Source organism: Cannabis sativa, chromosome 2 (assembly GCF_029168945.1).
Source record: "Cannabis sativa cultivar Pink pepper isolate KNU-18-1 chromosome 2, ASM2916894v1, whole genome shotgun sequence".
In the NCBI taxonomy this organism is placed as follows: Eukaryota; Viridiplantae; Streptophyta; class Magnoliopsida; order Rosales; family Cannabaceae; genus Cannabis; species Cannabis sativa.
In genome coordinates, this window is record NC_083602.1 from 481,411 (window position 1) to 624,504 (window position 143,094).

The 143,094-nt window shown below is 32.3% G+C and overlaps 14 protein-coding genes, 1 long non-coding RNA gene, 2 other non-coding genes and 1 pseudogene across 25 annotated transcripts; 10 read left to right on the top strand and 8 right to left on the bottom strand.

Moving 5' to 3' along the window:
• Nucleotides 1–20,567: 20,567 nt before the first annotated feature.
• LOC115719035 (protein HIRA) lies at nt 20,568–26,619 on the bottom strand. 2 transcript variants are annotated; one of them, XM_030647917.2, is made up of 11 exons: nt 26,466–26,619; nt 25,841–25,958; nt 24,999–25,274; nt 24,504–24,755; nt 24,021–24,421; nt 22,914–23,931; nt 22,323–22,533; nt 21,970–22,210; nt 21,696–21,818; nt 21,447–21,564; nt 20,568–21,367 (listed from the first exon to the last, which is right to left on the bottom strand). In XM_030647917.2, the coding sequence occupies exons 2-11, from the start codon at nt 25,946–25,948 to the stop codon at nt 20,993–20,995; spliced, it is 3,123 nt and encodes a 1,040-aa protein (XP_030503777.2). In that variant the 5' UTR covers nt 25,949–25,958; nt 26,466–26,619; the 3' UTR covers nt 20,568–20,992. The 2 variants fall into 2 exon arrangements, with proteins under 2 accessions (XP_030503777.2, XP_030503778.2); XM_030647918.2 differs by lacking the exons at nt 25,841–25,958; nt 26,466–26,619 and having other exon boundaries at nt 24,504–24,758; nt 24,999–25,140.
• Nucleotides 26,620–27,928: 1,309 nt separating this feature from the next.
• On the top strand, nt 27,929–35,233 carry LOC133034610 (pentatricopeptide repeat-containing protein At2g27610). The gene is made up of 5 exons (XM_061109731.1): nt 27,929–30,655; nt 32,189–32,394; nt 32,499–33,731; nt 34,449–34,589; nt 34,719–35,233. The coding sequence occupies exon 1, from the start codon at nt 28,006–28,008 to the stop codon at nt 30,601–30,603; it is 2,598 nt and encodes an 865-aa protein (XP_060965714.1). The 5' UTR covers nt 27,929–28,005; the 3' UTR covers nt 30,604–30,655; nt 32,189–32,394; nt 32,499–33,731; nt 34,449–34,589; nt 34,719–35,233.
• On the bottom strand, nt 31,539–35,103 carry LOC115719085 (subtilisin-like serine-protease S). Its single transcript, XM_061108980.1, has 11 exons — nt 35,017–35,103; nt 34,673–34,764; nt 34,470–34,567; nt 34,169–34,321; nt 33,969–34,080; nt 33,188–33,731; nt 33,005–33,099; nt 32,671–32,910; nt 32,461–32,575; nt 32,171–32,375; nt 31,539–32,080 (listed from the first exon to the last, which is right to left on the bottom strand). Exons 1-11 carry the CDS (start codon nt 35,101–35,103, stop codon nt 31,539–31,541), a joined length of 2,283 nt encoding a protein of 760 aa, XP_060964963.1.
• On the top strand, nt 34,834–34,975 carry LOC115721518 (U2 spliceosomal RNA; annotated as a pseudogene).
• Nucleotides 35,234–40,841: 5,608 nt separating the features above from the next.
• Nucleotides 40,842–46,434, bottom strand: LOC115718988 (protein SUPPRESSOR OF K(+) TRANSPORT GROWTH DEFECT 1). Of its 2 annotated transcripts, XM_030647821.2 has the most exons (8): nt 45,605–46,434; nt 43,727–43,832; nt 42,962–43,160; nt 41,958–42,026; nt 41,793–41,867; nt 41,603–41,701; nt 41,357–41,512; nt 40,842–41,275 (listed from the first exon to the last, which is right to left on the bottom strand). In XM_030647821.2, exons 1-8 carry the CDS (start codon nt 46,080–46,082, stop codon nt 41,150–41,152), a joined length of 1,308 nt encoding a protein of 435 aa, XP_030503681.1. In that variant the 5' UTR covers nt 46,083–46,434; the 3' UTR covers nt 40,842–41,149. The 2 variants fall into 2 exon arrangements, with proteins under 2 accessions (XP_030503681.1, XP_060965715.1); XM_061109732.1 differs by having other exon boundaries at nt 40,842–41,512; nt 45,605–46,432.
• A 2,529-nt stretch (nt 46,435–48,963) lies between these two features.
• LOC115721241 (uncharacterized) lies at nt 48,964–51,947 on the top strand. Of its 2 annotated transcripts, none has more exons than XM_030650500.2 (5): nt 48,964–49,338; nt 49,423–49,529; nt 50,377–50,869; nt 51,236–51,354; nt 51,461–51,947. In XM_030650500.2, the coding sequence occupies exons 1-5, from the start codon at nt 49,027–49,029 to the stop codon at nt 51,657–51,659; spliced, it is 1,230 nt and encodes a 409-aa protein (XP_030506360.2). In that variant the 5' UTR covers nt 48,964–49,026; the 3' UTR covers nt 51,660–51,947. The 2 variants fall into 2 exon arrangements, with proteins under 2 accessions (XP_030506360.2, XP_030506361.2); XM_030650501.2 differs by having other exon boundaries at nt 49,003–49,338; nt 50,382–50,869.
• A 2,351-nt stretch (nt 51,948–54,298) lies between these two features.
• Nucleotides 54,299–54,405, bottom strand: LOC133035239 (small nucleolar RNA R71). The gene has a single exon (XR_009686517.1). It is a non-coding gene; the product is annotated as a small nucleolar RNA R71 (small nucleolar RNA).
• A 12,402-nt stretch (nt 54,406–66,807) lies between these two features.
• Nucleotides 66,808–68,767, top strand: LOC133033916 (protein neprosin-like). The gene is made up of 6 exons (XM_061108981.1): nt 66,808–66,969; nt 67,068–67,160; nt 67,247–67,312; nt 67,563–67,721; nt 68,088–68,225; nt 68,396–68,767. The coding sequence occupies exons 1-6, from the start codon at nt 66,808–66,810 to the stop codon at nt 68,765–68,767; spliced, it is 990 nt and encodes a 329-aa protein (XP_060964964.1).
• Nucleotides 68,768–71,636: 2,869 nt separating this feature from the next.
• On the top strand, nt 71,637–73,340 carry LOC115719008 (BURP domain protein RD22). The gene is made up of 3 exons (XM_030647860.2): nt 71,637–71,771; nt 71,897–72,008; nt 72,274–73,340. The coding sequence occupies exons 1-3, from the start codon at nt 71,730–71,732 to the stop codon at nt 73,125–73,127; spliced, it is 1,008 nt and encodes a 335-aa protein (XP_030503720.2). The 5' UTR covers nt 71,637–71,729; the 3' UTR covers nt 73,128–73,340.
• Nucleotides 73,341–75,587: 2,247 nt separating this feature from the next.
• Nucleotides 75,588–80,121, bottom strand: LOC115719005 (pentatricopeptide repeat-containing protein At4g02750). The gene is made up of 5 exons (XM_061109734.1): nt 78,499–80,121; nt 77,122–78,106; nt 76,706–76,789; nt 76,391–76,516; nt 75,588–76,046 (listed from the first exon to the last, which is right to left on the bottom strand). The coding sequence occupies exons 1-2, from the start codon at nt 79,981–79,983 to the stop codon at nt 77,300–77,302; spliced, it is 2,292 nt and encodes a 763-aa protein (XP_060965717.1). The 5' UTR covers nt 79,984–80,121; the 3' UTR covers nt 75,588–76,046; nt 76,391–76,516; nt 76,706–76,789; nt 77,122–77,299.
• Nucleotides 80,122–81,150: 1,029 nt separating this feature from the next.
• LOC115719007 (OVARIAN TUMOR DOMAIN-containing deubiquitinating enzyme 6) lies at nt 81,151–85,300 on the bottom strand. 4 transcript variants are annotated; one of them, XM_030647858.2, is made up of 9 exons: nt 85,084–85,295; nt 84,794–84,853; nt 83,837–84,712; nt 83,480–83,641; nt 83,006–83,083; nt 82,333–82,411; nt 82,085–82,230; nt 81,925–81,990; nt 81,151–81,828 (listed from the first exon to the last, which is right to left on the bottom strand). In XM_030647858.2, the coding sequence occupies exons 3-9, from the start codon at nt 84,512–84,514 to the stop codon at nt 81,433–81,435; spliced, it is 1,605 nt and encodes a 534-aa protein (XP_030503718.1). In that variant the 5' UTR covers nt 84,515–84,712; nt 84,794–84,853; nt 85,084–85,295; the 3' UTR covers nt 81,151–81,432. The 4 variants fall into 4 exon arrangements, with proteins under 4 accessions (XP_030503718.1, XP_060965720.1, XP_030503719.1 ...); XM_061109737.1 differs by having other exon boundaries at nt 84,794–84,890; nt 85,084–85,284; XM_030647859.2 differs by lacking the exon at nt 84,794–84,853 and having other exon boundaries at nt 85,084–85,300.
• A 297-nt stretch (nt 85,301–85,597) lies between these two features.
• Nucleotides 85,598–92,383, top strand: LOC115719006 (TATA box-binding protein-associated factor RNA polymerase I subunit B). Of its 3 annotated transcripts, none has more exons than XM_030647855.2 (6): nt 85,598–85,898; nt 87,413–87,629; nt 89,422–90,107; nt 90,456–91,283; nt 91,363–91,496; nt 91,569–92,383. In XM_030647855.2, exons 3-6 carry the CDS (start codon nt 89,459–89,461, stop codon nt 92,181–92,183), a joined length of 2,226 nt encoding a protein of 741 aa, XP_030503715.2. In that variant the 5' UTR covers nt 85,598–85,898; nt 87,413–87,629; nt 89,422–89,458; the 3' UTR covers nt 92,184–92,383. The 3 variants fall into 3 exon arrangements, with proteins under 3 accessions (XP_030503715.2, XP_030503716.2, XP_060965718.1); XM_030647856.2 differs by having other exon boundaries at nt 87,506–87,629; XM_061109735.1 differs by having other exon boundaries at nt 87,515–87,629.
• Nucleotides 92,384–100,259: 7,876 nt separating this feature from the next.
• Nucleotides 100,260–101,445, top strand: LOC115719087 (uncharacterized). Its single transcript, XM_030647997.1, has 2 exons — nt 100,260–100,271; nt 101,080–101,445. Exons 1-2 carry the CDS (start codon nt 100,260–100,262, stop codon nt 101,443–101,445), a joined length of 378 nt encoding a protein of 125 aa, XP_030503857.1.
• A 6-nt stretch (nt 101,446–101,451) lies between these two features.
• Nucleotides 101,452–102,030, top strand: LOC115719088 (uncharacterized). Its single transcript, XM_061108982.1, has one exon. It carries the CDS (start codon nt 101,452–101,454, stop codon nt 102,028–102,030), a length of 579 nt encoding a protein of 192 aa, XP_060964965.1.
• A 913-nt stretch (nt 102,031–102,943) lies between these two features.
• LOC115719089 (protein neprosin-like) lies at nt 102,944–105,145 on the top strand. Its single transcript, XM_030647999.2, has 8 exons — nt 102,944–102,978; nt 103,113–103,296; nt 103,396–103,488; nt 103,620–103,829; nt 103,927–104,082; nt 104,229–104,282; nt 104,370–104,507; nt 104,661–105,145. The coding sequence occupies exons 2-8, from the start codon at nt 103,138–103,140 to the stop codon at nt 105,024–105,026; spliced, it is 1,176 nt and encodes a 391-aa protein (XP_030503859.1). The 5' UTR covers nt 102,944–102,978; nt 103,113–103,137; the 3' UTR covers nt 105,027–105,145.
• Nucleotides 105,146–128,398: 23,253 nt separating this feature from the next.
• On the bottom strand, nt 128,399–129,082 carry LOC133033889 (protein neprosin-like). The gene is made up of 2 exons (XM_061108952.1): nt 128,939–129,082; nt 128,399–128,796 (listed from the first exon to the last, which is right to left on the bottom strand). The coding sequence occupies exons 1-2, from the start codon at nt 129,011–129,013 to the stop codon at nt 128,431–128,433; spliced, it is 441 nt and encodes a 146-aa protein (XP_060964935.1). The 5' UTR covers nt 129,014–129,082; the 3' UTR covers nt 128,399–128,430.
• Nucleotides 129,083–138,257: 9,175 nt separating this feature from the next.
• On the top strand, nt 138,258–138,364 carry LOC115715348 (small nucleolar RNA R71). Its single transcript, XR_004011224.1, has one exon. It is a non-coding gene; the product is annotated as a small nucleolar RNA R71 (small nucleolar RNA).
• Nucleotides 138,365–139,525: 1,161 nt separating this feature from the next.
• Nucleotides 139,526–141,632, bottom strand: LOC133034612 (uncharacterized). Its single transcript, XR_009686021.1, has 6 exons — nt 141,523–141,632; nt 141,237–141,415; nt 141,069–141,161; nt 140,761–140,970; nt 140,511–140,666; nt 139,526–140,388 (listed from the first exon to the last, which is right to left on the bottom strand). It is a non-coding gene; the product is annotated as an uncharacterized LOC133034612 (long non-coding RNA).
• Between the last annotated feature and the right edge of the window lie 1,462 nt (nt 141,633–143,094).

Below are 143,094 nucleotides of genomic sequence, written 5' to 3' on the forward strand. Positions count from 1 at the left end.
AATATTCTCCCAAGATAGGTTTGTTAGAGAGATATGTGTGGCTATGATGATTTTTTTTAATTTAAAAATAGATTATTAATATTTAAAAGATTGTTTAATTTTGGGGGTTTAATTATTGGGTTTATTTGTTAACCGGAGATCAAACCTAATCGTTAAATTTAACAGAATTAAACCAAGAAATGCTGTTAGATAGGCACTTTTAATATATAAAGATATTATACAGATAAATAATTACTATTTTGAATCTTACGTTTTGCAAAAGATATTAATTAAACTTTTTGTTTTGTTAAATAATAAATTAAACCTTGTATTTTTTAAAATATACAAAATAGTATCCTAAATTAATTTTTGATCAAAATAAATATTAATAATAACTTAATCTAGCTAGTTATGAAAAAATTAGATATATTTTTGTATTTGTTCGTACTAGAAATTATTTTAAAATTAATTGTATTAAAAAAATATCGAAATTGAGCTAAGAGTACTATTTTAGAAAATACAAGGTCAAATTTTTTATTTTACAAAATATATATATATAGTCCAATCAATAATTTTTAGAAAACACAGAATCTAAAATAGTATAATAACCCTAAATATATTTTTATATATGTGATGAGTAGTATTGTTCGATAATTTTGGAGAAATGATAAAAAAAATACTAAGTGGTGTTGATTCGGTATCATAACGAGGTGTTATATGGTTATTAGTATAATTAAATTTTCGATTTCTTTTTACATATTTTAATTTAATAATTCTTGTAAAAAAATCACTAATTATAACGACATGATCACAATAAGTTATCTTGTAATAACAGTGTTAAGATATTGTTATATATGTTACAATCATTGCTATTATGCACTACTTGTACTGTCTAGCATTATCATAGTACCTAAAGAATAATTAGCAAGTATAAAAATTATCACATTAAATTATGTGAGACTTGTAAGACGTCACTTCGTAGTAGTACTAAATAATTAAACACCAGTAATTATTTTTTTTTCTTTTGAAATAAATTATTAGGTCCTAATACCACGTATAATAAACTTGTATCAAGTTTTAAATTCTACACTATTTATTTTTACAACTGTCTTGTTACTGTATTTTTGCAATCTACAGTCACATATTACCAATTTATTACTACAAGTCTTTACATTTACTATTTCATTACAGTTATTAAAAAGATAAATTATTATATGGAAAACACAATATTTCATAAATGAATAACAATAATCATTAATTGGATGTAATATGTTGGTGGAGGGTGATATTTTGTCAATTGATGACACAAATCACAACTGTCATGAAAAGTGGAGTAATAATAAGTTATTAATTATTTTGTAGAGAAGGGTTGGTTTGAATGTACAAATACTAATAATACTACTTTTATAATAATAAATTAGTCATTATATTTATAATAATTAGTAATCTTTAATTAATTAATTAATCACCAAATTTTGGATACTAATAGGGTTTATATATGTAGCTCACCTTATCATTCTACGTACCCTAATCAACCTATTGCTATTATTAATTAGATAATATAAGAGAAATACTAAAAGTACTACCTAAATTACAATATTGGTGATATTCTGTTAAAAAAATTAATCATTAAATTGTGTATGATCTAATAATACTTCATTTATATATGTTGTGACTAAAAGGTTTGTGGCTAAAGGTATTAGTCACAAAAATTACAATTTGTTGTGACTAAATGTAGTTTTAGTCACAATATTAGTTGTGACTAAAAATAAATTAGTAACAACTTGTGACTAAATACTATGTTTTAGTCACAAGTAGTTTTTTGTTGTGACTAAAAGTCACATTTAGTCACAAAAAATTTATGTTGTGACTAAAAAATTATCACTCAAAGTAGTTATTTTTTATAGTGATATATATATATTATATACTGTTGTATAGTGTGTCACACTGTCAAGACTTTTACTCTTATGACATACTCTTATTGTGATAATGAATAGTCCCGTGATTCGAAAAATATCGGGTATGCTATGTAATTTTACATTGTTTGGAGAAGGTCAAGTGTGATAATTCTGAGATTGTGTAGATATGAGACTAAAAATTTAAAGAAGGTTTAAATGGATTGATTGATATTACTTATATCAACAAGGTACATCTTATTTTTTGGTAGCCTATATCACAAAAGAATTCCACAGTTAAGCATGCATGCGAGTGAGACAAAACATAATAGAAACACTCGTGTTGGTCTATAAGGCCAATTGTCAGTTCAGGAAGCAACCAAAGTGACATACTCGTGTATAAGAGACATTAGTCCGTAGGAGAAGACCGGCCCAATAAAGACTTGAAGCAGGACGCTACACTTATAAATATCTAACATAAATGAAATGAAATAAAATCAATAATTTATGATATTTTTTATTGTAGTTATGGCAAGTTCTCACTAATATTTTTAAGAAATTTTAAATAGTCATAGAGTGTCGAAATCGTATTTAAATAATTTATTTTTTAGATGTATAATTTTATTTGAACACGGTATATAATTTAAAATTTCTCAAAAATTTACCAAATTTAAGTTATAATATTGACCCCATTCTTAAAGAAAAATGGGATAAAAAAATTGTAAAAATGTCCCAATTAAGAGTGTGTTTATACCTGTTGTGATATTTTACACACGCAAGTGCACGTATCGTTACAAGTAGTAAACTCACCAGGAGTGAGGTCAATCCCATAGGGATTGTAGTTAAGTACGTTAAAATTAAATTTCTACTTCTATTTGATTAAATAAAAATTAAGAAAAGATTAAAATTAGAAAATAAAAATAGTGCAAGAATAAGCAATTAGATTAAATAGGAAATTAACGGTTAATAAGAACTAGGGCTTCGATTTCAATTGTTTCTATTGATTATGACCTAATATGATTGTCTCCCTATTATCAATTATTTTATGCAATAACATGTTTACTAAGGTAATTTATAGTCTTCTCAGATATATAAATCTCAATTACATGCAAACTTTCTAATCTCGTGATAAATTTAACATGCAACATGCATTAAACACAGAAACCATATAAGCTATCTAAACCATACAGGTACTCTCGTCCTATATCAAAATTTAGTTCTATTTCACTATAGTATAATCGACACTCACTTCTCAGATCTCGCATCGAAATCATAAAACAGTTAGTTGATGGTCAGACAATTAAAAGTAATTAAGTACGAATGAAATAGAATACATAGAAATTAGGGGGAAAATAAATCATATTAAAACCATAAAACAATGTTAAACAATCTCCATCTAACCCCTAATTAAATGTTTAGCTACTCATGTTTATGAAAGCACAATCACACATATTAAATTTTGATAAAAAAGAAGAAAATAGAGAAGAAAAGAATGTTGAAAACCCTCTGAAGAATGCCTTCAATATTGCAATTGATCTCTCCAATTCGTACTCTATATTCTCTGTTTATTTCCCTCTGAAATTGCTTCCCTGAAATCAACTCCAGTTCACCCTTTATATAGGCTTTCAGGGACTAAAAAGCTAGAAAAACGCACATGTTAAATGCCTATTCGAATTAGGAAACCACCGAAACCCACGTGAGACAAAAAATATAATTTTTATGCTGTTTAGGGGGGCGGGCCGCGGCCCAGCTTTATCATGCCGCTGCTCGTGTTGGAATTTCACGTTTCGATGGTGATTTTTCTACTGCGTCGACTGATAGTATTTTGGTCATAACTCTCTCGATATTTCTCAGAATTGGACGATTCAAGATGTTACGGAAAGATAAAAGAGAGATCTAGAACTTTTATGTTTTGACTTTTTCCAAAATATAATCAGAAGATAGTTTAATTTAGGCTTGAAGTTTCAGCTTTATTTTCTTGCACAATTTTCTCTATTTTAAATATTATCTTTTTGTGAGATATTTTTATCTTTTTTCCCATCTTTTTCCTCTGATATATTTCTAATATTTTATTTTAAATCTGCAAAAATAAAAGATAACAAGCGTAAAAATACTCCAAACACGATTAAAACTCAATTAAATACTAAACTTAATCTAAAATTAATACTAAAAATAACATAACAATACGAGTCATATAGATATAAATATTACTTGGATATGGGTAGAAAGAGGTTCATAATATATGAATCCAAACTTTTGGTACAACTATTAATTATAACTACAATTTACTTATACACACATTAAAAATTATTTAAATTTATTTTGAGCATTATAAATTTTTTATAATTATATAAAAATTTATAAGATGTCTTGTAATATACACAATTATATATGAAAAAAAAAATTAGAGTAAAAAATGAATAATTTATAATTTTTCTTTTTAAACTTTCGATAATACTGATTCTGTTCCCTAAAATCTACGGCTTGTTAAAAGTTTCTCCTGAATATTTTCACATTTATAGAAATTTAGTAATTTTGTTAGGGTTTATCTCATTATTCTATTTAAATGATGATATGTCTTTGTAAATTAGTAAATTTTTCCCCTAAACTTTGATAACTATCAAATCGTACTCCTTAAAATAAAAATGAGAAAAATTTAATATTACTGTGCTAATTTCCAAGATATTACAAATAGCATGTTGTAATGTTGTTTACAAAATTGCTACAAAATTTATCTGCTCTAGATTGAGAACTGTTTTGTTGGATCTGATCTCACAAAACCATAATAGTTTTGTTCAAGGTCGATACATTGCTTACAATATTTTGGTTTTTCAAAATCTTGTGAGACATTATGGCCGGAGGGTTAATTCTAGACCCAACTACATGATTAAATTAGATATAAAGAAGGCATATAATACCGTAGAGTGAGATTTTATCGAAGAAGTCACTACAACATTTTTACTCAGTACCGGCGGAAGTAATACCGGCGGAGCCAAACCGCCGGTATTGATGGGGTTATTACCGGCGGAAAAGGCATTCCGCCGGTATTACTTTTGAATAATTAAAAATTAATTAAATATTTATTTAAATTTAGTATTCCCGGCGGAACTTTAGTATTACCGGCAGAAAATCCGCCTCTAATAGTTTGGGCGGGATTTTTACCGCCCAAATTTTTGAAAAGACTAATATCGGCGGATTATTGCCGGCGGGTTCCGCCGGTATTAGTCAGGGGATTCTGACCGTTTTATTAATACCGGCGGAACCCCTATTAATACCGGCGGGTCCCGCCGGTAATAAATGTCTATATAATCCCCCCCCATAACTCAGAAAATATTTTCCATTTTCCCACTCCATTTCACACCACCCCACTCCGACCCTTCTCCTCCTCCTCCTCCTCCTCCTCCTCCTCCTCCTCCTCCCTAAGCTCGACCCTCCTCTGCCATAGTCCCCTTCTCCGAGTCGTCCTCCTCCGCCATAGTCCGCCCGTTTGCCACCGTGAAGCGCCATTGCACCATCATTTTTTTTCACAGGTAATGTGTTTTTCATTATGGTTTTTTCATTTTTTTCATTTTATTTTTATTTTTCTTTGATAGTTATTAGTTTTTTCTCCATGTTTGAAGTTTTGGGGGAGATATTTTGCTCGAAACAGTAACGGAAAGTGAAAACGAGGGAGGAGTAAAAGCTTGGCAGAAAAATTTACAGGTTTGTTTTTATTTTTTTTTTTATTTTTTCAATCTTTGAATGTTTAGTAATTAGTATATTACATTTATATATCTGTGTATGTGTAAATTTTTATGCAAATGTATGTGTAAATATATAATTTTGTGTTTAGTAATTTTTATGCAACTGTTTAGTAATTTTTTTGTGTATGAGTAAATATATAATTTTGTGTATGTCTGATATATGTGTTATATGAATGCATAATTTTTAAACAATATATTATATTATATATATGATATGCATATATGTATATACATATATAATTTTTAAACAGTGTATATATTATATTATATGTATATATAATATATTGTTAAAAATTATGAATATGTAAATTTATAAAAGTTTAGATTTTAGTGTGTATATATAGTAATATATATAATGTATTGTTTAAAAATTTTACATATGTAAATTTTTATATAATAATAAATATAATATATATTATATATATATGCTTAAAAGTTTTAAATGTGTAAATTTGTAAAATTTTAGATTTTAAGTTTATATAGTAATAAATGTATTTTATAATAGTAAATGTGTATTTTTGTTTAATATTTAGAATTTTGAATAGTTAAAAAATTATAAGCTTGTTAAATAATTAATTTTGTAATGTTTTTTATTTTTTTTTAAAAAAATTAGATAAGAATATATTAATTACTTAAAAAGTTTATTATAATAAAATAATATTTTAAAATAATTATGTAATATTGTAGTATATAAATAATAAAGATTTAACATGAAGAAAATTATAAATTAAAAGTACTCTGACAAATAAATATACAAAAATATAACTAAGTAGAGTAATATAAAAAATCATAAATAATAAATATAAAAAATTTGAAATAATAAATTTTTAAAAATAAAATAAAAATAAATTAAATTAGTTATAAATTTTTTAAATAAAAAAATGTAATATATATATATAAAATAATACTTACTTAGAAGTATAAATATGAAAAATTAATTTAATTAATTAATAGTAAAATAATTTTTAAATTATTAAATAAGTATTATTAAATATAATAATTTATTTTTTTTTAAAAAAATCCTGAAAATTTAATATGTCATAAATTTGAAAATTTATGTCATAAATTTGAAAATTTAATGGGAGGATCTCCACAATAGCTTATGTATGGTCAGATTTTCAGTGCGCAGAGCCACCAACAACAGCAACAACCTATTTTGGTTCGCCCGCATCCTCGACAGTTTATGGAGATCTTACCTACACCGCAGACTGGACAACCTTATTATCACCGCTTGACTCAATCCCGTGATAATCTTGATGGTTCAAGACTTAGCTCGAATGCAGATGAATTTTTAGAATATACTGATTTGAACAATGATAGTTAGGTGTTTTTAATTATGTCAATTTTTATGTTTTAAACTTCATCTAATTTTATTTAAGATAATAAAGTTTATTTTATAATGGACAAATTAATATTAATGCTTAATTTCTTAATATTAATGTTTTATATTTAATTAATAATATATTTATGAAATAATTATTATATATAATTATAATTAATTTAATTATAAAATATATTAATTATTATATATATTAATTTAATTATAATTAATTTTATTATATATATTATATTTAAGATAATATATATATATTTTTTTTAATTTATAAATATTAATACCGGCGGAAATTGATTGTGGTCCGCCGGTATTAATGCATCTGCGTGGAAAGTGCAGATATTAATACCGGCGGACCCCACCGCTATTAATCCGCCGGTATTAATATTATTACCGGCGGAATACCATTTCGTCGCTAATAGTAGCTTATAGCGACCAATTAATACCGGCGGATAATTATCGGCGGAATCCGCCGGTATTAATTAATGCCGGCGGCCTCCTCTATTATTGCCGGCGGGTGGCTCCGCCGGTAATACCAATATTTGTTGTGATTTGTATCAAGACTCCTCGATTTACTCTCATGATAAATGGTGAACTTTATGGTTTCTTTGAAGCAAAAAGGGGAGCTTCGCCAAGGAGATTCAATGTCCCCTCTTATCTTTATTCTTGGTATATGGAATATTTATCAAGGATCATGGATACAGTGGGTAGGAAAAAAAAGTCTTTAAGTTTCATAAAAGATGTAGAAATCTCAAGCTTAATCATTTGTATTTTGCAGACGATGTGTTACTTTTTTATCATGGAGATTACAAGTCTATTTATTTGCTTTTACAATGGCTCAAACTATTCTCAGAAAATTGTGGTTTGAAGCCAAGTAATGAGAAATTTGCTATATACTACTCAGGTATGAAACATAATGATGTACAATATGCTCTAGAAGTCAAGTGCCCTTTCGTTATCTTGGTGTTCCAAATAGATAATCATTCTTATTGGGGGAAAATTATGCTAATCAGCATTTTGAAGAGGATCATTGCTATATGCAGAGCTTTCCTTTGGAAGGGTATAGTTTGGTCATATTTATGTGAAGCTCGAAAAGAAGGGGGATTGGGATTTTGAAATTTGCTCTTTTGGGTACAAGACTGCTCTTGGTAAATACGTATGGGCAATGACGCCCATAAAGCAAGATAATTTGTGGGTCAAATAAGTTCATAGTGTATATATAAAAAGAAGTAACTGGTATTGGCAACAAATTCTGCATGTATATATGATCATATACGATCTATTATATATATTTCAGTAGCAGCTTTTGCTACACCCCTGCTGCTATATATGATCTATTATATATATTTCGAGAAGAAGTAGGAATGAAGTACTTTGGTGTCAAAAACTGAATGTAAAGATGAGAAATTACAATGATTTTGTCAAAAAGATGTATAGAATGGTTTGACTAATTGTATATAGATTACATTTTCGAGCTTTTTTAAAAGTGATGTTTTGGTTACAAAAAGTTTTAAAAGCTTGAAGCAATACAATCTTCTTAAAAAAAACTATGTACTTAGATTGTATAATATATATAAATTTTCATTATGTATATTTTTTTTATAGTCAATTATTAACATTAATTATATATCCAATCATATATTCTATTTATTTATAAACATCTTACTAAATAATTTCTTTAATAAACTCCCAACAAAAAGCCTACTTGAGTCATTTGATTTCATGTGTGAATAAATAGGAAAATGATGTTCCTTAAAAATATAAAAATTAATATATTATTAGATATTGTATTTGTTTTATATTTTATTTTCTTTCTTTTATATATATTTTTTTAAAATGAAAATAATCTTTATTAGACAGAAATATCCGCTAATACAGAGGACTGAAGAGCAAAGGATATATCACTCTCAGAAAAGAGACGACCTGACCAATAACAAGCACCACGTGTCATACAGTGTGCGGCTTTGTTAACAGACCGTTTAACATAACCAATAAAAACATTACTTAAAGAAGATAAAATAACTTGACAATCTTTAACAAATAAACCAAAAATAGAAGGCATAGAAACCGAGCTAAGAATAGCTTGAACAACCAAAATACAGTTCGTCTCTAAAATGACATTTGACTTGTTATTCCTCTTTATCCAAATAAGTGCTTCTTTGACACTTAAAATTTCTACAATTTCGGGTCGGCAACTGACAGAAGAAATAGTTGAAAATACCTCCACTACTCGACCATCACAGTCGCGTGCTACAAAACCCGTACCTATCTCATTACTATCTTCAAAAACCGCCCCATCCACATTAATTTTTAACTGACCAGCAGCTGGTTTGGACCAGTAATCCCTTGTGTCAGTGCGATTGGAAGCCAGGGACACCGAGCCCAGCCGCTTAGACTGAGCACTCGTCCATTGTCGAAGAGTGATACGAGCCAGCCAAATAACATCAACAACACTACAGCTTCTACCATTCCAAAGCATATCATTCTGAGCCTTCCAAATTGCCCAACCAACCATGACGGCTTCTTCCACCAACCCCATATTGCCCACTGCCAACACTTCCATAAACCAGTCAAAAAAATTATTTGTTGTGGAATGGCCAACACCTAATGCAGATCGGAGCCAATATGAATGCGCAAAGGGGCATTGAACCAAAACATGGAAAATTGACTCGTCCCCATAGCTGCACAACACACAATGTAACTCCACCGGAACATGTTTACTATAAAGTTGAGTACGTGTAGGCAAACAACCCGAAAGAGCTTTCCAAACAAAATGTAAAACCTTAGGAGGAGCTTTAATCTTCCACAACATCTTCCAAACATCATCCTCCATAAAAGAGCTCCAACACTACCATTAACCGACTGTAGATGATTATAGGAACTTTTGATAATGAAAAAACCAGTTGGATCCTTGTTCCCAAACCAACTATCACTCGCAAGATTAACACTCAAAGGCACCTGTTTGATGAGCTCAACATCACGGGAATCAAACAAGTCCTCAATAAGCTCCAAGTCCCATTGTCTACTACCTGGCTTCATGAGTTGAGACACTTTACAATTGGTCAGTGCCAGATGATTAGAGACCACACACGGGTTATCCTCAGACAAAAGCCAAGGCGTGTTAAGCACCTCAGTAGTTTAACCAGGTCCTATTCTCCTACGAGCACCATCTTTGAGCAGCATTCGTGACTCAAAGATACTACGCCATATAAAGCTCGGATTGCCACCCAACTCGGCCTCTAAGAATGTACAGTTAGGAAAATATCGAGCCTTATATATCCGGACCACAAGGGACACTATTTTAGAGTTTTGTTGGGACTTAGTTGAACATGCTAAGACACACTTCACTACACTCAAGTTATCACTCAACTCACCATACACCACCAAAAGACGAACTCCTCTATTAATACTACTAAAAAATGGTGCATTATTATGCTAGAATGTTCTAACAATTTGTTATTTTATTATAGCTTAAAAATTTCTCAAAAATTCTTAATGACTATTAACCCTCTATGATTCTAGATAATTCTATAATACTACTAGAATGATAAAAAATTCTAGATACTTGTAGAGGAGGTTTTGATCTTTTAACACTCCCTCTCGATACCGACTCATCATACTGAGTTGTTTTTAGAGTTTTCGAAATCTTGTAGTGTTGAGTCCTTTAGTGAATATGTCTGCTACTTGGTCTTCGCTCTTTATTTAGTCCATTACTAGCTCTTCTCGAAATATTTTTTGAAATCTTATAGTGTTGAGTCCTTTAGTATAAACATGGGTTATATTTATTTTGTTAATTTTTTATTAACTATTAATAACAATTAAAATACTAAAAGAAGGAGCTGCTCATTTTAGTGAGCTACACATCATTAAAGTTATTTAAGTATTTTTAGATATTAGTTTAAATATTAATGATTTTTTTATTAAAACTTAATATTCCATGTTTTAATACATTTGTATAAGAAAACATAGTTACACATACAACTAAATAAATGAATATTTTATATAAAATAAATAAATATTTGAGGAATTACCCCATATATTATTTTTTTTAACTTTTATTTTAAATTTACAGTTTGGGTTTCTAAAGTGGTTGCAATAAGGGTTTCTATACGATTTTTTGTTGTAATTTAAATTGCAGCACTAGTTGCAATAAAAGTTTCTATGTAGAATTCCGTAAAAATACAAAAAAAAAAAAAAACTGTTTTAAAGTATAAAAAAGAAAAAACCCCTAAATATTTTTAGTATTATAAATTATTTTATTAATATATATATTACAAGTATGTATTAACTTCTATATATCAATCATATTATGTATTTAAATATCACTAAATTACAAACTAATAATGTACAATAATTGTTAATTTCTTCTCTTTCTATAATTATGTGTAATTTAATATTAATAATTTATTTATATTTATAATGACGGAGCTAATTAGGGGATTAGAGGTGCCGTGGCCCCCCAATTTTTTATATTATTTTTTAACAAAATTACATTTAAAATATAATTAAAAAATAAATAAATAAATAATTTATTTAAAGTAATTGAGGTAGCTAGCCATCACAGTATTATTTATGGGTAGGTATTAGTTTTGCAAATGCAATCAATGACACCATGTGCATACAACATATAAATATAAAATATAGCATATATATATATATATTATTTTTCTTAATGATATATATAAGAGAAATGTTAAAGGGGAGCAGTGGTGCCTAGTACTTTTCTATGTGTCAATATCACTATTGGTCTAATTAAATATTGGGTCTCATATAGTTTAATATAATAATTTTCTTTCTCCAGAACTTTAACATGTACCAAATCATGCCCCTTGAACTTTTTTGGTCGTTAAAAATTCTCACTGAACTATTAAGATTGCTAGATTTAAGGACTTTTGTCTTTTTTTTTTTTTTTTTGAAAGAACCTCAGTTCAATTAGATTAAATGCCAAATAGAGTTGGGATTCACAGGGGGAAATCCCTCCCCAACAAAGGCCTGCGCAGAATATGAATTCAAACGAGCAGCCTTGGCCAAGCCATCAACATAAGTAAGAGAGTTTCTACTACAGAAAATAACCAAACAACAAGAAAAAGAAGACAACAGATTCATAAGAGAGGAAAATAGAGCAGAGAGCTTCCAGTGAGGTGACTTCTTTGAGTTGATTGCCTCCACCAGAATTTTTGCATCAGAGAGTATAGAGAAGTTATCCCAACCGATCGAAACCGCCCACTGCAACCCGAAAAGGACAGCTTTCATCTCAGCTTCCAAGCTCAATTCGCAGGTGCCTGACGAGTGACCAAACCACCAATTCGTAGACTGTAGTTCGAGAGCCAACATTGCACAACCAAACTTGCCTCCAATAAACGAACCATCCACCTTAAGGACTTTTGTCTAATTTTAGTAAAAAAATTCTAACATGGATGAAAGTTCAAAGGGCATGATTTAGTACATATCAAAGTTTGAGGAGCATGATTTGGTAGATATCAAAGTCTGAGGAGCATGATTTAGTACATAAACAATTACTGAAACAGTAAAATTGAATGAAATTAGACAAAAGTCCTTAAATTTAACAATCTCAATAGTTCGGGGGGAATTTTTAACGGCCAAAAAAGTTCAGGGGCCACGATTTGGTACATGTCAAAGTTCAGGGGAAACCAATAACTTTTAGGGAGTATCGCTAGCCAATCGCAACGCGACATATCGAGAAGGTGTTAGGCACCACTAGTGCCTAATAACAATGCTCTATATAAATATAGTCACCTTAAGTAGTACTTGGTCGTAATTGGATGAACTATAAATATAGCATATTGGAAGGGTTTAATGCTTAATTTAAACACCACAAGTGATTGCTTAATTTAAACACCACAAGTGATCATAATAGGGTTTCCAAAATTATTAATATTTATTTATAGTAACATTTACATTTAATTGTCTATATTATAGTTATAGTGGATAGTTAATATATTTAAAAAAATTTGAATAATTTACAATGTTAAAAAATGAATTCAAAAATTCAGTTTCACGCATGTTTATTTTGTTTTGTACAAGTGCAGTTGAATATTTAAATATTTTTTTGACATTATAAATTATTTTAAATTTTTATAACTATAATGTATAAATTTTCACATATATATAAATATTTAATCTACATATATTTTGAAGAATTCGATGAAACTACTTAATTTGTTTTTAATGATAATATCAATATAATTATAAATCAAAGCAATAAATATAGATTAATTAAGATTTTTGTCCCCTGAACTTTGACATGTACAAAATCATGCTCTCTGAATCATTAAGACCGTTAAAAATTCTCTCTGAATTATTGAGATTGTTAGATTTAAATTTTTTTATCTAATTTTAGTAAAAAAAAGTTTAACATGAATGAGGACATAATTTAATACATGTCAAAGTTTATGATTTAGTAGATATCAAAGTTTGAGGAGCATAATTTAGTACATGGATAATCACCAAATTAGTAAAATTGAATTAAATTGAACAAAAGTCCATAAATCCAACAATCTCAAAAGTTCGGGAAGAATTATTAACGACTAAAAAAATTCAGGGAGCATGATTTAGTATATGTCAAAATTCAGTGAACACAAAAATACTAATTAGTCATAATTATATAATAACTAACATTATTAGGTTAATTAGCATTAAATTAATCTCTTTTATTAATCATATAATTAATATTGTAAAATCAACTAAATACAAAGTTAACATTAATTAGTTAATTAATTTATTTGGAAGAATACTTTTAAGTTTGAATTAATACTAATTTTATGGTGAAAATGATAGAACATAATTCTTGATTATAAATTCTATAATTAACTAGTTTGAGCAAATGAATTCAAGAATATTGTTGTTGAATCTTCACATGAAGAAGTAGCTAGAAGAGTCATACGTGTTGGAGTCTTATTGATTAATTAATTAATAATAAAAACCCAAATTAATATGTTAGAACAAACCCTAGCTATTTTATCTATATCTAAACATAATATATATAATATAATTATTTAATAATTAATTAAAATGACATTCGGTTTTGATTTGGTATCTAATCCATTAATTAGTGTAATAATAAGTTACTTTATTTATTTAAATATATTTTCTTTCATTCTAGATTTGTTGGTAAGAAAATGACTTTAATAAAGAATTTCTAACCAATCTTCTCTAACACAATTAATAATTAGGAAAAATACTCTAATTTTGTAGCATTAGTTATAAGTAGTATTGTATACTTAACATATATATTAATTAACTATCACTTTTAGCCAAATCTTCTATTCATTTGTATATATATATAAGTGAAGTTGTATATATTTATATGTATATATATGGAGGAAGTTTTAATAGTTACATGAAATATATAATAATTATATTTATTTTTAGTCATTGGATCATTATATTAAATAATTGTAATAATTTATAAATTAATTAAAAATAATTATTGAATTCCTTGTAATATGGTAGTAACCTGTTTTTTTTATTTTTTTATAAATAAAAAATAAAAATATTTCATTAATTTATTTTAAATATATAATTAATTATAATTAATTTGAGTTTAATAATAAAATTTAATTTTAGCAGTTAGTAACTCACCCATAAATATATGTATCTATATATTGTATGACCTTTTATCTTTATAAATATATTACTATTTGGTGATGATATAAGTTGACAAGAAAGACAAAATCTATAAACATGTGATAACATATTTCATAGTTTTAAGGATTCAAAATTATAAATTGTCAAAAAAGAAAAGAAAAAAACATCCATGTTTGTATGTCTAATTAATTCAATTCTTTCTTGAGACATTGGTCAACAATTTAGGAGGAAATAATGGAAGAAAATAATAATTATTATTTATTTTTTTAAAAAAAAAAATCAAAATTATATTATTTGTTTTCAACATTATGGCAATATTTTTGTGTAGAGTGGTCCAATATCTCTTTTACTTGCATATTTAAATAAACAGTTGCAAAATTAATGGCACTAATCTAGGTGGCCAAAGGCTGTACATGAGAGATTAATAATTAAACATAAATTTATTATAATTAAATTTAAATATAAATTATCATACAAAATCGACCTAATAAAGAAAAATTTATTATAATTTATATAATTTATACACAAATTTGACATATATTTATAAAGTAACTAATAATTTCAATTAATAATCTTTATTTAACATTATAAAAAACGGTTACTTTAAGTGATAACTTTTCAGTTACAACATAATTTTTTTGTAATTAAATGTGATTTCACAACAAAATATTACTTGTGACTAAAACATAGTATTAAATTATAAGTTATCAATAATTTAATTTTAGTCACAACAAATTATAATTTTTGTGACTAATACTTTTAGCCACGGACTTTTTAGTCACAACATAGTAATCATGATTTATAATTAGTCACAATTTTTTTTTATTTTTAGTCACAAATTTTGTTATGACTAAAAGTAAAAATTTTTGTAAGATGGATCTCACCTTTCAAAAGTAACTTTTCACGTAAACAGTAGTAGTATAGTGTCTAACATTAAGAGCAGACGTAGAAATTTTGTTCAGCAGAGGCAAAAAAGACATAGAAAATTAATGTGAAAAAAATATAAATTAAAAAAATACAAATAAAATGTAAATATAAAAATATATACGAAATATGTCACTCTAGCTCTATATATTAGGTTCGTCACTGTCTAATATCATTATGAGATGTGATTTGGTGAATAATTATACGATCTTTTATAATTAAGACTCATGTTTGGTTTTTATAAAATTTAATACTTAATTATACTAATAATAATACGACAGCTAAAAATTTAACTTAACAACATATTAATTAAATAATTAAAATGAAGAAGAAAACAAAATACTATTAACTTATTAAATGCTCTCATGTAATTAATAAGATGAGATATTTATGACATTTGTGATTACTATGAAGAAAAGTCATAATTTGATCAAATTGATAATATTGGTGATTCCATCTCTATTGGTTAGGATATTATTTTCCACATTTGTGAAACATATATTATCATCCCATGTGAGATGATACATATAATTCTATAATTAAAATTAAAATATATATAAATATTAGTGCATGACAACAAATTTAACTTTATTCAGTCAAATATAAGTTTTTAATAATTGTAGCATAATTAGATGGGAATGGATATGGGAAAGCCTTGAAAAAGAAATATATTAATTGTGTAAAATTAGGTAAAAGTAGGATTATGTAATTTCGTTATCAAAATTGGCCAACAATATATATTTATATATAGGTTTTTCCTTAATATGAATTAATTTACTCCCATTTAAAAGTTATTAATTAATTTGGAGAAATATGTTATATAAATATATATATAATATATATTACAACTTTGTATACATCCAACTTGTGTTCTCATAATTTACTTTACTATATTTATTCTTTTATGTTTAATCTAATCACATATATTAAATATTCAATCTTATTTTTATAAAAATTGCCGATTAGTTTAATTTTCGATAATTTTTTCTTTTAATGTAACTAACTTGAAGATAATTCATAATATTAACAAATGCAAGACAGTTTTATCATAATACTTTTAGATTGGTTATTATTAAGTTTTATTTTTACAAAAATCAGTTTATGGTACTATTTAATACTATTTTAAAAAATATAAGGTCTAATTTATCATTTAACAAAATAAAAAATCTAATCATAATTTTAATAAAACACAATTCAAAATAGTATTTACCCAAAAATAAAACACACACGAAACAAAACATTAAGATATCCCATGTTCAACTTTTGTATCCATGTGTTTTCTTACATTGAATTATCAATTCATGTTACAAGCATCTTCATGTATACAAAGTATTAAGTCATTAAATGTTGGATTTGGAAGTCTTTGTTGATTTTTTTTTACTAAAGATGCACATGCATTCTTACTTACCATGGAATTAGTTGGTATGGTTGGCCCAAAGAGAGTGTGTGGTAGGCCCAATGCCCAATAATTTTTGGGCCCAAAATAAAAAAGTAAAATATTAAATTACACTAACTACCTAAAATCGTACTTTTTTCTTATATGGATTTTGAATTTTTACAAGTTTTTTACTTTGCACTTTTTTTGAGAAAAAATTATAATTTTCACGTTGATTTCATTAGTAATAACATAAAAACAACAAAAAATAATAGGGCTATTTACAAAAATATAGGAAAATAAAGATAAGTTTTGATATATATGGCATAAAAACTTAATTACACTAAATATGACATTTTTTAAAAAAACTTACAAATATGGGAAAAAGTCTTGAGTAATGCCATAAAAAACTTAAAATTTGTGTTTCTTTTTATTTATTTTTTCTTTTTTAAAAAAATAAAATACTAAAATAAATAAAAAATGATCTCAACTATAGATATTATTTTTTTTTTACAGAAATTAAACTTGTTTTTTTTTATTTAAACTACTATTTTTTTTCTTTGTTTTTTTGTTAAGAACTAATTATTTCATTAAAAGCAACAGAGAAAAAAAAAAAAAAACCAGTTTCATCAACATCATCCTGAAGAAAAAACAATATAAAAAATTATAATCTAAAGATAATATAAACTTTAAAAATCAATTTCATCAACATTGAAAGAAACTATTAATTTCATTAAAAGAAAAAAAAATAATTTCATTATGTTATTAGAATTTTTTTTCAAGTTACTTTTTTATTATTTTGTTTCTAGGTTGGAAACTTACACTTGTATTTTGTTATTAAATTATTGGTAGGCATTATGTGTTGTTTTGATTATATTTGTGATTAGTATTTTTTTTTGTATATTTGTGTGTGTATGTTTTTATTTGATTGTCTGATGAAACTGGTTTCAATTAACTTTATTATTAACATTTGTATTTTGTTATGATTTTTTATAACGTCAAAACTGGTTTCACATGTCGAAACTGGTTTCACATGTTTTAACTATTCTGTAATGGGGTTGCTCAATTTTTATGATATTATTATATATTTTTTTGTTTGTATAAAACCAGTTTTATTATTGTATGATATTTGAACAACAATTTTTATTTTATTTTAATTAATCAGTTTCTGACATACATATTATTTTATTATTTTCATAACTGGTTTTTTTAAGTAATTAATTTTTTTTATTGTTGTTCATAATTGAGTTTTATTCAATTTTTTATTAATTTATCTCAAGAAACTGGTTTTTATTTGTTTGTTTTTATTTTGGTTGTTTTACTAACTGGTTTCTCACATTCCACTGTTTTTTTTTGTTATTCTTTTATGGTTTTTATTGCACTTTTGTCTCTTTAATTTTCTTTGTTTCTTTTTTTTTTTTCTCTTTGATTTTAATTTATGATTCTCTTTGTTATATTTGCTGCATATTGTATGTTTAAATTAACTCTAATTTTTTAGCAAGCAAATAAAAAATTAAATGCCAAAATAAAGAATGAAGTTAGAAGTTTGATTATTAGGTATTGATATAAAATTTATATGTTCGAAACTGGTTTTTAAATTTAGTATCGTTAATTTGTAAAAGTTTAGTTATTAGGCATTGTGTATTTTTTATTATGTTATTGTTGAAACTATTTTTTTTTTTTGCCTCTTTTAATGAAATAATTCGTTTATTTTAATATTGATGAAACTGGTTTTTAAAGTTAGTATCGTCTTTAGATTGTAATTTTTTTCATTATCTTGTTTGATGAAACTATTTTTTGTATTCTTTAAATGAAATTATTAGTTTCTTTCAATGTTGATGAAACTAGTTTTTAAAGTTTGGATTCTTTTTAGATTATGATTTTTTATATTTTTTTTTTCAGGATGATACTGATGAAACTGATTTTTTTTTTCTGCTGTTTTTAATGAAATAATTAGTTTTTAACAAAAAAAAAAAAACGAATAGAAGTTTAAATAAAAAAACAAGTTTAATTTTTGTAAAAAAAAATGAAATATAAAAATGTACACTTATTATATATATTAAGAGAAAAAAATTGAAAAAAAAAAGAGACACAAAGAGAAATTAGAAAAAAAAAATAGAGAGAGATAAGCGAAAGAAAGAAAAAAAAAAGTAGCAACTGACTTAAAAGTTGAAAAGAAAAAAGAGAGTCAAAATTGACTAAAAAATATATAAAAAAGACAAAAAAAAAAACTTTTTGAAGTTTCAATAAGTAAAAAAGAAAAAAAAAATTAATAAAAGTATAAAAGTAAAATGTTCTTGTCAAATTAAAAATGTAATGTTTGAAAAAAAAATGTAGTATTTCGTGTAAATTTTTCAAATAAAAAGAAACCCTAAAATGTAAGTGTAAAATAAATTAAAAAAATAAATAAAACTAATTAAGCTAAAAACAAAAACATAAAATATGGGATTGGATAATAAGTTTATAAAAATATGGCATATCAAATACCATAAAAAACTTAAATGTGAAAAAATGCCATAGAAAAGTAGCAAACCTAAAAATGCCATATTTTTCTAACTTTGTTATGAAATCCCATATTTCATGTAATTTTCACAAAATAATAATCATCTAGTTAAAATATGCAAAAGTACTAAAAAAATATTATAGATCCATATTTGTATAAACATTTTGTCATTTTTGGATACTTATAAAAATATTACAATAATATATATCCCAATAAAAATAAGAGTTTTTACAAAAATACTGAATTTTGGACAAAAGTTTACAATTTTACTGTCACACATAATTTTTTACAAAAATACTGTTTTTTTATAAAATAACCGTAAAACAACAAAACAGAATAATTACAACAATAGTGGAACAACTAAAAAATAACCGTGGAACAACAGTGGAAACTTAACACAGTACATAGTATTTTTGAAAAAGAAAATACAGTATTTTTGAGAAAAAATCTGCCCCATAATAAAAAAATAAAAAACTTAGAAATTTCAAAAACCCCATAAAAATATCCCTATCTGTTTCGGTAGATCCCCTATCTGTTTTCTGCAGCCAAAAATAAAAATATATATTTATATAAATTAGGTGAGTGGAGAAATTTGTTAAGTGTAGGATATTTAGGGTTCAACCCTAGTCTATAGAATTTAGTGCATTTTTTTATTTAAAAAAATAAAACATAAAAAGCTATGTTTTCAAACCTCAAAGTATGGGACACCCTAATTATTAGTTAGGGCAAGGCATCGCACTCTCCTCGTCTCACCTATAAACACATGATCACCCGCTTTTTCTTCTTTCCCTATTAGTGTGTCTCCTTACTCCTAACAGCCTCCCTTGACCCCCACCCCGACCCCCCGACTCCACACCCCCACCCCGACCCCCTGACTCCACACCCCCACCCCAACCTCCCGACTCCCCACCCGCACCCACCCAGCAAATTGACACAAGAAACGGTCCATGGCACTCGATCCTAAAAATGAGTTGCGCTTCACCAACTCATCATTATTGTTGTGTACAATAACTTAGATAAGAAAATATCATCAATTTCAACTCTAAAAACCAATTTAATCAAATGTACTAATATAATTGATCATCAAGTTTTATCACATTATGAATCATCTTCAAACACTAGAAAGAAAGAACATGTTCCCACACTCACTTTATGCCCATTCATTCATTTCAACTACCAATTGTTATCACAACAAATCTCCAAAATGGTATGACCAAATCAAAAGTAATATTAGTGAAAAAAAATTAAGAGCACATTAGTAGTAAATATTTAGAACATAAAGCATAAGATTTTAACAAAACTTATAAACACAATTATACATTAACTCCTAATCTATCAATTTATGATGGGATTTCCCATAAAAGAAGAGAAACAAATCTAAATCAGCTTTGGATCTTAATAGTAATGATTACGCTATTACACGAATCGTGTGAGAAGTAAGATCCGCCGAGCCGAAAGAGAGATTATGTTGCAACTTTGGTGGAGCCTTGTAAAAAATCTTAAGCTTTTTCACCACTTCGAGAAAACTGAACTCGATACCGGTTGTTGTTATCGTTGCATTGTAAAATGTTATGCCCCACCACCAATATGTTTGTATGTTCTGTTTTCGAACATGAAATCCCATTGCAGAGTTCATGAACACGCATCCATTTCGTCTATCAATGGGGAGTTTAGATCAACTCGATCTGTTTTTCGAGCATAATTTTCTTGCTCTGTTGTATTGTCTTTTTCTTTTGTTATGGTAGTAGGAAGAGTCTGAATCTCGACTCCAACTGTTGTTGCAGGAGTAGAATCTATTCGATTCGTTGCTGATGATGGTACATAGTCCATTGGATCGGCTGTTGTACATGGTGGAGCAGCAATCTGAGTTTTTCGTTGTGTGTCAGCTTCAACACTTTCATATTCCGAGAGAATGTCCATAAATTCATTGAGCAAACGCTGAACTTTTCTATTTGTTGCCATCGCGGGTAGAATATCTTCCCTTAAGAGTTTATGTTTCCTTATTCCCTGCAGAGTTCAAAAGAAAACCGATCAAATCCAATGTTTCAGGAGCCAGATGTAAAGGAAGTATGTCATGTCAACTCACAAGCACAAAAGGATCCCAAGCCAAGTTCTTCGGATCTAAAGACGTGGATTCAGCCATCCCAGTTGGAGGTCCGAGAAAACTCTCACAAACTTCTCGTAGGCGAGACTCATCTGCTTCTCTGCAAATGACAATAATTCATCAACATAAAATTGTTGTCTTGTTCGCACGTGGCCAATTGAACATACTTTCCCAACGAGCTAAACGGCGAGTAATAACGAACTATCATCAATAATTAAATTAGAAGATCACCTTGCCAAAAAGCGTACATACGACAGTAGACATTGACGATATTCCTTAGGAGACTTCAAAGCCAATGAAGAAGCCAACTGAGATTCTAAATGAGCTCGTGTCTGCACTCCATCGTCAGTCACCCTGCACCAACATTTAACCCGATAAATTCTCATGAAAAGATAACAAGTGACAGTGAAGACCTCATTAGCTAACAGATTCGAGTGAGAATATTCTATGCCTTGAAATTGAGCCGAAACAGATAACGTAGAACTGAAATAAATTGGTGACATACCTGCTCCAACCAGGCTTCCGGGCCAAATATTTTCTAACATCAACCTGCAAGGCAGCCAACTCGCCACTCTGAACTGAACTTAGATTCCACGAGCTTGCGAAATTTGAAGCAGGGAAACAATCATCTGCAACCCTCAACCAACACATGAGGCTCATGTCGAAAAGGAAGGCATGGCGAGTGGCAAGAACAACAAGTGGTGATCCAGATCTCGACAACTTTGCTGATATAACTTTGATTGACCCTGAAAAGGGTGCAAAAAAAAGAAAACAAGATAATTAGCAAGAAGCAGAATACAAAACTTCATCCCCGTAAAAATCAGATCTTTAAATTCCATAACAAAAGTTGTTTGTTACCTGCGTCTTTCGCAGATGCACTTGTGTTAGCAACAAACAAAGATGCCAACGAATCTTGAAGAAGACATTTCCGGTTGAATAAGTCCCATACATACATGGAACCTTTCTTTGTGACCAATAGCAGCTTCCAGCACTCATCGCAATCTATAAATGTTGCCGCGGATCCCATCATCATGGTTGGCATAGCACGTCTCCCACACTTCGTGTAAATCTTCTCAAACAGAAACATAAAAAGGAAAAAAATATAAACTTCAATTCATTCCTATCTTCGATATGATCATACATGAAATAAACACTGACGAAATGAGTATGACAGATACTACAGTCTCTCAAAGCACAATGTGCTAATCGGGAATTACTTAAAATCTTCTGTTGCACTCACTTCAGAGATTTTTTGCTAATTTTAACATGATACTAAAGATAGAATTTGAAACAACATGATGTACAGTGAAAAATTCTTAATCATGCTTGGAACTTATGGAGTTAAATGCTTTATAAAAAGAAGTCAAAAATGAGAATGCAGCAAAGGAATATAAGCAAATCGAAAGAAGTTAACAGAAGCAGAGGGTGTAGTAGATTATATGCCATTACCTGAAGGCATCCATCTTCAGACCCGACGGCCCAAAAGTTTGCATTTCCTGCTAAAACAGTGACATTGCCCGAGATCCTATCGGACCAAAGTAATTCAGACCCCCTTGTGCAATTAATTTCAGTTTCCTTCATGATAAATGTGCTTCCCAATCCAACAATGTCATTCAAAGCATGTTCCCGTTGTCGTGCTTCCAAGCAAACTGGAACGGCATCCTCCCCTTCCTTTTTGTCAAACACCCTAATCGAAATAGCATTACAAGTACCAGTTGAAGTACAGGCCCTAACAGTCCCCGACTGTTCCACATTTACGGTTCCATCTCTACCAGGAGCAGCAGAAACTTTCTCGATAACAAGACTCTCGGTAATTGTAGCCTTTGCAGTGACTCCAGACCGCTCTTTCAAATCCGGTGTTTTGCTAGTTGAAGCTCTTAGTGAGCTTTCTCTGACAGTAGAGTCAGCAGGAACCGGTCCGTTATCTTCCTTTCTGGGATCAGATGATGGAGGAGGGAACTCCAGTGCTTGGCATTGAGCCCCAGAAGAAATGTTATCCTGCTGAGGAGTCATTCCGACAGCTTCAGGAATAATCCTCTTTCTACCATCGGGTCGTCTATACTCCCTCTGTTTGACAGGACTTGCCATACGACGAGTAGATGTTGAAACTTTATTCAACCCGTCACCAGTACCTGCTCCAACTTTCTTCCTTTCATCAACCTGAGGCACAGGAGCCTTTGTTGCAAGCACAATCTCAACAGCAGGTTTTGTAAGTATCGGGTTTTGCTGAACATCTGAAACTGGTTTTTTGCTCGGGGCTTGCTTGGCAGAAGCAGCTTCAAGCAATAACTGTGCTGGACTTTCAGCCAAATTTGCCTGCCGACCTCTTACATCACCATACCGACTTCTTTTCAGTTCATCTAACTCGGAATCACTAAGCCTGGTGCCAAGTTCTTTTGACTCGAAATGGAAACTAGCCACTGAACCATCCAAGGAACATGCAAAAAGCGAGTACCCATCAGGACTCCTGTTTTCATGAACATGAACATGACGAAAACAATTAACCACATATACGAACAACGAAGAATAAATTCAAAGTGAAAGTAATAAACTTACCACGATAAATCCACAACACTTTGAGTAAAAAAATGCTTAGCAACAAAGAGAGGACGAGGACTTGCAGTTGTCCAAACAGTTATCGTTCTATCTTGACTCCCGATTGCAATTACATTATATGGTTGAGGTTCTTTAGCTCCAGCCTTTGAAGTCCCGTTTGCCCATCCAGCACTAGCAGTAGTTTTTGTTTCCTGAGAACTGGTGGCATTCCTACGGAACATAGAATGATTAAACTTCACCACAATTACGGGAGCATTATGTCCCAAAAAATCGAAGGTTGCAGTCCATTCCCCTCTCTCTAGAACAGGTGCTGAGTGCCTTGGTTTCTGGAACCCGTGTGTGGTGGTAATAAAATGACCACAAGGGGACCATCCAAGTCGCCTGAAAAAGGTAGATCCGAGCTGAAAGAACATAATCCCATTAGAGAAAGAAGAAAAGATGAATGATATAACTTCAGAACACGAACATCAAAATAGAACATACCGATTTTGTCCAGTGACCATCTGTTCTATGAGCAAGACTCCAGTCACTTGTTCGCCATATAATAACAGTCTTATCATCTGATTGACTTGCTACAAAAGAGCCAATGGGATCCCAGGTCACACCTTTGACCAGGCTAGAGTGACCCCTAAGAACAGCAGTGCAGATGCCATTGCTCATATTCCATATATGTACAGTGTTATCTAAACTCCCACTAGCCAATGTCGAGTCATCAGGAGACCAATTGAGATCCACCTACTTTACACATTGGATGCATCCCTAGTTAGACGATACTTGCAGGATCATATAGATATCAAGGACTTAAATAAACGGCACATAAGAAAATTAGTAAAGAGCGAATTCTGCCGTAAATTGGTTCAAGTAGAACAAAAATGACACGATCTTTTCAAAGAAAAACACAGTTTTTTTCTCATACATTGAGAATTAGATGCAATTTGTGTTCAAGTAATTCTTGAGTGTAAAAAACAATGACATTACCACATCAGCAGTATGTCCCCTCAAAGTCAATGTAACTTTCCAATTCTCAACATCTGGAGGCTCCCCGCTACCAAACTCGGTTGTCCCTGAACCAGGCTTCCTCTCATGAACTAAAATCACTTGATCGTCAGACCCAGACGCAAGATATCTACCATGCTTGGCCCATCTAACACAGTTGACAGATCCAAAGTGATCGCGAAGTGTTGCAAGAAGCCTTTGTGTTGATTCTTCCTTTTCCACATCTCTGCCCAGAGATTTCATGTTCCATATCCTGACCTGCAAATAAACATAGTATGGTGATTCCTCTGTTCAGTTTTGGAACAGATTACTCTTGAGTTTATATTGTCTTTTATTTCAACAGAAAAGAAGAAACAAAAGTTGCGGAATGTAGCAGAACAGAAGGCTTTTCAAAGGTGTTGACAATTCTCTAGATAAAGTGAGATACTGGGCAGCTGTTTGCTTATTCAACGACCAATGTGAAAGACATTACAGTTTTTATTTGCTGATTTAGCTAAAGATTGATGCTTTTTGTAGTAACTTAATTTCCGAGTCTAATCCTTATCGAACTTCCTTGTGTTTTTTTATTCTTTTCAAATACGAATACAAGTTCAGTTTTTTCTCGAAAGATATCGAAGAAATCAAACACAAAGCATGGAAAACTGAACACCAAATACAAGTTATGTTTCCAAAATCATAACTTTAATAAAAATCTTAATAGCAATTCCATAACTTTAAATGTTCTACATTTCAACTATTAACATCAACCAAGCAAAACCGAAGATATGAATCATGATAAACATTATTTGCTTGATTTGAATGAATCAAATATGAAAAACACATACCTTATGATCACCCCCACCAGTAGCAACCCTAAGCCCACCAGGTTGAACATCAATGGAGAATATTTGCATTCCCTCATGTCTTATCCAACTAGGTTTCTCAGCAATCATCGTATTCCACCTGTAAAAAAAGCACCCTTTTTGATCAATGCAATAAATACTTTTTTTTAAGAACCCAAAACTCGAACAAACACAAATTCAAATTCAAAGTCTTCAAAAAGGGAATGAAAAATTGAGATATCGAACGTGAAATAAATCCCAATAAATACACTTTTGAGTAAAACCCTTAATCACAAACCACAAAAGGGATTGAAAGTTGAAAGCTTTAACAGTCAAACACAAACCTAACCTAACCTAAACCCTAAAACCAAAAACCCTAATTGAAAGTTGAGAGCTTTATCTCAAGAATTAGAGGAATGTGATTAATGGGTCTTTAGCAAAGACTTCACCTTTGCTCCTCAAACTGAAAAATCAAATTAAATTTCTCAAATTAACTAAAAAAATTAGAGATTCAGACATAAAAACTAATCAAAAAAGCTCGACCCGGGAGAATTGAATTGGCTCAATCGATAAGAAATTGAACAAAAGCTCAGATCAACAAGACATAAGAACTAATGAAAACACTCACAGCGACGGCCACCGTCGACGGCGGTGGCGGTTTGGGGTTGAAGTTGGGTAAGTGAAAGAGACTGATATTTCAGTTGAGTAGTGAGGCTGAAGAAAGAGACATCTTCATCAGACATGGATGAACACTTAGTTTCTTTCTTGCTCAAAACTCCCTCATTTTTCTTTTATTTACTTTTTGACCCCTTAACTTTATATTATTTTAACTTTTTTTTTGTAAACATTTATGTACTTTTATTTGCACCCCATCAAATTATAAATACACCCAATTATTAAAAAAAATATAAATTTAAATAATTTTTAAAAATTACTCTTAATATTTTTTTAAAAAAAATTCTCACATTATTTTATGTTAATTTTAATACTTATTTTAATTTTATTTTCATAATTTTTTCTAACTCATGTATATATATTTTTTTTATTCATGTATATATATATTTTTTATTTTTTACTAAGAAAATTTCATAAAAAAATTTATTTTAATTTTTATGTCATAATATTTAAAATGTAATTTAATTTTATTTGATAGTTATATTTTTTAAGTTTATAAATTGGAAGAAAAAAGTTGAAAAAATTTAGTATAACTAAAGATATAGATTTTATATTAAATTCAAATTATTAAAATAGGGTGTCTTTAGAAAATTTTGGGGTGTAAATAAAATTTCCTTTACAATTTTATATTTATTTTAGAAAATTGTTATTAGACACTAATACTGATGAAATTTATCAAACTGTAAAATAATAAAAATAAAATCTAGTAAATTTTTACATGTATTAAATTGTATTTTTCAAATATTTTAAGCGTTAAAAATTCTTTCAAAAATTATTTAAATTTGTTAAAACATAATTACTTTCATTATCTTAAATGTTATTTATTGTTCTCAAGAAAATTTAAATAAATATGTTTTAAAATGCTATATTAATATATAAAATTTTATATTTATTGATATTTGTAGTTATATTAATTTAGAATATAAAAGCTGGTTTGATACGTTATATTAGATTGTATTGTATTGTATTATATTGAATTATTTTTATATAATATTTTGTTAAATTTTAATTTATACTAAAATATTATATATTTAGGTACCTATAAAAATTAATACTACACATAATTTTATATAAAAATATTACATAAAATATAATTTAATATAATACTATAAAATACAACACCATGTAAAACGAACCCTAACATATTAATTCTCTAAATAAAAACTTTGAACAATTATCTTTAATTTTATTAAATGTAAAATACTAAAATTGATAATATATTTTGTCCAAAAAAAATTAATAAAATATATAATATCCATCTAAATTATATTATATATAATATTATAACTATCATTTAATAAACTAATTATTTGTTCAATCAAAAGATAAACTAATTATTTATTTTTTAAAAAAAATATCATAATAAATACATATTTTCCCACCAATTCTTTTTTTTTTTTTTGATAAGGTTCCCACCAATTCATTGATATAAATATCATATATGACACTTGGTCCAAAGGCCTTGAGTTGGAGAAGAGGATACCAAAAACACCATGAATTTCTCTCGAACAATTCTGTTAAACCAAACTCTGCTCCATAAGTCCTTATTGGGTTCTCATTCCCAATCCTTAAATATCAGACATTTCTCTTCTCTTAAAGAAATTTGCCACCATTCTCAAAGTGTCCACCACCTGTTTGATAAAAGTCCAAGAAGAGACCTTTCAGATTACAATCACTTGCTTTTCGATTATTCCCGCGGTAATCGGAACAAGGAAGCACTTAATCTCTTTGTTGGTCTTCATAGTTGTGATTTTCCAATAGATGAGTCCACTCTTTCTTGTGTATTAAAAGTTTGTCATTGCTTGTTTGATCAAGTTGGTGGTAAACAGGTTCATTGTGAGTCTATAAAATCTGGTTTTGAGGCAAATTTAAGTGTTGGGAATTCACTTATTGATATGTATATGAAAACTGAGTGTGTTGGTGATGGAAGGAGAGTTTTTGATGAAATGGGGTTTAGAAATTTTGAGTCTTGGATTGCTTTGTTCACTGGTTATGTCAAAAATGGATTGAATGATCTTATACCTGATTCGTTTTGTCAAATGTTTGCTAGTGGGGTAAAGCCTAATCCTTTGACATTAGCTACTGTTATTGGGGCTGTGGCGAATCGAGGTTTGGTTGAGGAGGGAAGTCAATTTCATACATTGGTAGTAAAGAATGGCTATGAGTCAAGTACATTTGTATGTAACTCTTTGATTAATATGTATTCGAAATCGGGTTTGATAAATGATGCTAGAGTTGTTTTCGATAGTGTGGAGAATAAGGAGGCGGTTACTTGGAATAGTATGATTGCAGGGTATGTTACAAATGGGCTTGATCTTGACGCTTTTAAAATGTTTCATTGGATGAGTGTTGTAGGTGAGAAGTTCACACAACCGGCATTTGCTTCTGTAATTAAGTCTTGTGCTAAACTTAAGGAATTGGGTTTTGCTAAGCAACTTCATTGTTGGGTTTCGAAAAGTGGATTGGGATTTGATCATAATATTAAAACAGCCCTTATGGTGGCTTATAGTAAATGCAGTGAAATGGATGATGCCTTTAAGATTTTCTCGACGATGAAAGGTGTTCAGAATGTGGTAACTTGGACTGCTTTGATAAGTGGTTACTTGCAGAACGGTGTAACAGAGCGAGCAGTGGATTTATTTTGTCGAATGAGTAGGGACGGTGTGAGGCCGAACCATTTCACTTATTCTACAATCCTTATGGCTCATTATCCGATGTTTATACTACAAGTTCATGGACAAGTTGTGAAAACAAACTATGAGATATCATCAACTGTTGGAACTTCTTTGTTAGATGCTTATGTTAAAATGGGGAATGTTAAAGAAGCTGCCAAAGTTTTTGAGCTAATTGATGAAAAGGACATTGTGACATGGTCAGCAATGCTAGCTGGGTATGCTCAAATGGGTGAAATGGATGGAGCTGTACAAATTTTTCTTCAGTTGGTGAAGGAAGGGATTAGACCGAACGAGTTCACTTTTTCTAGTGTGATTCATGCTTGTGCCGGAACTTTAGCATCTGCAGAACAAGGTAAACAATTTCATGGATTGACAATCAAATCAAGATTGAATAATGCTTTATGTGTAAGTAGTGCTCTCGTTACCATGTATGCAAAGAGAGGAAATATCGAGAGCGCTAATGAAGTTTTCACAAGGCAACGTGATAGAGACTTGATTTCTTGGAACTCGATGATATCTGGATTTGCACAACATGGTCAAGGGAACAAAGCTCTTCAGATATTCGAGGATATGCAAAAACAGAAACTCGAAATGGATGGTATAACATTCATTGGCGTGATATCGGCTTGTACTCATGCAGGCTTAGTGGATGAAGGTCAAAGATACTTTGACATGATGATTAGAGATCATCACATTAATCCAACAATGGAGCACTTCTCTTGTATGGTTGATCTATACAGCCGAGCAGGAATGCTTGAAAAGGCGATGGATATCATAAACGAAATGCCATTCCCTGCAGGTGCAACTGTGTGGCGAACGCTCTTGTCTGCTTGCCATGTTCGACGCAATTTAGAGCTAGGAAAAATTGCTGCAGAAAAGCTCATTTCGCTTCAACCTGAAGACTCAGCTGCTTATGTACTGATGTCCAACATTTATGCAGCATCAGGAAACTGGCAAGAGAGAGCTGTAGTAAGGAAATTGATGGATGAAAGAAAAGTAAAGAAAGAAGCCGGGTATAGTTGGATTGAAGTGAGAAACAAAACCTACTCGTTCGTGGCTGGTGATCTCTCACATCCTATGGCAGAGCAAATCTATTCAAAGCTTGAAGAACTAAGTATTCGGTTAAAGGATATGGGTTACCAGCCTGACACGAATTATGTACTTCATGATGTTGAAGAGGAACACAAAGCAGCCATTCTTTCTCAACACAGTGAAAGGCTAGCGATCGCTTTTGGCTTAATTGCTACACCTCCGGGAACTCCCATCCAGATTGTTAAAAACCTTAGAGTATGTGGAGATTGTCACAATGTTATCAAGTTAATATCTTTGATTGAAGAAAGATATATTGTTGTAAGGGATTCAAACCGCTTTCACCACTTTAAGAACGGTGTTTGCTCTTGCGGGGACTATTGGTGATGCTCCAATCTTACACCATTCTCTTGTAGAAGGATGGTAAGTAGGATGGAAGGTTAGTATAACAATTCCTCTATGACTAGTTTGAATGTGTTTCATGCTTAATGATTAGCTTAAGGAATACTAAGGCATTTAGGGAATCAGTCTGATTCTATCTCTGTTTATTCCGTTTGAAGAAAGGAAGGATCCATGTATCTTTAAAAAAGAGAAAAAACTTAAGACCATAACTTTACATTTCAAATTTTGGCTCGGGAAAGTCTAATAGAATTCTTTTATTCCGGGTTATACTAATGAGACTAATATTAAGGCGTAACGAAACTTTGCACTTGAAAATGTTTTTGCCTTTATTCTTTTGTTTTTCTCTGATAGACCCCAGTATTAGTATGGTGAGGTTGAGTATAGCAAATAAAAGAGATGTGGCTAAGTGCATTGAGGAGAATTGAGTGGTATGTAGAATAGTATATATAGGTGAGTTAGTGAATAGATAAGGTACGCAATGTATTAAGTGAATCTTTATTTGCATCAGAAGGGCCTAAGAGCTCCTTGTAATTGGATTTCTCATACATTTGATATATTATTCCTATTATTTTGCTACTGTTTTATTGTGTGCTTGAGTTTGGAGTTTTCGATTCTTATCATTCTCATCGAACGAGTCAAATTGCCATAAATTCATGAATATATGATTTTAAGTATCTTTATGGATTTATTGTCAATTGCATTTGGATGTTATGAAGTATTTGTACTATGAATTCAGATATGAAAACTTGCAAAGTATTTAACTGCAATTAAATTTCAGGACAGTTGCATAATGATTTAAATTGATAGATAGATAGATATTTGTAATTGTTTTAATCTCTAACCAATTACAAAACCAAATTTTCTAGCTCATGTTCTATAAATTGATAACCGAAATCGCTATGAACCACTTGTTCTCATGATTAAACTACATTGAGGGCGATTGGACTCCTAACATTATGGATACCATTACTCCATGTCAAAGCTCCAAACACAAAGCTTCCATTGCTGCTCGCCATGGGGGTGAGTTTGACTTTAAAGGTCTTCTTTTCCCCGGCATTTGTAAACTTCAGTTTAGTTGGGTAAACTACCACATTAACACCCGTCGGGGAATCCACACATGGAACATAGACAGTTGAACCATTTCCATGATAAGTTACAGTCCTGTAAAGAGATAAACTTCCATTGAGACTGGACACACCGATTGAAGGATAGTTAAAGTTGTAGGAAGGTATTGGAGGATTCTGGCAATAGATTATATGTCCCGTGAGGTTTTTCAGCTGTGAAGGGCTTGCACCGGTGCTACATAGAAAATCTATAATGTCACGAGAATTAAAATCGTATATAAGTCCAGGATCTATAGCTGCAACTGGGTTTATGTGTCCTGATCCATGATCGAAAGGTGTGGCTTGTATGCCATTTGGATCTCTTCCAATGAGGCGTTTAGTGTTATCGAGGACAGTTGCTGCAACAACAACAGAAAAAGAATACAAATTTATAGCTCATTCAATCACAAAAATGATAAAGTTGCTATCTTTATAATCACTGCTTTAACCTGTTGTCATTATTGCAGATTTTATGGCTGCAGGACTCCATGAAGGTCGGTAGGATTTTATAATGGCTGCAATTGCAGATGCATGTGGGCAAGACATGGATGTCCCGGAGATTATGTTGAAATCAACAGACCTTCCACCAGTTGATTCAACTGCAACGGGAGACCATGCTGCTAAAATGTTCACTCCTGGTCCTGTAATATCGGGCTAAAGAGGAATACATATAGTTGAGTACATCATGTTGAATTGCTTAAAACTAAAATGAAATTTATTTCTAACTTATATGACATACTTTGATAATGTCTGGACTTATAATATTTGGTCCTGCAGAAGAGAAGGCTGCCACTTCGGGTGCTGGTTTAGTGTGTAGAATTGTTTTGGTTCTACCGATTTTAGCTGTTGGATTCCTGTGGAGTAGAAATAACATCATCATCATCATCATCGTCGTTGTCGTCATCTTAGAATCATCATCTAGTATAGTATGTTAAGATTGAAAACTCACTTTGATGTCTTAATGTAATCTTGAAGCTCTATTGCTGCTTCTTGACCAATCAGAGTAGCGGGGATGACAAACTGAAAACCGACATCTTTGAGCACAGGATCTATGAGGATCATTCCAACTCCACCGCCTTGTTGTACAAACAAGCCCTTTTCTCTTCTGCTATCGGTGACAGCCTCGAGAGTGCACACCACAATTTTCCCCTTAATTAAGTTGCTATCTAGAGTATTGTTATTGCAAAAGCTGAAAGACAAGGCAAAACAAATCGAGCTTAGAGAAGAAGGGAGCTTTTCGAGCCACTGAAACTATTAAGGGAGCTTTGGAGACGAAAAAATACCTGGCGTTCTCACTTGGGATACCTTTGGCAGCTGCAGCACTCCCATCGATCAAGCTGAAAAAGCCGTCCATCTTCAGTGGATTTATAGATGAACCCTGAAACCACAACATTCAGTTTTTTCGGTTAACAACATGTTACTTAGTTCAACAGCTCTGTTTCGACTTTTGAGAATGCTAAATTTACCTTTAGAACTCTTGAATTTCCTAGATAGACATTAGTAGGGAACTCTCTATCGACAGTGCTTGCAGCAACAGTGAAGATCCAAGGAGCAACATTGCTAGCAGTGCTAGGAAGACCGGAATTTCCAGCAGAAGCAGAAACGAAAATCCCTTTCTGGAATGCATGGAAAGTTCCAACAGAGATGGAATCTTCAAAATAAATCGGCTGAGGAGGATCAGGACCGAGCGAAAGAGAGACTACATCAACTCCATCATGAATTACATCATCTAGAGCAGCGAGAATATCTGCATCGCTACATAAATCAAACCAACAAGCCTTGTAGATAGCAAGCCTGGCACTTGGAGCACCACCTCTTGCTGTGCCTTTTGCTATTCCGAAATAGCTGACATTGTCAACCACTGATCCTCCTATTGTTGAGGCTGTGTGTGATCCATGACCATCACTGTCCCGAGCTGATCGAAAGAAGGGCTTGCCAAAGGATTCAAGAGCACCGAATTCTGCTTCGAATCCCTTGTAATAGAACCTAGCTCCTATGATTTTCCTACAGGTATGTATAGATCACTTTTATTAACTTTCTTATTCCAATGAATTATTCACTAAGGCTATGTTTGGATGTTGGATTTTTGTTCGGAAAGAAAGAGCTATTTTTCATGTTTGGTATGGAAAAAAAGTTGACTCAACAAAATCTTTCATATCAAACATCAAATATTGATTATTTTTTTCTTTCACTCGCCAAAATCCCAAAACATAGCCTAATTGTTCATCATAGGAAAAGGTTTAATACCTGTTGCAGTCGGCTAGTGTAAAATTCTCGCCGGTAACACATTCTCCCTTGAATCTTTTCGGGACAGGGCCTAATCCCTTATCACTAAAGCTCTTTGACTCTGGCCAAACTCCTACATAACATGTCAACAGTTTCAAGATTAGGGAAAATGGAAAGAGTTTATGTATATGCAAGTTAAGCATGAAAGTTTCTAGACATACCGCCATCAATAACACCAACGATGATGTTTGATTTCGAGTCCATTGATAGGTGGTTATATTGGTTTACAGAATCTATAGCAAGAAAATCCCATGAATGTGTTGTATCCAACTTCTTCATCTTGCTCACAAAAACCGAAACCACTGCCTCATTCTCTGCAGCAACATACACAATCAAAACCGAAAACCATACCAAATGAACAACTACATTCTTAATATCAATGCATTTTCCTGCCATGCTATTGCTGAATTTTTCATTTCTGTTTTCTTCTCTTAATTGCAGTTTCGATTATGTATATTATACCTGCAAGTAGTTGAGCCTGCTCGGGTGTAAGCTTGGCCGAGAAACCTTGGAAACTCTTACTGTAATGGTGAAGTGATAAAGCTTGTGCTTTCTCAACACTGAAAAAAATGATTCAAAAAGGCAAGTTTTAGTATGCATTTGAGTTTGTATCTATACATATATATGTATAAATATATTTATATGATAGTAAAGGGTTTATTTGCCTTCCAACAACTGAAGCAAGAATCTCATGGTTTGCTCTAATGACAGCTTCTGAGTTGGGATGGGAATGATGACCCACATAAACAATGTAATGCTGCAAATGAAACAACAAAATATTCAACAACTTTATGATCGGTTAAAGACTTAAATAAAAGCTCAAATTATACATTTCTCGGTCTTTTAGCTAAGACCAAGTGCAGTATCTGTTCTTATCAGTTCAATATCTGACATGTATGTAGCTTGCTATTAGGAATTTCGAGTGTTGCCTATGCATTGCACTATTGCATTGGCCTGGCGCAACCCAACCGAAAAAGAAAAAACAAATAAAAGCTCGAGTTTTTATTACCTTAGTGTTTGAAGTAGCTCCAATCAACAATGAAAATCTTATGAAAAACAGAACAAGGGTAAGAATTGTTTTGTGAAACTCCATCATGTTTGATATAATATGATTTGATATGAATGTGTTATGATTGATGCATTATTATGTTTATATAGTACATAACATTTGTATGTAATTAAGTTAAATGAGTTATTATAACATAAAAAAAAATCATAGCCGGCATTATATTCATGAGATGAAAAGTGTTTACATATTCATATATAGCCGGCTTTTGTTGTTGTTTTTATGTTGTGAAAAGTTCAAACATGGTAATGAGGTGGACAATTTTCTAGTTTAGTTAAGCCATTTGGAATAAGGCATTTATTAATGTATTAAATATATTTATATATATATACATATATGTATATATGTGTGTGTTTATTTAGAGATACTTACTTAAAAATAATAGGATATAATAATGGCATTTCATAATAATATGATTTGAATTGTTATGTTGTAGTTCTTGTCTCACTCTTGCCTTTGATAAAAAAAATGATAATTATTATTAGTTATAATTTTCTTTAGCATGATTTTTGTTTTTCTTATCCACTCCTTATTAATGGATTATTAACACTCAAAGCATCTCGAATCGCATATTAATACTTATTTTCATAAGAGTAATTTACGGTCTAAAATTAAGTTTGCAGATAAATATCTACATTTAATTTTTTACAGTAATAATATTTAAGTTATATTTCTAGAATTTCTGTAGTTACTTGACTGTTAAGTTTCAAGTTATTATCCGTGTTATTTTTTAATTAGTATATTTAAATAAATAAAAAATAAAAATTGAATGATCTGGACCAATCAGGAACCGTCATGTGGTCATCGACTCGACACTTAACGATCAGGTACTTACAAAAATTTCAAAAATATAATCTAGGTATTATTATTGTCAAAAATTAAATTTAAGTATTTATCAGCAATCAGGAGTTAAATTTAAATATTTATGCTGTAAATTACTCTTTTATTTATATTTTTTGTTAAAAATGTTTAAAAAAAAAACTATTTTTTGTAGAGTGAGTAGGGAAAATTCGAACTTGATAATTTTATTTTGTGAAGATTGGTGTATTATCATTAAGTTATGCATGTTTGAAGAAAATAGTTAATAAAAGTGTTAAAATAACATTTTGGTTTATAAATTTTGAATTTAATGTTAAAGTGTATATTACTATCATTTAAAAATCTATACCAAACCAATTTCATTGTAACAAAATGAAATCCTCAAATAAATTAAATTTATTACATATTAATCAAAATAGTCACTATTCAAATTAAATGTCAACCACAACTAGAGGAATTTTTTTGAAGAAGGCCTTTAATATTTTTTTTTTTTTTGAACAAATAAGAACACTAAATCTAATTTGAATCTTGAGCCTCAAATCTTACTCTTTCTCTTTCTACCATGCACATAAGTTGAGCTACCAGAAGAAGAGCGACAAGCGTACAAAGACCCACGGTGTTAGTGGTGGTGGTTTTGACTTTCAAGAATTCAAAATAGTCGATTTTTTGGCATTTTTAGTTATAGATACACTTTGCAAAATTTTTACATAACTTAAAAAAAATCGAAAATTAATTTGAAAATTTGTAAATATGGAATTGTGATGGGCTCAAACAGATTTTAGAAAAAATATATTATTATACATAATTATTTTTTCTAAAATATTAATTCTTCCACCACTAAGTAATGAATAATTTGCTAGATATCTTATAGTATTTTCAATATTTTTATATCAAGAGAGAATAGTAATAGGTGAGAAAATATCTATGTGGGAGACTCCCTTTGTAATATGTATATACAAATATATATTATTTATTTATGGGCATGAAAATTTGTATTTGACATTTTCCTATTTGAAAGATGTTGGATGTTAAGTTTGAGTGAAAAAAATTGATTTGGAACTCTAATCAATCGTAACCATTCACTTGATTTTGTCAACTTTTCTCATTAAGACATTCAATGACAATTAATAAACTTAATTAAAAATTAAAAAATAATTTGTGACATAAATATTTAAATTTAATTCGCAATTGTAAATAAATATTTACGTTTAATTTTTAAGAATAATAATACTTAAGTTATAATTCTGAAGCTTCTGCAAGTACTTGATCGTTAAGTGTCAAATAAATTACCACGTGACAATCTTTGTTTGGTCCAAGTAATTAAATTTTTATTTTTATTTAAAATTTAATTTAAATATACCAATAAGAAAATGGCATGTGGCTAATGACTTGATACTTAACGGTCAGGTACTTACGGAAGTTCCAAAAATATAACTTATGTATTATTACCGTAAAAAATTAAAGGATTTATCTGCAATCGAGAGTTAAACTTATATATTTACGCCACAAATTACTCAAAATAAAAATTCAAGTGCAAACTAAATTTAATGTATTTTGTAACTTAATCCAAAGTATTCGGAGAAAGCAAAATGTTTTTTTAAAAATATAGAATTGTGCTTAGTGAGATTTTTCATATTTAAAATTATGTACAACCATATTTTTATAATTTTTTTTTTGTTATTTTTTTGTTTTTTTAAAATTATCCCTAAAAAAAATTATATCAAAAAACTCAATTAATTTTTTTAGTCAGCCCCCAAATGGCCTGAGACGTGCCTAGTTGTCTAGAACAATGATGATTATTGTACGTTGTTTGATTCTCTTGCCTTGCCATCAAGAGGGACCTAGATACTTATCATCGTGCTTCTGGCCAAGTGCTAAATTTGGACAAATCAGTGTTATCTTTCTCACCAAACACAATTTGAGTCGCTCAAATTTTCTTTCATCGGCATCTCTTCATGCCTATTTGTGAATGCCATCAAAAATATTTTAGGTCGCAATCTTATTCTAGAAGAAATAAAAAGGAATTGTTTAGCAACATTAAAGAGAAAATTTAGTTGTTGAGGGTAAAAATGTGACGAGACCGCCAACAGCCGTGAGTAGGATTTGGGGATTGAGCTTGAGTTTAGGGTGTATTCTCTGTAGAGAGTTCATGATCCCCTCTCAAGTTGCCTACGTACCCTTATATAAGGGATCAAATGCCATCGTAGTTCAGTAGGAGGGTAGAATAGTCATTCCATTCCATTATTCAAATGTATTCACCTATCGTTATGGGTTGTACACTCACTTTCCCGTGGATACTGATCTATGACCTAGGATAGTGGAAATAGTTGTAACCGCCTGAGAGTAGTGTAGTCCATGAATCGTGGGCATAACCGTTATGAGGCTAGACTTGCTTTTAATGGGTTGTGTAGCCTACTTTCGTGGACTGACCACGTAATTTAAATAAGCCCTCATGTATTTGGACTTACCACTCCTTTCTCAGTAGGTCTAAAGAATTGTTATGTGTTGTGCAACCCATAATCAAGTGGGCTTATATGGTTGGTTGTACATACCATATACATTGCAATTTAACTAAGGCCCACTCTATAATTTGGGCCCTTGGGTTTTCTTGTGCAGCCCATGAAGGGAGTGGCTTGTACAAACAACCTAGTGGTCATTAGCTATGGCTTATTCAATTGAGCCAAGATCTAATTATAAATTTTACCCTTACACTTATGCACACTTGGAATGAGAAATTTTTTTCAACAGGGGGTCGTGAAGTCCTTCTCAAAGCAGTGGTCCAATCAATTCCTACATATGCCATGAGTTATTTTCGTCTACTAGATTATTTTTGTAAACAACTTAAGTCAATGATGACTAACTTTTAGTGGGGTATGACTGAAAACGGTTTGAAAATCTATTGGCATTCTTGAAATCTTCTTTGTAAAACTAAAGCAGATGGAGGCACGGATTTTTGTTCTTTTGTCCACTTTAATCAAGCGTTGTTGGCAAAACAAGCTTGGCGAATCCTTGAGAAACCTGACTCTCTTCTCAGTCGTGTACTAAAGTGTCAATATTTTCCAAATAGCTCTTTTCTTGAAGCATCTTTGGGTTGTTCCCCCTCTTTAACTTGGCAGGGTATTCATTGGGATAGGGATCTTCTATCAATAGGCTTGCGTTGGAAAATTGGTGAAGGGAGAAAGATTAGGTCTGACATTGACCCTTGGATCTCGAGACACATCACTTTCATTTGTCTTCATTACACTGGACCGATTGATTGGGTTGTTGCCAATTTGATAACAGATGAAAGACAATGGAATGTTCCCATACCACAACAACTTTTTCTCCCTTGGTTGTGAACAGAATTTTAACCATTTCGTTATGTTTTTTGAACAGCATAGACTCCCTAATTTGGCATCATCACAACTCTGGTTTCTACACAGTTTAAACTGACTATCACTTAACATCAGTTCATGATGAAATTGATCAAAGTTAAAGTTCACACTTAGCTTCATCTTGTTGAAAGTTCTTCTAGTCTTTGCATTTTCCCTCGAAAGTTAAAAATTTTGCATGGAGGGCTATCCACAATGCTCTTCTGATTGCGACCTCTTTAGTTTGAAGAAAGGTAATCACAAACTCAACTTGCTTTGTTTGTAATCAAGTATGGGAATATGTTGGACATGCACTTTTTAGTTGTAAATATGCCCGAGCAGTATGGCGTAACTCGAGTATGCTCTTTGATTAGCATTTATCTTCCTCGAGGTGTAAATGTGACTATTTGTTTCATTTATCTTCAATGTACTCCAAGTTTTAAATGGAAAAAACTTTTTGCACAATTTAGTCAATCTGGACTTAACGGAATCAAGTTGTACAGAGTTAAAATGCAAAATCAACAAAAGACCTTGCCTCTTTTGCCACAACGTATTTAGGCAATTCCAGATCAGCTAGGGACAAATACCATACAACAACACCTGCCACTACAGCCACCTCCTGCTGCTGCTGCCCCTACCCCATGGAAACCTCCTGAAATGGGTGATTTAAAGATGAATGTAGACACTGCTATGGACGTTTCGCAAAATGTAATTGGTGTTGGTGTTGGTGTTGTTATTCGGGACTCTAATAGCCAGGTTGTCGCAGCCCTATCTAAGCTTCGGATTGGCAATTTCAGTCCCCATGAAATGGAGGCCAAAACTCTTTTTTATAGTTTAAATTAGGCTCTTCAACTACAATCGCTAATTGCACAAATGGAGACAGATGCACTTATGGTTTCTTTTACTTTGCGAGTTCCCTTCAATTCAATCTCTTCTTTTAATGATTTGATTGTAAACATCTTTAGTCTTATATCATTTTTCTCTAATGAACTGCTACTCATGTTAAACGTACAACAAATATAATTGTCCAACGATTGACTAAGCTTACGTTAAGGGGAAGATGAGGTTCATTTCTAGTTGGAGAATATCCCTCCGCTTATCTACACTATTATTGTAAATGACTTGTCATTTTAATTTATAATAACAAATATTTCACTTAAAACAAATTAATTATTATATTTTTTTTTTTTGAGTCAATTAATTATTATATTTAGTTTAAACAAAAAATACAAATCCATCATCAGTGCATAATATGAAAGTTTATATTCTAATTTCCAGTATAAAGGTTGTATTGTATAAAATAATAAATAACACTATATTTGAATTAAGCAATGTATTGTATTAATTATTACAACCAAATTTTTTAATAAAATATATATTGTATCATTTAATACATAATAAATAGTTCGTATTAGCTTATATTATAATATTTACCAAGGATTTGAAGTCAGCACCAATCTCCAACCCAGACCCGATACCCGAGACCTATAGTTGGTGTTGGGATCAAGTGTATTAAAAATATATTATAACTTTACACAATAATAAATGTATTAGCACTAAAAACAAACCAAATTGAAATGATCATCAAAGCAAATGATATACACAAATTCAACCATGTTCATAATACCTTTCAATGGTTAAAAAAAAGTAATCTGGAAGCATATTTTTCTTCAACTGTAATTTACAGAAATTTTTAAATCAAGGCAAATCAAACAAAGTATGATGTTTTTGGTCTCAATACAGAATTGAAGAAAAGGTTATATTATATTTGCCTTCCTTTTTCCAGATTCAAAGAAACTAATAAGTGAAAAACAATAATACATCAGATCCACCACCAATGATGATGACGACGACAACGATTAGCGTGGATTGATTTTTTTTTTTATCATAATTACAGAAAAATTTGATCACCCTTCTTCCCCGAACTCCTTTGTGAATCTCTCGTGTACCTCGAGGTCAGATTTGCTCACGGTAGGTCTCTGTCTAGCAAGCACCTTATCGAAATCTGTTCTCGAAATGGGAGGTGGAAGGATCTGCACAACAACCAAAATCAGAATGTAAGATACAACAAGAAAAAAAACTGAATTTGGAATGAGGGCCGGGATTTTCTTTACCTTTGAAGCTTCGCCTCGTGCTGCCAGATCCTGCATAGATACTTGGATCGCACCCGGTTGCTTCGGTCCACATGGTACCCACATACCATCAGAATTCTTAACAAAGAACATTGCATCTTGTGTTTTACGAACAGGTTCGAAAAGAACATCTTTAACCTGTGGGAAACAGTTCGAGTAAACAGTTAATTACATTTCTTCTAAGAAGAACAAAACAGATAGCATATCATGAGGCTCGGTGGTGCTTACACAAACAGCAACATCTGATCCCGAAAAACCTTCTGTTTTACGACCTAAGCTTTCAAAATCACTTTCTGTCAAGTTGTGAGGAGTATCTCCCAGATGCACCTAGCAATAGTTATCAAAAGCCAAAACATCAAACTTTAAGCCATTGTTTAGATTAGATAATAAAAGATCGACTGTAATCATTTTAAATTACCTTGAACATATGTTGTCGTGCCTTTGCATCGGGTAGAGGAATATAAATTCTCTTGTCAAAACGTCGCCGAATAGCCTGCATTTCTACTAATTAGCCATAGCTACAAAACCGATCGCAAGTGGTTTCAAAAGAAGACACGAAAAGCTTCATGTTTTTTTCTTTTACCTGGTCTAGAGCATAGGGAGTATTTGTCGCCGCAAGTACAAGTACTTTCTGATCAGTAGTTCCTACGCCCTAAACATTTGAAAGATAATTCAAGTTAAGCAACAAGCTGCAAATGAGTTCATCAACTCTTCCATAAGAGAAATAAACAAATAAAGTCCCCACAATAACAGGCAATACAATTTTTAAAATAAACCAAATAGCTAACGATAACCATGGAAATTAGGATACACCCATTTTCTCTTAAATATACTATTATTTGATACATTAGGAGCATAATTATACGGAAAAAGAACAAAATCTTATGATACATCTCAACAAACAAGTAATATCGAGGATCTATTGATGAAGAACAAACTTAAAAAGACAATTTTTATTACACTTATCATATTAATTTTCTCACAGAAGGAATAAACATTCATTAAAAGTCGAGGAAGAAAAATAGGTAAGTAGATGAAAATAAAGCAACCTTCCAGAGAAGGACTAAGCCCGAACACAATCAGAAAAAGAAACCAAATACACACAACCTATGTTAGACCCCATATTAATAGGGTGTGCTGGAGTATAGGAAATAAAGGGGTATGACTCGATGTATGGAGAGTAGTCTCCAGTGAGATTTTAATAGTATATATAGAGGTGAGTAAGGGATTAGAGTGGGTATGCAAAGAATTGAGTATTTTCTCTATTTGCATCATGGAGACATCCTATCCTAGGCCTCTCGAAATGCCTAGGCATTGTATTTTCTCTTTTATTGCCATAGCCTAATTTCCTACTGTTTTGCTTGGCTATTGCTAATACTACTGCTAGGGGGTTGGTTCACATCAACCTACTTCATCGGTCTCTGTGTAAAACTAATAGCCCGAAATAATTTGATGATCATATATATAGTTAAAATAAGTCACTGCGAGAATAGGATGCATAATATAGAGCATGTGAGTGAGCCAAATGAAATAAAAATTGACCAAGCAACTCAATAATCCACATTCACAACTTCCCGCTGCATTTACCTGCATCTGTACTAGAAGCTCGGTCTTAATACGCCTCGAAGCTTCACTCTCATTGCCTTCTCCACGCTGGCCACACAAGGAATCTATTTCATCAACGAAGATGATAGATGGAGCACTGTCTCGTGCCATTTGAAAGAGATTAGAAACTAACTTTTCACTTTCACCCATCCACTTTGAAACAAGGTCTGATGATGAAACGCTGCCATATGTAATCAAAATAATTGAAAATTAGGCCCCAGCAGAAAGTAAGTTAAATTAAATATGCAAAGGGTTGCCATTAGTCACACCCTTATGCAAAACCTAGCTAATATATAAACATGAGATTCATTTACACAAGTTTATGTAGGAACAAGCTATGCACCACAGAAACCGAATGAAAGTACTTATAGAGTAGTATACTTTATGCACCAATGACAAGATTACACCTTCCGAAGAGGTACTACACTAAAATGTAATATGCTCTCATCAAAACTTACAAAAGTCATAAGACAAAGATGCAAGTACAATAGTTCAATTCATTATGGGTTCTATCTACTATGCAATGAGTTAGAAAGCTATGGAACAAAAAGCAGCTCGAACTGAGACTGACATGTAAATTTCTTTACACAGGTCCACACAAGTCATAACAAGAAAACATGTTCAATATAGTACCAAAATCACAGGGGTTGCTTCCTCATCAAGCAGCTTATGGACATTTTGTAAACGGCTATGTTCAATAAAAATTTCAAAATGTCAAGATATAAAAAAGGTAACAAAATGTATTACCTGTAAAATGTAGAATCAGCTTCAGTTGCAACGGCCTTGGCCAAGTAAGACTTACCAGTTCCAGGTGGTCCATACAATAGAAAAGCCCTCCATGGACGTCTCTTCCCTAAACAGTTATAATACCATATTAAACTATGAGTTATGACCCTAGAAGCAAAGGGTAACAGAGTACAAACCTAGCATTTGATATAATGTACAACAAGTACCCTTTTTTAAACAATCTAACGACTGATGTTCATATTCAAACAATGTGCATTCATGCGGTGTGTTCAACAGGTTATGTTATAACTAGAACTCCTTAATAAATTATTATACATAATTATCATTTGCAAAGAAGATTACTATGAATCATTCTGCAAACTATAACACTAATTTACAATTAGAAGGTGTAAGGTACTAAGTAAAAGCAAAAATAAAATCGCCAATGCATGGTAGGGTAATACAAGTTCAGAAAGGATAATGGTTAAGATTTAGAAATGAATAAACCATTAGCAATGGTGAACTTTCAATCTTTTAGATACCATGTTGCTAAAATCACTTCATCTACCCATTGACCAAAACAAATGCTTTTCCAACAAGTCAAGACTCGGCACAAGGCACATTTATAGTGGTATGTGACTATATATATATAGTATAAACACACACATATATACACACACAACTATATCCCAGTCTAAAATGCTAAAAATTTAAGCTTTTTTGTCAAATTTGACAAAAAGTACTAAGGGTGTGTTTGGAAAGCCCTAGTGGAATTTGGAATTGGGTGTAATTGAAGGTAATATACATTTCTCTAACAATGTAATTACTATAATTGAAAATAATTGAGAGATCCTGATTCTCATGAACCCCATGAGTATAATTTCTTTGTGTAATTGCTATAAACTTTCCAATTTAAATAGCAACTACTAAAAAATATTATTTTCATCAGTACACGACTTAGAATTACAAAGTGAATTCCGAACACAACACTAAACAATATTATACTCAAAAGAATCAAAGCATAACGATTTGGATTGGAGATAATTACACAATTTGGTATATTGGACATTCTCCAATTATCATGGCCCTAATGAGAATCATGAGTATAATTACATTGTGTAATTACTATAAAATTTCCACTTCAAACATACACTACTAAAAAATATTATTTTCCTAACTATTTTGACAAAAAAAAATATCAACAATTCATATATAACTACCCCTCATATCTAAACACACATTCTATCTTAATATACAGTGTAATATAATTACACTACTAAGTAATTAAGTCACTCCCCAAACGCACCCTAAACTATATTATACTCCAATAATCAAAGCATAATGATTTAGACCAAGAAAAATAAGGAGAAAAAAGCACAAATTAGTAAAGCCTAAATCCTATATATATTTATAGAGTAAATTGCAGCATAAAGTGGCATAAGCCCAATAAATTTTTTTAGCGGCACGGCATAATTACTTAATATTTGTAAAACTATAATTTTTCTCCAGTTTCGTCAATACACTGTTTTGAATTTATTAAAAGAAGATTTAGAATTAACTGACATTATATGTTTCTGTCCAGACTCTATAATATACAGTCTAGGTTCAACAATATTAAAGTATATCATGGCAAAACTGGAGAAAAATTATAATTTTACAAAAAAATTAGATAAACTTACTTATGACACTATTTACCCATATATATATATACACACACAACTTTATCCCAGTCTCTCTATATATAGACACATATACACAACTATATCCCAGTCTAATTGGAATGACGCTAAACATCTAAGCTTTTTTTAATCAAATTCGACATAAATACTAAACAATACGAATTACCCAAAGAATCAAATCATAAGAATTTAGACCAAATAAAAGAAAAGAAGCACAAACCAGTAAAGAACTGAGGAAACTTGACAGGCAATATAACAGCCTCCTGCAATGCTTGCTTAGCACTCTCCAAACCCGCCACATCGTTCCACTTCACATTAGGTTTCTCCCTTATGATCGCCGAATTAAGCCCAGCCCTAAGCTTAGCCTGCTCTGGATCCTCACCATCACCACCTTCCCCACTACCATCTTTAGGCTTAGTCTTCGGCCTCGTCGCCACAGCAGCATCTCCGTTCGAAGCCGGACCAGGACCACCATCGTCCAAAACCGCTCGGATCTCCTCAGCACGCCGCAAATACTCGGTAAACTTCTGCGTAATCGCTTCCTTAATCTTAGGATTCTTCTCGTACTTCAAATGCGTTCTGAAGTACTCTAACGCATTCATATACAAAGGAAAAGCCTTCGCGTAATTCCCAGCATTGTCTTCCTGTACGGCTTGTTTCACGTACTCAATCGCTTGTTCCTTAAAATTGCTATACATGTTCGTGTACTCGAGAAATCAGAAACAGAATCAAAAAAATCGCTAAATCCAAATACCTAATATGAAGAATCCAAAAGATGAACCAAACCCTAGGATTTGAACGAACTCATTTCTGAGATGTTAGCTTGGCAGATGGAATTAGAAAGTGATGAGATCGGAGCTTGGTTTATTGGAAAGCCTGGAAATTGAGCTTGAAATCGAATTTGTTTGTGGTTGAATTTTGGATTTTCCCGAGAAAATAAAGAATTTTCTAGGGAAAATTTTAGAGTGTTGTTTTGGTCTCGAAAAAAAGCTAAGAAAGAAAAGTAAAGAGAAATTTATGTACGCGTTTGCAATTTAAATAAAATTTCTTAATATTATTTTTTCAAAACAATTAATTTCTTAATGTCTTTTTTTAAAAAAAAAATAATTTCTTTTATTTTTTTGAAAAGAAAAAAATTAATTTCTTAATATCATTAATGATGACAAATAATTCAAAATTCAAAAAGAAAAAGAGAAATTATTCCTAAATAATGTAATTGCCTCTTTTCTTTCTTGTTCTATTTGCACTATAAGTACATCTCATAAACTTAAATAATTTTTTTTTCTCTCAAAAAAAAAAAACTTAAATAATTTTTATAGATTATTTTTAATATATTTTAAAAAAAATTCCTCACAAATTTTAATACTTATTTTACTTTTGTATTTATATTTTTTTTAAATTATGTATATTTATTTTTTATTCTTTAAAAAAATCATATAATTTTTTTGTCTTAATATTTAAAATATAATTTATTTTTATTTAATAAGTATATTTTTTAAAAATAAAAATGGGAAGAAAAACTTAGTACACTTAAAAGATATAAATTTTATTAAAATGAAATGTGTTTAAAAGTTTTTAGATAAAATTTCTCAAATAATGCATATATTATATTTTTAGAACTTAAGTAACTTTTAATGTGAAGTTAATGGATTGTTTTAAGGGGTCTTTTCAATATTATACCTAAAATTAATTTTATTTATAAAAATACCTTTAAGAAAATTATTTGCACAAATACCGATTGCCACGTCAGCATAAATACCGAAATATAAAATAATTACCGAAAATTGAAAAAAATAAAAAAATCTCGCTTCCAGAAATTTTAGTGTTTTGCAAATTTTTAAAAAAGCAACCTTTTGGTTGCTTTTGATGTAAATAATATATCAATTAGTTACTTTTTATTAGAAAAAAATTAATTCAAGATAATTTTTTTCTCATACACATTTGGTTGCTTATTTTGATCAGACAACTTTAAAATTAATATATATAATAATTTTCATATTGTAACTAATTCTATTATGTTTTAGATACTATTTGGTAACTTTATAAGTTTTTTTATTAACATATTAAATTCTTTTTATTAAATAAATTTATTATTAGTATACTATATTTTAACTTTTAAATACAAAATAATAAAAGACTTTAAGTTAAGTTATGATGTTACTTGATATGTTAAAGTTTATTAAATTTTAAATTTTATTACTTTTTGTTACAAAATATAAAAAAGGAACAAAAAAGTTTCTTTTAACACATACTAAAATGTAAGAGAGATATCTAAATGTTAGAGGAAAAATAAAAAAAACTAAGAGAAATAATAAATTTAGAGAAAAAGAATAATAAAAAAATAATAATAAATGAAGAAGATTTTTTCAAAAAAACAAATTAATAAATAAATGAAGAAGATAATAATGTCAGAAAAAGAAGAAGTAAACAAAAAGGAAAAAAAAAGTAAAAAGATAAATATTGGAGGAGACTTAAAATTTCTTGTTTAGATTTTAAATTATAGTGTGTTATTTTGTTGTTTAAGAAACCTTAGTCTAACTTTTAATTTTAGTCATTTTTTTTGTAGCAAAAAAATATATGCTTCTAACATGTCAAAATGATCACTTTAAAAAATAGATTATAATAGTGTAATTTTTGTGTCCAAATAATAAATTGCGTGGCTGAAAAAACTTTTGAAATAAAAAAAAATAAAGAAAGTGAGAATAATAACAATTTGTGTCGTTTATTCACATATTTTTTTTTTAAAAAAAAAATCTGATTGTATATCAACTAGGAGAGTCAATAAAATGTAAAAGAAAAACATATGGTTAATTTTTAATTTTAGTAGGCGTGTAGCGGTATTGAAAACAATAAAATTGTCTAAGAAAATTTCATAAATACAATTCACGTTGATACATATAATTATTTTTTTCTAAAACTACTAATTAGATTAAAAAACAAAAAAGAATGTAAAATAAAAAAAAAGAATAGAATGTAAAAAAAAAATATTTGATCAACCTAGTTTACTGTTATTTTGAAAAAATAAGATTTTTATTAAAAAAAAAAGCTACTGTCTAGAAAAAGAAAACAAAAAAAAGCTAGCATGTAGGCAGAGTTTAAGAGAGAGAAGCAATAAATATACATTGGTATACCTATAAAAAAGAAATGCCTAAATTGTGAGTATTAAAATAGGTAAGGGTAAATTCTTAAATAATTTAATAATAATAGTTATTGGTGCAAATATTTCTTGTTTTAAGTCATTAAATTTTTATTTTTTATTTAAAAATTAATTTAAGGCTAATTTCCAAACTTTGTAAATTTTAAAGGTTGTTAAAAAAAAATTTGAACTATATTATTAAATTTTAAAAAAAAATTAATATGGATAAAAATTTAAAAATATAATTTAATATTAACATCTGAGAACATAATTTTATACATAAATAATTACTGAATTAGTAAAATTTAATGAAACTTGACAAAAATATTTAAATTTAATAATATTAATAGTTTAAAGAGAATATTTTAACTTTCGGTAATAATACAGAAAAAAATTAAATTTAGTTATTTATTTATAACTAAAAATTAAACTTCATTTAATTCCCAAATTATTATAATTTTAATTTTATTTTTGCCTTGACTTTGTCTCTTTCCTTTGTTTCGCATATGCTAAGAAGAAGGTCTGAACTGTGTTTCTTTGAGGAGCCAGCCATTGTTGGTTCAAAGAAAGAGTCAAAAATGGGGAAAAAAGATAAGAAATTGAGACACCAACCGAAGCATTCTCGAAGACCAGCCTTTAACGATGATGAAGAAGACTATAGCAATAACACTAGTCTCCCTTCTAAGCTCAATCTCTCAGACCAAGAAGAAGAAGAAGACATTGATAGTGAAGTTGAAGAAGAAGAAGACGATGAAAATGATGAATACCCATCAACGGAAACTCCATCAAAATTCCTTCTTTACCAACAATCTGTTCAGGTTTCACCATTTCTCACTCATTTTCTTTGTTTTTTTTACATGGGTGTGTAAAATGTTTGATTATTGATTTTGAATGAATAACAGTCACCCAAAGGAGATATCAGTTATTTGCAGAAGTTTTTTCTTATGTATGTGGGTGGGAGGTTACCTCTTCACTTCCAGGAAGATTTTTGTGGTACTGCTCTTCTCAGGTACATAGCATTTCATATTAAGAGAAAAAGATTCTTGCTTTGAATTGATTTATTAAGTTTATGTAGAAAAGAACTACTTTAGCATATTAAAGGTTGTTGGATTCAAAGACTTTCTGGGCACGACGATTCAGTACATGGACAATTGCTACTTTAGGAGTTCCAGGGGCATGTACGGAAAAATAATCTTAATTAGCATTTGAAGATTGTGGTTAGAGTAACCAAAGCTAAATCCACTTGTGTTCTTATAGTACTCAGTTGAGTTTTGGGTTCATGGTTTGTTAGTGCTTTTGAACTTGTGTGTGTTTATCAATTCAAGCTGGTTAAGTTAACAAATCATATGTTGTTCTAGTATTTTGATATAGTCTTGTATCAAAGCTTTGGAGGTTATTTTATTGATAATGAATGTGCTTCAACTTCAATCACTACATAATGATGGGGTTAATTTTGAGTTTGATACTTTCTTGAGGTTGCTAGTTCTTCAATTTCAGTCTTTCATAGCATAAGAGTGTTTTGATGATTTCTGAGTTTGAAAAAAGAAACATCACCTTGACAACATGTTTTGCATTCTTGGTATTGGTTTGGTGTTGATTTAAATTTGTTTTCGGGGTGACCAATAGGAGTAGCTCAAGGTTTGAGGTTCGAGCACCTCCTGGTACCTAGATAGCAATCGCTATAGTTTCCTGATTCCCACCGAATGTTGTAGGGTTAGGCAAGGATTCTAGTTTCAAAAAAAGAAAAATGTTTTCGGTGTGGGACTTAATCGATAAAGTTTAGGGTCATTGTGCTATTTCTCAGTTGGTATGCCATCTCAACCTTATCATCTAATTACTAATTTTGTGTTTGGCAGTACAGAGTGGCTCCGAAGTGACTCGAGAAGGACTGCTGTAGGATTGGATTTCGACTTGGAAGCACTAACATGGTGCATGGAAAACAACATAAACAAAATCGGGGCTGATGGGTACTCTAGAGTGTCCCTTTTCCATGGAAATGTATTGAATCCGAGTGAGGCCAAATTAGTCGAGTTTGAGCCACAGGAGCAGATGAGGAACGTTTCGTTGGAAGAGAAAAATGATGAAGTCGAATCTACTGTTCCAGAGGGCTCTACTTCCTTGGCTGGTGGTGATAAGTACATGAGGAATTTGACACTTCCCGATAGGGACATTGTTTGTGCGTTTAACTATAGCTGTTGTTGTCTTCATTCACGAGCTGATTTGGTGCGGTATTTCAAGCACGCTCTTGCTGTGTTGTCTAAGAAAGGCGGGATTTTCGTGATGGACTTGTACGGTGGTACTTCATCGGAACAAAAGTTAAGACTTCAGAGGAGATTTGCCAATTTTACGGTATGTTGAAACTTGACATGTAATGCTGTTATTCGGGGATAATTTTTGTCTGTGAAAGGATTGAAAACACATCCTAAAAAGACTTTCTTTATTAAATTTGAAATAACATAACAGAAAGATCAAAAGAGTAAATATTAAACATGAAACTGTATGAGTAAAAATTGTTGATGTAATTATGGTGCTAACACCAAAGGTGGCGTCTTACGAGTGGAATTCGATATTGAATTGCACTAATAACGATGTAGAAATTACTTCGGATGTTAGGCCTTTAGCATTTCTCTATAATTATAGTTTAAATTCCATCTTTTTATGTTTCATTTCAGTTGATCTGATCAATCTTTTCAAATCATTTGCTGTCAAGTGCAGTATGTATGGGAGCAAGCAGAATTCGATATCCTCGAACGAAAAACAAGGATTAGTCTCCATTTTCATTTCAAGAATCAGCAGAAGAAACTACGCCACGCGTTCTCCTACAGTTGGAGGCTGTAAGTTAGACTCTAGTGTTTGCATATGTATTAAGCTGAATCATTTCGGGTTTGAAAGTTCTAAAAACATAACGAAAAACTTCCCATTTGTGTGTTATGTTATTAGGTGGTCATTGCCCGAGATCAAAGACTGCTTAGACGAGGCTGGATTTCGATCGGTCCATTTTTGGCTTAGGCAAATGCCAAACACGGGAGAGAACAAAAGCATGGTTGGATTTGGCGCAGGCCGAGACATAAAATACGAGGAGATGAAGCACTTCGAACAACAAGATGCTTGGAATGCATACATTGTAGGCGTTGCATAGCCCTCGTTTATCTTAAATGGTCAGACATGTGATTTGCTTACACAAAACTCGAAGGTTTCGAGTCCCTTTTGGGGCACTTAGATAAGTGTTTTATCTTAAATGGTCAAACATGTGATTTGCTCTCGCAAAACTTGAGGTTTTGAGTCCCTTTCGGGGCACTTGTATAAGCGTTTTAGTTTTCTGATCCTCAAATATTAAAGGGTTAGACAAAGAATTTAGCTTAAACTTTTTCTATAGTTTCCACTTACAAAACTTGTTCATTTACAATTTTATTGTCCTTTTGAATTATGGCTCTCTTTTTTTTTCACATTCTTCACTACCATTTATGTAAAGATCAAAACTATTGCTAATTTATTAAAAGAAAAAAAAATTTACAAAAATATCATTTTATCTATGAAGTTATTGTTAAAAAAAGTGGAAATTACTTGTACTATAGATTTTTATTAAATGATTAGATATATGGATAAATTTTAATTTTAAGTAAGTTATGGTATTTTTCTATTTTAAATTATTATGTGGGTGTTTTTCTCCATTTTTTTTAACTTTTTTTTATATTTTCCCAGAAAACCATTTTCTCTCTTACCTCTTTGTCTTCTCCTCCACCATTGTTCCTCTTCACCTCTCTGTCTTCTCCTCCATCTTCACCCCTTTCATTCTCAGGCGAAGCTTCTGTTAGGCTATTTTTAGCCTATGTTTTGGATCCAATTTATGTGCGTTTTTAGCTGTGTTGGGACGGAATTACGCTTGTTTTCTATGTTTTCAGGTTCTTTGGAATAAAAGAGGTCTCGGGTGCAGAAATTCGTTAAAAGACGTGCTGAGCCGAAGAAAACTCAATTTTTGAGCAATTGTGCATATCTGGCCGCGGCTAAACACAACTTGGTCGCGGCTAGATCTCGAGAATTCAGAAGGCTTCAGTCGCCGCGGCGATGAAGAGGCTCGCCGCGGCGAGTTACGAGATACAGAGAGCACCCAATTTTGCAATATTCTCGCCGCGGCGAGAGGAAGCTTGGCCGCGGCGCGATCCCGTACGGACCAGGGGCATTTTCGTCCATCGAACCCTAAATTTCAATTATAAATAGAAAACTGCGATTGGAAGTCAGGGAGAGCGATTTGGAACCCTAAAACACAGCTGAGAGCGGCAGGAAGAGCATAGAGATTCAAGTGAAGATCCAGAATTCATCCACCAACAGTTCTTTTCTTTATTCCTCTTTAATTTATTTATGTTGAATATTGCTATAGGAATGGTTATGGATTTATTTCTGAACTAAATTTCCCATTTAGGGAGGATGATGATTGTTATTTAATGTTTTGCCTAGTTAATGTTTAATTACCATTCCTCAATTCTTGTGTGTGAAATTATCTTAGTTTGTTCTTAATTTCATGTTTAAGATTGATCTCCTTGTGCATGCTCTATGATCTCAATTCAAAATCTGAAAAGTGAGAATTGAGAATGCTAAAATTAAGATAATCAATGTTCTATGTGAAACGAAAGTATTTGCATGACTTATGTGACGAGTAGATTATTGCTTAATGCTGATTTTATGTTAGTTTAATTAAGGAATTAATTAGATAACATGTGATTTAGAATCTAGAAGATCTGAAAGGAGCTAGGTTATTTCATAATCTGTCATTCACTCCAAGAATAGGATAGTAATTAAGCATTAACGATTTGGGTAAACAACAACAGGATTCTCCTCCCTATTGTCTCATCTTGCTCAACTTTAAATTGTGTTATTAAGTTTTCTGAATTTCTTTCATATTTTACTGTTTTTAAATCATACTTGCTTTCGATTTACCGAATAGAATCATAAGTATAATTTAGTGGTACTTAATCCAATTCCCTGTGGGATCGACCTCACCTGTGTGAGATTTACTACTTGATTGCGTATACTTGCGTAGTGTTTAAAAATACAGCAACAAGTTTTTGGCGCCGTTGCCGGGGATCTGTTAAAGATTAATATTACATAAAATTATACTAACTTCTACTTTGGTATATTTTCTCTTGCTGATTTTTTCTAACCTTTTTCTTGCAATATTTTCTTGATTTATTTCAGGAATCCTAAGTGCATGCGCCGTCAAGGACAAACAGTCATATTACCAGTTGATCACGAAATTGAGAAAACTTGCAGGAGGAATCGAAAGAACAAGAGGCAAGAAAGAGTTTCGAATCAGCTGAAACATCGAAGATCATGGTGCGAATGTGAACAATAATGCGGAAACAATGGGGGTAATAACGGTAATAATGGAGGTGCCGTGGAAGATCAAGCTAATGGCCGTAGCTTGAGAGATTACATTCTCCCTACTCGACGGGAGTGCGGTCATGTATCGGGCCACCCAAGATGGATGCAAACAATTTCGAGATTAAGCCTGCCATCCTTCAAATGGTGCAGTCTTCAGTTCAGTTTGGTGGTCTCCCTTCTGAAGATCCTAATTTGCATCTCTCTAACTTCATGGAACTTTGTGAAACTTTTAAAGTTAATGGAGTTAGCGATGATGCCATTCGACTGAGGTTGTTCCCATTCTCGCTCAGAGAACGAGCCAAGAGTTGGTTGAATTCTTTGCCACCTAATTCTATTGCTACATGGAATGATCTGGCAACAAAATTCTTGTCAAAGTTCTTTCCTCCAGCTAAGTCTGCAAAGCTAAGAGGAGAAATCAATAATTTCTGCCAACAAGATAATGAATCTCTCCATGAGGCTTGGGAGAGGTTTAAAGATCTGATCAGGAGGTGTCCTCATCATGGTATAGAAAAGTGGATGCTGGTTCACAACTTTTATAACGGGCTGGTTGGTAATACTAGAACTTTAATAGATGCAGCAGCGGGCGGAGCTTTTATGAGAAAAAGTGCTAATGAAGCGTATGATCTATTGGAGGAGATGGCTCTAAACAATCAGCAGTGGCCAACTGAAAGGAGTCAATCTAAGAAGGTAGCTGGTGTGTTAGAAGTTGATGCCATCACAAAGTTAACAGCTCAGGTTGAGGCATTGACTAAAATCATTGCAGGGCAAGCTAAGCAAGCCCAAATTGTTTGTGAGTTATGTGGAGGAAGTCATCACTTTTCGGAGTGTCAAGCAGATGTGGATGATTTGCCAATGGATGAAGCTAAAGCCATTGGGAATTTTTCACAGAACAACAACAACAACAATTATGGGTTCAACCAGAATAACAACCGAAGAAATAGTGGGTTCTATCAACAAAGAAATCAGAACCAACGGTTTAATCAAAGAACAAGCCTGCGGTGGAAGTTCTAGTTTGCGGACAGATTCTTGCTCCAATTCATGACCGAAACTAGATCTTCAATTAAAGACTGCGGACTCGGATGGGCCGGCTAGCAACTCGGGTAGCAACCCGCCCTCAAGGGAATTTGCCTAGCACAACTGAAGTTAATCCCAAAGAAAATTGCAAGGCAATTACCCTGAGGAGCGGTAAGAAGTATGATGGGCCCGAGTTACCACAACCAATTGAGGAAGACGAAGAAATAAATGCTCAACCAGTGCAAACACAAACACCAACAGCAGAGAAGGCTACTGACAGCCCAGCACCACCACCACTGTCCCCACCAATTAGTATTGATCATCATGTAAAAATACCCTATCCTCAGAGGCTTAGAAAGTCAAGCTTAGACAAGCAGTTCACCAAGTTTCTAGAAATCTTCAAAAGACTTCACATTAACATTCCTTTTGCTGAAGCTCTAGAGCAGATGCCAAGTTATGTGAAGTTTATGAAGGAAATTTTGTCAAAGAAGAGGAAGATGGAAGACTATGAGACAGTGGCTCTAACTGAAGAGTGTAGCGCTATTCTACAGAAGAAACTCCCTCCAAAACTCAGAGATCCAGGGAGCTTCACTATTCCTTGTACTATTGGTAAAATTGAAGGAATAAATGCACTATGTGATTTAAGAGCCAGTATTAACTTAATGCCCTTGTCAGTGTTCAAAAGATTGCAGCTAGGTGAAGCAAAGCCAACTACTGTAACTCTTCAATTGGCAGATCGATCGCTAGCTCACCCTAGAGGAGTCATTGAGGATGTGTTAGTAAAGGTGGACATCTTTCCAGCTGATTTCATTGTTCTGGATATGGAAGAAGATAGTAATGTTCCTATCATCCTGGGGAGACCTTTCTTGGCAACAGGGAAAGCACTAATTGATGTTCAGAAAGGAGAGTTAAAGCTAAGGGTACAAGGAGATGAAGTTGTATTTAATGTGCTCAAAGCAATGACCTATCCTACGGCTAGTGACAACTGTTTTGCAATTGATGTGGTGGACCAGTTGGTGGAGACAAAGACACATGCTGAAGATCCTCTTAATCTGACTTTGGTACAAGAAGAGGTGGTGGAACAAGACGGTAAGGAAGCTTATGAGTATGCTTTGTGGCTCGATTCTTATGGACCGCTGAATAGAAAATATTATGAAGAGTTAGGAGTCATACCAACAAAGCCTACCCCATCTACTGAAAAGCCTCCTCAACTAGAGTTAAAAGTCCTACCAAAGCATCTCAGGTATGAATATTTGGGAGAAAATAAGACACTTCCTGTTATTGTGGCTTCTTCCCTATCTTCTGTAGAGACAGATAAGCTATTACGGGTTCTAAGGAAGCATACAAAAGCCATTGGATGGACTTTAGCAGATATTAAAGGGATCAGCCCTTCAACTGTAATGCATAGAATCTTAATGGAGGAAGGAGTGAAACCAACCATTGATGCACAACGTAGATTAAATCCACCAATGAAGGAGGTTGTCAGAAAAGAAGTCTTGAAGTGGTTAGATGCCGGGGTAGCGTACCCTATTTCAGACAGTAAATGGGTGAGCCCAGTCCAAGTTGTTCCAAAGAAAGGAGGGATGACGGTGGTAAAGAATGAGAAGAATGAACTCATCCCAACCAGAACTGTCACGGGATGGAGAATTTGCATTGACTACCGAAAACTCAACAAGGCCACAAGAAAAGATCACTTTCCACTCCCATTCATTGATCAGATGTTAGACAAGTTGGCAGGACAAGAGTACTATTGTTTCCTTGATGGATACTCAGGGTATCACCAAATAGCTATAGCACCGGAGGATCAAGAGAAAACAACATTCACATGTCCATATGGTACTTTTGCTTTTCGACGAATGCCATTTGGGCTGTGCAATGCTCCAGCAACATTTCAGAGGTGTATGATGGCTATATTTTCAGATTTAATAGAAAAGTGCATCGAGGTGTTCATGGATGATTTTTCAGTGTTTGGCTCATCGTTTGACCAATGTCTGAGCAACTTGGAATTGGTTTTAGCAAGATGTGAAGACTCTAATTTGGTGTTTGAATCGGGGAAAAGTGCCATTTCATGGTTACGAAGGAATAGTCTTTAAGGACATAAAATCTCAAAAGAAGGTATTGAGGTTGACAGAGCCAAAGTATCTACAATTGAGAACTTGCCTCCTCCAATTTCAGTTAAGGGAGTTCGAAGCTTTTTGGGTCATGCCGGGTTTTATAGAAGATTTATCAAAGATTTTTCCAAAGTGGCCAAACCGCTATCCAATCTTCTTGCTAGTGGAGTACCTTTTGAATTTGGGAAAGATTGTCTTGAAGCATTCCAAATTCTCAAGGAGAAGTTAATCTCAGCACCGATTGTGACTACACCAAACTGGGAATTACCTTTTGAAATCATGTGCGATGCAAGTGATTATGCTATTGGAGCAGTTTTGGGACAACGGGTTGACAAGGTATTCAGAACCATTTACTATGCAAGCAAAACCTTGAATGATGCCCAACTAAACTACGCTACTACAGAAAAAGAGATGCTGGCCATAGTGTTTGCATGTGACAAATTTCGACCCTACTTGATTGGCAATAAAGTGATAGTGTATACAGATCATTCAGCAATCAAATACTTGATGACTAAGAAGGATGCCAAACCACGACTGATTCGATGGGTTCTTCTTTTGCAAAAATTTGATCTAGACATAAAAGACAAGAAGGGTACTGAGAACTTGGTGGCAGATCACTTGTCAAGACTAGAACTGGAAGAAAGTCAGAATACGAAAGAGGTACAAATAAATGAACAATTTCCCGATGAACAACTCTTTAGTGTGAGGGAAAGTCTTATGGTACCATGGTATGCTGATTATGTTAACTACTTAGCTGCTAATGTCACTCCTCCTGAGCTATCTCGTCAACAATTAAAGAAATTCTTTTCCGAGGTAAAACATTACTATTGGGAAGAGCCAATCCTCTACAAGCACTGTGCAGATCAGATAATAAGAAGGTGTGTGCCTGAAGAGGAGATGTACTCTATTCTTAATCACTGTCATGCTCTACCATGTGGGGGACACTTCAGTGGAACTAGAACAGCTGCAAAAGTGTTGCAAAGCGGGTTCTTTTGGCCAACGCTTTTCAAAGATGCTAGTACTTTTGTGAAGGCATGTGATCGTTGTCAGCGTACAGGAAACATCTCAAGGAGAAACGAAATGCCTTTGACAGGAATCTTGGAAGTAGAGTTGTTTGATGTATGGGGGATAGACTTTATGGGTCCTTTTCCTTCATCGTTTAGCAATCTATACATTTTACTAGTTGTGGATTACGTATCAAAATGGGTAGAAGCTGCAGCAACACCAACTAATGATGGAAAAACAGTTCTTCGGTTCCTTCAGAAGAATATATTCACACGGTTTGGTACTCCCCGAGCGATCATAAGCGATGAAGGGAGTCATTTCTGCAACAAACAGTTCGAAGCACTCCTTTCAAAGTATGGTGTTCGTCATCGAACTGCCCTCCCCTATCATCCGCAAAGTAATGGTCAAGCTGAGATTTCTAACCGGGAAATAAAGATGATTCTGGAGAAAACGGTGCAGAGATCAAGGAAAGATTGGTCAAGAAAGTTGGATGACGCATTGTGGGCTTACAGAACAGCGTTCAAAACGCCAATAGGGATGTCACCATATCGGTTGGTGTTTGGAAAGGCGTGTCATTTACCGGTGGAGTTAGAACACAAAGCTTATTGGGCAATGACAACTCTAAACATGGACTTAAAAGGCTGCCGGCGAGAAAAGACTACTACAGTTGGATGAGTTGGAAGAATTTCGAAATGAAGCTTATGAAAACGCCAAGATTTACAAGGAAAGAACTAAGAGATGGCATGACAGAAATCTAGTCAGAAAGGAGTTTCAACCTGGTCAACAAGTTCTACTCTTTAACTCAAGACTAAAGTTGTTTCCTCGTAAATTAAAATCAAGGTGGTCAGGGCCATTTACGGTGATCAAAGTGTTTCCCTACGGAGCAGTGGAACTAAAAGGTGAAAGTCCTAATACTTTCAAAGTGAATGGACAGCGATTAAAGCTCTACTTGGGAGGTCAATTTGATCAAACCAAGTCCGCCATGATTCTGGCGCCACTTTGAAGATCTCGATCAACGTCTAGCTGAGCGACGATAAAGTTAGCGCTAATTGGGAGGCAACCCAAGTGTTCTTTTGATTTAGTTGAACTCTTTTTAAGTTTACTGTTATTTTTCTTGTTGAGCATTCTTTTTCGTTACTGAAAAAAAAAAAAAAAAAAATTTGTCAGTGGCCGCGGCCATGGGATGTATGGCCGTGGCCAGATTGGTCTTACAGAGAGAGGCTGTTTTTGGCGATTTCTAGCCGCGGCGAGGGGACATACCGCCGCGGCCAGATTGGCCTTACAGAAAGTACCTTATTTTCACGAATTCTCGCCGCGGCGAGGCTACAGGTCGCCGCGGCGAGAGTGGCCAGTTTCCCTTTTTAAATCCCAAATCCCTAACATTTCAAATCAAACACCACATTCAAACCCTCTCTTCTCCACGCCGAAAACACTCCTTCTCACCATTTTTTCTTCATCTAATCCCATTCAAAACTCCTTTTCACCAAATCTAACCATAAACTTTCATCAACAATCATCCTAAACCCTTATTTCTCTCATTAAACACTAATTCCCACTCAAAATCAACCCCAAATCCCTCAAACCTCACCCAAAATATTAAAAAAACCTTATTCATCCTTTTCTTTCTCAAAAGCTTCAAGATGTCAACAATGGAGGATGATTAAAGGAAGAATTGTCATTGAGGTATTGATTCTAAGACTTCCACTCCAATTTTTATTGAAGAATTTGTGAATTTGTTGGATAGTTTTGGATTATTTGGTGGATATTTGGGATTTTTGCTATATACATTGTTGAAATTGATTGTGTGAATAGAATTGGGTTAGATTGAAGGGGATTTAAATCCCGGGAAGTCAATTTTTAAGGGGAAGTGCTGTCGAAATTTTGAAAAAATCTTGAGAGTTAGAAAAAAATTTGGGTGCTATGGGTCCAAAGAGGTCAAGGGTTAATGAGGAGGGAGCTTCATCATCCAACCCATCTAGGGGACGCTCTAATCTTGATAGAGTTAGGTTTACCAACATGGAGGCTCAAGAGCGGTTTTTGAAATTGAAAGATAGGGCATTCATTGAAGATAGAGGGATAGACATTGTCAACCTAAACCAAACTGCCAACATTCCCCCTGCTTTTGCATCTATTAGGGATCAAATCCTACATAGGCAGTGGACTAAGTTCGTAGATGTCACTGAGCGTGGTAATCAAACTCTAGCTTTGGAATTTTTAGCCAACTGGCCTGAAAGAGAAGAGGGCAAAGTTAGAGTTAGGGGGGTTAGAGTGCCTGCTACCACAGCCGATATTCATGCCCTTTATGACCTCCAAACTTTCACTGTGGAAGAACAACCCTTGAAACGACAATTTTATGAGAGAAGTTTGAATTATGTGGATATTGCTGAGACTCTAGGGTATCCTGGCCTTAGGTTCCATGAGCTTAATGGAGAACCATACCAATTGTACCGATGTGAACTCAACCCAGTGGCCAAGGCTTGGCTTTACTTTGTTAGTGCAAGGATGCTCCCCAACAAGCATTTTTCTGATGCTCAAATGGACAGAATTAAATGGGTTTACGGCATTTGAAAGGGTATAATTTGAGTGTGGGGGATATCGTTCGAGTGACCTTTGACATTATGGTTGAGGGATCTTCTGGTGGAGGACTTGGGTTGGCTGGACTAATCACTGATCTATGTGAGAAACATGGGGTACCACAGTACTCATATGATACAAAGGCACCGCCACAGCGCCCTATTAACTTGGCGACTGTTCTTCGCTTCAAACCTCCTCATCCTCATGGTCAACCGCCAGTTCAAAGAGGTCCTCCGGCAAGAGAAGAAGAGGAACGTGAGGACATCGAACCACCACGTCTTGTCGGGCCTCTTGACCCTGCCATGCAGTACACTCACGATCAGCTGAATTATCTGATTCAGCAAAACATGCATATGCAAAATTACATGGCCCAGAGGAGTACCTTCGATGAGCAGCAAGTGGCTCAATTGAATACACTTGTCACGAGGATGAATATCGGTGTGGACGAACCGAACTATTTTGCCATGCCACCCCGTTTCAACCCTTATGACCAGCCACCGCCGCCAAACCCCTTCTAAGGGGCTCAGGTAAGTTTCTCTCACCCTGGTTAATTTTCACACATTGGGGACAATGTGCATTTTAGTTTGGGGGGGGGGGGAACTTAATTTATTTTATTTTTTCGCGTTTATTTGTTCTAGTTTAGTTTGTTTTAGTTTTTTTTTAGTCTTGCGTGATAGCTAAATTGAAAGATGGATTGAATTGTTGTTATTCACTTGTGCAATGGATTAAAACATAACTGTGTGCTTGACTTGCAACTGTTTGAATTAAATTGGATGTGTGCTAGGAAGTGATTCATGTAGATTTAAAACATTTGCTATTCTCACATATCACTTGTGTTCTATTTGGATTGTGGAATGACTGATTGAACATGGAATAGAATTTGTTTGACATACTCTCTTGAAGCGAAATCCTTGATGATTTTTGTTTGGAAAGTGATTTAGGCAAGTTTTCTTTGGAACGATTGAGCCTTTCAAGCCTGCCTATGAATTTTTTTTACCATAGTATACCCAAAGTTGAGCCTTAGCCTGTTTAAAAAAATTTTCACCACTTAACTGAGCGTTATCTTGAATTTTTTTTTTTTTTTACCCTGAACATACCTTATTATGCCATGAGCCTTGAAGCAAGTTTGGGGGGAATAAGTGCTGTAAGTGAAAAAAAAAAAATATAAAGTGTAGGAATGAGAGATTGAAAAAAAAATAAGAATATTGTGTGTTGTGCCTATGGAAAAAAAAAAGAAGAAAAAATGTGTCTTCTTGAAGAAAAAAAAAGTTAAGAAAATTATGAGGTACACACATAAGAAAAATTGCAATCTCTTATTTCTGTTTTTGGGATATATGGAAAGAAAGCAAAATAAATGTCTACGCTTGCTTGGTTAATAGTGCTTATGGTATAGTATAGCCTAAATGACTTCTCACCTACCCATGTACCTAAGCCATGTGATGTTAACCGAAAAAGACCTATTGATTCCAAATAGAAATTTGTCAACATTAGTGGAGAGAGGTATGTCATTCAAACTTATTGATCATGTGTTAGTGGGATGTTGGAAAGTTAGAACAGTTGTGATATTGATGGAAATTGCGATGCTTTATGTTTGTATGAATTACTTACTTGTAAAGTGCACATTCAACTTAGTTCTTAGAGTTGGCAAGTTGAAATTCTGGTTATTGATGGATTGAAGTTGTGCAGGTGGTGGTAACAATTAAATTGTTGGAAAGTTCAGCTATCATTGTCAGTTTTTTTTTAGTTTAGTCTTAGTTTACTCGGGGACGAGTAAAGAGTCAGTTTGGGGGAGTTTGTTAGGCTATTTTTAGCCTATGTTTTGGATCCAATTTATGTGCGTTTTTAGCTGTGTTGGGACGGAATTACGCTTGTTTTCTATGTTTTCAGGTTCTTTGGAATAAAAGAGGTCTCGGGTGCAGAAATTCGTTAAAAGACGTGCTGAGCCGAAGAAAACTCAATTTTTGAGCAATTGTGCATATCTGGCCGCGGCTAAACACAACTTGGCCGCGGCTAGATCTCGAGAATTCAGAAGGCTTCAGTCGCCGCGGCGATGAAGAGGCTCGCCGCGGCGAGTTACGAGATACAGAGAGCACCCAATTTTGCAATATTCTCGCCGCGGCGAGAGGAAGCTTGGCCGCGGCGAGATCCCGTACGGACCAGGGGCATTTTCGTCCATCGAACCCTAAATTTCAATTATAAATAGAAAACTGCGATTGGAAGTCTGGGAGAGCGATTTGGAACCCTAAAACACAGCTGAGAGCGGCAGGAAGAGCATAGAGATTCAAGTGAAGATCCAGAATTCATCCACCAACAGTTCTTTTCTTTATTCCTCTTTAATTTATTTATGTTGAATATTGCTATAGGAATGGTTATGGATTTATTTCTGAACTAAATTTCCCATTTAGGGAGGATGATGATTGTTGTTTAATGTTTTGCCTAGTTAATGTTTAATTACCATTCCTCAATTCTTGTGTGTGAAATTATCTTAGTTTGTTCTTAATTTCATGTTTAAGATTGATCACCTTGTGCATGCTCTATGATCTCAATTCAAAATCTGAAAAGTGAGAATTGAGAATGCTAAAATTAAGATAATCAATGTTCTATGTGAAACGAAAGTATTTGCATGACTTATGTGACGAGTATATTATTGCTTAATGCTGATTTTATGTTAGTTTAATTAAGGAATTAATTAGATAACATGTGATTTAGAATCTAGAAGATCTGAAAGGAGCTAGGTTATTTCATAATCTGTCATTCACTCCAAGAATAGGATAGTAATTAAGCATTAACGATTTGGGTAAACAACAACAGGATTCTCCTCCCTATTGTCTCATCTTGCTCAACTTTAAATTGTGTTATTAAGTTTTCTGAATTTCTTTCATATTTTACTGTTTTTAAATCATACTTGCTTTCGATTTACCGAATAGAATCATAAGTATAATTTAGTGGTACTTAATCCAATTCCCTGTGGGATCGACCTCACCTGTGTGAGATTTACTACTTGATTGCGTATACTTGCGTAGTGTTTAAAAATACAGCAACAGCTTCTTCTAAAACTCATCTCCATTGTCTTCATCTTCCCCCATCTTCACTCATTTCCTTCTCGGGTTGGTGACAACCATGTGTGAGTTTCTTCTTGTTGTGATTGGCCACTAATAGAGAAATAGACATCTTTGGCTAACACATTCCAACTGCCCCTAACGGTTTTACCTAACTGTCAGTTATGACAGTTAGGATCGGACATTCATAAAAGGCTATAAATAGTCAATTGCTATAGCATTCGGGTAGCAAGAGGGAGTTTTTGAGTACTAGTTCAGTGTGTAACAGAGAGGGATTCTTGGTGAGATGAGTTGTTTTGTAATTGAAGCTTTGCTTCATGAGTGAATGTGTCAAGAACACTTTGTAAACAACTGTGTAATCCTCTCTTCTAGCATCAATAAAGATTGAAGCCATTGGGGCTGTTCTGGCCGAGGAGTAGGCAAGTGATTCATCATCACTTGTTCGAACCTCGTAAACTTAACTGTGTTTGATCTTTCTCTCCTATTTCTATTGCTCTTAATTGCTTATTTATCCTTGTTCAAATTCTGGTTCTTGCTACTGGTTTTATTACTGGTTTAGTGGCAATTGTTCATAGCTGCATTACTCAACTTTCATTTGCTTTACACTATTCTTGATTAATCTCTTTAGTTTGTGTTGTTTGTGAGGTGAGTAATCATGTACTGATCACATCACTTCTCAAGCAGAGTTAGGGTTCTATTCCCTTTTCCTGCGAAGCTAGCTTGTGGTTCAATTTCGGCGAAGAAATTATTTTATATTTGTAAAAAAAAAATATTGTATTTATGTAAATACAACTAAAGAATTATTAAAAATAATTATTGTTGATGTAATTTTATAGAGGGTTTTGAATACCCAAAAAAAAAATGTTAAGAAAATTGCATTGAAACAATAAAGTATAAGAATAACAATGAACATGACTAATGTTATTTAAATATATGAGACATGTATTTATTGTTCATCATTCACTGCAGAGAATGATGCGAATTAAATTCAATTACTTTTAAAAATTGTTCGTATATTAGTCATGTTATTATACATTGTTATTACTTGCAATATTTATATTGGACATTATTGCATGTGACATATATTAAAGATCAAATTTTGCATACATCTTGAAGATTATGCAAAAACTATATACATATATTCTTTGAAATATTGTAAACGAAATTGCTGAATAATTTCTTATATTTTTATGGATAACCAAGTAATAAATTTTTAAGAAATTTATAATGATGTTCTACTTGTTCAATGTCATTCCTTGAAGTGAATGCAATAATTTTAAATAATCGATGACATTATTTACTACTCAAATATTTCCAGAAGAAAGTGGAAACAACCGAAAGATGAAATACCACACACAATCAAAGTGCATGAAATCTATATACCATGTGTGGATTGAATAATAGTAGTCGCGTACCTGTAGTACGGACACACTAATAATCAAGATAAAAGTATATTTGATTATTGAATAGAATGTGAATTGTATATATCTTTTAGTATATCACAAATTTATTGTACATTTAGAATATCTAAATATCATTCCTTGAAGAGAATGAATGGACATAAAATTTTATTTCAAAGAATATAAATTTTACATATATTGGTAATGCTAGAAGCAAATTAATATATACATATTTTATTATTTTTTGAAATCAATAGTTTCAAACTATTGTTGGTACAAGATATGTATATATATTTACTATTTAATTCAGTTTGCATATTCCCAGAAGTAAATATATAATTTACTAATATTTGTTAGTGATCCAATATAATCAAAGTGATAAAGAATCACAAAATGATTATTTGAAAAGCTTCTTGAAGAAGTCTTACATACAATTGCTACTTGGAGTAGTAAAATATCTTTGTATGTACCTAGATGTATAATTTTTTTTCTAGTTATGAAAGTGACAAGAAATGACTTATTATATGTACTAGTTGTACATTTAAATATATAATATATCAAGTCATGATAATTAGACTGATATAGCATATTCGGGAAACATATAGATTGCACTCTATAAAGAAGTATCAACACAAACAGTTCTCTATGAAGATAATACTGCTTGCATCGCTCAACTAAAAGGAGGGTACATTGAAGGAGATAGAATTAGAACACATTTCACCAAATTCTTCTTTATACATTTTAAGAAAATACATATTGGTGTTCAACAAATTCAATTAAATGTCAATCTTGCAAACTTACTCACAAAGTTATCACCAACATCTATATTTGAGAACACGACAGACAAGATCGAAATTCGTCGATTAGAAGATCTCCATGAATGCCTAAATGAGGAGGAGTTAGTTTACACTGCACTCTTTTTCTTTTGACCAAGTTTTTCAGCAAGATTTTTATTGAGCCAATTATTATGGACATCCAAGGGAGAGTATTATGAAATATTATTTATGGATGTCCAAATCACCATATTAATTATCACCATTAATGCTTGATTGTATTTTCTTTTATTACATATTAATTTAGTTTCTCATTCTTTTAGTCAATACTTTTGTATAAATAGAGGTTCATCCCATTAGAATAAACAACTGAGAATTTCTCATTCACTTTCTATTTCTCTCTTCATTATCTTCTTCTTTCTTCTCATTTATTTTATAACAAATTTTATATTTTGTAAATATAAATATGTTTTTTTTTTCTTTTGTAGTTATCTATGTTCTTGCATTACAATTTATTTAGAAAGAAATAATGTTTTCCCTACAAAGTAAAAGAAGAAGAAATAGAATATGTTTAGTCATAGATGTATAATTTTGTATAATTTTTGTAGCTATCTATATTACAATTAATTTGGAAAGAAATAATAAGTTTGCCTAAATTAGGAAAAAAAAAAGAATATTTTTTTAGCATATTCTATAATGAAATTTCCAAGGACTTTGGAATGTTAAATCTTATTTTTCTTTTCAATTAGTTTTTTTTTTTACCTTATAGAATTTCATTATCTATAAATAAAGTTTTTTTCTTCATTTTCTAACACTATCAAAACTCTCTCATTCACCATGTATGATTTATCTTTCACTTTTCTTTTTAGATTTCCATTATGATTTTGTTTTACATTTTTTAATTAAATATTCTCTTTGACTAATATTTTGAATAATTTTTTTTTCTCCATAGATCAAATCTATTACTTAGATATGGATATGAGGGGGGTTTTGATAGTTGCTATTGTATTGTGTACACTTTCATTATATCCTTATGAAGTTAAAGCACAATCAATGGAATTATCAAGAGAAGAAGAGTTGGAAATAGAAAACCAACTTGAGAGATTGAATAAATCATCAATCAAAATTATAAAAGTACTTTTTTTTTTCTTTCATCTTCATAACATCTCTTCTTTGATATTATTTATACAAATGTATATAAATGTAAATAATTTATTTCGTGTGATGTACAGACACAGAGTGGAGATATTTATGATTGTGTTAATTTTTATGAACAACCAGCGTTTGACCATCCTTTACTAAAGAATCACAAATACGATTTTCAGGTTTCTTTCCTATACTCAATATGTATAATTTTTATACATATATACATATATTTATGCAATGCGTGTAAATATTATTTTTGTTGTAGATGAGACCTTCTTCTCGTCCTAAGGGGGCGATGAATGAAAACAAGCCTACAAATAAAGAGAGGCATGTATCAATAAAAAGTAAATTTAAGAGTAAAAGATGTCCAACTGAACCGTCCCAATAAAGAGACTGACCAAAGAAGATCTTATTAAAGCTAAATTGCTTACAAAGGCCCATTCTTCAAGAATTAGTTCCCTCACATCGAAAAATGCAGGTGTTCATGTAAGTATTTTGCTTTAGATTCGATTTATTTTTGGACGTATTAATTAGTATTTTTCATGATTTGAGTATAATTGTAATTTGAAATTGAATAATAGCAATCGATTGTTCATACAAAGCCTGATCCTAAAAAGAAGTACAATGGAAGTGGAACAACTGCAAGTTTTTTCACACTCGATAATGTCAGTGGCTCACAATATAGTAAAGGTCAAATGAAAATACAAAATGGAAATGATTTTATTCAAGTTGGTTGGACAGTAAGTTTCTTTCTCAATGTATTTTTGTTTCATAGATCGCTCAAAAGTATATAAACTCTAAGTTTTTGAGATACATTATAGTTACTAAGTAATATCTTATAAGATTTTGTTTAGTTATTATTATTATTTCAGGTTAATCCTACTTTATATGGCGATCACAATACTCGGTTATTCACATTTTTTAAGGTTAACTCTCCTATATCTATATATTTATTCCAAGAGTTTTCTTGATGATAAATAAGTTTTTTTTAGTTATGTGTAATTAGTCGAGATTTCTATTTTTTAATATTATTTTGCAAAATGACAAAGTAGAAAATTTCAAAGGCTATTTTTTGTGTAATTTATGTGTAAATTTTATTCTTATAGGCAGGTGAAGTATCTTGTTTTAATACGTTGTGTCCGGGATTCGTGATAGTTAGTACTGAAATTCCTTTGGATCAAGTTCTACCGGAATCCCATCCTGGTGGAAATTCTTCACAAGTAGTGAATTTCTTTGTTTATAAGGTAAATAATTTTTTTTTTTGAAAATCTTAATTTATTATTATTCTTTTGCTCTTGTTATAACATCTCCTAATGTTATTTAACATTAAACTTCTCTATTATAATTGAAATAATTTCTCCTTTGGAATATTGTGCTAAAATATATTGTTACACATTTTGACATGATATAATAGGATCAAGTTACCGGAAATTGGTGGCTTGAGCTCGGAAATAAGTATAATGAAATTGGATATTGGCCATCAAAAATATTTAGTGATGGTGGCTTAAAAGATTTGGCTACATATGTCGAATGGGGAGGAGAGACTTACAGTCCACCCGGTCTACTTGGTCCTCCGATGGGTTCTGGTTGGCTTTTGAAAGGGAATACTGCAGATGATGCATATTGTAAATTCTTAACAACTATCAATGAGGCACATAAGACAGAAGAAGATGCTACAAACACATTAAAATATTCGGTGGATGTTGACTTTTATGAAGTTGAAGATTGGGGATTTAGAAGTGAACTTCGACATATTATGACATATGGAGGACCTGGCCCTAAATGATATATTTATGTAATTTCTCAATGTAAAAAATAAATAAACATATTATCAACATTGTTGTTTTTACATTCATTTTTAATAGACTTGATTTACAAAAAGGCACAATTACGATATTATTTTATTTCTCTCGCAAAAAGAAAAAAAAAACTTATTATCTTCCTCTCAAATAATTGAGTGATTAGTTTATATTTGAAAATATTTGCAACTTTATATTTAAAATTATTTCTCCAAAAAAGGATGAAATTGACCAATTTTTGCGTCTAATTGGGGCGATATTGTCATCCCTAATAAAATATTTTTTGGGGTGTTAAAACATGTCGCTTTAAAAAAAGCACATTAACATTATTATTATTATTATTATTGAAGAGTGCATTAATTAGTATTGAAGTAATTGCATGTAGCAATATTTTTGGTAATACAAAAAAGGTTAACTTTAGTGACAACAATTTTTTTGGTGAGTAAGTATGAAAATTAGATTAAAAAGAAATAATTATTAAGAATAATGAGGTTCTATCTCAAAACTAATTGGTGATGAGTGGAGTATCTCATTTTCTTATATATGACTCAATATTTTACAATATTTGATCCATGTGAGACAATATTGTCCAATAATAATATTGATGATATCACATCAGGACCGACCCTGAGCTGTATCTTATTACAAAAATAGATGGTATTTTAAATACTATTAAAAAATATTTATTTTTTAAAAATAATTTTTTTTATTTGGCCCTTGGAGTGGGTGGGCCTGCCCTGTATCACATAAAAGTGTTGTTAAAAGTTAAAAAACCCATTATAAGTGTTGTTCTGACTAAACCGTCGTCTTTGTGGCAGCTAAGTTTTTGCAGCAAGAAAGGTTATTGGCTGATTAATGGGCGTTCAAGAAGGGTTATTGGCTAGTATTCAACATGGTACTAAAAGGTTTAGTGTGGAGATTGACTGTTTGAGGGCGATTTAACTGATTAAGGAAAGTGAAGCTAGTTGTCGGGACATTGACGTATTACCCCATCAAATTCATTTATTGTTGCAACATCCTAGTGTGTTGGGTTTGTTTAGAGAAACCAATATTGTGGCTCACATTTTAGCCAATCAAGCTTTGTTAATCAAAGCTAGTGCTATGTGGATTGGAGTTGTACTTCCTTGTATTCATCAAGCTTTTCGGTTTGATGAGCCATTTTCTTTGTAATTGTCTTAGTTGAATGAATTCCTTTTTGGAAAAAAAATTGCTCTGAAATAATTTTTTGATTGCATAATTTTTTATGTTTAGTGAGAAATTTTATTGTGATTAAAAGAAAAAAAAATTCTAGTGTGGGGTTAGATGTCACCACTCCTAAAGTTTTTAAGAGCGACAACTAATTATTAATAAAATTATTAGTTGCTGATTACGTGAAAGACAATTAATATTTTTGTCCCCTGAACTTTTTACACTACTAAGTCATGCCCACTAAGATATACAGCTTGTAAATAATATCCCTCAAAATATAACTAACATGGTCCTTCCATCACACTCAGGCTCGGCCCTGGGCATAGGCGGGCTAGGCCTGTGCCTAGGGCCCACAGGGGCCTAAATTTTTTCCCCCTTTTAAAAATACACAATTTTGGATTGATTTTGTAAAATATCATATTTTGTCTAAATAAGGGCCCAAAAATATTTTTTTTCCAATGGTCGGCCCTAATCACACTCTATTCAATATTTTCGTAAAATCAGTGACGTGTTAGATTGTAGTTGATAAATGAATACAAATTATGTACTTTTCACATTTTTACCTTAATGATTAAAAAACTAAAAATAAAAACATTAATTGTTATATAAAAAAAGGTCTTTTATTGTATTATTTATATAATTTGCATCTATTTACCGGCTACCATTTAGTGAGTCACTCTCATTTCATGAAAAAATTTAATATAGTGTGACGAAATGACCATGTTAATGTAAAAAGTATATTTTGAGGAGTATTACTATTAGTAACAAGCCGTATATCTAGGGAGCACAACTTAGTAATATAAAAAAAATTAGAGGACAAAAATGCTAATTATTTTTTGTGAAAATATCAAGGGGAGTACTTGATATTTTTTTTTTTGGAGAGTTTTATTTGCACCCTATAAGAATATAAACGCATCCCATTTTAATAATTTTTATTTAATATAATATATATATTTAATTTATATTAGTTTTTTAAATTTTTTTTTCCTTCTCATATTCTTCAAAAATATACTTATAAAATAAAAAAAAAAAAATTTTTAAATATTAACAAAAAAATATAAAATAAAATATACATAATTTTTTTAAAAAAAATGTGAAAATAAAATTAAAATAGCATTGATATTAATAGAAAATAATGTGATTTTTTTTTTGAAAAAATATTAAAAGTAATTTTTTGAAAATTAATTAATTTGATTTTTGATATTAGGGTATACTTATGGAGTGTAAATAATTTTTTTTTCCTTGAGTGAACAAAGGTAATAATTGATTCACGGGAATTAAAAAGAATGTCTTTTTATTATTTTAAGTGAACACATCACTCTAATTAATTAATTATATAAATCACTATCTTAGTTTTTTTTTCTTTCTCTAATTTGTCTATACATAGAATTATCTTTAGGTTGAACAAGTATATTCAATAAAGCAATAATGACAAAGTTTATAATTAGAGTGAGCCAATGTAATAATTATGAAATAAGTTATCTTAGAGAAGAAGAAAAAAAAGTACATTATGTATAGTTTTGTCTAGAATATCTATATCAATGATATTATTTACCAAAAAAGAAATAAATTATTTAACCATTGTTGATAAGATTTTGTTTCTTTTCTTTTTAAGGGAATTAATGTTGCTCATAAGAATTACTATGCAATAATACATTTTTTTACTGCAGTAATTTATTACACTATATATAAGAAAGCTTGCCTTGATTTCTATTGGTATATTTATAAAAGAGAGACTATAATTTGTGGCTAATTAAAATAATGGGGTTTCAATATTTCTCATACATGCTAGCTTATTTCATTGTAAGTTGTTATTTTAGAAATTAACCAATAATGTTTAACAATTTCTTGCTTTGTTAGTAATTAACTACTTAATTATTATTATGTTCTTCTTCATGGATTTTATATATGTATATGTTTTTATATAGGTGTTGTTTGGAGCAAGTTATGGTGTGCAATACTTTGATCCAGAGCTTTATTGGAAGTCTGTCCTCCCGAACACACCAATACCGAAAGTTGTCACTGATTTTCTACCATCGAGTAATAAACGATAAAAACCCTACTAAGATTGAACTCAGTATTAAAAACGTGTTTAATATAATTTTGTATTGTATTATATTATATTATTGTGAAAATACATGAATAGATCTACGATAATATTAATTTAAACATCATGTTAATTATTATTTATTTTTTTATTATTATTTTTATATTAATAATAATAAAAAGTATGTAACACATTATACATATGTATTTATATAATACAAGAAATTAATAATTAATTATTTATTGTCCGTCTGGGTAGGAAAAGATCATGACCTAGCCCGCCTTACTCCAGAACCGACAGTAGAAGTTGCACCTTACAAGCCTGCACAACTACCGATTGCATTACCAATCACCTTACCAATCACTTTACCAGCAATCACTTTGACCTCTTATGCAACTGCCACAAGTGATGATCAAAACAATATCAATTCAAATATTTATGAAGGTATCTTCTTCTTGGAGAATGACATTAATAAGTCGGGAAATCGAATCAAAACAAACTTAAATTTCATCATCAACAACACTACTAGACCAACTTTGTTCTTGCCTCGCCAAATAGCTCAATCAATCCCTTTCTCATCTAAAAAATTACTCGAAATTTTTACCAAATTTTCACTAAAACCGCACTCAGTTGAGGCTGAAATGGTGAAGAAAACCATCAAAGAGTGTGAAGAAGATAATGATCACGATCATGATGAACACTATTGTGCCACGTCACTAGAGTCAATGGTTGACTTTACAACTTCAAAGATTGGGAAAAACATACAAGCAATTTCTACACAAGTAGCAATGAAAAATAATGATCATCAATATTATCATTTCACAACAATAACACAAGTAGAAAAGAAGAGAAAGTCATCATCAATTGTTGTGTGTCACAAGCAAAATTATCCATTTGCAGTGTTTTATTGTCACTCTTTGCAAGACGTTGAAGCTTATGTGGTGAATTTAGAAGAAGAAGGTAATGATAATAAGGTTATAGCTATTTGTCATGAAGATACTTCTCAATGGAACCCTAAGCATCTGGCCTTTCAAATTCTTAAAGTTAAACCCGGAACCGTTCCAATTTGTCATTTCCTTCCTCAGCTTCATATACTGTGGATTCAAAATTAGACATCAATTTGTAACCCTAGCTATTCGGAAACTTTAATGACCGATAATGTCTGACGTCTAAATTGTAGTAGTGATAGTAACCTTAGCTATAAGAAACTTTAATAACTGATGATATCTGATATCCAGATTGTAGTAATGAATAATGTTATGTATGCGAATTATATAATATGAATGTATTAGTAATGTATTATGCATGTTTATTTAATATAAGAAGATTAAATCTATCACTTGTTGTTCTATTGAGATGCATACTTGTATATACTACAAGATCAAATAGATTATAAAGTATAATTATTAAGTAATGTGAAAATTAAATTTGAGCAAACAAAAATTCGATAGGGTTCTTTTTCAGTTTTTATCCTTCTCTCGTAGTACTACTTCACTATCAGTTACCCAGAGGTGACACTGACACTCAAATATCCCAAAAACTTATCTGAAATATATATAATATTATATATTTGACTTATATGAAGTGCCATTTTATGGTTCTAATTAGTTATATTATATTCAATTTTAAGTAACAATTAAGTTATAAGTACTAGTTAATAAGTATCTTTGGAGATAATCTAAGAACACATGCACTAGAGATAATTTGGCTCTGTTTTCAGTTTTCAGAATTGTATTTTTAAAAGTGAAAATAAAAAATAATTATTTGTCATTTTATAAATTTAATGGTGTTTGACTCAAGTTTTTAAAAATTATTTTTAGATTTTTTAATAATAAAAAAGAAATCAATATTCTACACCATACTACGATATGAACCCATCCCACCTTAGATTGAACTCGGACCTCGACTCGGATCTAGACCCTGGACCACGACCTGGACCCAAACCTGATCCCAAGACTTGGACTCGGACCCAAAACCCAAACCTAGACCTGGACTTGGACCTTGAACTTGGACCCAAATCCGGACCTCGACCTGAAACCTAGACCCGAAGCTCGTACCCAGACCCGGAGCTTGTATCCCGACCTGAACTCGGACCCTAACCCTAGACCTGGACCTTGACCCTAGACCTGAACCTTGTACCTAGGCCGAGTTCGGTTCGGGTCTGGGTCGAGTCCGAGTTTGGGGTTTGGGTCCAGGTCCAAGGTTCAGGGTCGGGGTCGAGTTTGGGGTTCGGGTTCAAGTTTGGATATGGGTCCAAGTCCAGGATTGGGTTCAGGTCCGACCGAGGTTTGGGTTCGGGTCCGACTGGGGTCCGAGTCCGGAGTCTGGGTTTGGGATTCAGATCTCGGTCCGAATTAAAGTTAGGGTTCGGGATCGGGTCCTGGTTCGAGATTCAAGTTCTGGTATGTGAGCAAAGAAGAAAAAAAGAATATTTAGATAAAAAAAATTATTTTTGAAAATAGAAAACAAACATTTTGATATTTTCTTTTTTCTAATTTTTTAAAATATAATTTTCAAAAAACTGTTTTAAAAAATTTAGCCAAACGCCGCTATTAGTTTTTAAAAGTTCTTTCCTATTTTAAAAAGTAAAAACAATTTTTAAATTATGAAGTCAAACAACCACGTGTTGTATGGTGTAGTGGTAGGAATTGTTTTTACTGTCATCCGTCCTTGCTTGAGTCAAGGGTTCGAAAATCACCATAGCCCCTCTCGAAAGGGATTAAGGCTTGGCTATTCTAAAGGTAATGTTAGCTATAGGTGGTGTCATTTGTGTGATGGGAACTCTTATGACCGAGAGAATAGAAAAAAGATCTGATCTGCTTTATTTATAAAAAAAATATAAAAACAAAAGAGAAAGGTACATATAATATTCCTTTTAAATATCACTTTCCTTTATACATAATCATTATTGGTTTTTTTTTTCTTTTTACAAAGGGTAATAATTGATCGAATGATATTTGTTAGGTTAGGGTTCACGGGTAGAAAAAAATGTTGTCTTTTAATTATTTCTAGAGTGACAACACAATGTTTGAGTTCATTTTACACAATTATACATATAGAAACTATTATTTTACACAAGTATAAATTGCAACTATATAAATTCAAAAGAGTGAAAGTTTATAATTAGGTGCATAAGTGAGCCAATGTCTAGAAATCAAATAAAAATACTTAGTTATTTTAGAGAAAGGTAAGTAAAAAAAAAGTACATTAGGTAAATTTATCTAAAATCTAATCAATGATATTATTTCCCAAAAATACATCAAACCAATGTTGATAAGATTTTGCTTTCATTTCTTTTTAGGGAAAATATTGATAAGATTTACTATGCAATGATATATATTATTTTTATTAAGTGTAATAGCAAAATAAGTACTCAAAGTTTTAAGTTTATAAGTAGCATAAAATCTTTAAAGCTATAAGTACCCAATATTTATAAAATTATAATTTTTTAATAATTTCATCAATACAGACTCTATTATTATCTTAAACAGAATACATATAAAGTCCAAATTCTAAATCATTGAATCTAGACAGAAACATGTAATATTAGTTACTTCTAAATATTCTTTTAACAAATTCAAAACGGAATCTAACTAACGAAACTGGAAGAAAATTACAGTTTTACAAATACTGTGTATTTATGCCGCTAAAAATAAATAGTAAATTTATGCCGCTTACAAACTTAAAACTTTAGGTGTAAGTTACACTGCTATTTACTCTTTTTATTAATTAGAACTCTTTTTATTAATTAGAGAGACGTACAGTCCACTTGATCAACTTGGTCCACTGAAAAGTTCTTGTTTATTACTGAAAGGAAATACCCAGTATGATGCATATTGTAGAAAATTAACGACTCATATCCTAGAAGATGCTAAAGAACACTGTAAGGCCGAAGAACAACACGATGAGTCCGTAGAGGGAGAGACAAAGAGAGTTTGACAAGGCCGACCGCTACCCTTTTCTGCAGCCGCGATTACATCTCACATGATGCCTTCGTTAGTTCGTTTCTCTTTTTCTCTCTATCAAAAACACTTCATGAAACAAAACACAAATGAAAAGTTCTTTAGACCATTTGGTATTTATTACACACTATAAAATACAAGTCATTTGATAATAATTTCGAAACTATGTTAAGCTCAGCGACACTTTACTAACTCTGGTTGAATTGAATTATCTTATCTTACACCTTCAACCGATAATGCTAAACTAGCTAGCTATTTCGGTTTTGGATTTTCGATGCACTACAGACTTAACAGTGTTGAATCATTGTAGTTTCATTCAGCCATGGCAAGGACACATCCAATTGAATCTAACAACAAAAGGGCAATGAGAAAAACATACATATGATAAATCGGTTAAAGCAGATTACACGTACCAACTTGGAGATAAAGAACGGACTTTCCAATCCCGAAATTAGCAGCCAACTCGAAAACTTTTATCTCTGATGGAACAACCACCTTCTGTTCTAACTTGAAATTGGTCGTGTCTTGACCGTCAAAACCTTGAAAAGAAAGGACCAAACTGAAAAATTAACATAACTCATGTGGAATCATTATATGGAGTTTCAATGAGAGTACACAATAATAAAATATACAATCTTGAATTGGTTAATTCCAAGGGCTCAGTAGAGAAAAAAAGAACAGAAAAGTAACTTCCTTTTGGCCTCCGAAACAAAAGAGAAATGTCTAACCTGCTGCTGCCTTGATATCTTTAGGTAGGATGCAATCTGGCCTCTATCGAGACGGTTGAGACAGTTCAATTTACCGTTACTCATCTGCAATCAGTAGAACTCTATCATCTTGATACTTCCACAATGTGATGATGTTGAAACAATTCAACACAAGACTCAACAGTTCAAGAATCAGATTAGTGTACAAAACAGTGAACTTATTAACATAATTTGGGGAAGAAGAAAAAGGAAAACAGAACAGTGAAAGAAAAATGTAACAACAGAATTTATACTGGTTCGATCAGAATTTGAGATCTACATCCAGTCTTCCTCCAAAAGAGGTTGTTTCACTATGTATGAATGAAATTACAATCACCAATCTTTGGATAGTTTACACCAGCAACAATATGACAAGAAAACAAGGCTCTTAGTTCTACCTGAAACCACTTTCATGAAGGTTGACCTCAACACTTGCTCTCAAGAACTCTTTTTCTCTCACCCTTTTTTCTGTTTCTATTTTCTGCTAATAAGTCAACTGACTTAGTACAGAAAAGAGTCTCAATTGGCTACAAAATCAATCTGAGTCTTAGTTTCTCCGCTGTAAATCTCGTTAGTCTACCAATAATCTCCGCAAGAACATGAGCCTCCAGTAAAGTGGTGGAAGCGATATGAATCCCTTAAGATTATTGTTCTTCCCACGATTTTCGATATGAGTTTGAAGGCACTGTGACAATCTTCACACACTCTCAAATTCTTCATCACACGGATTGTTCTCCCAGATGGTGTTGACAAAATTGCGAATGCCACAGCCAATTTTTCGCTATGATATTTGAGCATATGCTCTTTCTCTTCTTCTTCCACGTCATGTAAAACTAACTTTGTCGAAGAAATGTATCCTTCCTGCTTCATTTTAAAATCCAACTCTTCTAAGAAGGCATAGATCTTATCCTTCTCCGGGTGTACAGAGTCCCCAACTGAAAATGTATGAACTTTGTTCTGAACTTCCACCCAACTATATCCCGGTACTTTTTTCACTCCTTTATCTCTCATTTTCAACCTCATATTCCGAACATCACCCCATCTACCTGAAGCCGCATATAAATTTGAAATGAGAACATACATGCCAGCATTTTCGGGTTCCAACTCAAAAATCATCTTAGCAGCTTTTTCACCTAATTCGGTATTTCCATGAATCCTACTAGCACCAAGGAGAGCACCCCATGTTGCACCATCAGGTTCGAAAGGCATAGTTTTCATTAGATTCTGGGCCTCATCTAAGCGCCCGGCTCGACCTAAAAGATCAATCATGCAAGTGTAGTGTTTTGAATTTGGTGTTATTCCATAATACTCATTCATTTTGTAAAAATATTCGGTGCCTCTCTCTACTAAGCCAGTATGACTACAAGCTGACAATACCCCAACCTGAAATACAATTAGGAACAAGTATTAATAGAAACAACGGGCAACCAAAAAGTATAATTAATTAGGATTTTAGAGGCTAAGTTGTCGAATTCTTAGTGGCTTTAAGTGAGATATCTTATCGTCCTAAGGCGTTAAACCAGTTAAGGAGACTTAGTATAAATAAAGGGATGATCAATTGTAAGTGGGCAAGGAATTGTTTTGTAACAAAGCGAGTAAAAGATTACTCAGAGAGATACCAAACTGTCTTGAAAAGTTTGGAACTTTATAATTTTCTCTTTGATATCAATGAAATGCCTATGTTCTAATTCTTTCAAGAGCACTAGAACATTAGTGTATCGATACCATTCTAAATTGATTAAAATAGTGGATGCAACAATAACAACAACAATTACCATTGTAACATCGTCCGGAATGATTCCTGCTGCCTTCATAGACTCAAAAATCACAAGAGCCTCTTTGCCAAATCCATGTCTTGCATACCCTGCAATCATTGTGTTCCATGAGACAATATCTTTTTGTTGTATATCTTTAAACACATCATATGCTTCTTCTATGCTTCCACATTTAGAATACATCACAAGGAGTGCATTCCCTACATAGCAACCAGTTTCGAATCCTGATTTTACAAGTCCTCCATGCATTTGCTTCCCCAACTCAAGAGCAGCAATCTCAGCACATGTGCTCAAACCACACGTATAAGAAGACCTCGATAACCTTTCCCCTTCTCTTTTCATCTCCACAAATAGCTGCAAAGCTTCCTCACCATGGCCATTTTGAGCATAGCCAGCAATCATAGCCGCCCAAGAAATGGTATCGCGTTGAGGCATTCCATCGAAAATAAACTTTGCTTGTTCTACATCACCACTCTGTGCATATCCAGTAAGCATTGTATTCCAAGAACTAACATTTCTACATGGCATTGCCTCAAACAATTCACTAGCTACATCCATTCTCTTACGTTGAACATATCCCGCAATAATTGCATTCCACGACACAGGATTCTTTACCGGCATTTTATCAAATACTATTCTAGCTTCATCCAACGTTCCATGCTGCACATAACCCGACACAATCGCTGTCCAAGCAAACACATCTCTAACAGGGGACTCTTCAAACAAACGACTCGCTTCAAACAAATCCCCATTTTGGGCATAACCCGAAATCATTATATTCCAAGAAACAGCATCCCTATTAGTCATTTGATCAAAAAGCTTTCTAGCATCAACCAACCTCTTTTTCCTCACATAACCACCCATCAAACAATTCCAAGAAACAACTTCCCAATCAGTTTTCGAACTAAACAACCGAAAAGCCTCCTCTATCCTCCCATTTTGAACATAAGCCGAAAGCAAACCGTTCCACGAAATACCATTCCTATAAGGCATATTCTCAAAAACCTTTCTAGCTTCATCAACATAACCATACTGAGCATAACCAGATAACATAGCATTCCAAGAAACAACATCCCTCTGAGGCATTCTATCAAACAACTCACGTGCAGCACCAATATTCTTATTCCTAACAAACCCACTAAGCATAACATTCCAAGACACCAAATCTCTACGAGGCATTTTCTCAAACAATTGTTGTGCAAGATCAAACCTTTCATTATTAAGGTACCCAGAAATCATGGCATTGAAGGAAACAACAGTACGTCGAGGCATAGCATTGAAGACACCAAGAGCAGCCTCTAGTCGGCCGTTGCGCATGTGAGAACTGATTTCCACATTCCATCGTACAATGTCGGAGTCTGAGATGATGTTTTTAAGGTTGTTCTTGGGATTGTGCTTTTGGGTTAATGATTTCTTTGAAGGAATTGGATTTGGAGTGAGTTGGTAATGAGTGTGGAACTGTCTGAATCGCCGAGTTATGAACATGATTAGTACCACCTTTCATTCATATCTTAACATAGCAAAGAGTTTATACTCAAAAAAATGTCATTATGTTAGCCAAAGAGTAATTGAATCAATGATTAAGATCATGAAAAATAATCTAAAATTAATACATGTGACACGAAATAATTAAAAAGATATAAATTAAAAATAAAATTACTTACAAGAATATAAGATAAATAATTTATACTTATATTAAAAATTTTATTCGTTATATTGATAATTTGTAATTTTTTATTTTTTATAAAAATTAAATATGTAATGCCAATCATATTGATCACCATATATTGTAATATAAATATAGTTGATAAGCAGACATCACAAGGCGAGTTAGGGTTGAGATTTCTTGACACGAAAAATATGTGGATCGAGTTAAGATTGACCAATTAAACATGTCAACCCGTAAAATACGAACACGAATATAACACGTCAACACGTATTACCACCCCTAATTATAATTGTTCTAGTCTAATTGAATTAAATTATTGGTTTTGATGTCACAAACCTTTTTTATAAATTCAAGGATAATTAGGATTTTGGCCTAAAATTGTTCCTCCAAACTTTTTTCAGACCGTATTGAAATTATTAGATTTAAAGAATTCTTTTCAATTCTATTCAATTTTACTAACGTGATCGTAGTGAATGTACTAATTATGTCCCTAAACTTAGATATGTACAAAATTATACCCCTTAAATTTTCATCCATATCAAACATTCATTCGTAAAATTGGACAAAAATCTTTAAATTTAATAATCTCAATACTTCATGAGAAATTTTTAACCATTTGGTACATATCAAAGTTTAGAAGTAAATATTCTAATTAGCTTAAATTTAAACACAACAAATATAACTATTTTTATTTGAAAGAGAATTATCATTATTTTATTAATTATATATTTATTCTTTTTAACTTTTTTTTGAATAAATTATATAGCTATAATTAAGTAAATATTATTGTGTATATATAAAATGTGTAATTAAAAAAAATATATATATTAAAAAATTAATTGTGTAAAATGTAAAAAAATTCTCAGCTCTTGTTTATCTTTATATCAACTCAAAGGGAAAGAGTTCTACTTAATTTGGGTTCTAATCACAAACTAATTTTACTTTTCAAAAGCAATCACTTCATGCATAACACAAATATCAAGTAAGAAAATACCAATATAGCTCATTAAACTAAAAAAACAATGTGCAATTTGGGTTTTTTTTTTCTTCATAAAAAAAGAAAAAAAAAAGAAAGAGTAATTGAAAGTAAACTACTAGCTTTTTATTTATAGAAACTTTATATGAAGCTCAATAGGCTTTCAAATAACTATGAGCATGAGTCATTTTTTCACCCCTTCTTTGTTTCTTCTCTCCACTTCCATCAATACAGCTACTTCTACCACTACTAGAAACTAACCACAGACAACTCAACCGAATCGAATCGCTCATTCAGTTGCCTTCCCTTTGCGCCTGCTACTGCTGCTTGTTTCCAGCAAGTAACAAACCATAGAATCAACATCGTCCCCGAAAATACTGTAAGCCTCAATCGCCTGCAGGTAGCTGAATCCCATTGCTAACAGCATTCGCATGCCGCTGCTAAGGACATTGTCTTGTCCGGTCTCCACTTTTATTGTCTCGCTGCCTGATGACCCTGTTTTTTCACTGGCTCCCGAAGATGATGGCTCGGCTGTGGAAGTAGAAGAAGACTCCCTATGGCCAATTTGTTGCTTGTAAGTATCCACTGCAAGATACTCGGCTCTTGATGCTTCCATCACCATGCGTTCAATCTCCTTCTCGGTAAGCTCAAGATCTGAATAAAATCGTCCCTCTGCTAGAAGTGCCTGAAAGAAAGTAAAAGAAATGTCTTCGAATATGATAAATCAATTCACATTCAAGTAAACAATAGTACAACACAGTCAAAGGCATCAAGCACTTGCATTATCGATCTGTTGATCTTGTTGAGCTTTAATGGCAGCCTTAACTTGATCTTTGTCAGCATTTGTCTGCATGGTAAAGGTGAATCTCAATCAGATAATAATTATTGCAAATGAAACCGGTTCAAAATCTCACATCCACATCTTTTTAATCAGAACATACCCCGCGAAGGCAGCTGAACCCGAGCCCTGCACCGATCGCTAATCGACGTGGATCAACAAGAGAGTTGTAATGATTTCCATGATGATAGCTTAGCCGTATGGGTGGTGAATCAGTATTATAGCTTCCATGGAAGATGTTGATGGGTTCTAAATGACAGAATGGAGTTAGCCAGAGTGGTAGAACGTTATAAAACAGCAATTATATAAAAGTAGGATGGAACCGATATAGACCAATATTAAAGGCATCACCTGTGCTATATGAATAAATATGGATTGGCCGATTATACATTTCGGATAAGGCTTGGATCTCTACATTATTTCCATAAACCTGCCACAGAAGAGAACAGAAAGATCAGCACATGCATACTGAATAAGAAATGAACATTAACCTGAAACTTTCACAAAACGGAACGAATCAAGATAATAGAATATCATCTTTTGGATATAGAAATAGTTGCAAGGAAATTTCGCATCTAGACTGTTTGTAGCTTATTAAGGAATGACCAACTGACTTTTAAAATGTGTTCATACATATCAATAGTGTTAAGAAAATGAAAACGAACTGGTTTTGAGCCCCTCAATACAGTTTCCCTTACAGTTTGATAGTTTTATTAATAACATACTCAACGCACATATTCATTATTTTTTGAGAGTATCACGAATTTACGAATCCCAATTCTAATTATTTTTTGCTAAAGTATTAAACCAAAAATGTCCTATTATTGAAAGTGTGAGTTTTTCTCTATTGCCATGACGAATCTATGAATTATCAATATAGGATGTTCGCAGGCACTTTGCCAATAAAAGTAACATTTTCTCTCTTAGTGGTTCGACTCACTTAAATGTTACTTTCAGTAAGAAAAAAAAACATGAACCAAACATAAACGAGTAGTGCAAGAGATAAGATAAAAATCATACATACCTTATCTCTTCTTTTCCTCTTACAATAGGATGTGAAGCCCTCTGTTATAAACTGAGAAAAATGATCTCTCTCCCGCTCCTAAATAAATATTAGAATCACAATCACTAAATCATCAGTAAAAGGCTCAAATACTCATAAGTGCTGAAAATTAGTCAAGGAGCCAAAGAAAGATTACAACAAGAAGTCATCTTCAGGTTTTAGTAGCAACAAGAACACCACATTACAAACAGGACCTTCAAAGATCCCCCAAGTGAATTGCATTAAATAGTTCAATAAAAGTCCCCAAAGTGAAAATAACTCAATTTTTTTCCTAAAGTGCATTGAATGCCATGACTCATACCGTAATATTAAAGGCTTTCGACCACATCCATATCATGACTTGGTAGTAAATAACACACTGAATAATTTTATGTAGCAAATAGGATAACATAAAACAGTTATATGTGGATTCACACATGACATAGCATGACTTACCATGTAATCAATGCACATTTGTCTTGCCAAATCATATGCTTCAGAATCTCCATAAACTTGATCTGCAATAGCACGAAATAGACAATTTCCATCCTCAAGCATTCGTTTGACTTCTAAACCTTTTGCACGTCTGACATCAATTTCAAATTGTCGTTCTCGTTCCTGAAAAGATGGACATATGACAACTTTACATTACTGTTCAAACCAATCATAAGCTATGATATAACAGCATCAAATTCAAGAGATAAGTCTTTGCGAGATTAAAAATTTTACTTACAAAGAGGCACATTACGAACCATAATGCCTAAAGGAAATAAACATCCATAAACCTAATCAATTATAAAAGCAAGAACTTACAATATCATCATAAGAAGATAAGTTGCAAGGATTTTGTTCATCAGCGCTATTGTACCCCTCGCCTTCAACATGAGACCTAGGAGAAGAAGGCCGTGATCCAGTCGGTGAAGTTCTAGTTGAAACAACAGGCCAGGCAACTCTTCTAGAGGGTCCAATCCTTGTTGCATTAGAACATCCTGAGATGAACCTCCTTGCATTTGAGTTTGACGCAGACGGTTTCGGGGGTGGGACAGGAGGTGGGGGTGGCTGCGAAGTCATCCCAATGACATTCTGCAGAGAATCCCCACTCACATCTTCAATCTCAGTTTCCCCTCTCTCCGAAATTCTCAATCCACTCAAATTTGTCATTAGTTCCCCTTGATCCCCAACATCATCACCACCACCACTTCTGACTTTCTCACCATCAACAATTTCATCAGTTAAATTCTCATTCTGCTCGATATTAGAGCTCAGATCATCACTTTTCCCAACCTTACCATTGCTAATCTCAACAAACTCATCCACAACCACATGTTCCTGCAGTTCCTCTCCAATTTCTTCATCCTTCACAACAGAAACACCCTCAGAATGATTAACTGGAGGCTCAGCACGAGCCGAAGCTGCAGTAGCACGACTCGGGTTCGAAGAAGAAGACGAGGCAGCACTAGAGGAACCTCGCTGAATCAAAATCCGAGTCATACCGAAATAGATTAACCTAATGACCAATCTCTCTTTCTCCTAATTCTCTCTCCCTACCGAAACCCTCACAACTTAGAGACCCAGAACCTTACTCATCACAGGTTTATCCCTTGCTCTAGCCTTAGGCACTGTCACACCAATCCCTCGGCTCAAAGATTTCTTCCTTCCTGATACCTTCTTCTTCTCGCAAAACGATCTCTGCATTCCCCTAACAATTCTCATGAGACCCAGACCTCCAAATTTTAAGCAATAAAAGCTTCTAAGGTACTAAAATTTTACCCGATAATCGCAAACAAGAAAGAAAAAGAGAGAAAATTTATATTCCTTTGAATTCCCAATCTGCAAGAAACACCTTACATTTCTAAGAAAATCAAACCTAAAAAAGAAACCAAAAATGAATTCGAAACAACACAAAATTCAACCAAAAAAAGTCGCATTAAATCGAACGAAAAACACACTATCATAGGATCAATTACCAAATATTTCCATAAATAAAGAACAAAATTAACTAGGAAAATGCAATCAATTTCAAAATCAAGAAAGTAATTCAAGAAGAAATGAAAACTTACGGAATGAAGAAAAATCCGTTGGCTATATTCGGGAGGTATGAAATCGGAAGGGTTTTGGTTTGAGTGAGAGGATTTTGTAGGGTTTACAGAGAAAGGAATCGAAGATTGAAGATTTGGGGAAGAAGAGAAGAGAAGAGACGATGCTTTGCTTTGTGCTTTGCTTCTTTTATTTTTTATTTTTATTTATTTATAATGATTATTATTTAATGGATATTTTGTTCTACCATTTTCATTCCATTACTACCATCTATTATCACCAAGTCACGTGAGAAACACGTGTATCTTTCCCAATGATGACTATGAAAAGAGAAATGCTAATGCTCATTCGTAGGAATGTCAATCTGGGCTATTTTCGCGGGCTGGGCCGGGCCCCCGGCCCGACGGGCCGACTGTGGCCCGAATGATTCGGGCTCTTCTCGGACTTCTGGCCCGGCCCGGCCCGGCCCGGTTATATTATTTCGGGTCGGGCCCGGCCCGGCCCGGTTTCAAATATTAAAAAAAAACTTAAATCCCTAAAAAAAAATCTCAAATTCTAAACCTAAATCTCACCACTTCTTTCTCAGACTCTGCACTCCGTGGCTCCTTCATCTCCAGCCCCGCCGCCGACGACTCTGTCTCCCTCACCTCTGCCACCCAAGACCCAATCTCAAATATTAAGTAGTTATTATTTATTAAAATAAACAAATAAATTAGAGAGAGAGAGAGAGAAAGAGAAAGTGGGTGTGACTGAAACTCCAAGGAAACAAATTCACTTTCCTCAATTCGAAGAAGAAAGATAGACGGCTTAGGCAGTCCTCTAAGTCTCACAGTCACAGGTATTTGTTTTTGAGTTTTAACTATATATATTATTTATTAATTCATATAAACAATAATTGGGTAGCTAAGCAATTTGCCGATGATCATGTGTTTATGGGTTTTGAGTTGTGGTGGGTTGATTCGATCTCCTTTTACTATGCTTGCTGAGAAACCCATTAAAGGAATTGAGACCATAATTAAAAAAAAAAAAAAAAATTATTTCGGGCGTGTATTAGTGCCTGGATGTTGTGATAAATTGTATTAGTGATCCCTCCCTTGCCCTTGAAATCACAAGAGGCCCTTTTGCTTGCAATATTATGTCAATGAACGTCTGATGTATATTTTCCACAAGTGCTGTTTGTCTTTACTCTTTAGCTTAATATCTACCTTTTGCATTTATACCCCTTCTAAGAAAATATTGATCTTAGTTCAGGTGTTTTGAAGGCTCTTTTTTTATTTTTATATATATTTTTTTTGTAGAAAGATGCATTATAAATACTGTTAGCTATAGTTTTTCTCATAGTTATATGATGTTCTTTGGAGAGGAATTATGACAAATTCAAAAATTCTATACTAATATTATGCAAACTTGTTCAAGAAAAGTGATGAGAAGCTAATAAAGTACAAGCAGTATTATTACTTAACTATTTAATAAAACCATTACTAATTAAATACCCAAATGAAACAAAACAAAATAATAAGTATTTTTTAAAAAAAAAAAAAAAAAAAAAAAAAAAAAGCGGGTCGGGCCTAACCGGCCCGATTATCTTGACCCGCTATGACCCGCAAAAGAAGGAGTCGGGCCGGGCCGGGCCAAAGTGATGTCGGGCCGGGCCAAAGTGATGTCGGGCCGGGCCGGATTTGTGGCGGGCCGGGCCGGGCCCGGCCCGACTGACATTCCTACTCATTCGCCACTAATTAGTGATATTTTTTAAAAATTATTTTATTAAATTATATAAGCTCCGATACTTAATTATACCAATATTAGTATGACATTGAGGAGGATAGTAAAGTCTTTTAACAATTCTTTAAGAAAATAATTTTTAAAAAATATCATTAATCAATCGAAAGGCGCTACTTATAAAAAATATTGGGCATCCCCAATAGCAATGCTTCTAGGAAAATTATATGGGGCAACGCTTTATGACATCACAACTTATATGGGGTAACGCTTTATGACACCAATAATAATATTATACTTTATAAGATGTTAGACAACATAAGACCCCTTAGCATTTCTCTTTTCTATTTTTTTTTCTTATAAATAATTACAAACACATTTCGTATTTCGGGCACATTTGCAGCATGTGTTTTCGACCACAAAAATTGACTAAAATATTATAATATAAAATTTACAGCATCATACATGAAAGAAATTACACTACATACATCTTTTAAATCTTTTAAATTGATACTTTTAAATCAAAATTAATTATATTTATTTTTTTTTTCAATTATTCTATTACTTATACTTCTATTATTTTACGATAATTTATATTCTTCTCTAATTAAAATTTTCCCTTAATTTTTCTAGAAATTTATACATTTATCTCCAAAAACACAATATGAAATTGTGTCTTAATTATATGAGAAGCCCAAGCGCACATAATGACTATTTGATCATCAGCGGTATCAGAAGCCTTAAAGCTCGTTCAACGGAGAGGAGGAATTCATAGGCTGTTGGCTTCATTGCCACCTGCGCAAGCTTCACTCATTGCTCGGATAAACAATCACAATTACTTCACTCAAAGGTACGCTCTTTCATCTATTTTTACAGTTTTTTTTTTTTTGATTTCTCTCTGCATTTGTGTGATCAATGTTAAAGTAATTGAATCAACCTGTGTTTTGTTCTGAAAAATTGTTTAGAAGAAGAGGATAATTAGTTGATGGTTTTGAAATATGATAATCCAAATTGAGTTCTAAATGTAGAGAAATGATTGAAACTTTATCTGGTTTTTTGATATTAGGATCATTTTCAATTAAAGAAAATAAAAGAAGTGATATTAGGAATGAATGAATGATTTGAGTAATGTAATTACTCTTTGATTACTTAATAGCGATTTTAAATATATTTGTTGTATTTTAGTATAGTGGCCACCAGGTGTTTGTAATAATGTTCAAACGAAAACATAATGATGTATTGGCTTCACAAACCAATACATTCATATATCCATACCACATCTTACATACAAGCGCACATAATGACTATTTGAGAAAAATGATGAATTTAGGAAGCTAGCTAGGTAAGCCTTGCTTCCATATTGTAGTGTGTATTATGAATTCTTTTATGAAAAGATTTCGATGGTTATCCAAAAGATATGCTATATATTAGCACAATGTTGCTGTTGTGGAATTATACATTATGCATATCTGCTATTGCTAAAGATATTACACTTGAAAAATGCATATAATGTTGAAATATTTGATCTTCGTGTACTCAGTAGTAATATTTTATGGTCTATGATAGAAGGCTCAGGGAGAAGGGTGAAAGAAGAAAATAACAGAAGAATGTGAACATTCTATAATGTAAAATTTGTCAAATCAGTACTTGTCTATGCTTATGGACATAGGGCTTCATTATTTAGTCCCAAAATAGTAAAACTACTACTTTTCTGATTTTACTTTGCTAGTTGATCCTATGTACTTATTTAGCTATGATTTATATGTAGAGGAGACATGCAAAGATATATTACCACTGTAATTTTCTCTGTATTTTTACTTATAGTGTGACTGTGCATTGAAGCAAAATCAATGCTGATTAATCTTTTACTATGATGATTGATCTTTAAGATTGTTTCTGCTATTACCCGTTGCTTTGCTCTCTTTTATTTTTCTTCTAAGTTGTGTATCGATGTCTGCAGTGTTGTTCCTCTCTCCTCTCACTGTCATATTATGTTCTTCTCTTTTCTTCTTACTATAACCTTGTTTGGTATTGCATGAAATAAACATTCTGTTGTCCCAGAATTCTTACTTGAAATCTCTTTTTATATGTAGTTAGTGTCTACATTTTAAATCATATTTATGTGAGATTTGTTAGTTTTATGTAAATTCAGGTACTTGAAATCTCTTTTTATATGTAATTAGTGTTTATATTTTAGATCATATTAATGTGCGATTTTTGAGATTGGTAGGTTTTATGTAAATTTGGGGCATAAAATTGTGTACTCTTGATTAATTTAGGTTGGTTTGTTAGGGTTGAAATACATTTGTATCTTTGTTTACATGCAACATGATTGTGAGTGGAATATATGTATTTCTTTTAAAAAAAATTACTGTTTTCTGAGATCAGTTTTTATCATCCAAACATGTTTTTTGTTCTCATTGTTGAGAACACATTTTTTTAAAAAAAAAGGAAAAAAAGAAAACAATGCCAAACAGTACACCACCCAAGTGTTCAACTTTTTTTTCTTTATATGAATTAATAATTTAGTTATTATTCTTTCTTAGAACATAAATATATTTGTATAAAATCTGCAATTTACTTGGATTCTGGCTCAATATATGATAATATCTTAATGAAGGTTTGGTGCATTTTCTTTTCAGATAAGGACGAGTCATCTGAATTCGAAACCCCTAAAAAATGGCAAACCCCATGGCCTTGACATGTCAAACTTGCGGCAATGTTGGGATGGCTGATGATGCAGATGGCTTCTTCTACTGTCTTCGGTGTGGTTCTCAGGCAGAGGACATCATTGACACCGGTGTTGGTGATGAGGACTATGTCGATAAGGGCCCTGGTGGTGGTGGTGGTGGTGGTGCTGTCTATGTTGCTAGTCACCGCCGCCAACGCCAACACGTCTCCACTATATCTCAATCACAGTCCCAATTCAACGCCTCAATGCACTCTCAATTTTGGACTTCTTTAACTTTAGAAGACAAAGAAGAGACTCCCATTCAAGTCAAGATCAATAGTCAGGAAGTGGATCACAATTATAGTTGGGATCTTTTTAGTGACAACATTGGACCCACTGGCCCAGAGGATTTTGGGTCTGTCGGGGAGCTCATTCCGAGCTTCGAGGACTACTATAATGAGATAAGGATTCGATACATTATGGGTTTGCAGTTGATGATTGAGTTTCAGTGTGAGGCTTTGGTTAGGGAGTTTAAAGTGAGCCCTTTGATTTGTGGGTTGGCTGGGACCATTTGGTTGCGGTTCGTGGCTGCCACTCGAGTGTTTGATGATGGTTGGGTTGATGAAGCCATTAACGAGTCTGAGAATCAGAATCAAGGTTTGCTCAAACTAAACTCAAACCTTAATGTATCATTTTATTTTTAACTGTCTTAAATTTACGATTCATGTGACAGTATTGATACTTCAGAAAGTTGTTCTATTTGCTCGTAGCTCGCATTTGATACAGATAACGCAAGTCTTGGTTGGAATCATTAAGGCTATTAAGCATATTTTAGCATAAAAGTTGAATTAGATTAGAGTATATATATACATATAAACATATATATACATATTAACTTTTAGCTTATTTTGCCTCTTAGATGCCTTGCCTTACAAGTTACAACAACTAAGCATATTTTAGTTGTCTTAATGAATATTTTAGCATTTGAATGAGTGTTTCTTTCAGGAGAGCTGCCTAATGATGAGCCGCGGTCTAAATATAATTCAGAACCCCAAAATATGTATGGTCAGCGTGCTGTAACGATATGGATCAGATCATTGAAAAGGAAGATACCGTTGTCTTGTACTTTAGCCATTTCTTTTCTAGTTTGTCATCTCGCCAGGGAAGCAGTCTTGACAACCGATATAGTAAAGTGGTCATTAGAAGGGAAACTTCCCTACTTTGCCGCTTTTGTTGAAATCGAAAAACTCATTGGACCACCAACAAAAGCTTGCCCAATAAGTTCAAGTTCCATGTTCAGGCCTCTTGAATCTGTAACAGCACAGAAGATGGAACCACTTTCAGCTTCCATTGCTAAATCCATAGGCTTATGTTTACCTCCTGTGAATTTCTACGCCATCGCTTCACGCTATCTTCAAAAGCTATCACTTCCTTCGGATAAGATTCTTCCTCACGCTTGTCGTATATACGAGTGGTCAATGCCTCCAAATTTATGGTTATCAGCTAGTGAACTAAGGCTTCCTACTCGTGTTTGTGTGATGTCGATACTGATTGTTGCAATAAGAATTCTTTATAATATTAACGGCTTCGGAATATGGGAGAGAAGTTTGTCTAAACACAATGTTTCTTCCACATCTAATGGGGTAGAAGAAGATTCTGATTCTCCTAGTTTGAAAGATTTCAAAGACAAGGATTCTGGTTTTCCTCGTTTCGTTGATGATCCTTATAAGATCCCTGTTATAAACACATTACATCTTCAGGAATCTGAGATGGATGCTGCCGAGCTTCTGAGCAATCTTGAAGCATTGTATCATGGAATACATGAAAACTATGGTAAAAGTTATTTCTTGAGATCTTTCTTTTTTTTCCTCGAAAAGGATAATGATAGTAATGATTTAACTTACATTGACAGAGTATTCTAAAGACTTGCCAACATATCTCCAGCACTGTAAAGATGTAGTTTTTGCGGGGTTAGAACCGTCATTTGAGAATCACGAGGAGCAAAAACTGATAGAAGAGTTATGGGGTTTTTATCAGAACAAAACGGTAAGATTTCGAGTCTTTTGGTGTTTTTTCTCTTAACTTCTGGAACTTATTTATTTTTGTCTTGCAATCTAGGATTCGAAAACAACTGAAGTAGACTGTGATAATTATAGTAGAGCCGATAAGCAAAAAAGATTACGAAAAGATGAAGAGCGTAGTAGAACATTCCCACATAGAGAGAAGAAGTTCAAGGAAAACGAGGGTGTTAGTAATTCATCCGACAGTGAAACTCGAAGTGAAAACCATGACCGGTCCAAGAGTACAACACAAAATGACCAAAACCCGAAAGATGAAACAACTTCAACTACTTCTACTCTTAAAGAAGAATCCATTAAAGAAATGAAACAGAACATGGAGGAAAACAGGTTCTATTACATGCCGCCGAGGAAACAATTGAAAAAATTTGGGTATCTACATTACGCGAGAAAGAGGGACGAAGGCTCGTTGACTTATTCTGTTCATGCAGATTACTACATCTTGCTTCGTGCTTGTGCTAAAGTTGTCCAAATTGAAACTCGGTATATGCATTTCGGGGTGTTGAGTTTCGAGAAACGACTGGTTTGGACTGAGCACAAAATCAACCACTGTTTGCATATGACTCCTCCAAATCTCTCTTGTGAATTTTGTACTAATTCCATAAGTGGAGATGGCTTAGAAGAGTCTCTTGGACTTTCAAATTTGAATATTTAGTTTATTTGTTCTTTTTAGGGTGTTTTGTAAATATAATGTTGGACCAAAAGTTACGTTTTAAGTATTATACTTCCAAGTGTAGGAGTGACACTTTTGAAAATACAATGTTCATCTAAGTATGAGGTCAAACCCGAAAGAGAGATTAGTAACATAAAAAAGAAACTATTTTAATAAATTAAAGTATTAAAATTTTAACCTAACTCCAAGGATTTGATGATATTTGTTTTTAGAAATATAAAAGAAAACACATTAAAGATATTTGCTTCAAAAAGTGGATAAACTAAAAATAATTTGCTTAAAAAATGTGTAAGGAAAGATTATTAGAACATTATAATCAATAAAATGTAAGTTCAAGAATATTTATGAGTATATTTATTGATGATTGATACCATTAATATGGTGCACCAGAGTTGGAGAAGATAGTAGTAATTTGACACTTTGGAATTGTGTTTTTGGATTGTTTTGGATCGTGTTGAGGTATTGGACACCGCGGAGAGCTTTCCCAATCTAAAAGATGCACTGAAAGCAATCGAAAAAGAGTTTTTCATTTTGTCGGTGTAATGTGTCAAAACTCTTACGAGGCACACCACCATTTGGTTTCTATTTTCTTTGCGTGTTTGATCTATTTTAGATGTCATTAGGCCTGTGATGAAGTTTGAAATTTTTCTAGCAATTATTTGAATTATTTGTATTATTTTTTTAAATTAATTTTGAAGGATACCTAGGTTGGTCAGAAAATTTGAAACTAATTTTATGTGGCTTATTATAAACTGTTCTAATAAACTGATTAGATTTTATTTTTGATTGTTTTTGTATTTTTCATGAGTACTTAATGTTTAAATTAATTATATATGAAGTACTTATATGATGTTAATACGTAGCTTATTAAGGTATGAGAGAGTTTTCAATGGATGAATTGGATAATTGAGTTTATATAGAGAATGAATTATTATGTAGGTCCATTGAAAATTAATTAAAATGAATAAATATTTAATAATTAATACTAGTTTACGTTATTTAGTCTTTGGTAAAACAAATATTTCCTTTTTTTTTTTCAGTTTAATATATAATGTAGATAACTACAAATTTATTTGCATTAATAATGGAGAAATCAAAAAGGTAAAACTATACTTAAAATGGTATGATTGTGATTTTGATATTTACAATCAACAATAAATTATTACAAAAAAAATAATAATATTAATAGTATTTTTTTTATGTAAGTTCAATTAAGTTAGGCAATTAATTTATTTTAAGTTGTTTATTATATTGTATGTCTTTTACTACATTCTGCCAGTGACAATTTGTCGTTTTAAAGTATATAATATGATATGCTGTCATGTTAGAAGTGAGGTTCAATTCATTCAAGATTAATTAGTATATATTTTTAATATATACATCTTACATGTAATTAATGATATAGAATTGCAACTGTGTGAATTTTTTCCTTTTTTTTTTTTTGATATAAATGAGAAATTATATTGCTTCAAAATCATATCTACACACTTATCAGCACCATACATGGCTTGAAATCTTTGGGTAACTAAGTGCATGTTTGACATCATAATTAAAAAACTGTTTTTTGTTTTTAAAAACAGAAAATTGTTTTTAAAAACAATTTGGCTTGTTTGGCCTTGTTTTTTAAAAATAGTTTTCAAAAAACAAGAATTTTGAAAACAACAAAATGTTGTTTTCTGTTTTAAAAACCAATTCACTTTAGGTCAATATATATTGTTTTTAAAAATCACTAACCAAACGTGACTTGTGTTTTAAAAACTTCAAAAACTATTTTTTGTTCTCATTTCTAAAAACAATTTTTTAAAATAAAAAACAGAAAACAATACCAAACATACTCTAAGTTTTATTACAAGCTACAAATATACATGCTATAGTTTTCGTATCCATTCTAAATCAACTTTTTTCATATTTTTGGGTAAGATAAAAGGCAGTCTACTTTTAATACCATGCTTAATACATCCAATGATTGTTGACAATGATAAAACTTCTTTTATGCCACAAAGCTTCATTCTTATTTCTCTATAGATGATAAATCATTACAACAACCACCATACTATTTGCTTCTTGAAGCCATTCCATCGAGCTCTTGAAATCGATCTTAGCATTACTTGAAGATGTTGCTTTGTTGTTCTCCATCCCAGCCACTGTTTTATGGCATCAAGACATCTTTGCTATATAGGCATTCAAAATAGAGATGTCGAATGTCTTCCTTTTGATCACCAAAAACTAAGCACTTGTTACCCGAACAAACATTAAATTTGAACTCCAGTCTATCTCTTACTGCAAGCCACATTATGAATCGATGTTTGAGAGGGTTAAATCGTCCCCAAATATGAGTACTCCAGTTTACGGGCACAAGACTCGGGTTGAGCCAAGAGTATCCTTTTGAATAAGTAGAAGAAATAAATTGTTGCTCTATATACTTGTTTAATCTTCTCTTTCACTTTGATTACTTGTCGCCAATACGAGCTACTATTTGCAGAAAGACACAAGGTTCCACTATGGCTGGTTTTTTATGTACACAGTATTGACCTATATATTTTACCCAAAGGGTATCTTGTTTGGTTGATACCAATACTTAGTTGATAAGTGTCACTCTACCAGCAAAAGATAAGTGTCTAGAACTCCAAACCCAAATACGAGCAACCATCTTCTCAATAATGCCTGAAAAATCTGCTTTTGTGTGCCTCTTAGAACAAATCTGTATGCCTAAGTACCGAAATGACAACTTACTTTGGATGAAACCCGATGCATCTAGCACCCTCTGAACTTCACTTTGCTCCATACCGCAATAATAAATTCTAGATTTTGCTTCACTTTGCACTAGGCTTGAGGTTTGAGAAAACAAAATCAGACCACGAAGCAACAAAATATAGACCTGAAATCCACATTGAATAATAAAAGAACTGTTGGAGATTATTTTACCAGGATCTTAGATCTACTCACAAGTATGTTGATTAGCACCCTAAATATGAACTTTCTAAAACGATGAAATAAACACATATAATGTTTGGGAAACCTTACATTGGGTGCAGCGGAATAATATGACTCCTTCCGTGTAAAGCCCGCTTAGTTAATTTGGAAATTATCAGTTAATTATGATTAATTATGAAATTATTTATAGCTATTTAAATAATTTATTATACTGTTATTTATGGAATTCAGAAATGCATGGTTATGTTATTCAGTAGTTTTCATATTTTGCATTTCCGGTGCCCGGTATTTTGGAACTCGACGTTTGGCTCAGTAGAAATCACAACTTAGTATGTTAGTAGTTTGGGGACGGGTTTTAGACATTGGGAATGTCGGGAATGGCCGGGAATTTAGAATTTCCCAAAAATACCCCTTTAGTATGATTTATGTGGTTTTATGGTGGAGGGGCGAAATGGTCTTTTTGCCCCATTAGTGTTTTGTCTTTAGTGACTTTATTAATTGAAGATTAAATATTTATTTTAATGTTATTTGGCTGAAAGTGTTATATGCTAGGTGTCATTTGTTATTTTTCATTTTACAACAAAAAAAAAAAATACTAAGTAAAGAAAATAAAGAAATTTTCAAAAACACTCCAATTCTCTCTCAATTTCGGCCAAGCCTTGGAGCAGCAAGGAACTGGTTTTCTTCATTGATTTTTGCTTGTTGATTCATCTCATTTTAAGGTCCACTTCAAGCTAGGTTAGCTCTTGTAACTTCTCTTTGTGTTTTGTTGAATTTTGATGAAAAGATGGTGATGCATGCATGGATTCTTAGTTGTTGTTACTGCTGGGTTTTATTGTTAATTTCTGGGATGTATGTATGTTATTTTGAGGTTATCTAAGCTGTTGGAAATGCATGTATAGTACCTTGTTTAAAGCTTTGAACTTTCTATGTAAAATATGTGGTTTTTGAAGAAATGTAGTGAATCTGTTTCTGTGATGTTGTTATTGCTTTTAATTGTTTTCAGAGGCTTAGTTAGGCTTAATTAAGTAGAATTAGGCAGGTTTGAATGCATGTTTGTGGGATTTGCTCAAGTTTGAGTTTAGAACTCAAAGCTTGAGCTTTAATGGCAAATTTTGTATCTGAGGTTTCTGGGTTGTTTTTATGCCTTGGAAATGTTCTTTGGGGTATTTAGAGCAGGTCTGGAAGGTTTGGTATGAATTGGGTTTGATTTGGTTGAGTTAGGAATTTTTGAAAAATTCCTGCGAGGAACCGGAATTCCGGTTGTGCAACCGGAATTCCGGATGAGGGTCCAGTAATTCCCAGAACCGGAATTCCGATTGGGTAACCGGTCTGCCGGTTGGGGAATTTTCAGAGCCCGTGTTTTTCCTCGTTTTTATGTTTTAAGGGGTATTGACATGCTTTTTATCGATAGGGAAACTTTTAGTTCCTAGTTTTAGTCCCCGGGAAGTGATTTAGCGTGTCACTTATAGTGTTGTGATTTTTATGGTTTAGGAGCCTGTAATCCGCCGCTCAGCTAAAGTTCCAGTCAGGTTGACCGGCACACCTGAATTCGGAATCCAGGTAAGATTAGTATAACAGTATGCATATGTAGATTACATTAGTTATGTATGTTGGCTTCGAACCATCCAACCCTATCACGTCGGTACAGGCTGGAGTATGACCAGCAGCCGGAGTATGACCGGTTCGACCGATCAGGCTGACATTTGGTTGGTGGTTCCGTGCTGTTGACTTATCCCGTCGGTACGGAAATTTGGAGTATGACCGACGGCCGGAGTATGACCGGTTCGACCGATCAGGAGGATACTTGTCAATAGTACCGTCCCTGTGAACGTTCAAAACTCAGTACCATGTTGGACATGGCAGTAGTGGCTCAGTACCGTGTTGGACACGGCAGTAGCGGGACTCAGTATCGTGTTGGACACGGCAGTTAGAATTATGGTTGAGTATTATTATGCTTTTCTTACTGAGTCTGTCGACTCACAGTTTACGTTTATGTGTAGGTAAAGGCAAAGCTAAAGCTGATGGGCCGTGAGCGAGCTTGTGAAGATTGTACATGTCGGGGTGGTTAGGCCTGGAGCGTACGATCCTCGGGACAGCAAGGCTGATTTTTGTAACTGGTCGTTAGACGACCTTTATTTTGTGTATCAGTTAAACAGTTAAAACTTTTTTGTAAATAATTTTATAATCGGGATCCCGAGTCTTTTGTAATATTATTTTATAAGTTTAATTAAAAAGCAAAATTTTAATTAATCACGTTTTTCCATAAACCTCGTTGATTAGCAACGAGCTGCACAGTATGTTTAAAAATCACGTAATACGCCTATGTTAGTTAGGGTGTTACATTCCGTTCAGATATCTAGCGCTTGATTCCTTTATGTAGCAGAGCATTATCAATATCTGAACCTGGATCTCTTTCTCTGATTCTTTAGTGCTGAAACTCCTTCTTGTTGAAAGTCTTTCTTCACGATCTTCCTCACTATGATTGAGGTATCACTTGCTGTGTGTGGGCACTACTTTAACACTAAGAATTTCGAAATTGAAGAGGGAAGAAATAGAAGAAGGTGGTCGGCCAAAGATAGGGAGAGAGAGAGGCTCAGTTTTTTCTGAATGAAAAGTCAGAAGAAAAGTGTGAAATTTAAGTGTGTTAATTTCCTGAAGCCTTCACTATCTATTTATAGCATTCCACTAGGGTTAGGTTTGAATAATTTGGCATTTAAAATAATGAAAATATCAGAGGGAAAACCCTACAAAAGTGGCCGGTCATGCATAGTGGATTTGGGCCTCACTTTGTAATTTTACAGTTTTATCTTTTCTGCATCTGATTTTCTCAAAAACGCCAATTTTCTAATTCAACCATTTAAATGCCAATTCTAACTATTTAATAACTATAAATAATTATTAAATAATATTATCATTTATCATATTTATTAATTGAACCATACAAAGTATCATAATTAACAAATATGCCCCTAAAACTCTTTCTTTACAATTTCGCCCTTACTTAGTGAAAAATTCACAAATAGACATAGTCTTATAATTGATTAACCAAAACCAATTATATGAGTCTTACAAGCAATATTATCTCAACTAGTGCGGGGACCATGGGTCTATATAGCCGAGCTTCCAATAAGTAGATCAAGAATTTATTACTAAAATTCACTAACTTATTAATTCTTCGTTGAATCCACGCATAGAACTTAGAATTGCACTCTCAGTATATAGAATGCTCTATATGTTCCACCATATAGACACATCATTAGTTATCCATTGTTATAATCCTAATTTGATCAATGATCCTCTATATGAATGATCTACACTGTAAAGAGATTAGATTACCGTTACACCCTACAATGTATTTAATCCTTAAAACACTTAACCCCCTATAAATGATATTTCAGCTTATGTGAAATGAGATCTCCACCATTTATTTTCGTTTGGTCAAGCTCGAAGGAGATCATCCTTTACTTACTATTCGCCAGATAGAAGCTATAGATTCCATGTTTATGTTAGCGCTCCCACTCAATTGCACTACCGTGTTCCCAAAATGTACGTATCACCCTGACCCAAAAGTAGGCTTAACTAACAAATCAAAGAACAGGAATAGCCTCTCGAGATCGAGCCTAATCATAACAGGATTAAGATCATTTGATCTAGGATCAACTAGGCGATATTGACTTGAATAGATATTACGGTAAGTTTAATAAATCTAAGTCAAAGTTCAATATCGGTCCCTTCCGATGCATACTCCATGCATCCAACCTGAGCTTTACTTTAACCAATGCTCTGGAAAGAACATGGCATTTCTCCACATGCAAGTAAACTCTTGTTGTAGATTATCATATCAGTAAAACCCTGTGTCTGATAAATCTAGGAAACTTTATTCACATAGTCATGTTTACTTTCCAATGTGTTGATAGCACAATAAACAGGATCAAGTATGTGAAAAGGGTTTCAGATGAATTCATACATTATGTACATATAATCATGAAATAAATCATGTGAACCATGCAACATTAAATGTTATTTCTGATCTATATTAATAAGTAAATCTGATTATATTGAAATAAGTTTTATTTAGGGCATAAAACCCAACAAGAACATCATCCGCAAAGTAAAAGTAGTTCAGCTGAAGACTTCTGCACCTCTCATGGAATTTAAACTCCTCATTTTGTCCCACTTTCTTCATTATTGTCGATAAGTACTCCATACCAAGAACAAATAATAAAGGAGACGTTGGGTCACCTTGTTGGAGACTCCTTTTAGCATTAAAAAACCAGGGAGCTGTCCATTCATCATAAAACTGTATCTAGGAGTGCTTATACAATTCATAATTAATTGAATGAACGGTCTTCGAAAGTTGAAAGCATTAAGTATTTCTTCTATGAAGCCCCACTCAATTGTATCACAGGCTTTCTGTAAAACCAATTTGATCATGCAATTGGATCTTGAATTACTGCTTCCATAATGCCTTACTAAATTCTGGCACACCATCACACTGTAAGCAATGAATCTTCCATGCACAAATCTACTCTTGTTCTGAGCAACTAATTCTAGTAGTAATTCTCTTAATCTTGAGCAAACCATTTTGGTGGCAGTTTTATATATAACATTATAGTAAGCTATCGGTCTATACTCACTTACATTTGCAGGGCATTTCGTCTTCAGAACAAAAACATGTGAAACAAAAGCAATTGCCTAGATTTAAAAAAACACAAGGCCTAAAACCCTGACACTGACATCTGAAAACTACCAATCCATTCGACGATGACCTTTAAAAACCACCGACTCAAATCCCCATCAGACCCACCATGACCTAGATCACCATGAAACCCACCCAATTTTCAGCATTATGTTGAATCCAAGTGCATTGAACCATCTCATCTCTGATTTATCCTTAGCATAATGAGGAATTACTCACACTCTTGATACCTTTGATGGATATGCTCCCACAAGTGATCATCCACCTAATATCATCTCCATTGATAAAAATCATATAAGACATAAAAACAGAAATGTGAAGCCATTTAAAAAAAGGCAAAGACATAAAAAGCAAGCACTGGTTGTGGAAGTCTCTGAATTTTTTTTTGAAGAATCATGAATATTTAGGGATTATGTTTAAATATGACGGTAAAGGTACTTGCCTTTTGAACGATTTGAATATCCAGCTTGTGACACTACAAAAACCACTATTCCATCAGTCTTGAAAACACTATTTTTGGGGGACCGTTACTAATAAAATTAAGCGAGTGTGTAAAACATTTGGCTATAGTTTGGAATTGCCGACGGTTTATAAACTTTATTATGTATCACCGACGGTTGTACATCGTCACATAGCTTAGAATTGTCGACGGTTAAGAGTCGTAGACTAAAGGGGGCATATTTTATAACCCCAATATCACTCAAATATCATTTCAAATGTTTCTCTCATTTCAAATGTCCCTCTCTCTCATTCTAGCATGCCTCATCCTCATCCATGACCGAGTCACCACTCCTCGCTCTCCCTGTCCACTCTCTCCCCCTCTCTCGTTTGGCGACGACTCCATTTCCTTCGTTCAGATGAAACCACACTTCTTACTTCGAATCACCCAAGCTCTCTCTTGCTTTTGAACTCTCGTGTTAAAGGTATTTACTATTTTTTACTAAAAGTAACATTTTGTTGTAACTAAAAGTCACATTTAGTCACAAAAAAATTATATTGAGACTAAAAAGTTATCACTGAAAGCAGCAGTTTTTTATAGTGAGTATCAAGTCATTATTCACATGTCATTTTCTTATAAGTACATTAAATTAATTTTTTAAAAAATTTAATGGCATAGACTAATCAGGGATTGCCACACATTTATTTGACACTTAATGGTCAAGTACAGAAGTATCAAAAATATAACATAGTAATAATTACTATTAAAAACTAAATTTAAGTATTTAAGTATTTGCTGCTAAGGACACAGTTAAGCTTGGTTTAAGGAAAGGCATAGGGTCTGGTTTGACTGTGCAAATAACCACAGATCCTTGGCTGCCTATACTTGACAGAGCTTCTCCTGTTCCCACTGTCCCGGGACTTGAGAACTTTACGGTTAGCAGCTTGTTTCAAATTCATAGCCGCTCCTGGGATGCTGAAATAGTTAACGACATCTTTACTCCTGATGATGCTGCAACTATCCTTGGAATTCAAATAAAACAGTCGGTTGATGGTGATTACTGGTACTGGTTTGCGGAGAAAAATGGTCTATATTCTGTCCGTAGTGCCTATCAACTAATGCAAGATCAAAAGCTTCCTCCAGCTTCTTCAGAAGGCCATCTGTTTTAGAAAAAGATGTGGTTACTTAAGGTGCCTCATAAGACTAAAGATCTGGTGTGGAGAGCGGCTTCGAACTGTTTAGCAACCAAGGTAAATCTCTGTATTAAGAAGGTGTTGACTGATAATAAATGTCCTATGTGTGGTGTTTTTGCCGAAACTGAGTTGCATCTGCTAGTATCTTGTCAATTTGCTTGGGTCTGCTGGGAGTTTTCAGGTTTTAATGCAGCTGACAGAAACTCCAATTCCCTGCTGTCATGGCTTAGTTTCAATGCTACTCAGATGGATAATGAGAAGCTTTGCCGAGTTGTTATGTTGTGTTGGGTAATATGGTCGGCCAGAAACGATCTGCTCTGGAAGGGACAGGTTCGAAGTGTGAAAGATGTGGTCGACTTTGCTCAATCTAGCCTTGATCAGTTTATGAAAGCCCAAGGTAAAGGTAACCTACCTTCTCTGTCGCCTCTTAAACCCGGTGATGGTTCAGAGGTTTGGATTAAACCGGCTGAAGGTATCAAGTTGAATGTCGATGCAGCGATTTTCGAACATGATCTCAAGCATGGCTTCGGGTGTGTGATCAGGAATACAAAGGCGAGATGATTTCTGTTTTTTCTGGTGCTAAGCAAAGCAAAGTTGCACCAGAAATTGCTGAAATTATGGGCATAAGAGAAGCCTTAAGTTGGTTGAAAAATCACAATTTCTCTCATGCTGCTGTCGAGTCCGATAGTTTGGTTTGTGTGGATGCTATTCGAAGCAATGAGAGGCTCCATTCTGGTTTCGGATTTATTGTGGAAGAGTGCAAGTTTATTCTTCAAAATTTGTTAAATGTTACTTTATGTTTTGTCAAACGTTCTGCGAATCGTGCCGCGCATTTTATTGCCCGACACTCTTTGTCCCTAGCTGAACGTATGTTCCCTATTAATAGTGTTCCTTTGGAGTTGTTGTCTATCCTTTTGGGCGATAGCTCTTCTTAATAAAAACACTTCTTTTCAAAAAAAAAAAGAGAGTAAAAATTAAATATTTTTAACGCAAATTACTCTTCAATTTTTAAAGAAACTTGAAAAAGGAAAATTTGTGTACAACAAATAATTGACCAAAAGCAAAAAAACAAAAATATGGAAATATTTGTACAGCTAAGAATATTTCTTACAAAATAGTGTAATAAATATTTATTTGTAGTTTCTATATACATTAATTTCATTTTCTATTGAAAATATCAAAATCAGAGTCAACATTACAAATATACAGCTAAGACTATTTCCTACACAATAGTGTTATTAATATTTATTTGTAATTTCTATATAAATTAATTTCATTCTTTAGTGAAAATATCAAAATAACTGTCAACATTACAAACTCACAACATACCATTTTATGTATTTTCAAACTTTGTAACGTATATTAGTATTCAATATTTTTTGAGAAAAAAAATTAAATATTTATTAATTTTTATTTCAATTACATATATAATTAATTAGCTTGTATATAAACCCAATTCTCTAATTCAAATATTGAAACTCTCATATATATCATATTAATCTATTGCTGGTATATTATATACATCTATATTTGCATGATTCTTCTGAACTGAATCAAATTTCTGAAATTCATATATCATTTGTTTTTTGTTGGTGGATTTAGTTTTATTCTTTGGCTAATTTGAATGTATATTTATATTGCAGATAAAATCTTTCGACATAGATAGATATGGGTATGAGGGGATTTTTTATGGTTTTTATTATGTTGTGTACACTTTTATGTTATTGCAAGTCTGATGAACAACAAGTAGAATTATTAAGAGATGAACTTCTGGAAATAGAGAATCAACTTGTGCGACTAAACAAGTCATCAATCAAGGCTATTAAAGTAATTTTATTTATTTATTATTATTATCATCTTCATCTCTCGCTTATTTTATATTGGACTTATATCTAAATTGTAACTTGTGTATTGTGTCATGTACAGACACAACATGGAGATATTTATGATTGTGTTGATTTTTACGAACAACCAGCATTTGATCATCCATTACTAAAGAACCACAAGTATGATTTTGGGGTAGGTTTTTTACAAATATTTTTTTTTCTCTTATAACTTATAATTTTTTATTTTCCCTAACCATAGTGAATTTGTATTATAATATATTATCTATATAAGTAGGATAAGTATTTGTGGTATTTATGATGTAGATGAGACCTTCTTCTCATCCTTACAAAATGGTTAGGAGATACAAGCCTCCAAAGAATGTGGAACAAGTATCGATAAATAATGGGTTAAAGGGTGAAAAATGTCCAATTGGATTTGTTCCAATAAGAAGAACTACTAAAGAAGATCTTATCAGAGCCAAACTATTTACGAAGTCTTATACTTCAAGTATTAATTCTCCTCCTACTTTTCATGTAAGCATATCATTTACATTTTCAAGTTTTTTTTAACAAATTAAATAATATATTCCATCATTGAAAAATAACTTCAATTTGAATTTGAATACAATAGCATGCGCTTGTTTACACATCTGATCCAACTAAGAAATACAATGGAGCTGGAACAACTGCAAGCTATTACACACTATATAATGTTACTGGCTCACAATATACTTTTGGTCGAATGAAGTTACAAAATGAACATGATATCATTCAAGCTGGTTGGGGAGTAAGTTTTTTTTTTATTTTCACTTAAATTTTATTTTCTACTAGATTCTTTTTTGTAAAAAATAATTCCACTAAAGCTTTTTAGATAAATTATAATTTTTAAGAATATTTCTTCACTTATTAATTGGTTATACGATCATTTATTAGGTAAATCCTAGTCTATATGGAGATGATCAAACTCGAATCTTGATATATTTTCAGGTTATCTAAACTTTATGTTTATTATCTAATATTTTTTTCATATTTATTGTGTAGTTATGTGTAACTTGTGTATCAATATTTTTGTAGGCTGGTCAAATATCTTGTTTCAATACATTGTGTCCAGGATTTGTTTTAGTTTATCCTCAACCTATGATCGAAATGACTTTCAACGAAACCCTTCCTGGCAAATTACCTACATGGGAATTTGATTTAAATATTTATCGGGTAAATAAATTAAATATTTAATATAATCATTTTCTATTTTTTTTTCTTTTAAGTTTATCTTGAATACTTTGTTTAAATAAAAAAATGTGTTTAGATTTAAAATTTTGGGTTTGTATTGTTTTGTACTTGTTTGATGATATGATATAATAATAGGATAACATTACCGGAAATTGGTGGCTTCAATTTGGGACGGATCTTGCTCATGTTGGATATTGGCCATCAAGCATATTTAGTGGTGGATTGAAAGACTTGGCTACATATGTTGATTGGGGAGGAGAAACTTACAGTCCACTTGGTCAAATCGGTCCTCCAATGGGTTCTGGTTTACTTCTAAAACAAGATACTCGTTATGATGCATATTGCAGAGCATTAACAACTATAAATGAGGCACACATACAAGAAGATGCTAAACACACACATATTTCATCCATCGATATTGACTTTTATTTAGTTAAAGATTGGGGATTTAAAAGTGACTTTGGACATCTCATGACATATGGGGGCCCTGGTCCTAGATGATTTATTTACATTGTAATACTAGTAAAATAAATTTTTCATGAAAAAAATAAATAAATGTATTATTATTTGTGTTTTTGATAGACTTTATTACATATAAATATAATGTTGGATTGAAAGTCGATACGTTTTAAGTATTAATTATACTTTCAAGTGCACGAATGATACTTTTGAAAATACAATGTTCATCTAAGTATGAAGTCAAACTCAAAAGAGAGGTTACTAACATAAAAAGGAAACTCATTTAATAAACCAAAGTAATAAAATTCTAACCTAACTCCAAGGATTTGATGAGATTTATTTTTAGAAATATAAAAGAAAATACATTAAAGATAATATACAAGTAAATGTACAATATTACAAAAAATGTGTAAAAAATATAATTACATAATTTAATATAATAATAAAAAATATTTACAAATAAACATATATGTTTACGATTTTAACTTGTTGATTACTTTCAATTAATTTTTTTAAAAAATAAATAAATGCATAAAGCTAAATATGTAAATGTAAAAGTTAATATTTATATTTTTATATATTACTAAAATAATATATTTACTAAAATTTAAAACGAAATTAAAAAAAGAATATTTTATTTATATTTTTATAAACAATATATATGTTTATTATATATTTGATTAGTATCATTAATGTTTATAAAGTTATTATTAATCTAGTATGTTTATTATGATAATAAATATAATTTGTTTATTAAAAAGTCGTAACAATTTTAAAAATGAAACACTTAAGTTTATTTATTTATTTGAATAAATACTTTTTCTTTTGTTTATTAAAAAGTCATAAATAATTTAAAATGTAACATTTATACTTATTAGTTATTAAAAAATATGTTTAAGAAAATAAACGAAATTATAATTTAATGTGACCTTATGTATAAATACTATGTTTATATTATTATGGGATAATTGCGGCATAAGTCTCCAAAAAGTCCAGTTTGATGCAGATAAGTCCTCAACCTCAAAAATTGACGGTAATAGTCCATAAGGTCACCATTTTTGTTTGTCCGTTACTACCTAAGTTAACTGTTCCGTTTGTATATTTTAATATGCCACGTGTTGAAGTATTAGTTGTCCACATCATAATTTTAAATAAAAATAATTTAAAAAATAAAAAATTATTAAAAATAAAAACATCAATTATTTTTTTCATTTTTTTTTTCAGTTTTCTTCTACTATCTTCTTCTTATCTCTAGCCAACCCCGATCCCAACCCCTACCCAACCCACACGACGGACTGTAATGCTCCGGCTACCCTCGACCCAAATGGACTACTGAGAATCCAGAAACCCCCAAAGCTCTCTCATTCTCCATCTCCTCAATCGTGCCGAGGTTGGATTGTCCTTCCGCCATTGACGAAGCTTTGCCTTTCGTCGTCAAAAATGGAGGCCACCACCACAGATTTAGCCTTCACAGTCGAAGACCACCAAGAGTTCATCTCCTCCTCGCGCATACACCACGGATCTGGCCTTTATGGTTGAAGGTGAACCTAGATCTATGTGAACCCAAATCCCCTCATTCTCCTTGTCGTCCCAACTTCGTCGTCGACCCAAGAGACTCCCAACAGGTTTCAAATATTCTAGTGATTGAACATATTTCTTTTAAGTATGCATTTAGAATTGTTTGAGTGATTGAACATTGACTTTTTGGGGACTTATGTCGCAATTATCCCTATTATTATTGATAATATTTATTAATTATTAATCTAATATATTTATTCCGATAATGTTTGTGATGATAGGTTGAAATAGTGTGTTTATTAAAATTTAAATACAAATTTATAAATAAAATATCTATGTTTATTATTTATTGTATATATATTATATTTATTATTTATTTTTACCATATATAATTTGTAGATTAAATTAAGTATATGTTTCTCATAGTTAATAAAATGTATAATAAATTGTAAATAATTTTTTATGCACATATAATGTAATTAAGTACTATAAAGTATATCAAATTGTAAATTTTCCTTAATGATATTTGCTTCAAAAAGTGGGTAAACTAAAATTTATTTGCTTAAAAAATGTGCAAGGAAACATTATTAAGATATTATAATCAATAAAATGTAAGTTCAAGAATATTTATGAGTATTTCTTGATGAGTGCACATTTAACACCATTAATGACGGTACACCAGGGTTGGAGAAAAAAGTTGTAATTCGACACTTTGGGGCTATGTTTTTGGGTTGTTTTGGATTGTGTTGAGGTGTTGGACACCATGGAGAGCTTCCCCAATCTAAAAGATGCATCGAAAGCAACCGAAAAAGACTTTTTCATTTTATTGGTGTAACTCTGTTGAAACTTCCAATGAGGCACCACCATTTGGTTTCTATTTTCATTTTATTAGTGTAACTCAGTTAGTCGTAAATCAAGTCCTTGGTGAATACACAACTCGAAGAGAAAGAATGATAGACTATTTGAGTAAGATCCAAGACTTGATAAGTTAGCTCAAAGGTTATACAATAAGGTAGATCCCTAGAGAAAATAATGCAACAGTTGATGCACTTGCCGTTTAGCAAGCAACACCATTTTTGACTAGGCAAACTTGGTGCCAATACAGTTCTTGAAAGAACAAAGTATTACCATCCCAGAAGAGGTTGACATGCTGGATAACAGTCCAACCTGGATGACACCTATGGTAGTTTACCTCCAAATTAGAGCCTTGTCTGAGAACAAAAATGAGGCAAAAAAGATGAGAAGAAAATCTGCTAGGTATCTATTCCTAGATGGAGTAATGTACAAATGAGGCTTCTCAATGCCGCTCTTAAGGTGTGTTACTAAGATAGAAGCCGAGCAGTTATTGATAGAGGTGCATGAAGGCTTCTACGGCAAACATGCCAGGGGCAAAGCCTATCCAAAAAGATACTCCGACAAGGGTACTTTTGGCCAACCATGATTGAGGATTCGATGGACTATGTCAGAAAATGTGACAAGTACCAAAGATTCTCAAAGATCCCGATAGCTCCATCCAACAAGCTCACATTGATGCAGCCTATGTTGGGTTTTGTGCCCTAAATAAAACCTATTTCAATATAATCAGATTTACTAATTAATATTAGATCAAAAATTACATTTTATGTTACATGATTCACATGATTTATTTCATGATTATATGTACATAATGTATGAATTCTATTTAAGTCCAGAACATATCGATTTGTTAATGATTATAGTGTTGTCAACACAGTGGAATATAATCTTAATTATATGTTCGAAAGTTTATTCCCTGATTTGTCAGAACACTGGATTTAAACTGACATGGTATAATCAGCGATAAGTATGGAGTATACATCGGAAGGGACCGATATTGAACTTTGATTAGATATATTAGAATTTACCGTAATATCTAATCAATTCAATATCACCTGTTGATCCTAGATCAAATGATCTTAATCCTGATATGATTAGGTTCAATCTCAAGAGTGTTATTCGTGTTCTTTGATTTGTTAGTTAAGCCTACTTTTGGGTCAGGGTGATACGTACATTTTGGGAATACGGTAGTGCAATTGAGTGGGAGCACTAACATAAATATGGAATCTATAGCTTCTATCTGGCGAATAGAAAGTAAAGGATGATTTCCTTTGAGCTTAACCAAACGAAAATAAATGGTGGAGATCTCATTCCACTTAGTTGAAATATCATTTATACAAGGTTAAGTGTTTTAAGGATAAAATACATTGTAGGGTGTTACGGTAATTTAATCCCTTTACAGTGTAAATCATCTATATAGAGGATCATTGATCATATTAGGGTTATAACAATGGATAACTAATGACGTGTCTATATCATGGAACATATAGAGCGTTCTATATGCTGAGAGTGCAATTCTAAGTTCTATGCGTGGATTCAACGAAGAATTAATAAGTCAGTGAATTTAAGATATAAATTCTTGATCTACTTATTGGAAGCTCGGATATATAGACCCATGGTCCCCATACTAGTTGAGACCATGCATACTGCTTGTAAGACTCAGTTAATTGATTTTGGTTAATCAATTATAATTCTAAAGTTAGACTATATCTAGTTTATGAATTTTCACTAAGCAAGGGCGAAATTGTAAAGAAAAGAGATTCTAGGTTTATTTATTAATTAAGAGACTTTATATGTCTAATTAATAAATATATTAAATGACAATATTATTTAATAATTAATTTTTAGTTATTAAATAATTAGAATTGGCATTTAAATGGTTGAATTTGAAAATTGGCGTTTTTGAGAAAATTAGATGCAGGAATGATAAAACAGCAAAATTGCATAAGTGAGGCCCATTATCCAAGCCCATGGCCGGCCACACTTTATGGGTTTTATCATTTATTTTTTCATTATTTTAATGCCAAATAATTCTAACCTAAACGTAGGTGGTTACCTATAAATAGATAGTGATGGATCTCATTCACACTTGAACTCTGTCAGATGAAATTGAGCCTCCTATTCTCTATAGCTGAAACCACTTCCCTCTTCTTCTCTTCAATAATTTCGAATCCTTGAATGAATGAGTGAGTGCCCACACACATCAAGTGGTATCTCAATCATAGTGTGTAAGACTGTGGAAAAACAACCAACAAGAAGGAGATTCAGCATCAAAGGAAGGAGAGAAAGAGATCCAGGTTCAGATATTGATAATGCTCTGCTACAGAAAGGAATCAAGAGCTAGATATCTGAACGGAAGGAGTCATTATATTCAGCTGCACCCAATGTAAGGTTTCCTAAACTTTATATGTGTTTATTTCATTGTTTTAGAATTCATATTAGGATGTTAATGAAACATACATGGTAGTAAATCTAGATCTTGGTAAAATATATCCAACAATACGTACATTTTGGGAACACGATAGTGCAATTGAGTGGGAGCGCTAACATAAATATGGAATCTATAGCTTCTATCTGGCGAATAGAAAGTAAAGGATGATTTCCTTCGAGCTTAACCAAACGAAAATAAATGGTGGAGTACTCATTTCACTTAGCTGAAATATCATTTATACAAGGTTAAGTGTTTTAAAGATAAAATACATTGTAGGGTGTTACGAAAATTTAATCCCTTTACAGTGTAAATCATCTATATAGAGGATCATTGATCAAATTAGGATTATAACAATGGATAACTAATGACGTATCTATATCGTGGAACATATAGAGCGTTCTATATGACTGAGAGTGCAATTCCAAGTTCTAAGAGTGGATTCAATAAGGAATTAATAAGTTAGGGAATTTACTTGGTAAATTCGGTTCGACTTATTGGAAGCTCGGTTATATAGACCCATGGTCCCCATACTAGTTGATGCCATACTGCTTGTAAGACTCAGTTAATTGATTTTAATTAATCAATTATAATTCTAAAAGTTAGACTATGTCTACTTTATGAATTTTCACTAAGCAAGGGCGAAATTGTAAAGAAAAGAGATTCTAGGTTTATTTGTTAATTAAGATACTTTACATGTCTAAATTAATAAATATATTATATGGCAATATTATTTAATAATTATTTTCAAGTTATTAAATAATTAGAATTGACATTTGAATGGTTAAATTGGAAAATTGGCATTTTTTTTGAAAAAATGAGAATGGAAAATAACAAAATAGGAAAGTTGCAAAGTGAGGCCCAATTTCCTTGGGCCTCCCACTATGCATAGGCTTTTACCATTTTATTTTTCCATTATTTTAATGCCACACAATTCTAACCTAAACCTAGAGGGCCTTCTATAAATAGAAAGTAATGGCTTCAGGAAACAACACAGAATTAGATCTCATTCTTTTCAGAGTGAATTCCTGAACCATCACTTTCCTCTCTCTTTTCTTCTCTAAATTTCGAAACCCTTGAGTGATAGAGTAGTGCCCACACACATCAAGTGGTACCTCAATCATAGTATGTAAGACTCAGGAAAATCACCAACAAGAAGGAGAGAAAGAGATCCAGATTCAGATCTTGATTATGCTCTGCTACAGAAAAGAATCAAGGGCTAGAGATCTGAATGGAAGGAGTCATAATATTCCGCTGCACCCAATGTAAGGTTTTCTTAAACTCTTATGTGTTTATTTTCATTGTTTTAGAATTCATATTAGGATGTTAATCAAACATACTTGGTAGTAAATCTAGATCCTGGTAAAATATTTCCAACAATATTCACAGAACCTACTTCACTACGGATGAATATTTAAGATATTTGAACTCTACTAAGCATTCATAATTAATTTATAATAAAAGTTAGTAAATGTATACCTCGAGCTACCTAGAAATCGATCAACACCAAATAAGTCAGATCCTTGCAAATTGACCTCACAACCTACAGCATAAAGAAATACTACAAAATTACCAATTTCTTTATTTAGGTACTTACTACTTATATAATTTATGAGTAACTATAATTACTAACTAGTTACTAATGAGTAACTGGTTAGTAATAAAAATACATGAATATGAATGAAAATTAGTAACTTGCTAAGTAGTTGTAACTAACTATTTACTAGCTACTAAAAAAATAAAAACACATGAATACAATTGAAAATAGAAAAAACAATTGATACAAAATATAGTTAATTTCTAATTTCTTTTTTCTAAACTAATTTTATAGAAATTAATTTCTAAACTTTTATTTTAATACTCTCCTATCTCATTCTCATCACAATATTTAACAAATTATTAGTTTAAAATACTCAATATATACATATACAATATATAAAATACTCTCCTATATCACATTTTTCATTCACCATAAATATACACACATATTCAATACAATAGAAAATACATACATATATACTCTCCTATATCACATTTCTCATCACAATATATACACACAATACATATTTAATAATATAGAAAAATCCTAAAAAAATTTATAAAATACAAAATAAAGCAATGTACATTACTAAAATTAGATTTATACCTTAATAGACGTTGAGATACAATGTTTTCTCCATTAAAAATGGTGGCCGGAGGTATAGCCACCACAACCACTACCTCTACCTTCAGTTTACCCTAAAAAATGATGAAAAATATGATCTTTTTAGGTATATAATTTTAGGTATGAAAAATAGAAGGTTTAGAAACAAAAATGAGATAAAATGATGAAAAAAATGGTGAAATGGGGGTGATTTTCCGTGGTGGTTGGCGGAGAGGTTTTGGAGTTTCTCTGGTTTGGGGGTTTCTGGGTTGGCTGATCAAATGAGGAAGATAAAGGGCTGGGCTAGGGTTATAAACCCTTTTGGCGTCAGTTATTTGGAAATAACCGACGCCATAAGCGGCGTAAAATTTCCGTCTAAAAAATTTCAACCCTATGCCGTCGGTTATTTATTATTATGCTGAAAAAAGTGCCTCTAAAAGCTTATTTTGTAGTAGTGTTAACTAAAAGAAAACTACTCAGAACTAGACATAAGTGCCTCTAAAGGCTTGTTTTGTAGTAGTGTTAACTAAAAGAAAACTACTCAGAACTAGACATTATAATGAAAATCATAATATTTAGTAAGAGTAGAAGGAGAAGAAAAGAACTAGAATGAAGAACACCTCGAAGCCGATCTCCGTCTCTTTCTTGCTCTCTTTGAGTTTCTCTCTCTAATTTTATAGTTTTTTGACTTATTCCATTGGTAGCCTAAGAGGTCATATTTATAGTGCTTGAAAATAGATGAATCATCTTAGAATTGGGATTCTATTTATAGTGCTTCAAGATAGATGAATCCTATTAGAATTAGGATTCTATTTATAGTATTAAGAAATATATCACTAAAAGAAAAGATAATAAAAAAATCGTAACTAAAAGCTATCTTTATTTTCGTTATATTTTTCTTTTTAGAAATTTTCTACTGCGACGACTGATAGTATTTTGACCATAACTTTCTCGATATTACTCGGAACTAGATGATTCAAGATGTTCTGGAAAGCTAAGAACGAGATCTAAAACTTTCATTTTGAGCTCCAAGTCCAGTTCTACCTTTAAGGTTGTCTGAATTTACAATTAAGTTCTGCCTTATAAACAGTAGCTGCTAATTAGATGGCTAGTAATATGATTTTCCTTGACTTACTCAGTTTGGCTTTAGAGACTCTGCCTAGGAATTTGACTTTCCAATTTAACCAAACTTTGATTCCTTCCAAACATTTTTTGCTGTAAGAACAAAGCAAAAAATAAGTATTTGATGTCTTCACTATATATCTTCCCCACACACCATACAATGAAGATCCAAGCTCAGTTCAAATCTCACTATTCTATCCTTTGTTATAAGTCTTTGCCACATAATGAGTCACATTATAAATTTGTGTTTAGGAATAATAATAATAATAATAATAATAATAATAATAATAATAATAATAATAATAATAAAGGTTATGCTGCTGTGTTTTGTTTGCACCATATAGTGAGTGCGTATTGGCTGAGTTAAAAATTTTGCTCAAAATAAATAACTAAAAAAATGGAACTCTCAATAAGAGATAAATTATATGCTCTAATTATATTTGAAAAATAAATGCACTATTATGTTATTAATTTGAACCTAATTACATTTATTAAAAACTTATATAAGGTAAGTACTAAGCAAACATAAACCTACAATTAGGACACTTTTTAAGTCTACTATTTAATATATTTTGCATACACTCAGGGTGAAATACATGACCGCAAGGAAATTTTCTTACGGTCACTCCCTGTTCGTATTCTTCTAAGCATATTGGGCATTCTTCTCCTTCAGATACTGTATTATCTCCACACGGATACTTGTCTTCAGGAAATGCGTCTATAGTAAGCACAGGTACAATTTCTTCGAGTGCATTTCGTGCAGGTAAATTCACATTCGGTACATTATTTTCAGGTGCATTTACAGTTAATTGGATAGATGGATTTTCTTCGTCGCCGTGAACGTTAGCAAAATATGCAGTGTGGATGCATTTAATTATCAAAATTAAGAAAAATACCCCGATTAAAAGCATCATGAGCGAAATTTCACTATTTTGACCATAGTTATCTTTGGATTTAGGTACTTTTTGATTGATTTGGCCTAAGACGGTAGGGAGTATCATAAAAATAATGATGTAACGAATAAGAGCCATTGCTGCAAAAATAATTTAAAGAATTAATAATAATTAGTATAAAAAAAGTATTGATCATTAATAAAATTAACCAATAATAAAAGTAACAATGGGTGCTTATTTGAGAAAGTAGAAAATGAAACCATAATTAATAGAGCTCATCCTCTTTTATCTGTCTAAAAATATATATGATAAATTGAAAATTATTTATGTATATTATAACCTGAGGCAACAAACAAATAGAAAAAATCTTTATTAGCAATTAATTATATATATTTAGTAAATAACAAAAGTATATATCACTATAGGTTTGATCATATATATATATATATTAATATAAAAAAGGATTAAAAAGACGTACATATATAGCTATAGGGATCGATCGTGTATAATATATAAAAAAGATTAAACAAAAAATTTAAAGAAAAAACTATACTCATTGAACAATTAAATTTTTCCATAAATGATAATAATATATTTGGCCTATATTAAATTTAATTATGATATATATATTTATATATATATATATATATAGCTCCCAAAAGAATAAATTATTAATTAAGTGACAGAATAGATTAATTAAATAGATATAATAGGCAGATGAAAATGATATTAATTTATATCTCAAGTAATAATAATATATAAGCCATGCATGATGTATATGCATGCATGCAGTAGTTTTAGTATATATATATATGATAATTATATACATAAATATAATACGTACCAGCTGGTTTGGTGAAGAGCTAGAGAAAATGGTGTTGGAGGAGAATTATTTGGAGTTGAGAGTGATTTATTTGTTGAATTTTACTTTGAGGATATATATATATATATATTAAGATTTTATTAAAACCTAATTCAACAAATGGATTTAGAATTGGTTACAAAATGTATAGACATACGTAATTACTGCGTATATTAATTAACTTAAGTGATAGTCCAATATTAAACATGATTAATTAATTAATATTTATCCAAAAATGTGTTCATTCTTATATTTGACGCCATCAATTCCTTTGTTTTTATTATCACATTAATTAATTAATTACCATTTTTGGATTAATGGAGAACTCAACACAACCCATTAAAACCTTCACACATTTAGAATTGATTACAAAATTATACATTAGTTTATCTAAAAATACATAATTTCATAGCTATATATATAGCTTAATTTATAAATATTTTATAGATATAAAAAGAAAGAATATCATTCCCACAAGCTTAGACCTAGCAATATTCATTAATTATAAATAGTCACGACTAACAAATTTTATTTAGTGGGTGATAAATATATGGGATTTTTTCATAAATATACGTAAAGTACAAAATAATTATAAAAATAACTTAACAAATCTCAATTACAATAATATCTTGCCACGTCATTAAAAAATACCTTAATTTTAAAATAATATGCCTGAAACTAAACTAATCCCAAAATTCTTTTTTTATTATTATTTTCCTGCGTTTCGCAAGTAACATTTTGGTTGCTTATGATGTTGATAATAAACCAACAAGTAAATTTTATACAAAAAAAATATCATTTTTATATTATATAATTTGAGATACATTTTGGTTACCTTTAAAACTTTCATGTATACATTTTAATAATCAACTAATTATTTAGGTTATATTAATACATTTGAGTAACTTTCAAGATTATTTTCAAAAATAATGATTTATCATTCAATAATCTACCATTTTAATAAATTATATTTTAAAAAATATATATCATAAATATTTAAGTCACTTATATTTTTTAAATGTAAATTATTATATGCATTTTGATTAATTAAATAAACAATGAAGTTACAAATAACTTTTAAATCATTACAAATACAACATTTTTTTAGACCAATTAGTTATGATTTCGATAAGATAGCAGTTGGATACCTTAATAAAATAATCAATTTTAAAATAAAAAGATGATAATCATGTCAAATAAACTTATTAGTTTATTTTAGCATATTAAAATAATTTTTCATTCTTTGTTTACATTTTTTGTATAGCCTAACATCGTATATGCTAATAAATTTATTAGTTTATTTTGACATATTGAAACAAATTTTCATTTTTCTTTTCGTATACTGGAACAATAATTCATTTCATTTTATATAACCTATCATTATATTTGTCAATAAACCTATTAATTTATGTTTGTTGGAACACTTTATTTTTTCAATACAAAGTAAACTATAATCAAACATAATGATATACACTAATAAACCTATTAGTCTATTTTTCGTATATTAACACAATAATTTATTTTTTGTTTCAAATAAAATGCGTGCCTATAAAATAACAAACTAATTAGTCTATTTTTTCAAGTTGAGACATCAAATTTGGTTGTATATGCAAAGTACATGACTATAACATGTCTTACAGACTTACATAGTAAATTTGGATAACAATATATGCACTCGTCAAAGTTTTGAGTATACTATGCCTATACTAACATATTTTGGCATATTGAAAGAAATTTTCATTCTTTGTTTACATGTTAGCATTTTTATATAACATATCCTATTGTATATGTTACTAAATCTATTAGTTTATTTTGACAATTTTTTATACTTCTAATTTTTTAAAATTATTATTCTAAAAAATAAACTATTTCTAATACATTCTAACAGAATTAAATTTGAAAAAATAAAAAAATAGTAACAGAAAAAATATGAGTGTGTGAATTAAGCAAGCTTTAGAAGTGATGGATGTGATATACATGAAGAATGATTAAGTATTTAAAATTTATTATTTAAATTTAAAAATAAATATATATATATGATTACTTTTAAAAAAAAAATTAGAAAAAAATTGTTAAAAAAATTGAAACACATCCCTCAATGTGATTTGCCATATAAAAAGATAATAAAGAAAATAAATAACATTAAAAATGTGTATCCATCAAGTCATGATTTTTTTGGTGAATATTCTTAGCTTCTACATTAAAGATCATAAATAAATAAAAAAATGTGTAGATTAAAGCTAAAAACGTGGGTGACTAAACTAAGTCCAACAATAAAAAACGGTATGTAATTATGCAGAAACGTTATAATGGACATGGTTAAATGGGTCAAGTTATTTTTGATATTAAAATGTAATTTAAGGTGTATAATGTAATTATCTCTAAATATATATTATTTGTATTAGCGAACGTATAAATTTTTATTGTTCTTAAGAGAAAATTTATATTTTGTGGGGTTTTTTTGTTAATATTTAGTAAAAATGTATTAATAGTGAAGGCCAACACATCATTAATTTGTTGCCAATTCTCAAATTAACCAACAAAAAACAAAAGTATAAAAGCAAAATAATTTGTAAATGATAATAGGAAGAAGAAGATCAGTACGAAAAGTTTTTTAATATTTTTTTAAATTATTATTATATATTAGTTAAAATTATAAACTATAAAGTAGAATATTCTTTGTTATATAGATAAATGAACAATTAAATATTAAATAGATAATAAGCAGCTGAAAATGATATTGAATTATATCAAGTAATAATAATAATAATATATTATAATGAATTAAACCAATATATGTTAATTAAGTGAATAATATACTGTTTATTAAATGCAGCTATAGTCTATTTATGTTGTCTATTATATATATAAATAATTTTAAAATATTAAATAATATTTCAAAGTAAATATCTAAAAAAAAAATGATAGTTGTGTGTTTAAATTGTTGACGCGATTTTTTGTCAACGGACCTAAGAAGATCATAAACGAGCAAGATAAACACAAGTGAATATCAATCAAAAGTAAAACTGTTTATGGAATGAATTTGACAATGATGAACAACGCATTTTTAAAGTGGGTCACCCCCTTTCAGAGGTAATATAGGCTAGTCCACTCGGATAATTATTGTTCTCAATGCTTGGAGGGAGTTCTTCAGAGTTATGTCCTCCAATAATTCAATTCTCAAGTGAGTTTTTAAAATGTGAGAAAGTGAGAGTTTGAGAGAATCCGTCCCTTTTACAAGTGACTTCACCACCTTACATTATAGGGTTTAAAATTTCTTAACTCGATATACCTCATTTCCTAAATATAGTTGAGTTAGGTTTAAAATATAAAATAATATTTTAAAACAAATATCTAATACTTGTTGTAGATATTCTTGGATGATTTTGAGGGCACGTTGTTGGATTAAAATCATATTGTGGGCACATATGTATAATGTATATGCTATTATAAAGTGTGATACAAAATTAAGTGACTAATTATGTTATGGGTATCAAAAGGATATTAAATTATTATGGAAATAATGTGTAGATACCATAAGTTAATTTATAATTTGATGAGGGACCAAATTATAAATATTCAAAACTCATTCTAAGATTAGTCTATAAATAGGTAGTGTTCCCCAAAAAACACTAGGGTTTCTGTATTCTCTCTTTCCCCATCAGAGAAAATACCTAAGAAATAGTGTATTCTTGGAAGATCAAAACATTCTCTGCAACCTCCAACAATGATTTCAGGTTAGTGCTTTTGCTTATCTTTTATCATCATCTTCTTCTTTAATTTAGCAAAGGTTCTATAAATTTATGATTTAGGATTTTCTATATTAAAGAACTTTTAGGAATATATTTAGATCTGTGATATTTATATTTCTTAAGTATTTTATAAATCCTAGCACACATGACTAGCACGAAAGTACTTCTTCACAAAAGTGCTTAACGTGGCTAGCACGGAAGTGCTTCTTTAAGGATAGCCCCTACAAGCTTGTCGTATTGGTCACGTTGGTCATGTTAATTATGTTGGTCATACTAGGTTGGTCATATTGGTCACGTTGAAATGGTGATAAAGTAGCTTGGTCTGGGACCGACGAGGTGGTGCTAAGGGGATGTGGTATTGACCTTGGTGCCGAGGTGGTTCATGTACATGATCCATGTGCTCTAACACTTTTAGCATTATATACATGCACGTTGTTTGACGCGCGGAGCAGGCCAACATGCTCATGGAGCTCGGTCGGGCAGCAGGTGAGGCTCCAGCGCCTCGGTGGCTTAGTAGCTAGTGAGGAACAGGTGCCTGAGTAGGTAAGGCAGTATGGGAGGCCATAAGGCCTTGATAGCTAGCAAGGTTTAGGAGTTGGGTGCCTCAGTCTCTCTCGAAGACTAAGTGCATTTAGGCAATTGTTGGGGCCTCCAAGAGCATGAGGCTCGAGCCTCTTGGAGCTCCTCACGCCTCATGCATAAACTTGGCAATTGATGGAATTTGAGGCGATTTGATCCCTAGTTGCACCACCTTAGTCCTTCTTAAACTCAACATACTCATGGACCATGTGACACTTACATATGCTCTTTCTATTTTACCAATAATACCTTTCTGAAACAACCTTTGAAACTTATCTCTTTTTCCATAAATAATTACAAATTCTCAACTTTCTCAATAAGAAAACTTTGATATATATTTTTTTTTAAAAGTAATTCCTTTAAATACTAAAATATTAAATAGTCTCTTTAATTAATAAAATTAATTTAGCTAGTTAATTAAATTAAATTTTTTCCAATTTAATTTAATAAAATTAAAATTTTCTAATTTTATTTAATAAAATTTAATTTTTATCTAATTTATGCAATTAAATTAGTTTTTGTCCAATTTATTTTAATTAACATAGCCTAACTAATTTATCAAGTGAATTGAATTTATTTTCATATTAATTATTTATTTTTGATGAAATGACGATGCACCTCGGCATGGGCCTGACGAGATGCAGCCAGACATTGGTCAAGGTGATTGGACAAGGTGGTTTGCATAAAGTGCTTAGCTCATGTCATGCGGTGTTGAGGTGATGTGGTTGATGCGATGACGAAGCACCTCAACCATGAATGAGATGAAGCGTCTCAGTGTGACGGAGTAGCTAGCTAGGCTACAAACGAAGTGGATGTTGGGTTTTGTGCCCTAACTTAAACTCTATTTCAATGTAATCTTGAATATTCATTTATAAATAACGAAATAGATTTATTTCATATGGTTCACATGTTTATTTCCTGAACATTTGTTTAATTTATAAATTCATCAAAATTCTTATCACATTGATATTCATCTAAATCTTTACCACTGAAGAAGAGCTATCTGCCAAGGCCCACACAAAGCGCTCCTAGGAACAACATAATTATGGTCAACCCACTCTTGCAGAAAGAGAGGACCGCTTGAGCCCTAGGGCTAGACCATCCAATTGATATGGAGTAGAGTTGAGCAGAACGATAGACATGGTATTCAAGTATCGGAGCCTAACATTAGTGGAAGGAAAAACTGCCCCAGTAATTTTGTTAACCAAATCGTCGAAGTGGAAGACTTAAATCTCAAAGACAACATGTCAACAACGGACCTCATGGACCGTTTGTATGCGAAAAGGGAAAAAGTAAGATGTGAAAAAGCCAGGCCTCGTGAAGGAGACCTTAAAAATAATATCAATGACCAAATGCGGGAACGTGATATCCCAGATGATAACACCAGAAGGCTGAAGAATCAAATCATCGCCTTAACCAAGATCATGGACCAGCTGGTTCGCAAGTAAAGTGGCACTGTTCTCACTCTCATGATGAGAACCTGGAGCCATGAATCAAAAGGATTTTAAAAGCGTCGCTACCTACACTCTTCCGCATGCCCTAAATGGACTTATACAAAGGCAGGACAGACCCCAGAGATCACTTGTCGCGATATAATAGACTGATGATTGTAATGATTGCATCCTTAAAAAAAAGATTAGTAGGGCAATTAGCACTAATTAGCTATATTATATGATTATATGTGATTATTTTATATATCATATATGGTGGGCCCTATTTTTAAGAAATAGGTATTAGGGTTATAATTTCTCAATTTTAGATATTTTGTTAAACTCTAGGTGTATTATATTTGATATATGTGCAATTTAGTATTTTTATGATTTTTGTTCGGTAACGATAGAAATGCGACTGTTTGGCCATTAGAGATACATGGGTATAGTATAGAACCTTTTTTAGAAGGGTATACTTATTTGATATTGAAAATATCAGGATTAATCGGGGTTATGGTAATGGACTATTTTATCCCTAGGCCTTAAGATTACCTAAGTGAGAAACAAGGGGCAAATTGGTCATTTTGCCTAAGAGGTTGGCTTTGTTTCTAGTGGTAGTGGTAGAACTTTCTAATGTTTTAATTCATTTTATTACCTAAGGTTTAATAAAAGAAATTAAGGGTATCGCATTAGATAAACATAAGTAAAAAGATCAAGTACTCTACCCTTCTCTCTCTCTCTCTCTCTCTCTCTCTCTCTCTCTCTCTCTCTCTCTCTCTCTCTCTCTCTCTCTCTCCTTAGTTCGGCCCTAAGAGAACCAACAAGAATCAGGGTTTTCTTCATCAAATTGTTAGGGATTTCAGCAAGAATACAAGTGTGTTGGAAGAGCAAACAAAAGGTAAAACCCTAGATTCTTTTCTTTTTGAGTTTTGAAAGCTTTGGTTTATAGTTAGAACATGAAAATTTTAAGAATAGGTTTTGTTTGAACCTAGGTTTGTCTTGAGTTGATTTCTGGGATAAAATGCAGTTGTTTAAAGCTTGTTTGATGTTAATTTGATGGTGGGTTTATTGGAAATATTTTACCAGGATTTAGATTTACTAACAAGTATGTTGATTAACATCCTAAATATGAATTCTCTAAAACAATGAAATAAACACATAAGGGTTTAAAAAAATATTATATTGGTTGCAGAGGAATATAATGACTCCTTCTGTTCAAGATCTCTAGCCCTTGATTCCTTTCTATAGCAGAGCATTATCAAGATTTGAACCTGAATCTCTTTCTCTCATTCGGGTTTGGTTACCACTGTCTTACTCACTATGATTGAGTACTTGACTTGCTATGTGTGGGCACGACACTCATTCACTATGGGTTTCGAATTCGGAAGAACAATGAAGGAGGTGAAATCACTAAGGAAGAAACTCTCTTATTTAGGTTGGTTGAATAGTCAAGTTGGTACATTAGTTAAGTTGGCAAGCAAGAGGATGAGATGAGAGTATCATGTTCCTTTTATAGTGTTTCAACTAGGGCTTAGGGCTGAATTATATGGATTAAAATATAACAAAATATTGGGCAAAATAAACTTAAGTGCCGTACACAATAATGAGACCACTTTCTAGTTACAATTTTATCACTTTATTTCAACCACTTATTCTTCTTTCAATAATACCATGCATATTTTCAAATTCAATCCTATAAATGCCAAAAGTATTTATTTAATAATTATAATTAATTACTAAATAAAATTATCATTCATGTAATTTATTAATTAGACCATGCAAAGTCTCTTAATTAACAAATTGACCCCAAAATCTCTTTTCTTCACAATTAAGCCCTTGCTTAGTGAAAATTCTTAAATAAGACATTGTCAAATTTTAGAATTATAATTGATTAATTAAATCAATTAACTGAGTCTGCAAGCATTATTATCTCAACTAGTGAGGGGACCATGGACATATATAACCGAGCTTTCAATAAGTAGATCTAGAATTTACCAAGTAAATTTCCTAACTTATTAATTGCCTTGCGCCATTATAGATTTAGAATTGAATAGCACTCTCAATCAGTGACAGACCCAGGAGTTTTACTTTGTGGGGCTTATTTATCATAAAAAAAATACTTATCGCTACATTATAATCACTCTTACTAAATTTATCTAATTTTTTGGGGGCTTTTCTACTATTTTGGCCTATAATTATTAAATTAAAAAATTTACATTTAATTTTTTAAAAGGCAATATTTTTGTTATAGCCCCCACATCAATCTTATTGGGTCCGTCCCTGCTTTCAATTATATAGAACGCTCTATATGTACCACGATATAGATACGTTATGATTATCCATTGTTACAATTCTAATAGTCAAAGATCCTCTATAGATGATCTACACTGAATAGGGACAAATTTACCGTTCTACCCTTCACTGTATTTTATCCTTACAACACTTAGCTACCTATAAATGATACTTCAGCAAACTAATATAATTACTGAAATGAGGCCTCAATATCTCTATTCAGCCAAGCTCGAAGGAAATTATCGTTTCAGAAGCTATAGATTCTATATCTATGATTAGCGCTCCCACTCAATTGAACTACCATGTCCTTAATCTGTATGTCACAAGAAAATCCAATTGGTCAACTTTAACGAACAAATTGAAGAACATAACTAGAACTATGATTGAACCTAACCATACTATTATTAAGATCCATAGACCTAAGATCAACCATTGATATTGACTTAGAAAGATATAACGGTAAATTTATGATATCTTATCCAAGTTCAATATCGATCCCTTCCAGTGTATACTCCATACATTCGATACTGGTAAACTTAATTTGCTAATGCCCTGGAAAGGGCATAACACTTATCCAATGTGTAAGTATACCTTATTGCTGATTATCATGCCAGTCTAAATCCAGTAAATTGACAAATCATGGGAATTAAATTACTTTTGAACATATAATCATGATTATATTCCACTGTGTTGACAACACTATAATTATGAACAAATATATACATATTTATATATGTTCTGGACTTAATAGAATTTATACATTAAATATAATCATGAAATAAATCATGTGAACCATGCAACATAGAATAATGATTTCTGATCTTATATTAATTAGTAAATCTGATTATATTGAAATGAGTTTTATTTATGGCACAAGACCCAACAGGGTTGTGGTGTTAAGCAAGTTTGAGTTCAAGAACTCAAACTTTGCTCAACAATGGTAGGTTTTCATAATTTTGTGTTATAACTGTTATTATCACTTGAAGTATATTTGTTGGACTTTAATTAGGTCTTCTGAAGCTTGGTTTGAGATTTGGGGTAGATTTGTTTTTGAAATGAGATGCTTTGCAAAACTGTAGCAGAAAACAACAGGGTGTGTTCTGAAAAACAGTCTACCATTTTTGCTGGCAGTAACCCAGAAGCAGTTTTTTTGAAATTTTGTTTTTTGTGTTTTCTCGATATTTAGTGTATTATCACGCTATTTATGAAAAAGTTAGTCTCACGATCCTCCTCCACATCCAAGCAAATATCTAACCATTTTGTTTCTAGATATTTCACTAACAACCCCACTACTAGAAGCCATGGAGATTCACAACAAAACAAACGCTAAAAAATGAAGAACAAACACTCTATAAAGAAGAGAGACGAAACCTATGTCAAAGGGCATGACTTGGCCTTGATACAACATTTTAGTTGTGCCTTTATATTGTATATATGGAACACTTTTCAATAAGTATTACGCATTGATAGGTATCAAATAAATTTAACTATAAATATTAATTTTAAAAATATTAAACCATTAGATTTAGTTTGATAATAAAAGAGAAATTTAAATTTTTATGCTTAATTTAGCTACTTAATTAAAAAAAATATCCAAAAAATACATCTTTTCACACTATATCAAAAATATGTTTATATAAAAAATATTTAAATCAAACTCAATTTTTTTAATTAATCATTTTTTTGTTGAAAAACTTGTTTTTGTTATTTTTTTCAGTTAATGGTACAATCCCAGCCCATATAATGTAAAAATGAGAAATTTTTTTAATTAAATAGAAAAATTAATCATAAAAACTCAAATTTTTCTAATATTACCCATTCATGAGTAATACTCATTAAGAGTGCACCCATATATATATACGGATCATTTCTTAATGGGTATTACCCATGAATGGTTACTAAACAAATTTAACTATAAATATTAATTTTAAAAATATTAAATCATCAAATTTTGATCTAATAACGAATAATAAAAGAGAAATTTAAATTTCTATGCTTAGTTTAACTACTTAATTAAAAAAATATCGAAAAATATCTCTTTTTATACTATATCAAAAATATGTTTATATAAAAATATTTAAGTGAAACTCAACTTTTACTCATCTTTTTTTTTAATTTTTTTTTCCAACCGATGGAACAATCTCAGTCTATATAATGTTAAAGTGAGAGATTTTTCTAATTAGATAGAAAAATTAAGCATAAAAACTCAATTTTTTTCTAATTTCACCCATTCATGGGTAATACCCATTAAGAGTACCTTAATGGGTATTACCCTTGCATGATTACTAAACAAATTTAACTATAAATATTAATTTTAAAAATATCAAACCATCGAATTTTGATCTAATAACGAATAATGAAATTACAAATTTGAATTTTTATGCTTAATTTAACTACTTAATCAAAAAAAATATCTCTTTTTACACTATATCAAAAATATGTTCATACAAAATTATTTAACTCAAACTCAACTTTTTATTTTCAAATTTTTCTGGCTAATTTTTTTTTTTAATTTTTTTTTACCGATGGAACAATCTTAGCCCATATTGTAACGTCCCCCCTTCAAGCCTCCATTGGGTCTTTACACCCACAGAATGATAGCTCTTATACACGAGTACGTCACTCTGGCTGCTTCATGGACTAACGACTGCCACTACAGACCAACACGAGTGTTTCCAGCATGCTTTGTCCTCACTCGCATGCTTCTTGGGAAAACTTCCCAGGAGGTCACCCATCCTGAAATTACTCCAGGTCAAGCACGCTTAACTATGGAGTTCTTCCGTGATGGGCTACCGAAAAACAAGATGCACCTTGTTGATAACGGTATTACTAATCAATCCATTTAAGCTCTCTTCAACTTTGTAGTCCCATACCCACACAGCCTTAAAATCATCCCACGTGACCTTCCCCAGGCGATGTGGGATTGTACAGCTTACCCGGTATTTCTCCTTACGGATCACAGGACTACTGACTGTCACACATATGATATAAAAATGAGAGATTTTTTTAATTAGATAGAAAAATTAAGCATAAAAACTCAAAATTTTCTAATTTTACCCATTCATGGGTAATACCCATTACGAGTGCACCCATATATATGTGGAGGAAGTTTTAATAGTTACATCAAATATGTAACTACCATGGGTACTTTTATTTTTAATCATTGGATTACTAATGGTTATGATTAATAATTTAAAACTTATAAATAAATAAATAATAATTAACTTGTAACTTGATAGTAACTTGATACTTTATTTCTTTATAAACTTTTAATTATTAGAATTAATTATTTAAAATTAAATTACTAATAATTATTAATTAGTTTTTTACAATTTATTATTAAGTAAAAATCATTTAGCAATTAATTTTTCTTTCACTTATTTTAATGAAATATTTGTAACAAAAACTCTTTATAATTTAAAATTATTATACACATAACCTTAATAAAAATAGTAAGAATGACCTCTAAGTAGAGGTAATTCTACACTCAATCTTATTTTTAATACTTTAAGTGTCAAATTAGTATGTCAATTCAAAATTAGTTCAAGTTATTTAGTTATATTTTAATTTAAAAATTATATAAAAAATAGTTTAAAATCTAATAACAGTTATAAAATTATTAAAGATAAGTTCATTTTTTTTTCCTTCCTCATCGTGTTCAAAAACATATTTAAAACAAGTGGGACAAAATTACATAATGATTAATGATCACCGAGAAATGACAATTGATTGAGGAGGTGGAGCCTCTTGTCTCTAGAATCTCCACCATCATGAACTTGGTGTTTTAATTTTTCTTTTGTATAAAATTTTTAGATTAACAAAAAAAGAAAAGTACAAGTATTATATATGAACAATATAATGATCATGTTAGAAATATTATTTAAAAAGGAGTAGACCTAAAAACGATGTCATGTGAATGAAAAAAAAAGGTATGTGAAAAAGAATTTGAAGAAAGTAGACAAGGTAAAATAACATTTTGTTGTTATTGTCAATTAATTTATGAAAGACGTGCAACATTATTGGGCCTGAACGTGCGACAGGACAGCTGAGAACGAGAGAGAAAGGAAAAGAACGTGATATATAGCTAGTAGATTGGATAAATTTGTTTGTGGCAAAGACGTAAGAGATTGTATCAAAGTGGAAAATTCACTTGATGTTAGGTTGGGACAGACTAAAATCCTAATTTTCAAAAACGGGAATTTTTTTTTTCAATAATGAAGGAAGGTAGATCAAGCGGTTCTGCACAAAAAATAATTCAATGGAATTTTTAAGAATTAATTAACTATAGTAATATACTATTTTCTAAGAATATATATCTTTACAATTAATTATTATTTAAGTTATAAAGTAATCTTTAAGTGAAACTTCTTTTTGAACATTTGACTAGTACTTGGCAATTAACTTATGCATGTATGACATTTGTATTTTTTGTTCCTAAGTTGAGTCACCTTCTTTTTTTCTTTTTTGATTATAATCTTTGTTTTCAATTGAACTAATAACACGTTTACTACACATTATCCAAAAAAAAAAAAATAATTAATAAAAAATGTAACAAAATAAAACTGAAATATTAAAAATTCATTATATTTAATAAGCAATGTGAATCAATAATAATTAATTAAGGTACCTCTTCCCTTACCGTTTTCTTTTTATTTTAATTTATTAAAATTAGAAAATGAAGAACTTGATTAAAAGAAAGGGAATACTTTCCCCTCTAGTTTTTTAAGAAATATCATTAAAAATAATAGTTTCTATTTATTTTTATTTATTTATTAAAAATTAATTTTATAATGATAATTTTTTCCTTTAATATATGTCTTACAAAATAACTATCATGTATAATAGTATAACTCAAAATGATAATTTAGCTAATTTAAGCACTCTAATTACGTTTTCTAATAAAGTAAACAAGATAAATCATTATCATTCTATTTAGTAAACAACATATTACAAATATTAATTCCATTTATTCTTCATTTATTATATTATATTTCTCCATCAATTTATTGTGATTCTCAATACCGTGTGTAAACATGTTATAAAATATTCCACAAAAATAATTCTTTGGCTCTCTATCATGCTGTCATTTTTTGCATTCGCGGAGAATGGAAATTTGTGCGTTTCTTTACCGACTGTCAAGTGCTTGTTGCTGCTATGTTTGTTCGAAAGCTTCGGATCGAAAGTTGATTTCTTTTTTTAAACTTATTTTGTTCTCTCAATTCGTTTGAGTTTTGGAATGTTGTTTGGATTCCTTGTTCCCATAATTAGGTGGCTCATCGGATTGCCTCTTGGGCAGCTGATGGCCATGTTTCCCGCTTTCTTTCTATTGGATTGCACCCCTATTGCAACTCTAACCTTGTAGTTCTTTTTTGTGTATGTTTAATGAAGTTTTTAGTTTTGCAAAAAATAAAAAGTGTTATTCGTCATCTTGCAAGTATAATATTAAAAATGTACTCATTTTTGGGTTCAACATCATATTTATAATTAAGTCTATCAAAAGCACAAACAATATCACATTTATTTTTTTTTCTGATGAAGAAGGTAGTTTTGGTGGCAATACAATGTAAATAAATCATCTAGGACCAGGACCACCATATACCATGAGATGTCCAAAGTGACGATGAAATCCCAAATCTTTAACTAAATAAAAGTCAATATCAATGGAAGAAATTTTTGTGTTTTTAGCATCTTCTCGTATGTGCGCCTCATTTATAATTGTTAATGCTCTACAATATGCATCATAACGAGTATTTTGTTTTAAAAGTAAACCAGATCCCATTGGAGGACCAATTTGACCAAGTGGACTGTAAGTTTCTCCTCCCCAATCAATATATGTAGCCAAGTCTTTCAAGCCACCACTAAATATGCTTGATGGCCAATATCCAATATTATCATAATTCTCTCCAAGTTGAAACCACCAATTTCCAGTAGTTGGATCCTATTATATCATGTCAAACAAGTAGAAAATAAATACAACCCAAAATTTCAAATATAAGGCACTTTTTTTTATTTATTAAAAAAATATTCAACAAACATGGTAGGAAAAACAGATTTAAAAGAAATATTTAATTTTTTTTTACCCGATAAATATTGATTGGAAGTTCCCATGTAGGTAAATTACCAGGGTGAGTTTCTCTTAGAGTCATTTCGATCATAGGTTGAGGGTCAACCAAAATGAACCCTGGACACACTGTATTGAAACAAGATAATTCACCAGCCTACAAAAATATTGATACATGAGTTACACATAATGTTGCTATATTTTTAAACGCTACGCAAGTATACGCAATCAAGTAGTAAATCTCACACAGGTGAGGTCGATCCCACAGGGAATTGGATTAAGTACCACTAAATTATACTTATGATTCTATTCGGTAAATCGAAAGCAAGTATGATTTAAAAACAGTAAAATTATGAAAGAAATTCAGAAAATTTAATAACACAATTTAAAGTTGAGCAAGATGAGACAATAGGGAGGAGAATCCTGTTGTTGTTTACCCAAATCGTTAATGATTAATTACTATCCTATTCTTGCAGTGATTGACAGATTATGAAATAACCTAGCTCCTTTCAGATCTTCTAGATTCTAAATCACATGTTATCTAATTAATTCCTTAATTAAACTAACATGAAATCAGCATTAAGTAATAATCTACTCGTCACATAAGTCATGCAAATACTTTCGTTTCACATAGAACATTGATTATCTTAATTTTAGCATTCTCAATTCTCACTTTTCAGATTTTGAATTGAGATCATAGAACATGCACAAGGTGATCAATCTTAAACATGAAATTAAACACAAACTAAGATAATTTCACACACAAGAATTGAGGAATGGTAATTAAACATTAACTAGGCAAAACATTAAACAACAATCATCATCCTCCCTAAATGGGAAATTTAGTTCAGAAACAAATCCATAACCATTCCTATAGCAATATTCAACATAAATAAATTAAAGAGGAATAAAGAAAAGAACTGTTTGAGGATGAATTCTGGATCTTCACTTGAATCTCTATGCTCTTCCTGCCGCTCTCAGCTGTGTTTTAGGGTTCCAAATCGCTCTCCCTGACTTCCAATCGCAGTTTTCTATTTATACTTGAAATTTAGGGTTCGATGGACGAAAATACCCCTGGTCCGTACGGGATCTCGCCGCGGCCAAGCTTCCTCTCGCCGCGGCGAGAATGTGCCAATTTCAGCCTCTCTCTGTATCTCGTATCTCGCCGCGGCGAGACTCTTCATCGCCGCGGCCAGATATGCAAAAACTCAAAAATGAAGTTTTTCTTCGGCTCAGCACGTCTTTCAATGAATTTCTGCACCCGAGACCTCTTTTACTCCAAAGAACCTGAAAACATAGAAAACAAGCGTAATTCCGTCCCAACACAGCTAAGAATGCACATAAATTGGATCCAAAACATAGGCTAAAAATAGCCTAACAAACTCCCCCAAACTGACTCTTTACTCGTCCCCGAGTAAACTAAGACTAAACTAAAAAAAACTGACAATGATAACTGAACTTTCCAACAATTTAATTGTTACCACCACCTGCACAACTTCAATCCAATAATAACCAGAATTTCAACTTGCCAACTCTAAGAACTAAGTTGAATGTGCAATTTACAAGTAAGTAATTCACACAAACATAAAGCACCGCAATTCCCATCAATATCACAACTGTTCTAACTTTCCAACTTCCCACTAACACATGATCAATAAGTTTGAATGACATACTCCTCTCCACTAATGTTGACAAATTTCTATTCGGAATCAATAGGTCTTTTTCGGTTAAAATCACATGGCTTAGGTACATGGGTAGGTAAAAAGTCATTTAGGCTATACTATACCATAAGCACAATTAACCAAGCAAGCCTAGACATTTATTTTGCTTACTTTCCATATATCCCAAAAACAGAAATAAGAGATTACAATTTTTTCCTTATGTGTGTGCCTCATAATTTTCTTAACTTTTTTTTTTTCTTCAAGAAGACACATTTTTTTTCTCTTTTTTTTCATAGGCACAACACACCATATTCTTATTATTTTTTTTCAATCTCTCATTCCTACACTTTATATTTTTTTTTTTTTCACTTACAGCACTTATTTCCCCCCAAACTTGCTTCAAGGCTCATGGCATAATAAAATATGTTCAGCTCCGTGAAGTGGTGAAAAATTTTTAAAACAGGCTAAAGCTCAACTTTGGGTATACTAAGGAAATTTTTTTTCAGGTAGGCTTGAAAGGCTCAATCGATCCAAAGAAAATTTGCCTAAATCATTTTCCAAACAAAAATCATCAAGGATTTCGCTTCAAGAGAGTATGTCAAACAAATTCTATTCCATGTTCAATCAATCATTCCACAATCCAAATAGAACAGAGGTGATACGTGAGAATAGCAAATGTTTTAACTCTACATGAATCACTTCCTAGCACACATCCAATTTAATTCAAACAGTTGCAAGTCAAGCACACAGTTATGTTTCAATCCATTGCACAAGTGAATAACAACAATTCAATCCATTTTTCAATTTAGCTATCACGCAAGACTAAAAAAAAAAAAAACTAACACAAACTAAACTAAAACAAATAAAAAATAAATTAAGTTCCCCCCCCCAAACTAAAATGCACATTGTCCCCAATGTGTGAAAATAAACCAGGGTGAGAGAAACTTACCTGAGCCCCTTAAAAGGGGTTTGGCGGCGGTGGCTGGTCATAAGGGTTGAAACGGGGTGGCATGGGAAAATAGTTTGGATCATCCACACCGATATTCATCCTCGTGACAAGTGTGTTCAATTGAGCCACCTGCTGCTCATCGAAGATACTCCTCTGGGCCATGTAATTTTGCATATGCATGTTCTGCTGAATCAGATAATTCAGCTGATTGTGAGTGTACTGCATGGCAGGGTCAAGAGGCCCGACAAGACGTGGTGGTTCGATGTCCTCATGTTCCTCTTCTTCTCTTGCCGGAGGACCTCTTTGAACTGGCGGTTGACCATGAGGATGAGGAGGTTTGAAGCGAAGAACAGTCGCCAAGTTAATAGGGCGCTGGGGCGGTACCTTTGTATCATATGAGTACTGTGGTACTCCATGTTTCTCACATAGGTCAGTGATTATTCCAGCCAACCCTAGTCCTCCACCGGAAGATCCCTCAACCATAATGTCAAAGGTCGTTCGAACAATATCCCCCACATTCAAATTATACCCTTTCATAATACCGTAAACCCATTTAAGTCTGTCCATTTGAGCATCAGAAAAATGCTTGTTGGGGAGCATCCTTGCACTAACAAAGTAAAGCCAAGCCTTGGCCACTGGGTTGAGTTCACATCGGTACAATTGGTATGGTACTCCACTAAGCTCATGGAACCTAAGGCCAGGATACCCTAGAGTCTCAGCCATATCCACATAATTCGTACTTCTCTCATAGAATTGTTGTTTCAATTGTTGTTCTTCATAAGTGAAAGTTTGGAGATCATAAAGGGCATGAATAGCGTCTGCGGTAGCAGGCACTCTAACCCCCCTAACTCTAACTTTGCCCTCTTCTCTTTCAGGCCAGTTGGCTAAAAATTCCAAAGCTAGAGTTTGATTACCACGCTCAGTGACATCGACGAACTTAGTCCACTGCCTCTGTAGGATTTGATCCCTAATAGATGCAAAAGCAGGGGGAATATTGGCAGTTTGGCTTAGGTTGACTATGTCTATCCCTCTATCTTCAATGAACGCCCTATCTTTCAATTTTAAAAACCTCTCTTGAGCCTCCATGTTGGCAAACCTAACTCTATCAAGGTTAGGGCGTCCCCTAGATGGGTTGGATGATGAAGCTCCCTCTTCATTAACCCTTGACCTCTTTGGACCCATAACTCCCAAATTTTTTTTTTTCTAACTCTCAAGATTTTTCAAAATTTTGACAGCACTTCCCCTTAAAAATCGACTTCCCGGGATTTAACCCTTTCACAATCACATTCAATTGACTCACCACAATAATGTGCAACAATGTATGATCAACAATTCCAAAAATTTCAACACAAAGTCTAATATTCTCTAGCAATCCACAAATAATCCAATCAAACTTGTGTAGAGAAATTAAAATTTGTTACCTCAATGAAAATCACTCTTTAGTCAACCTCCATTGATGAGAACCTTGAAGCTTTAGGGAAGAAGAAGGTGAATAGTGATTTTTCTGAAATTTGGGTGAGGTTTAGGGATTTTGGAATGGATTTTTAGAGGAAAAGAGTGTTAGATGAGAGAAATAAGGGATTATGATGATTTGGGATGAAAGTTTATGGATAATTTTGAGGAAAATTGGTTTGAATGGGGTTAGATGAAGAAATTAAGGTGAAAAGGGTGGTTTTCGGCTGGGAGAAGAGAGGGTTTGAATGAGGTGTGAATTTGAAATGTTAGGGTTTTTGGGATTTAAAAAGGCAATCTGACCATTCTCGCCGCGGCGACCATGTAGCCTCGCCGCGGCGAGAATCCGTGAATTTATGGGTCATTCTGGAAGTTCAACCTCGCCGCGGCGACCATGTCTCCTAGCCGCGACGAGATTTCGCAAAATTTAACCTGTTTCTGTAAGTCCATTCTGGCCGCGGCCAGACATCTCATGGCCGCGGCCACTGACCCATATAATTTTTTTTTTTTTTTTTTCGCAACGAAACAGAATGAACATCAAGAAAAATAACAGTAAACTTAAAGAGAGTTCAACTAAATCAAAAGAAAACTTGGGTTGCCTCCCAATTAGCGCTAACTTTATCGTCGCTCAGCTAGACGTTGATCGAGATCTTTAAAGTGGCGCCAGAATCATGGCGGACTTGGTTTGATCAAATTGACCCCCCAAGTAGAGCTTTAATCATTGTCCATTCACTTTGAAAGTATTAGGACTTTCACCTTTTAGTTCCACTGCTCCGTAGGGAAACACTTTGATCACCGTAAATGGCCCTGACCACCTTGATTTTAATTTACCAGGAAACAACTTTAGTCTTGAGTTAAAGAGTAGAACTTGTTGTCCAGGTTGAAACTCCTTTCTGACTAGATTTCTGTCATGCCATCTCTTAGTTCTTTCCTTGTAAATCTTGGCGTTTTCATATGCTTCATTTCGAAATTCTTCCAACTCATCCAACTGTAGTAGTCTTTTCTGCCCAGCAGCTTTTAAATCCATGTTCAAAGTTTTCATTGCCCAATACGCCTTGTGTTCTAGTTCCACCGGTAAATGACACGCCTTTCCAAACACCAACCGATATGGTGACATCCCGATTGGTGTCTTGAACGCTGTTCTATAAGCCCACAATGCGTCATCCAACTTTCTTGACCAATCTTTCCTTGATCTCTGCACCGTTTTCTCCAGAATCATCTTTATTTCCCGGTTAGAAATCTCAGCTTGGCCATTACTTTGCGGATGATAAGGTAGAGCTGTTCTATGACGAACACCATATCTCGAAAGGAGTGCTTCGAATTGTTTGTTGCAAAAGTGACTCCCTTCATCGTTTATGATTGCTCGGGGAGTTCCAAACCGAGTGAATATGTTCTTTTGAAGGAACCGAAGGACTGTTTTACCATCATTAGCTGGTGTGGCTGCAGCTTCCACCCATTTTGATACGTAATCCACAGCTAATAGGATGTATAGATTGCTAAACGATGAAGGAAAAGGACCCATAAAATCTATCCCCCATACATCAAACAATTCTACTTCCAAGATTCCTGTCAAAGGCATTTCGTTTCTCCTTGAGATGTTTCCTGTACGCTGACAACGATCACATGCCTTCACAAAAGTACTAGCGTCTTTGAAAAGTGTTGGCCAAAAGAATCCACTTTGCAACACCTTGGCAGCTGTTCTTGTTCCACTGAAGTGTCCCCCACATGGTAAAGCATGACAGTGATTAAGAATAGAGTACATCTCCTCTTCAGGCACACACCTTCTTATTATCTGATCTGCACAGTGCTTGTAGAGGATTGGCTCTTCCCAATAATAATGTTTCACCTCAGAAAAGAACTTCTTTAGTTGTTGTCGAGATAGCTCGAGGAGTGATATTGCGCCCAAGAAGTTAACATAATCAGCATACCATGGTACCATCAGACTTTCCCTCACACTAAAGAGTTGTTCATCGGGAAATTGTTCATTTATTTGTACCTCTTTTGTATTCTGACTTTCTTCTAGTTCTAGTCTTGACAAGTGATCTGCCACCAAGTTCTCAGTACCCTTCTTGTCTTTTATGTCTAGATCAAATTCTTGCAAAAGAAGAACCCATCGAATCAGTCGTGGTTTGGCATCCTTCTTAGTCATCAAGTATTTGATTGCTGAATGATCTGTATACACTATCACTTTATTACCAATTAAGTAGGGTCGAAATTTGTCACATGCAAACACTATGGCCAGCATCTCTTTTTCTGTAGTAGCGTAGTTTAGTTGGGCATCATTCAAGGTTTTGCTTGCATAATAAATGGTTCTGAATACCTTGTCAACCCGTTGTCCCAAGACTGCTCCAATAGCATAATCACTGGCATCGCACATGATTTCAAAAGGTAATTCCCGAGCTTGGTGTAGTCACAATCGGTGCTGAGATTAACTTCTCCTTGAGAATTTGGAATGCTTCAAGACAATCTTTCCCAAATTCAAAAGGTACTCCACTAGCAAGAAGATTGGATAGCGGTTTGGCCACTTTGGAGAAATCTTTGATAAATCTTCTATAAAACCCGGCATGACCCAAAAAGCTTCGGACTCCCTTCACTGAAATTGGAGGAGGCAAGTTCTCAATTGTAGATACTTTGGCTCTGTCAACCTCAATACCTTCTTTTGAGATTTTATGTTCCAGCACTATTCCTTCTGTAACCATGAAATGACACTTTTCCCGATTCAAGCACCAAATTAGAGTCTTCACATCTTGCTAAAACCAACTCCAAGTTACTCAGACATTGGTCAAACGATGAGCCAAATACTGAAAAATCATCCATGAACACCTCGATGCACTTTTCTATTAAATCTGAAAATATAGCCATCATACACCTCTGAAATGTTGCTGGAGCATTACATAGCCCAAATGGCATTCGTCGAAAAGCAAAAGTACCATATGGACATGTGAATGTTGTTTTCTCTTGATCCTCCGGTGCTATAGCTATTTGGTGATACCCTGAGTATCCATCAAGGAAACAATAGTACTCTTGTCCTGCCAACTTGTCTAACATCTGATCAATGAATGGGAGTGGAAAGTGATCTTTTCTTGTGGCCTTGTTGAGTTTTCGGTAGTCAATGCAAATTCTCCATCCCGTGACAGTTCTGGTTGGGATGAGTTCATTCTTCTCATTCTTTACCACCGTCATCCCTCCTTTCTTTGGAACAACTTGGACTGGGCTCACCCATTTACTGTCTGAAATAGGATACGCTACCCCTGCATCTAACCACTTCAAGACTTCTTTTCTGACAACCTCCTTCATTGGTGGATTTAATCTACGTTGTGCATCAATGGTTGGTTTCACTCCTTCCTCCATTAAGATTCTATGCATTACAGTTGAAGGGCTGATCCCTTTAATATCTGCTAAAGTCCATCCAATGGCTTTTGAATGCTTCCTTAGAACCCGTAATAGCTTATCTGTCTCTACAGAAGATAGGGAAGAAGCCACAATAACAGGAAGTGTCTTATTTTCACCCAAATATTCATACCTGAGATGCTCTGGTAGGACTTTTAACTCTAGTTGAGGAGGCTTTTCAGTAGATGGGGTAGGCTTTGTTGGTATGACTCCTAACTCTTCATAATATTTTCTATTCAGCGGTCCATAAGAATCGAGCCACATAGCATATTCATAAGCTTCCTTACCATCTTGTTCCACCACCTCTTCTTGTACCAAAGTCAGATTAAGAGGGTCATCAGCATGTGTCTTTGTCTCCACCAACTGGTCCACCACATCAATTGCAAAACAGTTGTCACTAGCTGTAGGATAGGTCATTGCTTTGAGTACATTAAATACAACTTCATCTCCTTGTACCCTTAGCTTTAACTCTCCTTTCTGAACATCAATTAGTGCTTTCCCTGTTGCCAAGAAAGGTCTCCCCAGGATGATAGGAACATTACTGTCTTCTTCCATATCCAGAACAATGAAATCAGCTGGGAAGATGAACTTGTCCACCTTTACTAACACATCCTCAATGACTCCTCTAGGGTGAGCTAGCGATCGATCTGCCAATTGAAGAGTTACAGTAGTTGGCTTTGCTTCACCTAGCTGCAATCTTTTGAACACTGACAAGGGCATTAAGTTAATACTGGCTCCCAAATCACATAGTGCATTTATCCCTTCAATTTTACCAATAGTACAAGGAATAGTGAAACTCCCTGGATCTCTGAGTTTTGGAGGGAGTTTCTTCTGTAGAATAGCGCTACACTCTTCAGTTAGAGCCACTGTCTCATAGTCTTCCATCTTCCTCTTCTTTGACAAAATTTCCTTCATAAACTTCACATAACTTGGCATCTGCTCTAGAGCTTCAGCAAAAGGAATGTTAATGTGAAGTCTTTTGAAGACTTCTAGGAACTTAGTGAACTGCTTGTCTAAGCTTGACTTTCTCAGCCTTTGAGGATAGGGTATCTTTACATGATGATCAATACAAATCGGTGGAGACTGTTGTGGTGGTGCTGGGCTATCAGTAGCCTTCTCTGCTGTCGGTGTTGGTGTCGGCACTGGTTGAGCATTTATTTCTACCTCTACCTCAACTGGTTGTGGTAACTCAGGCCCATCATACTTCTTACCGCTCCTCGTGGTAATTGCCTTGCTTTTCTTTAGGATTAACTTCGTAGTGCTAGGCAAATTTCCTTGAGGGCGGGTTGCTACCCGAGTTGCTAGCCGGCCCATCCGAGTCCGTGGGTCTTTAATTGAAGATCTAGTTTCAGTCATGAATTGGAGCAAGAATCTGGCTCGCAAACTAGAACTTCCACCGCAGGCTTGTTCCGATTAAACTGTTGGTTCGATTTCTTTGTTGATAGAACCCACTATTTCTTCGGTTGTTATTCTGGTTGAACCCATAATTGTTGTTGTTGTTGTTCTGTGAAAAATTCCCCATGGCCTTAGCTTCATCCATTGGCAAATCATCCACATCTGCTTGGCACTCCGAAAAGTGATGACTTCCTCCACATAACTCACAAACAATTTGGGCTTGCTTAGCTTGCCCTGCAATGATTTTAGTCAATGCCTCAACCTGAGCTGTTAACTTTGTGATGGCATCGACTTCTAACACACCAGCTACCTTCTTGGATTGACTCCTTTCAGTTGGCCACTGCTGGTTGTTTAGAGCCATCTCCTCCAATAGATCATATGCCTCATTAGCACTCTTTCTCATAAAAGCTCCGCCCGCTGCTGCATCTATTAGAGTTCTAGTATTACCAACCAACCCGTTGTAGAAGTTGTGAACCAGCATCCACTTCTCTATACCATGATGGGGACACCTCCTGATCAGATCTTTAAACCTCTCCCAAGCCTCATAGAGAGATTCATTATCTTGTTGGCAGAAATTGTTGATTTCTCCTCTTAGCTTTGCGTACTTAGCCGGAGGAAAGAACTTTGACAAGAATTTTGTTGCCAGATCATTCCATGTAGCAATAGAATTCGGTGGCAAAGAATTCAACCAACTCTTGGCTCGTTCTCTGAGCGAGAATGGAAACAACCTCAATCTAATGGCATCGTCGCTAACTCCATTAACTTTAAAAGTTTCACAAAGTTCCATGAAGTTAGAGAGATGCAAATTAGGATCTTCAGAAGGGAGACCACCAAACTGAACTGAAGACTGCACCATTTGAAGGATGGCAGGTTTGATCTCGAAGTTGTTTGCATCCACTGCCGGTGGCCTAATACATGACTGCACTCCCGTCAGAGTAGGGAGAATGTAATCTCTCAAGCTACGGCCATTAGCTTGATCTTCCACAGCGCCACCATTATTACCATTATTACGCCCATTGTTCCCAACATTATTGTTCACATTGGCAGCCATGATTTCTGATGTTTCAGCAGTTGCTGAAACTCTTTCTTGCCTCTTGTTCTTTCGATTCTTCCTGCAAGTTTTCTCAATTTCAGGATCAACTGGTAATATGACTGATTGTCCTTGACGGCGCATGCACTTAGGATTCCTGAAATAAATCAAGAAAATATTGCAAGAAAAAGGTTAGAAAAATCAGCAAGAGAAAATATACCAAAGTAGAAGTTAGTATAATTTTATGTAATATTAATCTTTAACAATTCCCCGGCAACGGCGCCAAAAACTTGTTGCTATATTTTTAAACGCTACGCAAGTATACGCAATCAAGTAGTAAATCTCACACAGGTGAGGTCGATCCCACAGGGAATTGGATTAAGTACCACTAAATTATACTTATGATTCTATTCGGTAAATCGAAAGCAAGTATGATTTAAAAACAGTAAAATTATGAAAGAAATTCAGAAAATTTAATAACACAATTTAAAGTTGAGCAAGATGAGACAATAGGGAGGAGAATCCTGTTGTTGTTTACCCAAATCGTTAATGATTAATTACTATCCTATTCTTGCAGTGATTGACAGATTATGAAATAACCTAGCTCCTTTCAGATCTTCTAGATTCTAAATCACATGTTATCTAATTAATTCCTTAATTAAACTAACATGAAATCAGCATTAAGTAATAATCTACTCGTCACATAAGTCATGCAAATACTTTCGTTTCACATAGAACATTGATTATCTTAATTTTAGCATTCTCAATTCTCACTTTTCAGATTTTGAATTGAGATCATAGAACATGCACAAGGTGATCAATCTTAAACATGAAATTAAACACAAACTAAGATAATTTCACACACAAGAATTGAGGAATGGTAATTAAACATTAACTAGGCAAAACATTAAACAACAATCATCATCCTCCCTAAATGGGAAATTTAGTTCAGAAACAAATCCATAACCATTCCTATAGCAATATTCAACATAAATAAATTAAAGAGGAATAAAGAAAAGAACTGTTTGAGGATGAATTCTGGATCTTCACTTGAATCTCTATGCTCTTCCTGCCGCTCTCAGCTGTGTTTTAGGGTTCCAAATCGCTCTCCCTGAATTCCAATCGCAGTTTTCTATTTATACTTGAAATTTAGGGTTCGATGGACGAAAATACCCCTGGTCCGTACGGGATCTCGCCGCGGCCAAGCTTCCTCTCGCCGCGGCGAGAATGTGCCAATTTCAGCCTCTCTCTGTATCTCGTATCTCGCCGCGGCGAGACTCTTCATCGCCGCGGCCAGATATGCAAAAACTCAAAAATGAAGTTTTTCTTCGGCTCAGCACGTCTTTCAATGAATTTCTGCACCCGAGACCTCTTTTACTCCAAAGAACCTGAAAACATAGAAAACAAGCGTAATTCCGTCCCAACACAGCTAAGAATGCACATAAATTGGATCCAAAACATAGGCTAAAAATAGCCTAACACATAATTACACAACGAATATGAAAAACCCTTAAATAATAATATAAAATTAGGGTAACCTGAAAATATATGAAGATCCGAGTCTTATTATCCCCGTATACACTAGGATTTACCTAATGAATAATATATAGTACAACAAATTAATAAGTGAACAAATATTCTAAAAAATTATAGTATATCAAAAAAGCGTTATTATTTTTAGCTCTAAAGAATATTGAAGAGAAAAAAAACTTACTCCCCAACCAGCTTGAATGATATCAAGTCCATTTTGCAATTTTATTCGACCAAAAGTATATTGTGAGCCAGTGACATTATATAGTGTGTAAAAACTTGCAAATGTTCCACCTCCATTGTATTTCTTGGTTGGATCGGATGTGTAAACAAGTGCATGCTATTATATTCAAATTCAAAATATAATTATATTTCAATTATAGAGTATGCCATTTAATTTGTTAAAACACTATGTAAATCTAAAATATGCTTACATGAAAAGTAGGAGGAGAATTAATTCTTGAAGTATATGACTTTGTAAATAATTTGGCTCTGATAAGATCTTCCTTGGTAATTCTTCTTATTGGAATGAACCCAGCTGGACATTTTTCACCTTTTAACCCATTATTTATCGATACTTGTTTCACATTTTTTGGAGGTTTGTTTTCCCTAACCATCGGATTGGGATGAGAAGAAGGTCCCATCTATACCACAAATACTCATGTTTATTCACTATGGTTTTAGAAAAATAAAAAATAATGAGCTATTAGAGAAGTAATTATTTGAGAAATTAAAAACATACTTGAAAATCATATTTGTGATTCTTCAACAAAGGATGATCAAATGCTGGTTGTTCGTAAAAATCAATACAATCATAAATATCTCCATGTTGTGTCTGTACATGACACAAAACAAGTTAGATAAGTAGGAGATGAAGATTAAATTAATAATAATGAAAGAAAAAAAATACTTTATAGTTTTGATTGATGATTTGTTCAGTCGCTCAAGTTGATTCTCTATTTCAAGAAGTTCATCTCTTGATAATTTTACTGATTGTTCTTGAGATTTGCAATAACATAAAAGTTTACACAATACAATAGCAACCATAAAAAATCCCTTCATTCTCATATTTATGTTGAAAGATTTTATCTGCAATGCAAATATACATTCAAATTAGCCAAAAAAAAATCAAAGTAATAAATCTACATTCAATAAAATAAATGATATTAATTTGTATCTCATATACAAAACAATACATAATAGCTTCTCCAATGTTGAATCTTGTATGAATCCTATCAACAATAACTATTTTAATTCTCTCTCTACACAAAGTATACTAAAAACTTTTACACAAAAATCCACAAATATATATATATATATATATGTACCTTTTTCTTATACTAAAAAGAAATTATATACCAGCTAAGAGGTAGCTTAATATATTATGAGAGACTTTTCAATACATGAATTGGAGAATGAATTATTATGTAGATGAAATGAAAATTAATTAAAAGGTAAATATTCAATACTAGTAATTTACTTATATTTAGTCTTAGGAAATACAAATATTTCCTTCTTTTTTGCTTTTGATAATCACCAATTTATTACATTAAAAATGGTGAAATAGAAAAGGTAAAACAATGCATAAAATGGTATGTTGTGAGAGAGTTTCAATATTGCAATGTTGACTATGATTTTGATATTTTCAATTAAGAATGAAATATTTAAATAAATAAATATTATTAGCTGTATAATTAAATACAATTTTAATTTACAAAACTAGAAATGAACTTACAACTCATTTTTTCTGTATTTTTGTTCTTTTGGACATTACAAGTGAATTAAATATTATTATAGCTTCACAATATTAAATATTATTTACGTTATACATTTGACTAAGTACTTATTGGCAATTAACATATGCATGTATGACACTTGTATTTTTTTCCTAAGAATGAATTGCCTTTTTTTTTCTCCTTTTCTGCTTTCTGATAACTTTTTTTATTGAATTAATGACACGTTTCATTATTTAGAATCAAAATAAATTAATAAAAAAAATTGTAACGAAATAAATCAGTATTGCCATTAAAATATTAGAAATTATGTTCACTATATTTAGTAAGGGTATATAGTGGCATAAGTATCTAATGTTTTAAGTTTGTAAGTGGCATAAACTCAATAATTTTTTTTAGCTGCATAAGTACCCAATGTTTAACTGTAATTTTCTTCCAGTTTTATTAGTATAGAGTCTGTTATTGTCTTAAACATGACACATGTAAGACTCAAATTCTAGATTATTTGGTCTGGACGAAAATATGTAGTATCAGTTACTTCCAAATCTTTTTTTAATAAATTTAAAACGGAGCCTGTACTGACGAAAATAGAGAAAAATTACAGTTTTACAAACATTGGGTACTTATGCCACTAAAAAAAATCATTGGGTTTATGCCGCTTACAAACTCAAAACTTTGGGTACTTATGTCGCTATTTACCCATTTACTAATAAGCAATGTAAATCAATGGTAAGATAATCATTAATTCCCTTACATTTTTTGCTTTAATTTATTAAAATTAGGTAAGAGAGAACTTGATTAAAAAAAAAGGGAATACTTCTCCAACCAATTTTCTAAGGAATGTCGTTAAAGATAATGTCTTCTATTTACCTTTATTTATTTATTAAAAATAAAATATATAATGACAATTTTATCATTTAATATATGCCTTACAAAATAAATATCATATATTATAGTGTTATGCCCATATTTTGAGTAGCAATATAGTGCTATGTAATATAGCAGGAATATGAACCATCTCGAATCATGGAATAA

Excerpts from the sequence above, each read along its gene's own strand:
- LOC115719008 (XM_030647860.2), top strand. The coding sequence starts at position 71,730 with ATGGGGTTTCAATATTTCTCATACATGCTAGCTTATTTCATT. Across the intron at positions 71,772-71,896 it reads ACATGCTAGCTTATTTCATT|GTGTTGTTTGGAGCAAGTTA; the intron begins GTAAGTTGTTAT and ends GTTTTTATATAG. Across the intron at positions 72,009-72,273 it reads CACTGATTTTCTACCATCGA|GAAAAGATCATGACCTAGCC; the intron begins GTAATAAACGAT and ends CCGTCTGGGTAG.
- LOC115719006 (XM_030647855.2), top strand. The coding sequence starts at position 89,459 with ATGGCAAACCCCATGGCCTTGACATGTCAAACTTGCGGCAATGTTGGG. Across the intron at positions 91,284-91,362 it reads TGGAATACATGAAAACTATG|AGTATTCTAAAGACTTGCCA; the intron begins GTAAAAGTTATT and ends TTACATTGACAG. Across the intron at positions 91,497-91,568 it reads GTTTTTATCAGAACAAAACG|GATTCGAAAACAACTGAAGT; the intron begins GTAAGATTTCGA and ends CTTGCAATCTAG.
- LOC115719007 (XM_030647859.2), bottom strand. The coding sequence starts at position 84,514 with ATGACTCGGATTTTGATTCAGCGAGGTTCCTCTAGTGCTGCCTCGTCT. Across the intron at positions 82,412-83,005 it reads AGAGGAAAAGAAGAGATAAG|GTTTATGGAAATAATGTAGA; the intron begins GTATGTATGATT and ends CTTCTGTGGCAG. Across the intron at positions 82,231-82,332 it reads TATTTATTCATATAGCACAG|AACCCATCAACATCTTCCAT; the intron begins GTGATGCCTTTA and ends TCTGTCATTTAG.
- LOC115719035 (XM_030647917.2), bottom strand. The coding sequence starts at position 25,948 with ATGATTGCTGAGAAACCTAGTTGGATAAGACATGAGGGAATGCAAATA. Across the intron at positions 24,422-24,503 it reads ATGGTCACTGGACAAAATCG|CTCGGATCTACCTTTTTCAG; the intron begins GTATGTTCTATT and ends ATGTTCTTTCAG. Across the intron at positions 21,368-21,446 it reads CTTGGGATCCTTTTGTGCTT|GGAATAAGGAAACATAAACT; the intron begins GTGAGTTGACAT and ends TGAACTCTGCAG.
- LOC115719088 (XM_061108982.1), top strand. The coding sequence starts at position 101,452 with ATGTGGTTACTTAAGGTGCCTCATAAGACTAAAGATCTGGTGTGGAGA.
- LOC115721241 (XM_030650500.2), top strand. The coding sequence starts at position 49,027 with ATGCTAAGAAGAAGGTCTGAACTGTGTTTCTTTGAGGAGCCAGCCATT. Across the intron at positions 49,530-50,376 it reads TGTGGTACTGCTCTTCTCAG|TACAGAGTGGCTCCGAAGTG; the intron begins GTACATAGCATT and ends TGTGTTTGGCAG. Across the intron at positions 51,355-51,460 it reads TTCTCCTACAGTTGGAGGCT|GTGGTCATTGCCCGAGATCA; the intron begins GTAAGTTAGACT and ends TTATGTTATTAG.
- LOC115719089 (XM_030647999.2), top strand. The coding sequence starts at position 103,138 with ATGGGTATGAGGGGATTTTTTATGGTTTTTATTATGTTGTGTACACTT. Across the intron at positions 103,830-103,926 it reads ATTCTCCTCCTACTTTTCAT|CATGCGCTTGTTTACACATC; the intron begins GTAAGCATATCA and ends TGAATACAATAG. Across the intron at positions 104,083-104,228 it reads TCATTCAAGCTGGTTGGGGA|GTAAATCCTAGTCTATATGG; the intron begins GTAAGTTTTTTT and ends ATCATTTATTAG.
- LOC133033889 (XM_061108952.1), bottom strand. The coding sequence starts at position 129,013 with ATGATCGAAATGACTCTAAGAGAAACTCACCCTGGTAATTTACCTACA. Across the intron at positions 128,797-128,938 it reads TTCCAATCAATATTTATCGG|GATCCAACTACTGGAAATTG; the intron begins GTAAAAAAAAAT and ends ATGATATAATAG.
- LOC133033916 (XM_061108981.1), top strand. The coding sequence starts at position 66,808 with ATGGATATGAGGGGGGTTTTGATAGTTGCTATTGTATTGTGTACACTT. Across the intron at positions 66,970-67,067 it reads CATCAATCAAAATTATAAAA|ACACAGAGTGGAGATATTTA; the intron begins GTACTTTTTTTT and ends TGTGATGTACAG. Across the intron at positions 67,722-68,087 it reads TTATTCAAGTTGGTTGGACA|GCAGGTGAAGTATCTTGTTT; the intron begins GTAAGTTTCTTT and ends TTATTCTTATAG.
- LOC115718988 (XM_061109732.1), bottom strand. The coding sequence starts at position 46,082 with ATGTATAGCAATTTTAAGGAACAAGCGATTGAGTACGTGAAACAAGCC. Across the intron at positions 42,027-42,961 it reads AGCTTCTAGTACAGATGCAG|GGCGTAGGAACTACTGATCA; the intron begins GTAAATGCAGCG and ends TCAAATGTTTAG. Across the intron at positions 41,868-41,957 it reads CTCCCTATGCTCTAGACCAG|GCTATTCGGCGACGTTTTGA; the intron begins GTAAAAGAAAAA and ends GTAGAAATGCAG.
- LOC115719005 (XM_061109734.1), bottom strand. The coding sequence starts at position 79,983 with ATGTTCATAACTCGGCGATTCAGACAGTTCCACACTCATTACCAACTC. Across the intron at positions 78,107-78,498 it reads TTCCGGACGATGTTACAATG|GTTGGGGTATTGTCAGCTTG; the intron begins GTAATTGTTGTT and ends ATTGTATTTCAG.
- LOC133034610 (XM_061109731.1), top strand. The coding sequence starts at position 28,006 with ATGAATTTCTCTCGAACAATTCTGTTAAACCAAACTCTGCTCCATAAG.
- LOC115719085 (XM_061108980.1), bottom strand. The coding sequence starts at position 35,103 with ATGATGGAGTTTCACAAAACAATTCTTACCCTTGTTCTGTTTTTCATA. Across the intron at positions 34,322-34,469 it reads GCAGGCTCAACTACTTGCAG|AGAATGAGGCAGTGGTTTCG; the intron begins GTATAATATACA and ends ATGTTGCTGCAG. Across the intron at positions 32,576-32,670 it reads GATTACATTAAGACATCAAA|GAATCCAACAGCTAAAATCG; the intron begins GTGAGTTTTCAA and ends TCTACTCCACAG.